The sequence below is a fragment of the Lygodium microphyllum genome, chromosome 4 (genome assembly GCF_053477565.2).
Source record: "Lygodium microphyllum isolate KBCC chromosome 4, Lygodium_microphyllum_v1.1.10, whole genome shotgun sequence".
Classification (NCBI taxonomy): domain Eukaryota; kingdom Viridiplantae; phylum Streptophyta; class Polypodiopsida; order Schizaeales; family Lygodiaceae; genus Lygodium; species Lygodium microphyllum.
The window spans coordinates 144,598,046-144,742,224 of NC_141138.1; the positions used below are offsets into that span (position 1 = coordinate 144,598,046).

A 144,179-nucleotide genomic window follows, 5' to 3' on the forward strand; every position below is an offset into this window, starting at 1 on the left:
GTAGCCCCATGTTGTATAAAAGGCTTATCAAATGCTACCTGGCCATGACTTTTTGTCTCTAAATGGTTAAGTGCTGACAAGTTCCCCACTTGTACAAACTTTTCATATCTACGTTTAATATATTTCACAGCTTTAGCAAAAGAAAAAGATAATCAAGCACAGGTGATAAGTATCTAAGTCAACACCATGGAATTCAGATAAGTGATGTTTCCTTGCGTTGCATTGGTTTATTGTAGTTGCGGCATATGCGGTGCATGTACTCTCATGAAGTGACAAGTGGATGCAGGATGACGCAGGTTTTTGTGAGAAAGTGTTCAATACCCAAGACACCGCAAGACCACCAATCCCACGAAGAGCCGCAACAAAGCCACGCGGTCAAAAGTGAAAATCACCCTTGCCAATCACCCACATCGCATGGCCCAAAGCATGATCATAACCACTTTCTCTTTCTGGGTTACACTCTACACCGGGCACTCATGGCAACTCTTACCTCAATTGTACCAACATCGCACGTTCCAAAGAGGGTTGCAAAATCTCAAGTGTATCTCCCCATCTCAACAACTGCTTCTCCAACAACGAGGCTAAGACACACTCATCGCTGTAATATCCATTTCCTGAGCCCTCGAAGCTTGACATTTCCCAACCCATTGAAAGGCTGATAGCCTCAACATATTGCAATGGTTGTACTCAGGCAAGTCTTTTTTTTAAAAAAAGGAGCAAGAAAAAGAAAACAAAAAAGAAAAAAAGAAAAGAAAAGAAAAGAAAAGAACGAAAAGCTAAGAAGCACCCACGATCACAGCACAGCACCTAGGGGTCCTCAAATTAGGTACGTCCAATGACCTTGGTCGGCTGGCTTCGTCCCTAGTCCCCTAGCCCTTTAACATCACCCACAATTGTTCAGGGTACATCAAGGGCACAACATACCTAGGGAGCTTGTCTCGCCTATGGTTAGACCTGTCACCCTGACCCATTCGCACGATTCCCTCTTGCACTCTACCTTAATACCATTGCAATCAATCATGGTAAGCACCGCACGAATGGCCATGAAAAGTACAATGTCCTCATCACGCAAGTCCAATAGCTACCAGCTGCTGTCAAAACTGCGGTGCCCCTATGTTCAATTATGCTACGTCGTACAGTCACAATGCAAAGAATGTCTCATACACCTTCACGTGTTCTTCTTCTCAACATGGACAACTTTGCTTCACCCACATGCTGTTACGAGAAACCAGCCCACGGTCTTCTAACTACGTAATATCTAAGTATGCACGAGCACTCACATAATATCTGCAACCGAAATATATACACAGTTTGGGTCCTCAATGTGAAAAATGCGGGATCTAGAGCATGGCAAAACCGGAAGCTATGGAGGATGAAATGAGAAGTGTGGACTCATGATGGAGAAGACAAAGACACTGTTTGTTACACAAGTGAATTAGGTTCCAAGATTGAGACTTGGACTCATAAACACAATCTTGTGTATGTGGACAATGACATTGACACTTCACTGAAAAGAAAAGAGTACTATCATTTCATTAAGAAAGGAAGCAAGTACAATGCTTTATAGGAAAGTAGGAAACTGTAGTAGGCACCATTGTGCATATGGGATAAGTTAGCATGCATATCCTTGACCCTGAGGCTCCATACAAAGAGACTATTTTGTTGAGTGTGATTGCTGATGCTCAACACCCCTCCTCAATCACAACTAGAAAAGGCACAAAGTGTGTAGAGGCTGTAATGAGAACCACCTGCAAAGTGTGGGCATACCACAGACATGGCAAAACACCAGAGGCTGTCGCAGAAAAAGCTAAGTGTGGGTACCATAAACATGGTGGACATCCAGAGGCTGTAACAGGGGCCTCACAAAGTGTACATGGACTGTAATGCCAAGTTACATAAGGAGTTTACAAAGCTTATGGCAGGAAGCATTAGGGCAAGGAAGTACAAGGCTTTTAAAACAGTCTATTAGAATTATGAGAGTACAAGGATTGATGGGTCTTGTCCTTCCGATCCTGGTGGTCTTCATCTTCATCTTCTTCTTCCTTTGCTCCATTTTCTTCTTCTTCTTTGACTGCGACTAGATAGGCCTTTTGGGATCTCTTTCTTGCATGGCAGAACTTCTCGATGTGTCCGGTCCTTTTGCAGAAGTCACAGAAGAGCTGATCCTTCTTGCCTTTGTACCTGTTGCCAACATATAATGCATGCTCATCTCTAGAGGTACTTGGTTCTTCCTTAGTTTTTAGCTTATTTTCCTCTTCTAACAGTGATGCATGGATATCAAAAAGTTCAGGATTTGGCATGTTGATTAAAGTTGTTGATACATTATTATATTCAGGAGGCAAACTCTTAAGTAGAACACCGATGCAAACATCTTCATCCATTTTAATGTTGATTCCTGCAAGTTGGGTTAGGAGTCCTTCCATGTAATTGAGATGTGTGGCAAGTGATGTGCTGGACATCATTTCAAGCTTGAAGAACTCAATCAGGAGACCATACTTTGATGATTTAGATTGTGCACCGAACAGGGTGTCAAGTCTTTTCCATGTATCCTGTGAGGTCTCACAATTATCCACATGGTGGATATAACTGTCGTTTAGCTCCAGTTTGATAATGGCCTGGGCTCTGTCATCATTCTTTTGCCAAGTAGTTGCAAGGTCCGCGTCCCGAGGTTTCTTCTCTTTGCCATTTGTGATGGCCCAGAGACCCTTTTTCATCAAGATGAGCTTGATGTGGGTTTGCCAGGTGTGGAACCCGACTCCTTTGAATCGAGCATTTGGAGAGTCTTTGCCCATGTTAGACTTACGAGAACAGTAGCAAATCAACTTCAAACTTATTAGATTTGAGCAGCAGAAGAGTTGGTTGAGAGACACAAGTGCTAAAAAACACTATCTGAGTGTCAATGAATATCAAATCTGCAAAGTCCTTTACTCTTTTTAAATCCAAGTGTAATCTTCCCCTTCTTGATTTGATGCTGATACCTTCAAATCTGAGTGACAGTACTATAATGAACTTGAGAGAGTATTGCTCAGTGATTAAAATCACTGTTGATGACTTCAATGAGAGAAACAGTGAAAAATGTCAGAATTTTGAAGCTTTGGCTATGGCTTCTGCATTAGGGTTTCTGGGGGCAGCCTGGTTTTTTGCTGATTGCAGGAGCTACAGTGGATCATTTTCAAAACTTTTTTTATCAAAATGAAGCTTGAGTGATGGGCTATCAATGCCCTATCATGGTCGTCAACATCGCGACTTGTAGCGATGGCGGCAGCAGCTCGAACGTAAGCAGGTGCAATTCTGATAGATTTCCGCGATTTCCGCAATGTTGGAGTCAAGGCACAGTAATGTCGTCGATTCTCGTGCTAGGATGAAGCGACTTGAGTAAAGGAACAACTCCCTAGAAGAAATCGTGGGCTGAAATGGCCTGGTTGAGGAGTTATTGAAGCTCCAAGTAAGGTAGGTCCTGTCTGGCTATGGCAGACACAAAGTAGAGATTGAGGATTTTCACAATGCTGAGCTCCAGATGGTCCAATGTCCTGGATTGATGTGATACAGGGAAGCTTTGTGAGTTGAGGAATATTTTCCAGAAGGAAGCTCCAAGAGATTTGACCTGTGGAGTGAGATATAAGCAACTCAATCTGACAGGGTGCTACTGGCTATGGCTGCCATGGAAGCTTCAGTGAGAGTAGAGTTGGGAGATGAAGTCATGAGCTGACATTGAGCTAGATTGAGGTTGAGAGGAATCAAGAAAGGCTAGAGAAGAAATGTCATGCCCAACTGGGCTCTGATACCATGTGAAAAATGCGGGATCTAGAGCATGGCAAAACCGGAAGCTATGGAGGATGAAATGAGAAGTGTGGACTCCTGATGGAGAAGACAAAGACACTGTTTGTTACACAAGTGAATTAGGTTCCAAGATTGAGACTTGGACTCATAAACACAATCTTGTGTATGTGGACAATGACATTGACACTTCACTGAAAAGAAAAGAGTACTATCATTTCATTAAGAAAGGAAGCAAGTACAATGCTTTATAGGAAAGTAGGAAACTGCAGTAGGCACCATTGTGCATATGGGATAAGTTAGCCTGCATATCCTTGACCCTGAGGCTCCATACAAAGAGGCTGTTTTGTTGAGTGTGATTGCTGATTCTCAACACTCAAGTGCAGGGCAATACTCTCAGCTTACTTAGAGTTCAACCTCTCTCCCAAACTAATTGAACTACATCTTGTGCACGATAAAGAAGACTAGCACTACCCCTAGGGAGAGACCACATATGAGAGGTTTTCAATTGCAGGTATTGAAGACTCCAACGAAAGTGTCATTCACTCTTCATCGACACTCACCTCTGAATTCTTATCATTTATCATCCTGCAAGCTTGCCAAGAATCGTCATGTGTAGAATCCCCAACAACCAACACTTCTGCTGGCCATCAGTGAAATCCCCAACAAAGAACAGTCCTACCACCAATTCCAATAACCCTACCACCAGCCACCTAGGCCACCAACGTGCCCCCAACGACCTTCCTCCACACCACCACCAACACTCCTCCACAGCAACCACCGATGTCCCTTCCACCCACATCTTCAGTGCAGGCCAAAGCCTGCTACCTACGACGGTGAGTGCCATGGGACTAGCACTTCTCTAGGAGGGGGGTAATGTTAACCATCAAACGAACAAGGTGGAAAATCTGAAAAATCGAAAGCAGAAGACAAATGCCAAGGCAAAAGTAAACGGAAGACGAAGGCGTGACATGAAAAATATGGAAACATAAGAAGTGCATAAAAGTCCTAAATAAAGGAAAAATGTGCACAAGAAAAAGCGCAAGTCAATATTTTTGTAAAAGAGCACAAGCGCATCATGATTTAATTTAAAGAGCGCTGAGCTCTCACCTATACAATTTGTAAAGGTAAATGGGCGGTAGGAAGGAAGCTAGGAAAATAGGAGGAAAATGGGAAAAAGAGCCTAGACAACAGTCAGCCATGTAAAAAAGGGGATAAGGGGGATGACCGCCCAAAAGAGATTTAGGGTTTTGTATATAAAGTTGAAAAGTGAATGAGAAGCTCATTCTTGTGTGTGGCCAAAAGTGGTTCTCCTCTTCTTCTTCTTCTTCTTCTTCTTCTTCTTCTTCTTCTTCTTCTTCTTCTTCTTCTTCTTCTTCTTGCTTGAGCTTGTGCTTGAGAGAGGGAGTGTGAGAGTGTGAGGGAGTGAGTGTGTGAGGGTGAGGGACCGAGGAGGAGAAGTTCTCCATCTTCCCCTCTCTTCTTTTCTTCTCTTCTCTTCTATTGTCTTGCTCGCGGCTATGGAGCTTGGAGCATGGAGCTTGAGGATGGAGCTTGCTTGAAGCTTACACTTGGATCGTGGAGCTACCGGAGTGCGCAGAAGAGGAGGTAACTCATTTCGGCATCAAGGTAAGCTCACTACACTCGTAGGATCGACGGCGCATCGACTAGGTGAGAGATAGCCATTAGAGATCGCTTGAAACGCTTGAAACAATAAGCGGTCCGTGGGTCTTGGCGGTTGAGCATGAGCTCCCTCTACACGAGTATTGCTTGACTCCCCGACATTAGTGCTTCACTCCCGGTGATCGATTCGAGTGCTTCCCCCTTCAACCCTTTGCTATATACACAATCCTAGGACTGTCAAAACATGGCATCACTTAAGATTTACTGTTTAATGCTTCTTGACATTGCCCGTTTGATGCCTATTGATGCCCGGTGATGCCTGGATGTTATGGGATGCTATGTCCATGCTTTGGGACTGATTTGGAGCAGATTTGAGTATTGTTTGAGTTTCATTTTTTGCTTTCTATAATACAGTGGGTTGAAGCTCAGTCACTTGGTGTATGCATTGGTTCATGTATACAGGGTGCTCACCGGAGGTTTGAATGATCATACCGATGTATTTGAAGGTCTTCAAATGCTTCTTCTTGGTTCCTGAATACTTCTGAGCTTGTATTAGGCTCCTACTTGGTTGTTTTTCACTAGCATTTGGCTTCAATTGGCATGCTTTGGACCGGTCTATGCCTATTGTCACTACTTGACATTTAGGCTTCTTGCATTTATGCTTTGGTCAGATATGGATGCCACTTGGTTTGCCCATGCTTGACAGTTACTTGGAGCTTCATCTTCAGATGTATTTGAGCATTTTGGATCTATTGTACATTACATTTGGTTGTCAGTTACTACTCTTTGAATGCTTTCAGGCTTATGCTTTACGGGTCTGAGATAGCTTGGGATTTATGCTCCGGATGTACCCTAATGGGATTTGGCATGTCTGATGCTATGTATTTGATGTATTAGAGCATTGCTTGCTCTCTTTGCATCTGACTTCACTTCCAGTGGGAGTCTCTTGGTATATTCGGATGTACACAAAGTCTTATTTACATATGAGCTTGAGCTTGTGGGACAGTTACATGCATTTGCTCTCTTGAGAGCTTTATGTCTACAATTTGTCTGTAGTAATGGGCTGATTTGATACGCCTATTGGGGCAGGCACATATCTCTATCACAGGTTTGTCAAATTTTTATGCATCTTAGATGATTATGTATTGAGCTTCTTGCTCTATCAATTGTGCTTGTCCTTGGCCTCTTCTCTTATCTCGAGACCCATTACATGCATGACTTCTAGACCTATGAGATGTCTCTTGCCTGACAGGTTATTGGTTTGACAGTTCTTGGTACCTTCTTGCCCCCTGGAAACTCACTGTTGGATGTATCTTGCTACCTGGAAATTGCAGTGACATATGTATCAGTAATTGCTTCATTTTGGGACAGTTTTACCTACTACTATCATTTATTACAGTAAGCTGAAATCTGTACATTTTTAGCACTTCTATGAGGGTAATGCTTACTATTTGATGTTATATTGGTTATATTTGGTGGACAGGTGCTTCTCTTTGTGAAATCCACCCTTTCAGCCGGTTTTAGTAGTGGTTTTAGTGCATTTTCTACTAATTACAACAACCTGCAATTTTACTTTTTTCCTTTGATTTGGGACAGTATGGCTAGTCATTTGAAAGATATAGCTCTCTTTAACATTGCCAAGTTGGATGGTACCAGCTATGGGTATTGGAAGTCCCAAATATGGTAGATTTTAGTATAGAAGTTGCAGATTAAACCCTTGTGTTTCAAGGGTGTTAAACCTAAGGATATGGATGATGATGTTTGGATGGAAGTTGATGAGCTATACAAGTCTACCATTATTTTGTCACTCTCAGAAGAGGTCCATCATAATGTTGTTGAAGATGAGAATCGGAGTGTATGGGATTTATGGGAGAAGATTCAGGAGCTTTATGTGCAATAGAGTCCTGCGTCACAGATGTATTAGATGAAGCAGTTAATGGACCTACGTATGAAGGAGGGGACCTCCCTTTCATCTCATTTCAGTTAGTTTCATGCTATCATGAAGAGTCTGTTGTCACAGGGTATTGAGTTCAAAGACAACTTGCACCCGTTGTTTCTACTTGGTACCTTGCCTGAATCATGGAATGTATTCTGTACTGCCATATGCACGAACAAGCTTGATGGGCTGAAAATCACCATATGCACGAACAAGCTTGATGGGCTGAAAATCAAAGATGTTCAGAGTGCTTTATTGACTGAGAAAATCAACAGGAGAGAAACAATGATGCTTCCCGCTCTTCACATGCATTGACCATTAGTGGTGGCAGAAATGGCAAGCATGATAATGATCATAAGGGCAGGGACTCTCAGAAGTCCAAGTCTAAATCACATGGTTGCAGTAAGTCCCGTGGACGGAAGTCTGATCTTACCTATCATTATTGTGGGAAAGCAAGACATATTAGGTTGCAATGCCATAAAATGCGAGATGATAAGCGCAAGGAAAAGGGAAAAGAAAAAGTGCAGGAAAAGTCTTCTAAGTGCAATATTGTACCTGCAAAGTCCAGTGTGAAGATAGAAGAGGTTAATGTCATGCAGGCCACTGATTTAGATGATGATTACATACTTGCAGCTTCTTCATGAGATGCCTTACAAACTTCTGAGATACATTCTATGTATGCGCAGTGCTGGCTCTTGGATTCGGGTGTGTCCTTTCATGTGACACCCTGTAGAGATTAGTTTCATACCTATTATACAATGTCTGGTTCTGTGTGTCTTGGTGATGATAGGTCTCTTGACATTGTGAGCATTGGAGATGTTAGGCTGCAGTTTCCTTCTGGCAGTTCTTTTATTTTGCATGATGTATGCCATGTACTTGCGTTGACTCACAGCCTTATTGTAAGGTGCCGCCCATCTTCTGTCTAGGCACGCTTTTAGCGATCTATCGAGAAACGAATCTAAGTGTCGCTGCTCGGCACTCCCATGGAATATTTCGGGTTTTCTCGTCTAGGGTTTCCTCGAATCCACCTCGCAACGGAACGTTTATGGCCGAACTCACTAGGATCGACCTGAAATTTGGACTTCTAGTGACCAAGGTCTCCTAACAGCATTCTAGCAATGGATCTTGGACATCCCACTTTCCACAAAGATACCCAAGGTGAAGCAGACCCATGACGGACTTGGTTCAAAGAGAATGGAAAACAAAAGGGATGCACCGCTCAACCTCTTTGCCTATAGGGCATAGTCCCATTCCGGTCCCCTAAAACGGTATGTATCGAGGTTCTATCCTAACAATTTCTAAGGTCTAAGATGGTAAACCTTGTGAGAAGCCTCCTAGTTCTTTGGAACCACCCTCTCGTAGGACGGACCCGTCGGGGGTTCCATCCACCTGCTTCCCTCAATAGCTTTAGTTTTCTAATTAGGTCCTACCACATTTATGTGTGATACTAAAAGTCAACTTCATTAATTAAGCCTTTTAGGGAACATAATTAGTTCGCATAACTTATAGCATGGACACAAAAACAGTGCAAGCAATCTATTGGCAAACAAGTTCAAACAATTTCCTTAACTTATCTTCAAGTTAACCTTTGTCTCCCGCCCATACATGAGAAATTATGTATCCCTTCTGTCCAACAAAAGTATATCTTCTGCCCTACAGAAGTAACTGGTCCAAATCTCATGGCACCAAAAACTCAATCCTTTATCTAGAATAGGATCTCCCAACATGCCCAGACGTTGGGGGCCACGGAGGTCTTCAACTCCATTCTAGACCTAGCCAGGGGTGTCCAGAGCTCCAACTGACCTGCAAGCTGTCTAGGAGCGAAACATCATTCCCGTGGTTGGTGTTTTCACCACTCAAACTTCGGCCCATGAATCGAGCAGTGCCCTCTTTGGGTTAATCCGCGGTGCAATCATGGAGGTGATTCACCCGTGCAAAATATCCTTCCTTAATTGAATCCTTTAAGAATCAAGCACAAACAAGGCATTCAGCCCTAATATCATTTTCCAAGAAAAATTTCATTTATTCCCATGGCGACTTGTCATCATAGACCCTTTCCATGCATTTAGCATAAATCACAAGCACTTGGAATAATCATCCAAACAACAACTAACACCCAGTTAAATGTAAAAGCATTTAGGATGTTATTCAATCAACCAACAAAACCAATTGTATTTTTTCCAAACAATACAAGAATAGCCACGATAACATTTCCATCGCATATATGCTCTCCCCCTTGGGATCAACGAGAAATTCTATATAAAATTTACTTAACGCTTGTATGCACAATTTTTAATGTCATGATTATGCCATTCATAACCCTTGACCAATTCTTTCTTGTAATTTCTCTATCAACGAATAAGCCACATGCAACTAGGTGCAATTAACTTTCCTTGATATATGCACTTTGCAAGCTCCATCTTACAAATATGTGAGACGAAATGATCTATACTCATGCATCATAGTATGGGGCCTAACATATCTCATACGAGAATCAAAATAAGCATCTATCAATTTGGAAATACATTACTTACGACCAGTACCGCAATTGGATTGACAGTGATGCCTTCGCCCGAAGCTTCGTTGTTGGTTATGGGATTGCTAGGGCCATCGTCCGCAAGTAGACTCAAGAGATTAAGAAGGTGGAATAGATTCAAGATGGGAGAGCATAAGAGAAGATGGTTAAGTCGAGGATTGAGATAGAGGGAATTGTGCAGCCTCTCGGGGTCTCTCTCTCTCTCTCTCTCTCTCTCTCTCTCTCTCTCTCTCTCTCTCTCTCTCTCTCTCTCTCTCTCTCTCTCTCTCTCTCTCTCTCTCTCTCTCTTACAATCTCTTGGAGGGTATCCTTCTCTCTACCTCTCTCTCGCAGCCTCTTGGGGTCTCCTTATGCTTTTTTTTGCCTCCCCATGCCTCATATTTATAGTGAATTAGAGAAGAGGGCTTGTGGCTGAGAAGTGGAGCTCTTTGTGGAGGGGAATCTTGGAAAGATCAGTGATCTGATGCTTAGATCATAAATCTGATGGTTCCATTGGCTCCAAAAGGGGGGTAAAACTCCAAGACACTTGCTTAGAAAGCTCTTATTTCACTCCTTCTTCTTTTCTCTGTTCGAAGTGCTGTCTATTGTCTGTAGACTACTGCGATCGCGGCACGCACGATTTTGCAAATCCTCTCTTTGTTTTTTTTGTTTTTATAAAATCTCCAAAACTAACTAAAACATCACTTGTCTTTTCTTTTAAATAACATCCAGTTCTAGAAATCTCCATATCTTTTTTTGGATAATATCTAAAATAAACTAGTTTTGCCCAAAATCTAATATTTTTGGACCATCCAAACTATACACATTAATACTAGTGATTAATATAGCTCATAAGTCTCGTTCACGTTGTAACATACGTGAAGGGTGGCTACGGTCCTTGTCAATTCGAGAAAAATATCAGATTTACAACTCTTGATTTTTCTAAATAAAATATTTTTAATTATATAAAAATTATTAGTTATTAATGTTAGCTAGTTTTTACCTTAGTTAGTCTTTAGTTAGTAATCTTACTAACTTATTATTTGACTAACTAACTTTCGAACTAACCAACTAACTTTTATTGTGCAGAGATATTACACTTATGTCAGCTGGACAGCTTGATGATGTAGGGTATTTTGTGTCTTTTGGAGACTCTGCATGGAAGATTACTTGTGGCAGGCTTGTACTTGCAAGAGGTGCCAAGTCTAGCAGTCTCTATCCCTTACTTATATCTGGAGTTACATTGGATCATGTTTTGTCTGTGGGTTCTATTCCCCATGTATCCCTTTGGCATGCTTGTTTGGGGCATATGTCTCTAAAAGGAATGAAAATGCTCCGTGCTTTGCAGTATCTTCTGCGTTTTGACTCTTCGCATTTTGATTCTTGTGATCATTGTTTGTATGGCAGGCAAACTAGAAATACACATAAAAAGTCTGTTAAGAAACGCATGGGTGGGCCCTTGGCTCTTGTGCACTCAAATGTATGTGGGCCCATGCCCTATCAGTCACTTGGTGGGACAAAGTACTTTGTTACTTTCATAGATGATTACTCATGTAAGGTTTGGGCTTATCCCATAAAGACAAAATCTAATGTCTTAGACACATTTCAACGTTGGCTTGCATTGGCAGAGAACCACTCTAGGAAAATGCTCAAATGCCTAAGGTCAGCTAATGAGGGTGAGTATGTATCACGTGCTTTTGAGCAGCTTTGTGATGAGCAGGGTATTAAGCGTCAGTTGACCGCCCCTTACATCCCACCCCAGAATGGTATGGCTGAAGGCATGAATAGGACCATTCAGGAAAGGATCCGTAGCATGCTTAGCCAGTCTGGCTTACCGCAGCACTTTTGGGCTGAGGCAGTTACTACTACAGTGCATCTCATTAACATGTTGCCTAGCAGTGGCATTGACTTTCAAGTTGCAGAGGAGGTATGGACAAGCAAGCCCCCCTCTTATGATCATTTGCGTGTCTTTGGATGTGAGGCATTCTACCATGTGCCCAAGGACAAATGCAATAAGCTGGATCCTAAAAGTGTAAAATGCATTTTCATTGGCTATGGAGATGCAAGAGAGATGGGTTACCATCTATGGGATCCATAGGCGTGGAAAGTGATCTGCAACCATGATGTCATCTTTCATGAGGACAAAATGCATATGCAGCCTGAGAAAGTGGTTGAGGTACGCAAATCATCCTGCTCCACGGCCAACTAGACAACGTGCAACATCACCTGATGCTAGACATGCTAATGTTAGACAAGATGTCGGTCAGGTAGCAGAGCCTGGATTGAGGCGTTCTACTAGAGATAGACAACCTCCTAACCGTTTTGCACCCTCTATGGATTATGTACTGGTTATGGATGCAAGAGAGCCTCTCACTTATAATGAGGCTATGCACAGGGGTGATTGTCACTCTTGGGAGAGGGCTATGCAACTTGAGCTTGACTCATTACATAAGAATAAGACTTGGGATTTGGTTTCCTTACCTCAGGGTAAGAAGGCTTTGCCCTGCAAGTGGGTATACGAGCTAAAAAATACCCCTAGACACCCCAAGCTGGCATACAAGGCTCGATTGGTTGCTAAAGGTTTTAAGTAGGAGCATGGTGTTGACATTGATGAAGTCTTTTCTCCTATGGTCAAGATGACCACCCTACACTTAGTCTTGGCCTTGGTTGCACAACTTGACCTGGACTTGTACCAGATGGATGTCAAGACTGCTTTTTTACATGGAGACTTGCATGATGAGATTTACATGGAGCAGCCTAAGGGCTTTGCAGACCCTGGCAAGGAACACCTAGTGTGCAAACTAAAGAAGAGTCTATATGGCTTGAAGCACGCACCTAGGGAATGGTACCATAAGTTTGATGCATTCATGTAGTCACAGGGCTACAATCGCAGTGCTATGGATCCGTGCTTGTACACAAAGGAAGCCCGTGACAATTCTTTACTGATTTTGGTACTCTATGTGGATGACATGCTTTTAGCAAGGACAGCTCATGAGGAGCTAGATACTCTTAAGGCTCAGCTCTAAAAGAGCGTTGAGATGAAAGATCTGGGACAGGCCTCTCATATACTTGGTATGCGCATTACACGCGATAGATCTCAGGGACTACTCTATCTATCACAGAGGGAATACATTCATAAAGTCCTTGAGTGCTTCCGCAAGCAGGATGTTAAGCCTATTAGCTGTCCATTACCTTCTCATGTGAAGGTTTCACAGCCGATTGTCCGTAGACAAATGAGCAGAGGGCCGAGATGGCCAAGATTCCCTATGCATCATCCGTGGGCAGTCTTATGTATGCCATGATAGCCACCCGTCCAGATATTGCTTTTGCAGTTGGGGTTGTGGCACAATATATGGCTACATCTAACAAAAAACATTGGGATGCCATGAAGGGCATCATGAGGTACCTGAAGGGCACAATAGATATGTGTCTTTATTATAGCAGCCAGGATACAGGAGTCGTGGGGTACACTGACTCTGATTATGCAAGACATGCAAATAGTAGGAAGTCCACTTCTGGCTATGTCTTCATTTATACTGGAGGGGCTATCTCTCGGATGTCCAGGGCGTAGAAGTATAAGGCTCTTTAAACTACAGAGGCCGAGTATATTGCAGCCACAGAGGCTTGCAAGGAGGCTATCTGGTTAGGCCGTTTGATTGCAGACCTTGATATGACAGATGCTATGCCTACACTGCATACAAATTCTATGAGTGCCATTTAGTTGGCCAAGAATCCTGTCTTCCATGCGAAGACGAAACATATCGAGGTGAGGTATCACTTCATTCGCGAGGTCGTTGAGGACAGGTCTGTTGACCTTGTCAAGATTCTGATTGAGCAAAATCCTGCAGACTTGCTCACGAAGAGCCTCACTACTAAGTGCTTTGCCTTCCTCAAGAGATCGATGGGCATTGGATGAGATGACATCTTTTTCCTCATCATGTTGTACATGTGTACCTATTGTACTACCTTTCTTTTTTCTCTTTCACTAGGGCAGATTTGCCTTTAAGTGGGAGGTTGTTGGGGGTAAAGGTGCCTCCGCCTAACCACTCGTGTATTACTACACTGACAGTACCCACCACTGCACACTGCAGGTGGCGAGAGCCCGTCACAGTCACTTATTCTTTATTCTTTTAGTGACAATTTGAATAAAGGAAGGCCCGGCCACACATTGTGGTTGTTGGAGTTCCCACTTTTGAGTCTCTCTCTCTCTCTCTCTCTCTCTCTCTTGGCTCTTGATCTCCATTCGCCATAGCTCTCATCGCCAAGTTTCTTCCTCCTGGGTTCCACTTTCCTTTCATAAACATTGGTTCCTTCAAATAATTTATGGTCACAAATACAAAGACAATGCCAAACAATTCTTTGAAAGCACTTGCAAAACAATATATTTTTATCATGCACCCTCTCCAAGGTGCAATGCCAACTTGGCATTTCGTCCCTTAATCGATGACTTGTGTCCAAATCTTAGGCACATGATCCACTAATCTTCTCTTATCTAGCATCAAGGCCTTCCACGAAGTCCACCTTGGGCTTGTAGGGGTTAGACTAGTCCTAGGATTTATGCCCAGGGCCCCCTTGTCACCCTTATCACCTCTTAGCCTAATGCCCTCCCTATTATGTGACCTCTTGTATTTGGGGTCGGTCCTAACCTCCAATGCAATCAAACATCACCTTGGTGAATGGCTCCTGCCACTAATCTTGGGGGAGGTTTAGTGTGTAATTATAAATCTACTCATGAGGGCACAATAACTTTTATGAAAACACACAATCAAGCAATTAGCCTATCATCATAAGCTTGGAAAACATTTATTTCCATATCATCAATCCAATCAATCCCTTTGAATATTCATAAAAATTAGAAACTTATCTTAACTGAGAATATCATTTCTTTTTTGAAATAGGAAACTAATTCTTAAAGGAAAATTCAACAAAAAAACAATGTCCTTTGAATACTGCACAAAAGAAAATACAATCCCAATTATCCTTCCTTAGAATGCAATCACATAAGGACTCCTCTTCGAGTAAATCATGCTATTCAAGTAGTTCATGCTGCTAGTCTAATCTTTCATTTTTACCAATTCCTAGCTTATCTTCAACTACTAGCTCACTTGTCCTCTAAGGAATTCCAAGTTTATAAAAGGCACCTGGAAGGCTTCTGATATAGGTGGCATGCATATCACAGTTATATTTAAGTGTTTTGTATTTTAGGTGTTCCTCTTGGGAGCCATCATGCATTCCAAGCCCCATGTGCTCTTTCTCAAACCTTAATGAATGCTTGTGCTTATCTTCAGCTTCAAGGTTTGGGACCTTGCTTCCTCCCGTATGCTTCAAGTCTCAATGACCCACTTTGGTTGCTTGATGGGGTTTGGAATCAAGGGTTCCGTGTCTATTTGCTTGGCAAGTAGTATTGCACTTCCTCAATCTTTTTCTTTTCCTTTATCTCTTTCAATCCCTCTTTCTCACTCTATCTCTTTCAATCACTCCCTCTACCTCCTTCCTAACCTTCTTCCTTCCCTAACTTTTCTCTCCTTCTCTCTTTTTATATCTACCTATCTTTCTATCAAACTAGACTGTCCTTCTCCCTTCTTTTCTTCTCTTTCCTATCTTCTTCTTTCTCACTTTTCTTCTCTTCTCCTCCCCTATCTTCCTCTTATACTTTCTTCTTTCTCTCTCTTACTCTCTTTTCCTCCCTTATCTTCTCTTTTCTTTCTTCCTCTTCTTCTACTTCTCTCTATCATCTCTTTCTTCACTATCTTCTTCTCCCTTTGAGTTCTCCCTTCTTTTCCTCCCTCTTCTCCCCTTCTCCTACTTCTCCTCTCCTCTCTCTCTCTCTCTCTCTCTCTCTCTCTCTCTCTCTCTCTCTCTCTCTCTCTCTCTCAAAGTATCAACAAACTCGCATGCAGAAAAACTAGGCCTATTAAGCCTTAGCTAAGGCTTTTATTTGCCTTAGCCAAAGGCTATTCCCTTCCATTGCACAAGATATTGGCCATTGGTCATCTCAAAGTCATTTCCTTCTCATCAATCACGAGGTTGGTCATGTAGTGCATGGCGACATTCGATGCTACCGTGAAGTGGGGTTAATGAGCATTGATGATGAACATGCACTTGGATGATATAATCAAGGTAGCATGGCATTGATTACAATTGCAACGAGCTTGAAGAGATCGAAGATGGTGGTTTGCTTTTATTATTTCATGCTTTTTCTCTTATAGAAATACTAAGATGTTAAAATCTTTAAAATCGCCCCCCTCCTAATACTTTTTCTCTTATAGAAATAGTAAGGCTTTAAAACATTTAAACTCCCCCCCCCCCCCCCCCTAACACTGGTTCATGCGGAGGGGGGAGGAACATTACAAACTCAAAATGGATTCTAGCCTATGGTGGTCTTGTAAGCTATTTGATAAGCCCACAGAGCAACCATGAGTTGTTATCCTAATCACTTCTAGGAGAAATAGACTTATTATCCTAGTCACTCATAGCGGCCATGAGCTTGTTATCCTAGTCACTCCTAGAGGGAGAGATTGTGTTTGTGAATGTTGATCCATGTTTTGTTTGTAGATTCTTCTTGGCTATTTTCTTAAGCATAACATGGATTTGGATTTCTATGGATGGCTAGGAATGCAAAGAGTCAGTGTCCAATAACTTTATTTACAAAATGTGTTCCTTTATCACTCATTGTCTCAATGGGAGAGCCAAATCTAAAGATGACTTACTTCCATAAGAACTTAGCATGGTTATAGTATCATCCCTTTAAGTGGCCCTAGCCTCTACCCATTTGATCACGTAGTCTATAGCAATGATGATGTATCATTCTTGCATGGTACTAGGCTAATGGGTCCCATTAAGTCCTTAATTTTTGAAGGGTTGATGGGAAATGTGTAAAGTGTGTTTCGTTTTTTCCTTGAATGGCACCTTAATACATTAGCACTCATCACAAAGCTTCACAAAGTGTGCCACATATTGAAAGAAGGTAGGCCACCATAGTTGTGATTGAGTCACTTTTCTAGCCATAACATTGATATCAAATTAGCCTCCTACGATCCCTCCTCCATGTACTTCTTGAAGCACATCCTCCATTTCATACTCACATATGCATCTTCTCAAAATATCATTCTAACCTAAACTATACAATCGTTCAAATTCATATTTCAACATTAGGGTTCTCAATCAATCTCTCTCCCAAAGAATGAAAAGCACAAGTGTATACATTTTGAGCATGCATCATTGCTTGGAGGGAGATTTCATCATTCAAATTTGGCATGATAGCCATTCTATTTTGAAGCTCATGCTTAGTATCATACACATACAACTATGTGAACCTTGGTCTTGCACGGTAACGTGTATCAGGCACCAAGAGATGCAATATAATGATTAAACAAAACCATGAACTCAGAAGGTATATCATTTTCTACCTACAAGTAAGGACTCATATATTTCAACACCCAGTGACACAAAAGCCATGGTAGCATTGTAAGCACGTATATTTCTCCTAAACTCTTTGCTATGCATATGCTCACCAATCAACATACCTCGTAGAAGCTCAAGGGGCTCTCCAAGGGGTGGTAAAGAGACCTTACCATTGCGAGACAACAATATTTTCCCACTGTGCAACCACGAAAAATCTTTGACTCACATCTCCAAAACTTGTGCTTGACAATGAGAATATATTTTCTTCATATCTGAAAGGCTATGATGGCCAGGATTGTGGAAATGTAGTGCACACATGGCTGGGTGAACTTCCATCTCAAGCATTTCATGCAAAAGGGAGAGATCCCCTCCATTGGCTGATCAAACCTCGATTCTTCAGGCATTGTATGGTCATGCACTACATGCTCTAAAATGAGTGGATTTTTGCCTTCCACATGCAAAAATGGATTGACATGCCACACAAGCATAAACACATTCAATGTAGCAATATCTAGGGGCACATGAGAGCTTCCATTGCCAACATTCGAGGATCATCTATTTCCCTCAATTCTTATAGTGAAAAAGTGGTGTGAAGAATGCACACAATCAAAGCTAACATTTTCATTTTCATGACAATATGAAGCAAGACCTAGATGAGTTGTCCACATTTGCATGTGTACTCTCACATTGTGTCTTTGGCTAACTCTAGTAGAGTTCAACCATAGTCTTTGCAATTGTAGCATAGGCTCCCTTGAAAGTATACGTACATTTAAAGCCATATTGGGGCCACAATATGGAGGCATAAATGGAGAAAAAAACAACAATAAATAAATGAAAATAACATGAGAGAGAGAGAGAGAGAGAGAGAGAGAGAGAGAGAGAGAGAGAGAGAGAGAGAATATAGTTCATGAGTGACTATAGAGAGTTATAAGGAGATGTTGATAGAAAGAATTAAGACAACCATTTTACTAATCCATGCAAAAAAAGAACCACATTGTTTGAAAAATGCAACATGAGGCATAAAAGACATAACACAAATATCACGAAAACAACGTTGATTGTAGCGTAGCTACAACTAGAACAAATCCTATTTAAGTGCATCCTTCCACGCCTAGTGCCTAACCTTGAAAGGACTAAGAACCAAATTCCCACCGCCCAAAGGGCTATGCACCACTTGGCATCACATGGGAATTAGAGCCAGTTACTCTACCAACTACATCATTTGTAAGCCTGTCAGTAATGAAATTAAGTCAACCAAGCTTCAACTGAAAGTTAGTTGCCTATGCTCCAAGTCTATCTATTTGAGACCTCAAGTTTTGAACCATAGATCCATCTTCCTCGCCCCATAGTATCCTCCACATCTCCCCATACAACTTATTGGGTGTCCCTTTGTATGTTGGAAGTAACATCCAGTAATCCCTACAAAGCAGCATCGACATAGCCTTCCAAGTAACATCATCATGTGTCCTAGAGACAAGCTACTATCTCAAGGTACTAAGATCTTGTGCAACTCCATTCTTCCAAGTGATGTCACTTGCAAGGGGGCCAACTGGTGTACAATTGGAGGACCACCTATTCAAGGCTATCTTCAATGCTCTTTTGAGTGCTTTATCCCTAGCAATTTGTTTTGCCCTCCTCACATTCATGCATCTTTGTATGCTGGATGTAAAAACCTCAAGAATGTCATTGTTGGAGGTGTCAATCGTGGCACGAGGAATGCACACCTTCATATCTATAGAGCATCGAAACCAAGAAAGTGCTCATATGCAAGAAGAACTAAATGATTCGTATACTTAGGAGTTTCTTAGACCTTTAAAAATCTTAATTGTCCTGAAAATCATTTAGTTCTTCTTGCATATGAGCACACGTGCACACACACACGTGCACACCCACACGTGCACACACACACACGCATGCACACACACGTACACATGCACGCACGCGCGCGCGTGCACACACACACACACACACACACACACACACACACACACACACACACACACACACACACACACACACACACACACACACACACACACACACACACACACACACACACACACACACACACACACACACACAGAGCTAGCTAAACAATCCTTTCCAAAAAAGCTTATTGAGTTACCCTTGACCTTAAAACGTATAATGGCCTTGAAAATTCAATGTGTAGTAGACCCATTAATTTTCATTTACCTTACAAGTCTATATTTAGTGTAAGTCTTAAGGTCTCAATATAGATTGTCTATGGTGAATACATTTAGGTCATTTCTATATCCCAAATGGTCATTCTCATATAGAAATATACAATGGTAGGTGATATATCATCAGATGATGTACATACACCATAGCTATGGTTAGGTTTGAGGTTAAAGAGGTGAGTTATGAGATTAAGTGATGTACGTAGACCATGGTTGTGGCTAATTGGAGGTTAGAGGAGGTAGGAATGGTTAAAAGGTTACAATTCCATGTTGAGAACTATCTAGGATCATAAAATGAGAGATCCATGATGGACTATAGAGAGAGTTCTAATCTAATGCATAATTGAATCTTGATTAATTATGCACCTTCAAATAGGCAAAATATATCGCTAAACCTCAATCCACCATTTCATTCTAGTGACCCAATATGCATCATGTGTATTGTGAATGGGAAAATAAATTTAGGGGGATCATTTAATTAAAAATATGCAAAGTGTTGAGTGTAGTACTTGCACATCGTTTCTTTCAAGTTCGCTTTTATTAGAGTTCATGTAAAGCTCACTATATGACTATAAATGTTCAATTTTTAGTCTAAAATAGTATCTATGTCAATGGCAATCACATTTTGGCTTTGAAAAAAATGTCGGCATGTCAAAAGGACCCCTCAAAGGGCGGGTGTGCATAGGTAGAGTACTTTTACATCCCACATCACACTTGGAAGCGTATGTGTGCTCGAGTATAGGTGTATATATATAGACTTTTGCACTACATATATGGACCTATTAGGTTGTGTTCTAGAAGTTGGATTGAGTGTTATTTTAGATAGAGTGAAAGGTCCTTGTGCATACGATAAATAAAAGCCACGATATGTAATTTATCATAGCTTTATGATAAATTGGGAGATCCATGAATTTGCTAGCTTTTGCTTATCTCAGGAAATTGGTGATTGGATCATGGTACTTAAGTGGTAATCATACATGGATCATAGGATATCGCTATCTTTGTTTAGGTAGTAGAATGTGAACATCCTCAAAAATTTTAATGGGTGCTCTACCTACACACACCACCATCTAGCCACCCATTTCTATGCTTATGATTATCCCCCATTATAATTAAAGAATGTTTTAGCCAATTATATTATACCTTTTGCACTTGAATATTAGCACATGCGAAAGATGAGAGGAGCGTCGAGGCTCACACACTTGGGTCATACTCAAAAATAAAGACTCACCATATCACATACTTTTCATAAGTATAATAATTTGACATGTGTGTATATTAGGTTGGTTACACACCAAATGACATATGCCCACTTTTAAGCTTTAACCAATCAAAACACTTATTTAAGGGTTGGGCATCTACAGTCCTTTACACACTGGAGAGGACATGATCTATTGTTTATTTTCCAGAGAGGTGAACTTTGCACCCACTTTTGGATGGGGAGCCTCCCTCGCCCACTTTGTAAAGTGACAGACAAGGGTGCACTTTTTGCATTTGCAACCAATCAAAAAATTAATAAGTTTATTATTTTTTATTTTTTTATAGTCTGTGTCCATTTGGTGTGTAAAGGTATGACGCCCATGTCCACGCCTAGTTTCAAAAAGTGCATGCCCACACTTTGGGTGGGGGTTGGTCGTCTATCACTTGGTGTGTAACTAGCCTTAGCATGGAAATAATCATGGTTATTCTCTTCTTTCTTTCTATATAAAAAATGAAAAGGGAGACTACTAGTCCCCCCCTTTTTTAAAATGCTGAATATAAATTTGTATTACTCAAGAAGGTGGAATTACAGCTTCTCATAAGGGAAACAACAAGAAGCTAACATCAATCTAAACCACAAAACCCTCTGAACAGCTACCTAACTGGCCATTTACAAGGACCTTTGCAACATGCTAGCAACAACACAATGAGTGTGGCCCTTAAGGCGCATCATTAGAGTAGCATGAATGCTTTATTATTTGATAATCGGAACTCCCCCTATGGTGTCTCGGCTAAGAATCTTCATAAGCCCTTGGAGGATAGTTCCCTTTCTTGCACGAGTGAGAGAGAGAGAGAACTTGAGAATCTGTATTTTAAATGGTTTGGGGTTTGGGTATGGATGGTTGTTTGCCATGAAGGACAGGAGACGGGTTTGGGACCTGGGTGTTCTTTGAATTCTGATATAGTATGGGTTGATTGCATTTTCCATATTTGGTGAGACATAAATTTCCATATTTGCTTGTGGGTGAAAAGCTGGTTCAGCGGCGACAGTGTGAACAGAAGACAGAGCGCTGGGACGAAACTATAAGATGCTGTTTCTTGCCAGTGTTTGGGTTTCTCCTTCTTCCTCCTCTCTGGGCTCGTGGGGTTGTACTTCCTCCTCCTCGGAGGATAGAAAAACAGAGAGACCCCACACAGAGAGACACAGAGAGAGAGACCCTACACATACGACAACACAGCAGTACTGTCTATCTCTCTTTCGACAAACAGCTCTGCCACCATGGCCACCTTTGGCTGCTTTGCAGGCCTAGCTTCAGGAGCACTCGGCGTCCTCTCGAGCTCCGAGCTCCATCTGCTCCGCCTCTGCGACTACTCGGTGCCATCTGAGCAGGTGACTGTAAATTTATTCAAACAGTAAACTAAGTCACCTCTTTTCTTTCTGTTCTTTTCGCAAGGAATCTATGAAGGTTTCTGTGTTTCATTGCTGTTGTCGCTGCTAAAGAGGAATGTCAGTTTTCTTTTTTTTTTTTTCCCTTTTTTCGGTGAGTGCCTTTCCTTGAAATCCATGTGTTTATGTGATCACAACAGCTCTTCATCTTTTGGATCTGGAGAGTTCTACAGATCTGGCCTGTTTTGCATCTGGAGATTTCTTGAGGTCTGACAGGCCACTTTCTACTGGTTGTTTTGCATACCCATTCGCAAGAAACTTTAGACCAATTCCCACTGTAATTTACAATATGTGAATTACGACATCTTGAGCTTCTGCGAGGGGGGCATCCATATTTTGCTAGGACAGCACCTTGCCCCCAACCACACCTAGCCATGAATGCAGTGCCTCCTAAGCAGAAGTTCATGATGTTGAACACTATAGAGAAAAGCAAGGGAAAAGAGGGAGCTCATGATGTTGAGCACTGTAGAGAAAAGCAAGGGAAAAGAGGGGCCTGGCGGCCACCCACCCTGCACGGCACCTAGCTGGGAATGCGGTGCCTGTTGAAGACTCTAGCATGAACCAAGCGTAAAGAGCCCCTTTTCCAACATGGGAAAATGTCAAGAACTTCTTGTGATTGCAGATTAGGTTTCTTGAATGTAGTCTTTGAGGATATCGATTTCATACCAATTCTCCATGATAGAGGGGAATAACATTGACGTGTTACTCAGGGATATGATATGATTCTTGTAACTATTTGCTGGGCTGCTGCCATGAAACTGGTAGATATGCTAGTTCTAAAGCATCTCAGTTTGGGGGAGCACAGGTTCTCTTTTCCTATAGCACATTTGTACTGTTAGTTTTCGCTTGCCCATGCAGGTCCGATAGGAACTAATTCACACTTACTCATGTGCTCACTTAGTTGAGAATCCTGGTTGCATTTTGCTTTGTTCAGCTCCACAAATAGCCTAACAGTCCCCCATGTTGCTTTTGAATATGGAAAACAAATGTTATGTGATGATATTTAAGATTTGCATTATATCTGATACTTTGAAGAACTTTTTTCTGAATGTTACTTCTTGTGCAGGCCCACCCTAACAGTCAACAAAGGGACAGTAACGACAGGTCATCACAAGGTGCTCTGAAAATTTCAAAGCCTTCTTTTAGTCTACCAAAGTTAGCACCGGAGTTTGATGGCATTGACTGCTTTGGTACTCTGATTGGATGGTGAAGAGATTTAGCCTCATCAATTTTGTTCCCTCTTTTACTACTTGGTCCAGGGTGGAGCTTTACTGGGCTGCCAGAGAGGCCATGAACATCTACTCTGAAATATCTATGTGGTACAATTACTACTTTCTTAAGGGCTATGGTGGCTATAGCCAGATGTCTTTGCAGAGACTTTTGAGTTCAGTAGCCACAATGCAGTTTGAACTTGCTTGATTCTCTTTGAGACCATGATTTCTCTCTAGTACAAATTACACTTGCTGGAATCAGAAAACTGTTAAAAGATGAGGTCAAAGTGGATTTGATGTTGATTTCTGAATTCTGTTAATGAGAAAAGGAAGATGTGGCCTTACTCTCTTTTCTGTGTGGGATACTTGTGAAGTCTGTCTAGGGCAGATCTGAAGCCAGGACCATTTAGTATATGCCAGGGGTCAGAACCTGAAAACAAATTCTGGTCTGGTGTGCATGCGTTTTCTTCAATGGCAACAGATTTTTAGAATCAACTTGGGATACATTTCAATGTATGCCTTTTCTAGTCTGCTGTGCACAAGGACCCTTCGCAAGGCTATGTAGTGTACAAGCCCTTGCAATCATGTCTTCTGTTTTTGTGAAGAGACCATCATAGCACTGCTTAAATCTTGGCTTGGTGGTGGTACAGTGTGTACTTGTGGCACAATTGGTTTCTTCCCCAGCTAGACTTTTTTATGGTTCTCTGCATATGCAAACTCGATTTAAATTGCTTATGCGGTGCTACTAATGTGTTGAACATGTCTTTGTGTACTATATATGTTTCGGGTTTGGCTTCAGAAGCCACATATTAGCGCTATCCATGTTGCTGAAATCTGCTTGGACAACCTGTTAGCCACATGCAAACTCAATTTAAATTGCTTGTGTTGCTATGAATGTGTTGAACATGTCTTTGTGTACTTTATATGTTTCAGATTTGGCTTCAGAAGCCACATATTAGCACTATCCATGTTGGTGAAATCTGCTTGGACTTAAGAACCAAGTGTCAGTCACATACTAATCCTCCCTATTCCAGAAGTGCACATGAGGCTGCATGTCAGAACCAACTGTAGCTGTATTTCCTTTTTGTGCAAGTTTTTAGAGTAGGGACTACCAATGAAACATTTGCAAATGAGAGACTGTCTATGTAGCTTGTCAGAGCCTTAGTCGAAGGGACTACCCATGAATCACTTGCAAATGTAGAACTGTGTTTATGTAGCTAGTAGCTAGCAAAGGTTAACTGGATACGAGGCTTGCCACTCGACCTATCATGGGATATACTGAATCACTTCGTTTATAAGAGCACATAGAAAGTTATTTATCCAGGGGCTTACTTAGCATAATGTTTGTCTGTCCAGTTAATACAAAGTAGCACTATTGACCTCAGCATGTGATTATGGACTTGATGAATGTAGGTTTTTGGCAGGGTTTCTTTTTAGTTTATTGAGAAGGCTTAAACGCAACATAACATGGACATGCTATTAATATTTGACCCACATGCTCAAACCACGGGCTACAACCCTTATTTTAATAATGCCAGTCATAGTGACTTTACTTGATGGTGCTTTTCTGCATGAATGGAATGTTTAACTAAGATGCGTTGCAATGCCATTAATTGGTAGGGGACTCTTGCAAACAAGCTTATACTTGGTGAAGACTTGGTGAATGTGAGTAAGATCTTCCCCCCACTGCGGGAAGTATGGCGAAGGGGATGGACAGGCAACTGGAGGCAGCACCACAGTATGTTGTGTGCATGTAAAATCATGGCAGAAGCTGAATGAAGATCTTTCTCAAGCAGCTCTTTTGATACAAATCCCTTCTTAACCAACACCTGGAAGAGTGTAGGACAGGTCCCCTAACTGTAGGACTGGTGCCTCAGTGCCTCTTTCATTTCATGAGTAGTCATAAAATTCTATATCGTAAACGGCATCAGCTGAAATCTCTGGGGATTACGGTCTAGAATGAGATTCCGGGAAGACTAGTGATGAGATTAAGACACTTGAATAAATGTAGCCGAAATGCTACACTAACAAGTTAGTCTTGTCATGAATATCATCCTATCTTGCCTTTGTATCAATCAAGTTATATGAGTTTTAATTGAGTATATGCATTAGACTGTACACGTTATAACATCATTGCATAATTCATTTTTAAAACTATGAACTTTGGATAATTGTAAGCGTTCATAATGGTTAAATATGCAAAGAAAATTAAGAAGTTGTATATTCGACATAATGCTAAATTACAAGAAACTAAAACTAGCCTGTGTTAATTCTACTTGTGTAGCATTATTGAGAAATATGAAAATTTTAAATATTGGCTAACAATTATTCAGGTTATATTAAAATATACAATGTCAAAAAGATCCATTCTAAAATAAAATTAGTAGAATACATAGTCAACATTCCAAAATCAAATGAGAAAGTGGAGGTTAGCTTAACTTTTATTCACAAATATTGATAGATACACTAAACTAGGGCCCTTCTCTAGAGATCGAGACCAAGTAACTTGGAGTGCTCTACTTTGATCTACCTCAATGCCAATTGTATCACTAGTACAGGTGCAAGGTATCTTGAAGTGTTGAGTAAACATGGGTCTTGTTTGTATGGGGGCTTGCAATGTTAATAGAAGCCACGTGATCATTCTCTTGTTCCTCCAACTTGAAAATTGTTAATGTGTGGCATTACATGCGGCAAGTTGGTGATGGTTGTGTCATTATCGATTGTAAGAATATCAAACTTTGGCCTTGGGAGTTACAAAACCAATGGCCATTGGTGATAAAATGGCAACTCAAGACTCCCAATAGTATCAAGCTAACATTGATCTCATAGGCATCTTGAGCTATGTCAATCGTATGACAGTTTGCTATGTCCTTTGAGGTTGGTCTAGTTGAGGGCATGCAAAATACTTAGGTTAAAGATCCCCTTTGTTGGAGTACATGATCTTTGATCATGCAAAACTATCTCTAGTGATTCAAGGATAATTGGAAGGTTGTCAATCGGCGAAGTTGAAAAGTTTTTGCCCTCTCAAAATGAAATGCTCCCTTATAACTTACCCGTACATCCCATATGTATTGTGTTGATACCCTCTCTTAGTTCATGCACGAGAAGTACAAAATGCTACTTAGATAAGATCATTGATATCCAAGCAATACGTGGCCAAGTTTTGAGATGTAAGGCAAATTTGGAACAGTATACCATAGATAGTATTGACACCCTCTCTTAGTTCATGCATGATAAGTACAAAATGCCACTTAGATAAGATTATGGATATCCAAGTAATACGTGACCAAGTCTTCGAGATGCAAGGCAAATTTGGAACAATATACCATTTGCACTTTTGCATAAACCATGCTTTCATGAACCATAGAGACTTTTGCATAAAGCATGCTTTCATGAACCATAGACACTTTTGCATAAACCATGCTTTCATAAATGCACTTAAAGTTAGATAGTCAAGGCCTTGGAGCTTGCCATCAATATTACAAGATGGAAGAGCCATTGACAAATGACATGTAGAGATGATAAGGAAAGAGTGTTAGAGAGAATTCTTGGGGTACTTATGATTAATAAGCCCAATAGCACGAGTTCAACAGTTCAAGTGAGAGAGATGTGCTTAAATTCAAGGATGAGAGCCAAATAGGATGTGGAGCGTAGTGAACAGAAGCACGATAACTAACATGTGTGAACCTTCCCTTTGGTGTGCCTTGAAGCTTATAATCAATATTACAAGATGAAGGAGCCATTGACAGATGTTATGTAGAGATAATAAATAAGAGTGTTAGAGAGAATATGTGGGTTATTTATGGTTAGTAAGCCAAATAACATGCGTTCAAGAGTTCAAGCAAGAGTCAAGAGTTCAAAGTAATAGATAAGAGATGAATAGAATATGAAGCGAGTGTAGTGAATGGATGTTGAGAAATGATAAATGATGTATGCTCCAGGAAGAGATGTCCTGAATCCCACATGCATAGTGAGGAGAGTGGAGAAAGGTTAGAGACTATATAATGATGTACCTGGTTCACTTTTCAATGCAATGTAATAGTACTTTTGTCTTTTAATCAAGTGTCTGTGTCATTATCTTACACACGAGATTGTGTTTATGAGTCGAAGTTTCAATCTTGGAACCTAATACACTTGTGTGACTGTTGATCTTATCTGTGTCTATGTCTACATGAGTCCTGTCTACATCTTCCATCCTCCATAGCTCATGCCATGCTCTAGATCCACGCCTTTTGACATGGTATTAGAGCTCAGCTGAGCATGACCTAGCTTAATCTAGCTATTCTCTTTGCTCTCTCAAGCTTTCTTAACTTCAGTCCAACTCAATGCTAGCTTATGACCTCATTTTTACCTCTACCTTCATTCCAGCTTTCATGGCTACCATAGCCAAAACAATACCTACCCTACTTTGAGCAACTAGATCTCTCTCTACAGGCCATAACTTCCAGTGCGTCCTTCTGGGAAAGTGTTTTTTGACTCCCAAAGCTTCTATGTGGCACATCAAACACCAACATTGTCCTAGCTAGAGTTTAGCATTATGTTTTTTTACATTCGTTCAGAATTGCGCCGATTCTAATCTGTACATCGATTTCTCTCCTGCGCTGTGCGATTTTCTCTGCAACTATAGGGCTTTTAAAGAGCCATACCTAAGCTCTCTCCCACTCACCAAATGATCATCTCTATTAGCTGCAATTAGAAAAAAATCATACCCTTGTTTGCAAACCCTAAAGGGCAGCCATTGCCATTTCAACACCAAGCTCAAGTCTTCAATTTTTCACTTCATTTCAACTCACTGAAGTCTATGCCACTCTGATTTGAACCTGAACTCAGTTCCCAACAAGAGCAACACTTCAAATCAACAAACAGATTAAGCACTGACATCGAACACTAACCTCAAAGAATAGTATCCACTGATACTCAACTAGTGTCAGTTTGACACTGATCTTCTTGTGTCTCTTGACACATTGAACTACAACTCTTTTATTGGTTATTTGAAGATGATCAACATGACAGAGCTTGAGAAAATAGCCAAGTTCAATGGAGAAGGCTTTCATGCCTGGAAGGAGAAGATCGTGTACCACTTTATGCGGAAGGACTTGTGGGACCTGTTGTAGGAAGAGGAGGAAGTAGAAGAAAGTAAAGATGGAAAAATCCTTGGAAGGGTCCAACCAAAGCCTGAAGAACCAAAGTCCAAAGAGTGGAAAAAGATGAATAATAAAGCTCTAGATATTATTGCTTGGGGATTGTCTGATGATGTATTGCACCATATCTTTGGCATCAGAGATGCTAAAAAGGCTTGGGATGAGCTTGACAGGATCTTTGGAAGTCAAGCAAAAAACTCTAAGGTCAAGTTGTTAATACAGTTCTATAAGCTTGACATAAAAGACAACACTTCAATGACTATACATATTAACAAATTCAAAAGTCTAAAAACTCAACTTGCCACTTTGAAGAAAACAATAGATGAAGATGAAGCCATTGTTGTACTCCTTGCTAGTGTAAACGAGGATCCTTATGAAAATCGTGTCTCTACTCTCAGTGCTGTACCTAATTTGTCATAGAAAGATATTGAGCACTCTCTTCTTGATGAAGAGAATAAACAGAAGAACAAGAATGCAAAAGATGGTGTCCCATCATCCAGGGAAAACCTCTTATACACCAAAGGAGTTGCTAGACCTAAAGAAAGAGGTCGAGGATTCATCATCAACAACAACAACAAGAATTGGATTATACGTCATTATTGTGGTAAGACTGGCCATGTAGCCAGTGAATGTTTTCACAAGAAAAGAGCCCAACATGTGCAAGATGATCACCATCAGAATCAGTTTATGAATGAAAGGGAAGAAGAAGAAGATGCTTCCGCCATCAACAACTCTGACAAATTGTTTTGAAGAAATTATCTTTCCCATAGTGGATTTTCTTTGTAAAACAAAAGCCTTGCCAAAGATGTAAAGTTTCAAGCTTTAACTTGACTAGGCTGCCTATGAGCTAGTCTCTCGAGCCATGTCATCATATTAGGGGGGGAGGGGGGGGGCGGGGGGAAGCTAGTAAGTGTAGGAACTCATCGTTTGAGGGGGGGTATTGAGAAATGACAAATGATGTATGCTCAAGGAAGAGATATCCTGAATCCCACATGCATAGTGAGGAGAGTGGAGAAATGTTAGAGACTATATAATGATGCACTTGGTTCACTTTTCAATGCAATGTCATAGTACTTTTGTCCTTCAATCAAGTGTCTGTGTCATTGTCTTATACACAAGATTGTGTTTATGAGTCCAAGTCTCAATCTTGGAACCTAATTCACTTGTGTGACAGTTGATCTTGTCTGTGTTTATGTCTACATGAGTCCTGTCTGCATCTTCCATCCTCCATAGCTCATGTCATGCTCTAGATCCATACCTTTTGACAATAGAGGCATAATAGTTGACATGTGTGAATCTTCCCTTCATGCTAAAATGAAATGTAGGAAGGATGGAACATAGACAGGCACATATTGACACTTGTGAAAAAAGAGCGAGAATAAGTGCAAAACATGGAAAATCAATTAAGTGAATGAAAATGATGGTTGGGTTGATTAACATAGGGTGTAGTTGTCAAAATGTAGATTAGATAGGCTACCCAGCAGTTGAAAATTTCCGCCTAGCTATTAGATGATGTGCCTAGGCTAGTCAAATGACAATAGTAGCAAAACACAAGGTTGTAGTAGTCAAGGAGGTTGGATTAGACTTGAAAGTTACAATTAAAAAAAGAAGACATCACAAGAATCAAGACACATGGGCTTTGATATCATGTCAAATGATTGTGGAGCAATAGATGCAAAATAATGAACTTGGGATTTCATTTTAAAAATAGAAGAGAACACGATAATCGAGACACTTAAGATCTAATACCATGTTAGAGAAATATGGGGCAATGGAAGAAAAGTAGTGAACTTGGGAAATAGAATACATATACCAAACCAAAATAGTATGTACAATCACACATCACAGTACTCCTAGAGTCCGTCACTCTAGTAGGATGAAATGTGCATATATGAATTGATAATGGCATGGAGGAGGGGTGGCCTATAAATAGGCAAAAGAGGAGTAAAATAATGATTAGGTTAGCCAACCATCGATGCCTCCATAAATGTTGGTCCCCCACATTGAAAATATACCACCTCAAAATGAAAGGCACCCATATAACTTGCTTGTACAATTCATGATACGTGTATGCTAACAATCATTGATCATGTCATTCTTGGTACTATGTTCTAATGTGCTTAGTGCAAATAGAAAGCTTATTGTTGTGGAGATGTTGTGTTTTTGCCAATTGAGCAGCTTGCAACATCTTTGACCAATATCTTTGTCATACTGATACATATGACATGTCATGTACTATTTGTGAAAATATTAATCAAATCTTTGATTCTTGTGGGGCATATATCCAAATTCCCCAACATGATTGAGCATGCATTTGTTAATGGTTTGCACCACAATGCAGATCCATCCAACAAGGGTCTAAATAACCCATCCGATTGCTTATCTTCATATTTCTTTAATACACATATCCACCTTAATCACAAAATGAGCTTGTATTTCTATCAAGTATGATAATTAACATAATTACCAAGCCACGTTTTGTTGTTAGCATCGATATGGTTGTTTAAAATATAATTTGATCACTTCTCTTGTGTACAAGCAACACAAGTGTTTGTTTAATATATCTTTGATACACTCCTTCCTTAGTTTGGTGTAGTGGATATCTTAATGGACATCATTTGTAGCCTTGAAACAAAGGTTCTTTTCCATTTGTATAGAATTATATGTAACCACAAATATATAGAATTATATGGGTAACCAAAAATGTTACCCATTATTATGTTGATCATGTGAATGGATTTGGATGAGGCACAATTGAAAAGAGAGTAGCCATCAAAACTATTGACCAAATGGGCTTAACAACCATTAAGAATGTAAGTTAGTTAGTCCTTTGCTAGCAAGACATGTATCGAAATTGTTGGGGGTAAAGGTGCCTCCGCCTAGCCGCCCATGTATTACTACACTGACAATCACTGCCACTGCACACTGCAAGTGGCGGGCGCCCGTCACTGTCGCTTTATTCTTTATTCTTTTACTGACAGTTTGAATAAAGGAAGGCCCGGTCACACATTGTGACTGTTGGAGTTCCCATTTCTTGTCTCTCTCTTTCTTGCTCTTGCTCTCTCGCCATAGCTCTCGAGTGCAAGCTTCGATCCTTCTCACCTTTCAACTAGTATTAGAGCACGGCTTCTAACTCTTGAGCTTGGCTCATGGTATTCTCAGCTTCCCATCGACTCCCCACTCGCATTGGGTCTCCTTCCTGGCAGCCATAGCTCATTCTCTTGAGCTCCCGTCACTCCCCGACTTTCTAAGCTTCTTCTCGGCCTATTGAGGCACCATCAGGGCATTGACATTGAGGTATTGCTTCATTATTTCAGAGATTTATCTCAGTCCACAGGTCTAGGTAAACTGTGTCTTCACAGGTTGTGGGCAGCCATAGCTCACACCTCTTGGAGCTTCCTTCACCTGGATCTTGCTTCCAGCCTATCAAGGCTTGCTGAGGCTTGGTGTAGGCCTTCTTTGGCCCCCATTTGTGCCCCCTTTGGGCCCCATTGTTGACACGTGGGACATCACACCCCCCCAGCCAGTTCATGTCTTTTTTGCGCATGTTTCAAAATCTAGCCCAAAAATCACTTTTTTTGTCATATCTCAGGCATTCAGAACCCAATTCAGGCAAGGTAAGAGTCTAAGTTGGGGTTTTGGCACGCTCCAGACGCGATGATGATGTCAGATTTGCCAAATTTTGATGATAGAATATTCTACAACAGATTTTAAGTATGATTCCATGTATTTGTATGCCTATGGCTTATGTGATGCTTCTATTGATGTCTATTGATACCGGATCACTTGTGGATGTTATGCCTCTTATGTGAGACGTATTTGGAGCTGATTTAGCTCAGCCATTGATTGTTTTGAACAATCCTAGATCTATCCAAAACAGGGCAGCCACCTGTTACTTCAATTTTATGCTTACAAGTCTTGCCATTTGATGCTCGATTATGCCCCGTTGGTGCCTATACATACGGGAATGTATGCCTATGGTTTGCCTATGGATTTGAGATTGGATTGAGCACTGATATGCTTAGTTTATAGAGGTTATATGCTGCTGGAAACTTTAGGGCTGAAGCTATTTATGCTACAGTTGGGTTATGCCTATTGGTCAACGGGGTGCTCTCGGCTACTCGGTATGATATCATGATGTATTTCAACTATGCTACATGTCTTGTTTATGCTCCAGAATGCTTTTGAGCTGATATTAGAGCTTGATTTGGGTTTGACTGTCACTTCTTTGCAACTAGCATTTCATCTATGACATGGTTTATGCTTAGGCTACCTAGTACGGGTTATGATGACTTGGTGAATGCTTTATGCTTTGGCTGTGGATGGCAGTTGTTTGAGCTCGTCTCGACATTCATTTGAGTATTCGCTTGAGCAGTTGAGCTCATTTATCCGCCTTTTGAGCCAGTGGGAGCATCTTGTATGCTTGACCAACATTGAGTAGGAGGTTTATGCTATTTGAGCATTTTGTAGATACTTGAGACTTTGGGATCTCTTACACTTACATGTTGCATGGTTCATGCAGCACTGATATCTTGGAATTGCTTTTGACCTGAGCTTGGGCTTTGCACTCTTTTGAGCATACACCTATTCGTGTTAGGTCTTGCCAGTGTTATGTATACTTTGCCCTATTGTCCAAGGGGTATGCCTACTCACTGACGGATGCTTTGGTGCATTGTTTGGGTGTTTGCTTAGGGCCTTAATGACTATTTGGTGCTGATTTATGCCCGTTTATGGTTGGTCATGTCTTGGCTGTCATTTATTGACTTGGTGCAGTGATTTGGTCAGAAATTGACTCTCACAGTACCCTGCTGTCATTTCTTACAGCAAGCATATAACTCCAGACTGATATGGATTTTTCATGCTAAAGTATTCTGAAATGATGTATTTTCACTAGTACTTGGTGGACAGCAGCTTTGGTTACACTTTTCTCGCCATTTTTCTCTCGATTTTGGTCATTTTTTACAGTAAACAACAAGTAGTTTTAAACTGTCTGCAGTCTTCCAACTTGCATTATGGTGAGTTCGTCCACTGATCATGCTATTTTCAACATCACTAAGATTGATGGTATGAATTACTCTTATTGGAAGAGCCAGATTTAGCAGGTGTTGGTGCAAAAATTGTAGATCAAACCATTGAGGTTGAGCAGGCATCCGCCTACAACTATACCAGATGAGGAATGGCTTGAGCTTGATGAGTTATGCAAGTCCACTATTATATTATCTCTCACAGAACAGGTTCATTACAATGTATTTGAGGAAGAACAGAGTGCATGGCAGTTGTGGAATAAAATCAATAATCTCTATGACAAGAAAAGTCCAGCGAGTCAGATGTATTGACTGAAGCAACTTATGGATCTGGCACGAAGGAGAATGTGATCCATGTCTGCTCACTTGAGCCAGTTCCATGCTATACTCAAGAACTTGACTTCGCAGGACATCACTTTTGCAAAGGATGTCACTCCTCTTTTCTTGCTTGGTACTCTTAATGAGTCATGGGATGTATTCCGCACTGCATTATGTGCCTCTACTGCTACCTTGAAGTTATCTAATGTTGAGAGTGCTCTTCTGCAGGAAGAGGTTAATCGTAAGAATTTGGATGCCTCTCGTGTGTCGCATGCTATGACAATTAGAGACAGGAATGATGGATATGGAAAGCATAGCAATGGCAGTGGCCATGGACGGGATTCTCAGAAATCTTGGTCCAAGTCTCGTGGGAAGTCACGTAGCAAATCCTGTGGCAGGAATGTAGATGTTACTTGTCACCATTGTGGGAAAAAGGGCCATATTAGGCCATAATGCCATGAACTGCGCAATGAAAGACACAAAGATAAGGGGAAAGACAAAGTGCAGGATAAGTCTTCTGATCATAGCATAGTGCCTGCAAAGTCCAATGTTAAAACTGAAGAGATCAATATTATGCAGCCTGAGGATGTTGATGATGATTATATCCTAGCAACTTCTTCTAGTGCTTCGCAGATGACATAGATACACTCTATGTATGCACAGTGTTGGCTCTTGGACTCATGTGTGTCCTTTCATGTGACACCTTGCTGAGAGTGGTTTCATTCATACCGTACTGTTTCGGGTTCTGTGCACTTGGGTAATGACAGCTCTCTTGATATTGTGGGCATTGGTGATGTTAGGCTAATTTCCTTCTGGTAGCAGTTTGTTATGCAGGATGTACGTCATGTACCTACTTTGACACGCAGTCTCATGTTAGTTGGATAGCTTGATGATGCCCGTTATCATGTATCTTTTGGAGACTTTGCATGGAAGATCACTTGTGGCAGACTTGTGATTGCGAGAGGTGCCAAGGCTAGCAGCCTCTATCCCTTGATTGTATCCGCTTCTTCCCTTGATCTTGTTTTGTCTGTGGGTTTTATCCCACATGTATCTCTTTGGCATGCCCGTTTGGGCCATCTGTCTTTGAAGGGAATGAAAATGCTTTCTGGTTTGCAGTACTTACCGCCCCTTGATTATGCATGTTTTGATTCATGTGAGCATTGTCTTTATGGCTGGCAGACTAGGTCTACGCATAAGAAGTCTGGTAGGCCACGGATGAGTGAGCCCTTGGCATTGGTACATTCGGATGTCTATGGGCCCATGCCTTGTCAATCTATGGATGGTGCAAAGTATTTTGTTACATTTATAGATGATTTTTCACGAAAATTTTGGGCTTATCCCATTAAGCTGAAATCCGATGTCTTGGTTGTGTTTCAGAGATGGCTTGCATTGGTTGAGAACCAGTCTGGGTATAGGCTAAAATGCCTAAGAACAAGTAATGGGGGTGAGTATGTCTCACGTGCTTTTGAGAAATTATGTGATGAGAGGGGTATTAAGCGTCAGTTGACCGCCCCCTACACCCCCCCCAGAATGGTTTGGCTGAGGGGATGAATAGAACCATCCAGGAGCATGTACGCAGTATGCTTAGCCATGCACGCCTACCATAGAGCTTTTGGGCTGAGTGCATCTGTGCATATCATAAACAGATGTAACGGGCCATAGAAACCCTCCCCTAAAATTTTAAAAGAAAAAGAAAAAAATTTAAATCATTAGTTCAAAATTTTTTACTCCCCCCTCTCTCCCCACCGACAGCGCGTCAATGAGAGAGAGAGAGAGAGGGAGTGATGGTGCTGGGGGGCATGCAGCTCCCCAGGTGGGAGGGGTGGCCATGCCACCTACCTCCTCCATAGGGGAGGCTTCTCCCATCCCCCGGGAAAGAGACAGAGGCTACGCCCCCTTACGTCACCCCTTCCATACGTCGTCCCCCCAGCGTTGCATAGGGCCACCCGGGCCTCCATCCCAAGCCACCTTACCCCTTGGCAGTCAATCGGCCCTATCTCCCCCCCTCCTCACTAGCAGCACTGTATACTCCTTCCCTGGGCCTTCTGATTGGGGCTCCTTTGCCCCCCCGTCGTCCTGCTGAAACGGGCCCTAGGCCTTCGACTGTAGTCAACCCCCCCTCCCCCCGGTTTACTAACGCTGCGGGACCCTCCCGGGGGCCCTCCAAACAAGTCACCTCCCTCCTTGGTTGCCATCCAGTCAAACCATGAGGAGAGAAGGAGAAGGAGAGGATAAGAAGGAGAGGGAGAGAGAAGGGAAGTAGTGGGAGAGAAGGAGTGAGGAGAGAGAAGAAGAAGGAGTGGGGGAAGAGAAGGGAAGAAGAGGGAGAGAAGGAGAAGGAGAGAAGAGAAAGAAGGAGGGAGAGAGAGAAGAGGAGGAAGAGGGAGAGAGAAGGAGGAGGAGAGAAGAAGGAGTGGGAGAGAAAAGGGAAGTAGTGGGAGAGGAGTGAGGAGAGAGAAGGAGTGGGAGAGAGAAGAGGGAGAGAAGGAGAAGGTGAGAAGAGAAAGGAGGGAGAGAGAGAAGAGGAGGGGCGAGCGGAGCGACCAACGCCACACATACGAATCAAGCCTAGGTTCTAAGCTTTAAAATTAATTAGGAATTATTTCTCGTGGAAGGGATGAAAGGATTGATGACGTGCATGGAACAAGAACGAGTCTCAGGGTTCTGTTTACTCTAAGAACTAAGTTGCATGTGCAAAACGGAAGAGTCTAGAATTCACATAAAATGATAATATTATCACCTTACCTCACATGAAATGATAGCTTTTTAGCCAACTCAGTGCATGAATAGTCATTTAGAATTCATGTTTCTCAATCATGGTTAAAAGAAACACATGAGATGTTAATTTCTGTTCATGAGATACACTTGCATTGTTAGACAAAACCCTAGACTTTCATATACGCAAGTCACATGTGATCCAATGCATTAGAAATAAGTACTCGTTGCGAGGATGAAAGAGAGATAAAAGTCTTTAGGAGGTACAACTATACTAAATGCACAATGTGCATGATGGTTGAGGCTGATTGGGAAATCCTACATAGAACCGCACTAAGAGAATTGGAAGGATCGCATGCATCTAGACTGCATCTTGAAAAGTCTAAACGAAGAATCATGTGTTTCCATATGTGTTAACTGAGCTTGGTTGTAATTAGAGATTAAAAGACCCTTGGTTGGGTTGCCAATAAGGCATGTTCGTTGTCTTGACTGACCAACTAATGCTTGAGTTAGGGACTAAGATACCCTAAGGTAAAACCCAAGGGAAAAGGGCAAGTATAAGTCAACTTACTAGGACCATTTGCTTGCGTATCTTGTTTGAAATTATTGGGATCTCGCCAAGTCGCGAAAGACCCAAGATCAAATGCTGGGAGCATCATGGAAAAAAGGAGTCACACCTTAGCAGTCGGTCGTACAAACGACCTCCGAAATGTTCGTGCTTGTACTCAGGTACATTATTTGATCTCTCTACTCAAGGAACTAATTCAAGGAAAATACTTAATGCTTCAGGTTGAAAGCCTGGAGGGAGAGGCAGGAACAATTACCTCTGACTGTCTGCCTGGCCCTATCCAAGGGGTTGTTAACCGTGCCGGGTATATGGACCTAACGCACCACGAGAGGTCTCTCCGTAGGTGCTACTTGGAGCGGGAGGACACTTGGGTGCCAGGGGAGGCTCTGGCTGTAAATCCCTTGCCTCCGGATCCCGCACAAGAGGCCGACGTGACTCGAGATGGGATCTCGAGGCCCGTGTACTAGTCAATGGGCGAAACTTGGAGTAGCAATCCTGTAGATTGCTGGGATAGCCTTCGGGTGTGATATTGGATGTACTCCAGGATTTTTATAAATAAAGAGCACTTATTGGAGAAAAAGAACTTGCTTGGCATTGTTTTTGTGTCAGTGTCTAAGTTACGTGAAGGAACCCGTGATTAATTTGTTTAATTAAGGAAGCTAATTTTGCATGTCAATACGTAATGTGTTAGGTAATTAGATAACTAAGCAAACTAAGGAAAGTGCAGTGGACATGACTTAGGTCCGTCCTACGGAAGGGTGGTCTCGATTAGCTGGGAACTTTTCTCAAATGTTGAGATAATAAGACAATGAAGACCTATTGTCAGTAGATGTAGGGGAAAGGAATGGGACTATGCCGTATGGCAGAAAGGTTGAGCTTCGCATCCCTCTCGTTTCCCATTCTCCATGAACCAAGTGCAGCTTGAAACCGCTTCATCTCTGTTGTTCCTACGAAAGGTGGTACAATTGGAGCTCGACGCTAGCTTCTTCCTAGAGACTTTGTGGATAGGAAAGGAACCCTCACCTCAGGTCGATCCCAAGTGGGAACGGCTAGACACTTCTGCTCGGGGCAGACTTGGGAAGACCTAGATTGCAAACCCTGTGTCATTCCCTGCGAGTGCCAGGCGGAGCCTTCTAGACCCTCCTCTCAATGGGCTGCTAAGACATGTCCGGCAAGCGGATAAGTGGGTACGTTACAGTTGGTATCAGAGCGAACCAACGGGATCTAAGATTTACAAAGGAACTTAATGGAGGAAAGTAAAGGGAATAAGGGGACACCCAGGGGAAGGTGAGTGGAATAGAGTAGTGTTTTTTGTCGAAAACATTTCCTTACTCACTTATGGATGCTGGGTTGCAGAGTCACGAAGCATGGAACAAATTCTTGGTGTTCCAGGTTATGTTTATGACTGCAATGCGTGCTTTAGATTATCGAGGGAGGTTAGGCATGATGAATATTCTAGACCGCATCTACAATCCTTCACCCTTGTATGCGGAACGGAGGTGGACGAGAGAATTAGGAATATACTACATAGCAGCCCACCGACTTGCGTACCTTCAAACCAACTTGAAGAGAATCAAGTGGATGGAGGATTTAAAGATTGTGAAGCTGTTCATCTTTGTCGAAGCTCACGCAAACGCAACCCTACATGTTGGCGGTCGGCAAGTCAAGCAGAACAAGTATGTGTATGAAGAAGTGACTCGGGTGATCCCTGCCGACAGAATCAAAGTGCTAGGGCGCTATGAGAAGAACGGGTATCAAAGGAAGGGATACCCCAAGCTTCCTATGAATTATCGATTCTTGAAAATCCATGACCCCACTCCATATTATTACTCAGTCCCTATAGTCGATTGTAACACAATCCTATTTTGCCTAAACTGATATACAAATCAACTTGTTCTACTTTCCCAAAATAAATGTACTCAAAGGGCTATGCCCTGATGAATGAATAAGACTTCTTACTATTGTCTATCCTGATTGTAAATGTTGGCAAAGGAGTTAAGTGATTAGGTCACTTGGCTAAAAGCTGTGCTAGTCATATTAACGTAATATGGGAAACGTTTGATAAGTTTTTAACATAAAGAATCTTATTGCCCAGGCACAACCACAAGTGCAGGTTCCAAATCTGACCCCTGCACTAAGTACAACTGTGATTCAAGAGAAGAAGTTCCTTCTCAAACACATTAAGACACGTGAGTTCGATGGCAAGGGAAGAACTGTTCAAGTTGATGTTGAGATCTAGATCGAGTCCATGGAGGTCTACTTTAAGGCAGTAAGAACTGCACCTGGTAACCAAGCTAGGCTCGCCAAACTTAAGCCTACAGGTGAAGCAAGACTTTGGTGGAAACAATGGTGCAGAGACCAAGCAATCTCGGAAGGAATAGTTATTTGGGAGAAGCTTAAGGAAGCTGTGCGAGGGAGGTATCTGCCACCTGCCTACCACTCACAGAAGATGAACGAATTCTATGAATTGAAGTAGCTTGGACTCCCCCTTGATGCATATTATTCAAAGTTCATTTCTCTTCTAAAGTACGCGCCTCCAATGGATATGACACAACATGTGTCAAAGTTTTGTGCTGGGTTAAATCCACCCATAAACACCCGCTTGAAATCAATGCGCCCAATGGACCTAGAAGACGCACTCATTTGAGCTGCACCAATAATACAGGAGATGTAGACCAAGCCAAGGAACAACAGGACTTAGCCTTACAGGGATTAGAACAAGGGAATGTATAGGGCTCAGACTAAGAGAGCGCAGGGTCAGAATCAGGGACAAAGGAAGAAAGCTAGGACCAATGCTGACAACAACTTTGTTCCTACACAAGGTAATGACCGCAATCTACATTGCTTCCATTGCAATGAGCCTAGACACTTCAAGAGGCAGTGTCCCAAGCTTAGCAGAGGACAACACCAAGGGCAATTCCAAGGAGCCGCCCATGGCCAAGGAGCCACAGTCATGGCTAGAGGGAGAACCTCCAATGTTTCCAACAAGGAGCTGGGCGACGAAGAAGATCCATCCATGGATGCTCACATTGAGAGCGCAGCGGTTCACACCGCTCTTCATAAGAAGGTCTGAATTGTCAATTCTCAGTGATCCAAACTCCATCGGATTATGAAGGTAAAAGCTTTAAAACCCTAATTGATTGTGGCAGTACACATTCCTTCATTTCATCGATCTGTGCAAAAAGGCTAGGGATAGCCACAATAAACGCACCTACTTTACTTGTGGAATTGGCAAATGGTCGTGAGGTCTCTTGTACTAGGCAAACTACTAAGGTGAAATTCCTACTGGGTGGGAATCCGACTTCGGTGAGATTCAGGGTAATGAACCTAGGTGTCCACAAATGTTTACTTGGAATGGATTGGCTAATACCCAATTATGCCCACATCCATTGTGGAAAGGGCCAAGTCTCCTTCCGAAATTTTGAAGGGGAACTAGTTACAACTCAAGAAGAGGCTGGTAAGCTAAAAATACAGCTGGCAAAAGCAACACAGATAATAAAAGGAGTTAGAAAGGGCCTACCTGTCTATCTGATTAAACTGAATAAGCTAGATCAGAATCATGAATTTGGGGAAGAACTTTGATGGTTAAAGGAATATGTAGATGTATTTCCTAAAGAGCTGACAGAACTTCCTCCTCAAAGGAAAGTCTACCACAAAATCGAGCTGGTGCCAGGAGCTGCACCAGTTGCAAAGAGACCGTATAGGATGTCCATCCCGAAAGCTATTGAACTAAAAGAGCAACTCAAGCAACTGTTAGACCAAGGCTACATCCGTCCTGGCAGTTCACCATGGGAAGCTCCAGTATTGTTCCAAAGGAGAAAAGATGGAACGCTTTGGCTATGCATTGACTACAGAGGGTTAAATGAATCAACCATTAAAAACAAATACCCCTTTCCAAGAATAGATGAACTACTTGACCGTCTTCAAGGTGCGAAGATCTTCTCTAAGATAGATCTCAGATCTGGATATTATCAGATAAGAATCAAGGAAGAAGATATCCCGAAGACTGCATTCAGCACAATGTATGGACACTCTAAATTCCTAGTAATGTCATTCGGGCTGACAAATGCTCCTGCTACCTTCAACAAGTTAATGCATGATATCTTTAGGCCCTATCTTGATGACTTCGTACTCGTCTTCTTTGATGATACCCTAGTCTACTCTAAACAGGAAAAAGATCATGAACCCCAGCTTTGCATTGTTCTTGAAACAATGAGAACACACAAGCTTTATGCCAAGAAGAAGAAGTGTGCATTTTTCAAGCGACACATTGAATATCTGGGATTCATTGTATCAGCAGAAGGAATTTCAGTAGATCCAGCCAAGGTCAGAGACATTCTGGAATGGCCAACACCAACTTCTGTCAAAGAAATACGTAGCTTTCTTGGATTGATAGGATGGTATAGGATCTTCATCAAAGATTATGCTTTGATTGCAGCGCCTCTGACTGATCTACTAAAGAAGCAAGTAGCAATTGTATGGTCACCTGCCGAATAGACCAGCTTTGACAAGCTAAAGCAAAGCTTAGTATCAGCATCCATCCTGAAACTTCCTGATCTTAGTAAGGAGTTTGAAGTGGTAACTGATGCTAGCGCACTTTCCTTAGGATGCGTGCTTATGCAAGAAGGTCATCCCGTAGCATATTCTTCAAGGAAATTGAAGAGCCAAGAAAGGAATTATGCTACCCACGATCTGGAGCTGTTGGCTGTCATCCATGCTCTCAAACTTTGGAGACATTACCTACTAGGTAATAAATTTTCCTTAGTGATGGACCACAAGAGTCTTAAATGGATCTTCACCCAGAATGAGCTCAACATGAGGCAACGTCGATGGATCGAAGTGCTGGAAGAATATGACTTTGAAATCAAATACAGGCCTAGAAAAGAGAATGTAGTTGTCGATGCACTCAGTCGCAAGGCATTTCTAAACTCTTTTATTTTGCAAGATCCATCAACAACAAGGTCACTAGCCACAAAAGTATCAATGCCAAACAACCCAATTCTTGAGCTAGCTAGAGAAGAGGCATGTCATGACCCAGTCTATCAGAAATTGCTAAGGGAGATCCCCGTCAAGGATCAAGACCCGAAGCTAAAAACGAAGTATCAAGAATTCTCTGTCAGTAGTGCACTTGTCCACTTTAGGACAAGATTATGTATCCCCGCAAGCCAATCTCTCAAGCAGAAGATACTTTGGGAAGCCCATGACTCCCCTTTCTCGGGACATTCTGGCTATGCCAAGACCCTTAATGTGGTTAGGAAGAGCTATTATTGGGATAGGCTCAAGGGTGACGTTCTCAAATATGTCACGAAATGTTTATCTTGTCAACGCATTAAGGCAGAACATGTCAAAATGCCAGGGAAATTGCAACCACTTGACATTTCCCAAATGAAATGGGAATTCATTAGTATGGACTTTGTGGTTGGCCTACTACCCTAAGTTCAGGGAGGATACAACTCTATTATGGTTGTAGTAGATATGCTCACCAAGGTTGCACATCTCATCCCTATCAAGACAAACTATAAAGCCTCAGACATCGCAAGCTTATTCATCAAGGAAATATTCAAACTGCATGGGTTACCCACAAGAATCATTAGTGATCGTGACTCTCTCTTCACATCACACTTCTGGAGGGCTATCTTCGAGGCCATTGGGACTCAACTCTATTTCAGTACAGCTTACCATCCCCAAACTGATGGTGAAACGGAACGAGTCAACCTAGTCATTGAAGATATGCTTAGGGCATACTGCTGTCGCAAACCCAAAAAGTGGATTCAATATTTGCCACTAATTGAGTTTGCCTACAATGCTTTTTACCAACAAAGTATTCAGATGACCCCTTTTCAAGCATTGTATGGGCACGAGGGCACGATTGTTGTACTCCTTTGAGCTTCTCGGATCCAACCTTGAGGATAGAAACTTCGAGGCAGATGTTGGAAGACATGGATAACCAAATCAAATCAATAAGACAAGACATCCAAGCCGCCAAGGATAGACAGAAGACTTACGCAGACTTGAAATGGCAAGACATATCCTTCATTGAAGGTGATATGGTCTTCATCCACGTACGCCCTAAAAAGAGTTCATTGTCCTTGGGAGAGTACAAGAAGCTAAGTCCAAGGTATTGTGGACCTTATAAGATCACTAAATGCCTAGGACCTAATGCTTACAGACTACAGCTGCCCACAACCCCAAAGGTTCATAATGTATTCCACGTTAGCCTATTGAAAAAGTATCTACCTAATCCGAATCATGTACTTGATGATCAACAAATTGTAATGCCTAGCCAAGGAGTTCTTGAGCTACGGCTTGATAGAGTCCTAGATGTCAAGGAGAGGAATTTGAGGTCAAGGACCTTGAGAGAATACCTCGTCCAGTGGAAAGATTATCTCGAAGAGGATGCCACCTAGATGGACGAAGATACTCTCAACCAACAATACCCCCAGGTCCTCTCGAGATGAGGACATCTCGATTCCTCTAAGGGGGAGAGAATGTAACAGGCCATAGGAACCCTCCCTTGAAATTTTAAAAGAAAAAGAATTTTTCTAAAATCATTAGTTCAAATTTTTTTACTCCCCCTCTCTCTTTGCCGACAGCACGTCGAGGAGAGAGAGAGAGGGAGTGATAGTGCTGGGGGGCATGCAGCCCCCCAGGTGGGAGGGGTGGCCATGCCACCTACCTCCTCCCCTCCCCTATATAGGGGAGGCTTCTCCCCTCCCCCGGGAAAGAGACAGAGGCTACGCCCCCTTACATCACCCCTTCCATACATCGTCCCCCCAGCGCTGCGTAGGGCCACCGGGGCCTCCGTCCCGAGCTACCTTACCCCCTGGCCGTCAGTCAGCCCTATTTCCTGCCCCTCCTCACTGGCGGCGCTACATACTCCTTTCTTGGGCCTTCCGATTGGGGCTCCTCCCCCTCCCCCCCCTCGTCATCTTGCCGAAATGGGCCCTAGGCCTTCAACTGTAGTCAAATCCCCCTCCCATTTACTGACACTGCGGGACCCTCCAAACAAGTCGCCTCCCTCCCTAGTTGCCATCCAGTCAGGCCGTGAGGAGAGAAGGAGAAGGAGAGGATAAGAAGGAGAGGGAGAGAGAAGGGAAGTAGTGTGAGAGGAGTGAGGAGAGAGAAGAAGAAGGAGTGGGGGAAGAAAAGGGAAGAAGAGGGAGAGAAGGAGAAGGAGAGAAGAAGAAGGAGTGGGAGAGAAAAGGGAAGTAGTGGGAGAGGAGTGAGGAGAGAGAAGAAGGAGTGGGAGAGAGAAGAGGGAGAGAAGGAGGTGAGAAGAGAAAGGAGGGAGAGAGAGAAGAGGAGGAAGAGGGAGAGAGAAGGAGAGAGGTAGAGGAAGAGGTTTCTAGGAAAGAGGAGGGAAGTAGAAGAGTAGAAGGAGAAAAGAAGAGAAGAGGAAGAGAAAGAGAGGGAAGGAGCAGAAGGAGAAAAGAAGTGGGAGAAGGAGAAGAAGAGAGGGAGAGAGAGAGAGAGAGAGAGTAGGAGAATAAGTGGAGAAGAAGAGAGGGAGAGAGAGAGAGAGAGTAGGAGAATAAGTGAAAAGAAGAAGAAAAGAGAGAGGGAGAAAGAAAGAAGGAGAGGGAGTGAGAGTTGGTAACCGCAACAAGCCACACCCAAACCACTCCCTCAGCAAAGGACCCCATCCAGCGGTCTTTCCCACCCGAATGTGTCAACCTGAAACCTGTTAAGGTCTAGACTGCCCAATCTCTGCGAGGCAAATGGCTCCCAAGAAGAAAGTCGCGGGAAGCGTAGGCGCCCAAAGTGCATATATAAATTGAAGAGGAAAGTAGATGATAAAATTAATTATAAGAAGGCTTGGCTTATTGCAAAAGGTTATGCTCAATAGAAGGGGATTGCTTATGTTGAGGCATTTTCAAGTACTTGATATATGATCAACATTTAATGTCTTATTGCATTTGTTGCACATTATGGCTCGAATATACATCAATTGGACATCAATAACACTTTTCTTAATAAGGACTTGCACAAGGAAGCATAGCTTGATGATGCTAGAAATTTAGCCATCAAATTTGATTTTCGTTTCATTCTTGAAATGTCAAACTTGGGATTGTTGCATTACTAGTCAAGCATTTAGTTTATGTAGCAAAATGATGTCATTCTTTTGTAACAAATGAAGGATATCCAAAATTGTTGAAAATATTTGGTATTATTGCATGTAGCCTCATAGATACTTTTATAGATCTTGGTTTACATCTTAATCTTTAAGACCCAGGTGGATCTAGTTAATACATCTTAATCTTTAAGACCCATGTGGATCTAGTTAATACATCCCTATGTGAGCATGTTCTTTAGATGTCTTTTGTCATGTCTGTCACACTAGGCTGAATATGCAATTTGCATTGTCACATGTGAGAAGATTTGTGCATATCATAGCTACAAAGCATTGAATACATTGTGAATGAAGTGGATCTTTCACTACTTGAAGGTCACCCATGATTATGATTTTATTCTATCCACTTGGCATTGATTCTCCATGACTATATGTGTTTTAAAAATATTGAATGGACGTGTTGTTATGATGCCAAAAGTTTGACACGGGGCTTTTCTTTCACATTCTTACTTCATGCATATCTTTGCTTACCATAATAGCCTATTACAATCACTTCCACTTGTGGGACTAACTACATGGGAGTCTTCATAGCTATAGCTCTCTGTGTGTGTGGCTCATGTTGTCGATTACTCGGGTATTGTTAGTCAAAGTCCCTTGAAAGTTGTGGAGAATCTCACCTTTTGTGATCACACAAAGCGCATTGAGATACATTATGATATTATATGGGAGTGACACTAAGTATGTGAGCTCAACTTGGTCTATGTACATACACAAAAGCATGTGGTAGATCTAAGAAATCTTTCTGGTAATTTTATTTTAGATTCAATTGTCATTATCATACAATCCCTGATATATCATTACTGTAAAGTGGCCAAGATCCTATGTCATTAACATAAAGGATATCATAATCACAATTAGGAGATGATAAAAATAGATATTCATAATAAAAAGTCATAGAAATATCATATCCATATCTATTTATAAAAATATTTTTTTTACTTTTTTCAAAAACAAAACTTCCATTATGGAGGCTTTGCTGCCATTAGTCTAGAGCATTCTTTGTCTACATCCTAAAATGCATCTTCAAGAACTGAAAACTTCCCTAATGTATGTCGAATAAACACATGACAATTATTATGTTATTTACCCATTCCATGATACAACTTGTCTAAGAGCACACTGAGCATCTCCTAGACAAGCTATCAAACATTTCTATATGATATCATGGTGCTTCAAATGAATAGAGAACATAAAGAGATAAGTTACTTGCAATATTCCAACACAAAACACTTTCTCGAATAGGTGAAACATTGTACAAGTATGCAAGTAGCCAATATCTAGAATGATACATGCAAGAAGACATACAAATTACTTGCAAAATTTTTAATCTCCCATGAACCCTCTTGCCACATGAACTGTGCTTTCAAACCCTAGTGTGAAGTATTGAGAGAGAACATCGATGTGAAGCACCAAGAGAATCTAGGTGCAAAGTACCTAGTCATTAGTAAGCTTATGAGCCTCATGATGATGCATACCCTTGAAAGGGAGAGTTACTATGGAAAGCTAATCATGGTAATTGCTCTAGAAACTAAATAAGATCACAATCTAGCATTTGAATTGAAAGGACTTACATGAACATATCCTCGACTTAGAGAGTTACATTTGGAAATTGGAGCTTCTTTATTTTCCATTGCATAGATCAAACTGTAAGTATTCATTCTCTTTTTCTTTTATTAAACTTAGTATTAGGTTTTATTATTAAAAATTTTAATTTTATTTGTAGAGGCCTATCCTTTTAATCTTGAGGAATGGTAGCCCATTGAGTCTATTATTGATGTTATGCATGGTTTAATTGGAGAAGAAATGTATAAAGGTAGGAGAAAAACATAGCTCATGAAGAATGGATATTTTAAAAATGACATTTCTTATATTATCCCTATGCATCGTGGCCAATGGGGAGTAATATCCTTGCTTCCTTTGCTTAAATTTACAAGCCTTGATAGGGTGGTCTTTTTGCCAAGTCCAACCACTAGTAAGAGCTACAAATGTAAAATATTTTCTGAGATATAGAGAGTATTAAAACCTAATATCTCAAGCAAGATTAATTTGTTTATATCTATTAATGTATTTATTGATTTCTTTTCTAATGTTGAGATAAGAATATTAAAGGTCATGTTCTGGGTCAAGAGGTTGGCATATGATCATGTCTTATAATTTGTCAATGAGGGGTGGGATATCAAGATAGAAGGCAAGATAACTTGTAAGATAGATCAAGTCTTAGTTGCTTGTAAATAAATGATTGCTACTCAAAATTTCATACTTAGTTTTTATTATAGTAGATGGCATTATATTGGTGGTAGTCTAGTTTCTTTTGATCAGAATCTTGAGGATTTTAGCAAAGATTCTATACTGAATATTGATGTTTGGCTCAATGAGGACATTATTATGACACTAAAGGTTAGATCATCATGTATATTACATTAAGTGAGAATGGATTTACAGAATGAAGATATCGAATTGCCATGTTCATTTGCATCCCAACTTAACAACAAACGGGTAAGTTTGTACATCAAGTTATATATAGCAGATGTATATTTAATTAGACTTCTTGAATGGTAAATATATATGCTAATTTTTTATAGATATCAAAGACGAGAGAAAAATATACAGTGCAAGGATATTGACGAAAAGATCTCTTTACTTTCAATATAAATATAAATTTAGATATTGTAGTAAATTTATATATAAATATAAATACAAGTTTAGATATTGTAGTAAAATTGTATTTTCTTTCTTCATGATTTATATACATGAGTTCTTACAAGACAATATACAAAAGCTATTTCTTTTTGTGAGGAACATCCTTTTTCGGAGTTCATTTGTATTTCTTTGATGCTTTGGTTGCTTTTGGTGTTGAGGGCATTTCTCCTTCCTTCTCTATTTCCAATCTCTCTATCCCCTCCTTACCTATATCCTTGTTATCTCCTTGTTTGTAATTGACAAGTATGTACTTGAAAAGCTTTGCTCATATATACCAAGCATGCTCGCTATTGTAACAACCATTGAAAAACTATCACACATTTGAAAGAAAAAAATGTTAGTTCTATGTTATTTTGCAATGCACTATCTTTTGAGTGAAACATTATCTTAAAGTTAAACATCTTTCACATTATCTTTATAAATTTTTCATAATTAAGATAAATAAACTTGACCAATCTCTTGGCATTTGCAATTACCCTCTAACCACAATAATAACTATCATCTTGATGAGGGCTTTACAACCAAAAACATAAAGCAAAATTATGCAACTTATTTATGGTAGTTTATGGAATCAAATATTTTACTATATTTTGATAAAAAAACTTACCACAAGTTGTCTATACTCCATTTTGCAAGTAAATCACAAGTAAAAGCAAGAGAGATGCGAGCTATGGAGGATGGAGTAAGAAAGAGAGAGAGAGAGTCATAAGATGTGGGAACTCCAACTATCATTACGTGTGATTGGTCTTTCTTTATTCAACAATCTCACTGAAAGAATAAGGAACATGTTATGTACATGTGCGCAATCACACTATGTGAAGTAATAATAGAGTGGCATAGGCATAGGTGCTATTACCCTCCAACAACCTCTCACTTAAAGGCCAATGTGCCTCTAGTGAGGAGAGAATAAGAAAAAAGTGACAAAGTACAAATGTACATAAAGTACAACAGGATGAGGAAAGATGTCATCTTATCTTATGCCCATCATCTTCCTAAGGAAGGCAAAACATTCACTCAGAGACTTTTACAAATGAGATTTACAAGATTCTCATCGTCAATCAAGATCTTGACAAGCTCGATAAATTTGTTCTCTACCTCCTCTCCTTGATGAAGTGATATCACACCTTAATATGCTTTGTCTTTGCATGAAAGGAGTAACAAGAATACCAAGGTCTGCCACCAAATGGCTTAACCATAAGGTCTCCTTACAAGTCTTAGTGAAAGCATTGAACTTATGGTACCATTTCTAAGGTGCCTTCTTAAGGCCATAAAGGTTTTTTCTTCTCAACTTGCATACTAGGTGTTCCTTGTCTTTTTTATAAAGCCCTTAGGTTACTACATATATATATCCTCATGCAAGTCCCCATGTAGAAAATCTATTTTCACATCCATCTGATGAAGGTCTAAATCTAACAACTCAATCAAGACCAAAACTAATTGTAGGGTAGTCATCTTGATTGTAGAAAAAAAGCTATCATCAAAGTCAACACTATACTCTTGCTTAAAATACTTAGCAACCAAACTGGCCTTATATGCTAGCGTGGGGCATCCAGGGGTACTCTTCAACTTGTACATCCACTTGGATGGCAATATATGTTCTTTGTTGGGCAAAGAAAGCAAATCCCATATATGGTTTTTCTACAATAAATCAAACTCAAAATGTATGGCCCTCTCCCTAGAATGACTAACACCTCTACACATGGCTTCTTCATATGTAAGGGAATCATTGAAATGTGTCACTATAACATAGTCCATGGAGAGCCCAAACCAATCAGGCTAATGTCTCAAAACAGGTTGTGTCGCATGTACATCTTATCCAGCATCATGATTATGGGATACTAAAACATCAACTATTGCAAGCTATCTAGGTGGTTGTGCCATAATAGGAGGCTCCTCCTGAAAGATCACCTCGTGTACCTTAACTATATGCTCAACTTGATTTTTCATCTTCTCCTCATGGAAGACAACATTATGGCTATAGATAATCTTCCAAGCTTGGAGATCCCATAGGTGATAACCCATCTCACATGCATCCCCATAACCAAGAAAGATGCATTTCATTGACTTAAGATCTAGCTTATTGCATTTTTCATTGGGTACAAGGTAGAAAGCCTCACATCCAAAGACTTTAAGATGTGCATATGAGGGAGGTTTTCCAAACCATATCTCCTCTACAACTTGACAATCAATAGCAATGCATGGGGATCTATTTATCAAATATATGATAGTAATAACTGCCTTAGCCTAAAAATGTTGCAGTAAGCTTACTTGATTAAGCGCACTTTGGACTCTCTCCTGAATGGTCCTATTCATGTGCTCGACAGCACCATTCTCGGGTGGGGTGTATGGGGCGCGGGTTACTTGACACTTAATATCTCTCTCATTACAAAACTACTCAAATGCTTTAGAAACATACAATAAGACTTTCAATTTTTTCTTAATAGGACATGCCTAGACCCTTATGTGAATAATCATCAATGAACATAACAAAGTATTTCATGCCACTCAATAACTAATAGGGTACGAGACTATATGCATCAGAATGCACAAGAGCAGGGGCTCACCCATGCACATAATGCTAGACTTCTTATGAGAACTACGTGTCTATTAGCCACCATAAAGACAATAGTCATAAGAATTAAGACATTTGTAATCAAGGGGTGGAAGATACTACAAACGAGCAAACATTTTTATTCCCTTTAAGGAAATATACCCAAGGCAATGATGCCATAAAGATACATGTGGTATGTTAGCAATAGCTACAATATGGTCAAGGGATCCATATATAAATAAAGGATAGAGTTTGTCAACTTGGCACCTTGAGAAAAAAACAAGATTTCCATAGGTAATCTTCCCTATGGAATGACCAAAAGATACATAATAGGTTGCATAATCCAATTGTGCAACAAATAGAAGGCTTTTGGTCAAAGCTAGTACATGACATACATTGTGTAGAGTAAAAGAATTGCGTGAAGAAAACTGCAGTCATACATCCCCCATGCCAAGCCATTTCCTAGTCTAATAGAACGTTGCATGCTAAGATAGGATTGAAACTAATCCCTATATAGTGTAACAAGAAAAGAAGCCCTTGAATTAAGTAACCAATATTGAGAATATGTAGATGAAGCATCTATCAATTGAGAAGCATGAAGAGAGGAAGCTACTAAGATGTACTCATCATTTGACTCAAGCTACTACACTACATTTATCTCTTCAATCTATACGTTGGATGGGACAATGCTACGATCATCAAACTTTTCTTGCACTTTTCCATTTATTTTTTCTTTGCGCTTATCATTGTACATCTTATTGCATTGCGATCGAATATAACCTTGCTTCCCACAATAGTGACATGTAAGAGAGGCCTTACAACCACAAGACTTACTGCAAGACTGAGACCTTTGTGAGTCTCTATCCAAAAGTCATTATTGCTATCATCATGATGTCTATCCCTAACAATTAATGCATGATAAGCATGGGATACATCTACATTCTTTTTATTTATCTCCTATGTGTACAAGGCACCCTCAACATCCTGGAATTTCAAGCCATTCTTAGGTATGTTAGCACACATGGCAGAATGGAAACTATCCCATGACTCGAGAAATGTCACAAACAAGAACAAGGGAGGGAGATTATCCTTGAACTCAATGCCTTGCAAAGTCAATTGATTGAAAATCAAATGAAATTCATTCAAATGTGTGGATACACTAGTCCCTTCCTTCATGCAAAGGTCCATAAGTTATTTCAACCAATACAATCTATAATACAAGACTTTGGTTGTCATAAAGATTGCATATCTTTTCCTATAACTGCAAGGCATTATCCTCAGGTGCCACAACATTGAAATATAATTGTTTTGACAATGATAGTATAAGAGTGGATTTACATAGCTCATCCACCTCATCCCACTCATTCTAATTTATGTGTTTAGGCTTTACACTCTTCATTTTCAACGACCTAACATGCTTCTTTTGGAATAGTACCTACCATACCCGTGTCTTTCAACAGGTGAAATTAATGCCATCAAGCTTTTCAATATTGAAAATAACACTTTCATTCGAAGAGCCAACCATAATGATAGTATACCAAAGCAAAATTCAAGATAATGGGCTACTATAAATGTTTGCAAATCAGCCCCAAAACTTTTTTCAAAACAAGAGCAAAACAAGAGGGAATGCAAAAATATAGAGTTGTCCACCAACTGCAAGCAATAAACTACGAAAGTACAATAGCTGCTCTCCAAGACAATGCTAAAAACTATAATTACAACATTGTTGTAATAAGTGTAGCAATATGACTAAGATCAATGTGGGCAAATAATCATAGAATACCAAGCTCCCATTGTCATGAATATTCAGGCACAAATGGGATACATAAGAGCAACTACTAGTGAATAGGCATGCAATTGGTACTCAAATTCTATCATAAACTCAAGGGAGTTAGTAACCAATACATCCAATAGGCATAGAAATCGTGTATATATGAGATCTCAAGGTCAAGTGGAGAGAAACCAAGAAGCATGTATACATCTTTGAGTTCTACTGATAGAGGTAAGTGCTAGTATCCAAAGCATATAAATCAAATCAGCCCACTAGTAGGGGTAACTACATCCAAGAGTATCCAAGAGAGTATATACATAAGATAAGAGTCCCATTATCTTTGTAAACCAAGCTCAGATGTGTAGAAGATCCAAAGATCTAATACAAAATATCCAAGTAAATGCAAATTTCTTAGAAGTGCATCCACCACTGAAGCATATTTAGAGTGTGAAAGAGCAATGCAAGGCTTAGTACAAGTACATATCATCTAGGTGCATATAGACATCAACTAATGCATCCAGAAGCATAAAACCCAATGAATCTTCAAACCAATAAAATGACAATCAACTGAAGAAACTAAAACATGTAGCCAAATCTCCAAGACATCAATTGTAGCTCAAAACCAAGTCCCAAAGCATTCCATAATCATGTCCAGGTCCAACTATCAATGCTAGAAATCAAAACATTCAAATGGCATACCCAAATAGCATCAAACCTCAATAGGCATAATCTTCCTAGTTTAAAAGCTTCCAATCCAAACTATTATAACAACAATAAATCTATGCAAAAATGATTTAATCAAGATCTAAGAAATCCAAGTAACATCCCAAAGCATAGCCATACCATCCAGGCACCAAAATAACATACATGAAGCATCAAACAAACATAATGGAGCTCACGGTTTATTGTCCACAAGGTAAACAGTAGGTGGATACCAAAAAGTGAAGCAATGATTGATCCAAAAATTTCCAACCAATGGTCAACTGGAGCAAGCCACACAATGTTCAAATGTTTGCCAAGTGCAGGGAGCTACAAGAGTTGTAGGAGAGGTGCAGTGAGTCAGGGAAACAAGGTAGCACAACAGGTGCAAATCATGGTGTATGTGCTAATCCCTTTGCTAGTTGTGTTGTTTGCTTTTGAGCCTTGGGCAATGATCAATGAGATCTATAGTGTCCTTTGGAAGAAGTCTCAACAGTTGGTGTGAAAAAGATAGAACTCATTGCATACCTCAAGGTGAAGTTTATCACTTATGGGATACTAAGTCTAAGAAGGTAGTAGTGTTCTAGGATGATGGATAGCCATCACATAAGCACTATATACATCTTATTCCACATAATTTGGGGCTTGGACAAGTAGCAAATGTGTAAGTAGTATGAGAGCCACTGGCAAGTATACAATCTCATGTTATTGAGGAAAGATATGTGGGACAAAAGGCTCTTGTTGAGCTATTTTTACACTAGTCTATGAGGATTTCTAGACCTCCAAATCATTGTGTTTTATCTCATAGCTACGTCATGGTAACTTATTGTGATAACATTCATGCTATATGGATACTATGGCTAGGGAGGGTAGTCATAAGACAATCAAAGATGGATTCTTTGGTGAAAAAAACTACTTGGGAGCTAGTTCCTTTGCGTAAGTGCAAACATGTAGTGCCATCAAAGTGGGTCTAAAAGTTGAAGGTATCTCCATCTAATTCATTCCCTAAGGACAAGGCAAGATTAGTACCCAAGGGATTCCAACATGAGAAAGGGATTGACTCTAATGAGATCTTCTTACCAGTATATTCATCTTGCTTGCCAAAAAGGATATAGATTTGGTTCAAATTGATGTTAAGATGGTTTTCTTCCATGGAGATTTGCATGAGGATACTTATATGCATCAACTTGAGAGGTCTGTTATGGAGGGAAAGGAATGGCTAGTATATAAGCTTCATAAAAACCTCTATGGTTTGAAGAAGCAAGCTCCCAAGAAATGGTACCATAAATTCGATGCCTTATCTACTCTCAAGGCTATACTCAAAGTGAAACTAACTATTTCTTATACACATGGAAGGGATGGTAGCCTCATGCTTCTCATACTTTATTTGGATAATATGCTCATTGCTAAAAAGTCATGGATGTGTATACATTGAAGGTGAGATTACATGAGACCTTTGACATGAAGGACCTAGGAAATGCAGGATACTCTTGGCATGAGGATCATGAGAGACAAAGATAAGAGACTTCTCTATCTATCTCAAAAGGAGTACATTGGGGATCATTTCAAATGAGAAAAAAGTTAAAATGAGAAAAAAATACTATTGAGGATATCCCTAAGTCAAATGAGAAGAAAGTTAAAATGACTAAGATTCCTTATCAATCCACAATTAGTAGCTTGATGTAGGCCATGGTTGCTCCAAACATTGCCTACGCAGTGGGAGTATGTGTATGGAAAGTCCTAGCAAGAAGCATGAGGCAATGAAGACCATCATGCAATATTTGAATGGCATTAGAGGTATGTGTATATGCTTTGGAAGGAAGGATGCACCAATTCTATATACTAAATGATATAGGATATTATGTCTCTTTTGGTGATTCTACATGGAGGATTACACGTGGTTGCCTTGTTTTTGCTCAAGGTTCCAAGATTGCCATCCTCTATCCTTTGCTTGTATCTGGGGCTATTGACCATGTATTGGTTGTGATTGATTTACCACATGTATGTTTATGGTATCAACATCTTGGATACATGAATTTGAAAGAAATGAAAGCACTTTCTTGTTTGTAGTATCTTTTTCCTCTTGATTACTTGCATTTTGATTCATGCGTTCATTGTCTTTATAGCAAACAAACACATAATACTCATAAAAATTCTTTCTCTACATGTATGGGTGAGCCTTTGGCTCTTGTGCGTTTTGATCTATGTGGTCCTATCCCCTATCAGTCATTGGGTGGCATGAAGTACTTTATTTGTGACATTTATTGATGATTATTTGCATAAGTTCTTGGCTTATCCTATTACAAAAAACTCGGATATTCTAGCTACATTTCAATGCATTCTTGCTTTTGTTGAGAAACAATCTACATATATGTTGAAATGCCTAAGGTCTAACAATGGGGATAAATATGTCTCGAAGAGGCATTTAAGTAGAATTGCGATAAATAGTGTATTAAGTGTCCCATTTGACCCCCCCCCCCCCCCCCCCCATACATCCCACCCCAAAATGGTATTGCAAAACGTATGAACATGACTATTCAAGAAAGAGCCTATAGTATGCTTAATCAACAGGCTTACCACAGTACTTTTGGGTCAAGGACGAAATTACTATTATTGTGCATCTTATTAATGGATCCCTATTCACTGTTCTGGGTTGTCAAGTTATAGAGGAGGTATGGTCTAGGACACCTCTGTCATATGCTTATTTTAGGGTCTTTGGATGTGAGGCTTTCTAGCATATTCCCAAAGGCAAGCACAATAACTTAGATCCTTAAGTTTGTCAAATGCATCTTTCTTGGATATGGGAATGTAGGTGAGATAGGCTATTATGTTTGGGATCCACAAGCTTGAGAGGCTATCCACAGCCATGATGTTATCTTACATGAGGATAAGATGCATATGAGACTAGAGCATGATTGAGATATGCAAGGTGGTCTTTAAGAGGAGCCTCCTATCACTATATAGCCAATCCTAGTGAGACAACCTGCTGCAATTATTGATGTAGTGACCCATGATCCACTTGTTGGGTAGGGTTATGATGTTAGATAGAGAGAACATGCTATGCAGGCCCCACAACCAACTTTGAGACACTCTACTAGAGCTTCATGTCCTCTTGATCGCTATGAGCCCTCTATGGATTATGTCATGGTGAGAGACTTTGTTGAGCCACTTACCTATGAGGAGGCTATATGTGAAAAAGTGATTCTCATTCTTGGGGGATATGTAGTCTGACTTTGATTCTCTGTAGAAGAACCATACATGGGACTTAGTTTCCTTCCCTAATGGGAAACATGCATTACCATGCAACCGGGTATACGAGCTAAAGAGTACCCTTGGTCACCCTAAGCCAACATATAAGGCTAGATTGGTTGCAAAGGGTTTTAAATAGGACTATGGTTGACTTTGGTGAAGTCTTTCTCTTGTAGTCAAGATGACTATCTTGTACTTAGTATTTGCCTTGGCTTCTCAGTTGGATTTGGACCTTTATCAAATGGATATGAAGATGCCTTTCTTACATGGGGACTTGCATGATGAGATTTATATACAATAGTCCAAGGGCTTTTCAGAGAAAGGCAAGGAACACATAATGTATAAATTGAAGAAAAGTTTTTATGGGCTTAAGCAAGCACCGAGGGAGTGATATCATGAGGTTGATGATTTTATGCATTCATAGAGGTATCACCATAATGATATGGATTCGCGTTTATACACGAAGAAGACCCATGATGGTAGCCTTATTATCTTGGTGCTTTATATTGATGATTTATGCATCCACAAATATTTTGATGTATGCTATGAGAGCCACTCATCCTGACATAGCATTTGCAATGGAAGTTGTGGCATATTATACAATTACACTTGGCACACGACATTGGGACACTGTGAAGGGTAACATGAGATGCCTTAAATGCATAACAAATATGTACATTTTATGAGTCATGGGCTACACTAACTCAAATTATGCAAGACATGTAGATAGTAGGAAGTCCACACCTCTTGGTATGTCTTTACCTACGCTAGAGGTGCTATCTCTTAGATGTCTAGGGTGCAAATGCACTACCTTGCCTACTACTAAGGCTAAGTACATTGTAGCCATCACTAAGCCTTGCAAGGAGGCTCTATGGTTAGGCCATCTACTTACAGATCTTGGTATGATGATGATTCATATACTATATTTGGATTTGATGAGTGCCATTCAATTGCCTCATAATCCACTGGTCTTTCATGTGAATACAACGCACATTGAGATGTGCTATCTCTTCATTAGGAAGGTGGTAGAAGACAAGTCCATTTAGCTTGTCAAGATTCCTACATATATGAATCCTGCAAATCTGCTCACTAAAAGTCTCCCAATGGAATGATATGCCTTCCTTAAAAGGTTGATGGGCATAGGATGAGATGACACCTTTCCTCATCCTATTTTACTCTATGTACATGTTGTACTTTTCTCTTTTTTTTCCTCTTACTCCTCATTGATAAGACGCATCTGTCTTTAAGTGGGAGGTTGTTGGGGGTAAAGGGCATGTGTCTATCCACCCATATTTACTCACTATACATTATATCCATAGACCTGTACACTACAGGTGGCAACAAGTGCCCATCATTCGCCGATCACATATTGTGATTGTTGGGGCTCCCACATAGTTTCTCTCTCTCACCCTCTCTTGCCCCATCTACCATAGCTCTTGCTTTGGTCTTACTTCTGCTTGTGTGCTTCCACTCGAGCTCTACCTTTCACTAAGTCAACACAATGCAAAGGGGCCCTAAGATTATCAAGAACCCCCTTGCCCTTGCATTGTATTGGCCCTAGGATAACACATTGTGAAGAGTGCGGTAGGTCAACACAACATGAGGGGGGCCCTTGAGACCACATCCGGCCTCCTCCCTCCCCCCTAATGTTGTGTGGGCCTAGGGCCAACACAATGTGCGAGGATGTTGTATTATCTTGGTGATTAATATATGATTCTCCATGTCTATTTGTAGATGGATCTTAGTGAGATAGAGGAAATTATCTCAATAATCTAGGAAGTGAAGTAAGAACACATGAAATGTTATCCCATTTCTTCTATTAAGTGGTATAGAACAATGGCCAACCATAGGTGCCTTGGTATAGAATGGTACCTATTGATAGACTCAATTGTCAAGGATGTCTATTTCCATCCATAGTTGCCTTGGTATAGAAAGGTATCTATTGGTAGACTCAATTGTCAAGAATATCAATTTTCATTCTAATGCAAGGGCCTTAACATAGAAATATCATAATCTATCCTAATATGAGATCAACCTTTCCACTGAGATAGACTTTGAAACAATCTAGTGTAAATTGAATATTTATCACATGGAGAGACCACAAGAGTGTTTGAATCATTTATCCATAACGGTTGAGGAACAAACTATTCCAACATGAAGTGATGATTTGCTTATACTTGAGAATAATCAAAATGTTTTAGTATAATTAATTGTATTGTGATTTTGATATCCATGTTAAAATTATAAATGTTTTGGTGTCCACGAAGCTTATAAGAACTTTAGAAGATTTTTATTACAATAAATTGTATTGTGATCTTGCATCTTATGGTATATAATGATACCTTTATTGGGCATGGAATTGATAAACAAAAAGGGAGGCTTAAGTATAGATATTGCACTCTCATAATACATTAAGGATGTTTAATCACTACATTAGATTTGTGATGTTCCCTCATTATTTATCTCTTTGAATACTTCATTACTTTATTTTGGGTTGGCTTTGTGAACAACTTTCTATATGTTCACTAAAACAATTTCTCTAGGATGTCAACCTTCTCCATTCCATTGCATGTCATATGGCCGAATAATATGAATGAGCTTGATACCATGGTTTCTACATCCATGGGTTGACTAAATTGATATATTGTTATATTCTTTTGGAAACCAAGGCATGTGATTGTATCTACTATGCTCTCAAAAAATTCAATAATTTTTAAAGTAGTAAAGCACTTTTAAACCAAGGGTTAAGTATATGGCACTCTTTATTTGATACAACTAAGCCTTTTGTGCAAGCAAAACCCCAATAAATAAAGTTCTTGCCTCAAAGGAGTTGTTATTTTTGATAGATTCAATAACATTCTAATATGTGCACCTAGATGTTTTATGTTTGAATAGATGGATTTGATTTTCAAAATCCATGGTCAATTTCAATAAAGCAAAAAAAAAAAAAAAAAACTATTTGAGGTATAGAATTTATGAGCACCAAGGGATGTCTAGAAAATATCTTACTTCGTTACATATATCCTCTTCCTTATACTACCCTATTGCAACTTCATACATTGCATATCTCAAAGCCTTTTGGTACATTACAAAACCCTAATATTTGTTTAGAATCCAAAGACAAAAGACAAGGTTTATGTTTCTTATTTAAGGATTCGTACAAATGATCAAGCTCATTGAGAGGATAATGTACATCTCACCTATGCCTCTTTGATATTGATCCCATCATCTCCTCAAACATCTGTGTATATCAGGTTCAAAAGGTTTAGCTCTCTTGTTATGTGATGAATGGCCTTATGAATATTTTGGAGAAGTCGATGCTAAGTAAGTAAGGGTGGTTGGGTATTGCATTATTTAGGCCTTATCCCTTGGTTTTGACTCCTTCAAACCTCTCGACCATTTAGGAAAAATCTCTACTTTCCCCAAACACTAAACCAATTCAAAAGGTCCAACTCTCAAGTAATCCAAGGAATGACCTTAGTGTCATTTTGGAGAAGATAATACAATTAAGGGTTGCATGATGCATTGTTCCAAGTTTATTGCTCAAGTTTGACTCCTTTAAACCTTCAAGAGTATAGGCTATACATGAACTTATCCTAGACTCTAAATTGGCTCAAAAGGTTTACCTCTTTCATTATGTGATGAATGGCCTCATTGCCATTTTGGAGAAGTTAATATTAACAAATTAAGAGTTATTGCATTGTTCAAGATTTGTCACTTGGCTTTGACTACTCTAAATATTTCCTTTAATATCCTCCGAATATCCCCTTTTTCTCTTGGCAATCTTGAGGGGAGCATGAAGGCACAATGTCTAGCAATAGTGAACATCTTTACCATCCTATTGACTCTTAAAAAAAGAATAAACTAATAATGAGGAAACTTAATTTTTGCATAGAGAAAACCTTGAGTACAATAGTCAAGCATAGGGAAGCTACTCATTCCATGCAAAGATATATTGTCTCCTCCAATATATTTATGGTTTCATTTACTTTTTATACATTCTTGTAGACAGCTCTAAGGGTCAGTCGACTAAAATACCTAGCACTCATGTGCACTATAGAAGATGAGAGAATCAAGGATGAGGTTATCTTTGGTTTGAAAGATAAAAGGAAAGAGGTTTTAAGTTATCCTATGCTACCTAGCTTCAAGTTATCATACCCTAACTAGCTTCATAATATTGAACTAGTGTGCTTATGTACATTAATAGACACGATGTATCATTTTAATGTGCATGGGGATAATGATTGGGTCATATTGGCAAACTTTAGCGAAGCTCACAAGCATTTGATGGACCCAAAGTTTGATCACCTATCTCCTAGTTAATTCTACATCCCATGATAACAAACTTGCCTCATGAAGACATGCTCTAGGAGCACCTAGTGGAATAGGTGCTATCAAATATTGGCTTGCATATGCCAAATCAAGCAATCACAAGGTGGTAGCAATACACCAACAAAGCCATCCAAAGGTGAAGGATAGAAAATTTCTATCATGCTACCAAAATGGTAAAATCAATGGTAACATTAATTGGCACACATAGTGGTGACTTAGGCACACCTTATTGTGCACTCTACATGTGATTCCCTATGCTCAATGGTAAACCCATATGCATCATCATGAGGGTATAGTCATGAGACATGTCTATGTTGTACTTTATAATACACGAGCATAGGTTGTTCTCACATTTTGTGTGTTCTTTTCTATGCCATGTTGAGTGGATGAGGGAGAGTGAGAGTTGAGGGCATGATGGAGAGATATGCACAATGGCATAGAGGACAACACAAGTGGAGGAGTAATTAGAAGGCAAATGTGTGGATCTGACTTGACAAAAAAAATTCATTGATGGAGAAAAGTCCTAGACTAACATTGATCTATGAGTGTATTGTAGAATGGTACAGACTTGGAGCAAGGTATTTATTGCAACATGGGAAGATCTATACGTGAGCCATTACATGGTAGATACTTTTAGGACTTATTGTTTTGTATTTTGAGTAATCCTTATGGAATATAATGATCTACACAAATCAAACCAAGACTATGAAAGAAACTTAACACTTCACTTCCAAAGAAGGATTCAGATGGATCGTAAAATAAACATCATATCTACCTTTCAATTATGCAAATATCTTATGTACCTGATAAGTGGATATGAGGCTACATTTTTTTCAATGGTTGATAATTAGACATTATGTCCACATGAAGATGGTAAGTATCACTTATTTGCCTTTTGCTACTAGCTATGACATGACTTTCTTCAATTGTGGATGTAGGATGGATGTAGGATTGGCATTGGCAACTATCAAGTTGGGAACAACATTCTCATTGAAAATGTCTGCGGTCTCGACTGGCACAACTTTGCTAATGCGTTCCCTAAACCAACAATTGGAAAAGATAAGTAGCATCAAGTAACTTTGCTTAAGTACTAAGAATGTTTCATCTTGTGCCATTGCCAAATTCATAGGAAACATGATTAAAGTGTTTAGACTTAAGTACGTTAAATCCAAAAAATATTGTTTTGGTATTATAAAATGATTGCTTATGTTTGTCTAGGAATAAAATTTTTGAAATATGGATTCAAGACTTTTTTCTTATACTATTTTGATTTTTTTTTAATAAAAAAATGCAAAGTCCAATCATTTTAGGACCTTTGCAAGTTTCTCCCTAAGTAGACCTAACACTTCTTAGAGGGCCCTAAAATGAGTCCACATTTTTATTATTGTGAAGCTAATCTTGTTAGCGCTATGCGCATGAGATAGATGTTTTTTCTAGAGTAATCTGTGAAAATTTTGAGAGCATTTTTAGGTAAATAGCTTGACCAAAAGATAGTATGGTATAGGGATGGCTTGGGCAAGTCTCATACATATATATATATATATATATATATATATATATATATATATAGAGAGAGAGAGAGAGAGTACATTGGTCACACACATCAGAGACTATATGAAATGCAAAATGCAAAAGACGATGAAAGAATAGTTGGTGAGGTGCCTCGAGGAGGCAAAGGAGTGTGGTTTCAAATGTTAGAGCCAAATGCAAAGATGGTGCCACTATTATGATAAAGAAAGAGAGCACATTATGGAATCATGAAGGTAATAGTACAAACACAATAGAGACATCAAAAGTACTTTAACACTTGACAATTCCTCCTTTACATATGGTTAGGAATGGTTACATGAAAATTTGACTTTGATAGAAGCAAATTACATGGAGATAGATAGAGGTAAACAAGAGTTTTGTGAGGGTTTGATTCGGATTGTCACAAGGTTTCAACTTTATGGTGACATGGTCAAGACTTTTGCATTGCCAAATTGATGAGAACATATCGAGATTTTATTGTTGGGGGATTACTAGCTTTGAGTAATAAAGGAATGCTCAAGAAGCTTCAATGTTTATTCTTAGTGAGGTTTGCTTATAGTATCATTTGATGTAAACATCAAGGCATTCACCATCTACCTATTAGAAGTTAAATGATTTAGAGTGGTGGGTCAATGACACAATGCAAGTGTGAAGAGAGATAGGAATGCACTTCTTCCTACAACAATTTTGTATTCTTTTGTTTTCTCCTTTCCTCATGAAGCTCTAGAGTTTTGGCAAGTATGGCTCCTTCTACCTCTCTCATTTTGCACTTCTTTTGGTTGGATATGCTCATCATCTCGCTTCTCTTGGTGCATACAAGGTATTCCCTTGCTTCATGATCTATGGACTGTACATTATCAATGAATCATGTTTTCATATTTTCTTTGTTTGAAGGTGTACATTGAGCATTAGATGTGTGTTTCCTTTTAGCTAACCATCACCAGACATAATTAAGCATCAAGGTAACATTTCTCTTATTCGTTAATGGCTATGCACTTCTGGTTTTTGGTAACATGCTTGTGAGTTTTCTTTGTGACCTAGCTTTTGAGCAGTATATACTAGTGCAAAGTGTCTCCATAAAACTATCGCTTGAATTATTCGAGAGATTCTCATGAAGGGGTTTTCTAGAAATCATTTTCAATGGTTTCCACATAAAACTCCCCTTTAAGTCACGTGGAGTGGTATTTGATTTTTGGTGACAACCACTTCCACCCTTCTAAACACAGCTTGGCCAATTTTCCTATTGGAAACCACTCCTTATTTTGAGAAATGTCTCAAATTAAGACATTAGTGTTCCGTTTCTTTAGTTTTACATCCCACATGCACCAAGAAAGAGGCATGAATTTGATACTTTTTTGACCTTTTTAAATTCAAAGATAGAAGGGCTGAGGCACAGGCAACATAGTCAAGAGAGAAGGGGGGGCATGGATGGAACTTGCGATGAGACATCTTCGCCTGAGCATGATAGGCGGGTGGCCGCCTCGTCCTCCATCCCACGTAGTAGGCATCTGCACCAGCTTCACCTCACCTCTGTCGAGGCCAGCCGACTCATCAGCAGCAGGCCATTTTGAGACCAGCTGAAGAGACACGTCGTTATAGCATTCTCCTCTTACGAACACTGCATTTGATACAAAATGGATCTAGATCTACATCCAGTGGCATTTTGGGTGTTCAGGTTCCTTGCATTAAGGACAAGCACAAGAAATTTGACTAATTCTCACTATAGTTCCCACATCGTGCCCCTTACAACCATTACAGCCAACTATTTGTGCCGTCTGAGCAACCCTATCCAGTCCATGCATATATGCAAAAAATACTTATATGAATCATACGTACCCGATGCATTGAATGCTTATAAATAGCTGTGGTAATTTTCTCATCCATTTGGTACAGGACTTATTGGTTAGCTATGGGCCCTCCAAATATTAGCCATGATACACTTAGGCATCCCTTATAGACACCAAGAATAATCCACAAGCCAGGCAAACGATGGAGCACAAACATCTAAACATACAGAGAACCCTACCTATGCTCCACAGTTACTCCAATCTGATAAATCGAAAGCCCCATGGAAATATAAATCTTAGTTCCAACACGACTCCCAGAAGTTCGAAAAGGAGAGGCATAGTAGAAAGTGAAATATTGGTCATGCATTCTTCTCGATTCTCTTTCCTCATATGTGTCTCAAAACAGCACAAAAACAAGGCCTCAATGATATGCTTGCAGATTACAACTTCAAATGTAATCACATCACAATTTGCACGTACCACTTGAAACAGCATCTCCTGCGCTCGTTATCATTTTTGCAACAAAATTTTTTAGCACCTCAGAAGTGCATGCACATAGCCCACAAGCAAACAGCCAGCTTTGATGATGTTAGCTTTGATGATACTAGCAAGAGTAACCACATTTAAAAGAAACATATTGTCGGCCAGCGAGGACAGAACGGAGATTGCAGCACATGCTCAATAGGATCAACCACCTTATATCTCCAAATAATCATCTACCTTCAGTTCCAACCGTAAAAACACGTCTCCTGAATGTGCATGGACTTGGCTTAGGGTTTGAGAATGTTGAAATTCAAGTGGTTTGCATATTTTACTCCTGTATATGCTTTATAACATTTGCGTAACTATCAGCACAAAGCATGTAACTAACAAACAGTAATTTCAAGCCCATGCCAATTCAACGATTTGAAATATTAGCAGACATATGGAAGGTGACCATGCACCTTCACCTTTTCTCCATGAAATGTATTCCCAGAGGTATGAATTACAATTTCATTGCCTGTCTTGACGGATGGTGAACTCCTATAGGTGTTTCTGCCAAAATAATGTGTGCATATACTGGATATGCTGGCAGAGATTTTAATTCAGGAAGGCCTTCAATCATTGGAATTGTAGGCCCTTTATCCCACATACATCCAATACTTTTAAGAACTCACAACAGTTTAAGCTACTGATCAATCTACTAAAAATTTGACATCATTGTCCAGATTTGAAATAAAGATCAGCTCTGCTCTTTGCCAATTTGCACTTCTTCAGCTAGAGACTGCTTTACCTCAACACCTTGTTCTGTTCCCTCAGAGGAAGATGCCTTGAATGGCCGTAATTTGCATCGCACATTATCAGCCTGTGATCTTTTCCCCAGAATACTGCCTCTCATTTCAGGAGACTTCTTTTTAAGATAATCTCTATCCAGAGGCCTAGGTATAACAAAAGAGAATTGACTCAACGTGACACCTGCTTCAACATACTCTGGATGCTGTGCTAAGAAACTGCCAAGACAAAATTTTGAGTTACCCGCTACCAATGTCATTATCAAAACAACAAATACACGATTTAAAAATAAAGTAATTGAACCAATTTGAAAAACTATGTAAACCTTACCGCTCAACCTCAGGCATAGAGCGCAATTTTCTTCCTGATGGGGCTAGATAGTATCTGCAGGCATATTTACCAAAGTAGATTCCAATAAATATGTGTGCACATCATTAAAGTAGAAGCATATTACCATCGCTTATGCACCTTTGTCCATTACCAATAGAGATCATTTAGCAATCACCTTGACTTTTCTTCTCAATTGGTTGCTGTATACAACTGAATTCACAAAACAAATAATGATGCTACAAAAAGTCCTGTGTCTGAATTAAATCCTGGTCTGACACACATTTCTTGCCCCTTATTTGCACCAAAAACCTGCCCTCCACCCCCTGCCCATTTTCTTTTCGAGTTCCAATGACACTCAAACAACAAAGAATAAAGAAATTTTACATAACACCACCTTCTAAACTTGAGAAAATCATTCCCATATGAAACTACTAGAAGGTAAGCACATTATGCATGCCTGTCTGTCATTGACAACATAGTTTTAAGTCCCTGAATTTTGCTAATTTCTATCCTTCATTGAAGCCTGGGCCTTGAACAATGATATGCTAGTTTTTCAATATGGATCTACGGACTACAATTTGCTCTAATTTTTCACTTTTAAATCTGCTATTTAAATTTTTGTCCTGTATATTTCTTTGTCCTAGAATTCTAAGCTAATGATCAGAAAAGAGACAAATTTATGATGACAAGTTCCAATATAATGATGGCTCAAGATTTTTCATCACAAACTTGCCATTCTATTACCTCTGCAACCTTTCTTGGTTTCTTTTCAATGCCATTTGCAAGCTTTGAGAAGCCCTTGTTCAAAGGGCCAATGCAATCCTACTTAGCCAAGTGTACAACCCTTAAGCATGCCCCTACAGAGACAAAGGCTTGTTAGGGTGCTCCTAGAGAGACAAAGGCTTGTTAGTGTTTCTCTTGCACCTTGCATTAAGCCTTTTGCCTCTGATCCAGGTACACTGCAGTTGGTTGTGCATTGTGTCATGACTCATTTGTGCATTCATTTTGTTACCATTCACTCTATGCAGTCATTAGTTAGTCCTGTTATTCAAACACTCTTGTGTATTCTCTGTTAGCCTTCATGCTTTTCACACCGACAACCTAAAAACATCAATCATTCAATCAATACAATGGGATAACTATGAAGATATGCTAGGGCTGGTGCTGCTGAGAAGAGACAGATATATGAATGCAACTAAAACACGCTAGCTCAAACAATAATGCAAAAATGCAAAAAGGAAAGGAGGGTAGAATCTAATGAATAAATGAATGTTAAATATGAATAAGTGAACAAGATGAGATAGAGGTAATGCTCAAGGAGCACAAATGTTTGACAACCACTAACTCTTGTGGAAGCCGGCTAAGGGAGAGTGCTTGAGAGTGTCGTCCTTCATGTACAAATTCCAAGTCCAGCAATACCACCCCTAATGTAGATGCAGCCAACTAGAACCGAGGGTGATGTCACACAACAACCAAGGGCCAACTACAAATGAGAATTATTGAATTTTTGAAGGAGTCTTGAGTTAAAAATTCATTATATGCTAACTAGCCATTTAAAATGGCCCCAAAATATGCTTAATTAATCAAATTACCAAACTTTCATTGAAAAGAAATGCAATCCTAAAGAGTGTCTATGTCCCATAAGCACAAACCCTAATTTGGGAGGATCCAAACTTTCTATAAATAGACAAGCTGCCCTCCATTGACTCCAATCTCTTTTTGCAATTTGTAGGTGCCATCTCTCTGCTGTCCATACCCCGTTCGCAGAGGATATCTCAATTCGAGCTGCTGCCCACTGCTATCCATCATTAGGTGCCTACTATCCAACCCTTACTACTATTCACAACTGTTTTCCAACCTATTCATGCTGCTATCCAGCTGACAACTGCTGTCTACATCTGTCCCAGCTTGTCACCTACTGCCGCATGTTGTTGCCTCTGTTTGGAGCTGTACAATCAGCTGGAGTCTACATTTTTGCTGCCAGCATCACCAACCACCTGCCATGTCACCTGTTCTACTACATTTTGTTGATCACATCATCGCCCAGCTGCCACATCATCAGCCACTACTGCATTTTCTGTTTTTTGCATTGCCCGGCCTCGTCAAACACTAATTCAGCCTTCCTAAGCTGCATTTGCTGCTGCCCAACATGTCGAAGGCTGCCTGCTACTTTCTACCTCAGTCCCTAAGACACAAGAGTCCGAGTTTTAGTATTCAACTTGCATAGTGTGTTTGTTACATTGAACATCATATTTATTCATTAATCAGATTCTTTCATCTTGTGTGTTCATTGTCTCTATATTACCTTAACCTTATTTGTGTTTCTTTATTAGTCTATGTGTTTGTCATACAATTGTGTTTGCATTCTATAGTTGAGCATTTCTTTACATAGTATCAAAGCTAGATAGTCCTTGAAGAAAACTAGGTCCTTAAAAGAAAAGCCGGTCTTCAAAAATGGAAACCACAAAGAGAAAATAACATTGAACACTTCCACACCAATTAAGTCTCCAAAGCAACCTATGCCGAGAATAGAGCAAGAGTGGGTTGTAGAGCCTGCCCCACAAGGTTCCAACAAGTGTGGATACTTCTAACTACCCTCAAGAAACTAGACAATATCTGATTACCAACAAGGAGCTTAAGCTAATCATTGCTCACAAAGAATAGAAGATCAAGAAGCTTGACAAGAGAATTGCACTTCGAGAATAGATACTCGATGAAGCTATTTAGAATTCTCTCTACAAATGTTGCGCATAAATCTAATGATGTTGCAAGGCCGTCAAGACCTCCATCAAGCTTGTCCCCTTGTTGAAGAAAGAGATACGGAGTATATTCCTTTTCCTTTCTTTCAAACTTATCATTCCACTCCACTGCAAGGTACATAAGTTTCAACTTAGGTTCCTTTTTCTTCTTCTACTTCTACTCCTTTACAATACTTTGATAGATCATAGAGATCATGACAAAAAAAAGAGTTTGGTTTGTTGATCATGGAAAAGGTTCTCTAGAAGATCAATTCTTGCATATTAACACACACAGAGAATAATTAAAAATTTTCATGTAACTCTTCTTCCATTTTTTCTTCTTTGAATTTTGCTACTCATAGTTAGAATGATTTTAGAGATTCATCTTCTTTGCATTTCGTATCTTCATCTTCATTTCCATTTCCATCATTAGATGAATAAAATCAATTCATGCTACATCATTCACAGCCCACTTTTGAAACCAACCCATCCCACCCACTTCTTCCACTGAATCTCCCTTATCATTCACACCATTTACTTTTCCTTTCAAACACTACATGTCACATCCCACACTACTCCCTGCAGTTCTCCAAACATAAGCACTACCTTTAGAACAACTACACCCACACACCCGAGTGGTGCACCTACAGTTATGGGAGAGGTTCGTCCTTCACCTTACCCACCTTTGGGATATTCACAACATGGAATATCTACCCAACCTTTCCAAGATGTAGACCAATTGATTCCATAATTTGCTAGCATGGCTATTCCTATTGGACTAACAAGTTATTCCACTATGCCTCAACCAATAGTAGGGCAAGGCTTTAGAGTTTCTGAGTGTTACGAGGACGTGAAATTTTGAGATACTTTAATCTTGTTGATAACATTTGATTGAGTTACTAATCAAATGTGCAAGGTTATTTAACACATGTGATGCATTAGATGGGCACATTTAATTTTTGGGCAAGGTCAAAAGGGCTGAAATTAATTTTCAGAATTATTTAATTTTGAAAATTAATTTGATGGCTAGATAATGCTGAAAATTAGGTTTAGAAGGCTGCCACTTGGCAAAAATAACCATGCAAACTGAAAAAACGTTTTTGGGACTTGGTCTTAGCCATTCAAGTCAATTTTCAACTAAAGCAAGAGAGAGAGAAGGCTATCGGTCCATTTTCTGAGCAAAAAACAATAGATTACAATAGGTAACAACCATCTAGAGCCATCAATAGACAGGTCACAGTAGAAGAAGGCCCGTCAGAGGCTGGCAACATCATCAGCTAGCTAGTGGCAACATTCTAATGCTCTCAAGCTGCAGGCAACCGCTTTCCTTACTAGTTGAAACAAGCTGCATGCTAAATTCAGCCATTTCCCATGAGAAATCTCTGAACACACACACACACACACACACACACACACACACACACACACTCTCTCTCTCTCTCTCTCTCTCTCTCTCTCTCTCTCTCTCTCTCCGGCATACTCTCACCTATTCCAGCCCATTCTCAAAAGATCTCAACCATTCGGATTAGATCTCATTTGAATTTGGTAGACAGCAAAGAGAATTCCACTTTAAACCTTCTGCAAAAATTAGGGTTTAGCAGCCACCTCAGTACTCGTGCTATCAGTAGAAGGCATTGCACATTGAATTCAACACTTGAAATTTGTGAAATTATCAAGGAATTTAGATGCCAGCCCATCCATTGTGAATTTAGGGCAACATTTGGTCCTCTGGGGTCCAATTAGAGCAAGTTTTAAGTGAAATTCAAGGGGAAATTTGCCCAATTTGTGTGCTGATTGCATCTACCAAAAGGGGCTTTTGAATTAACCAAGGAGATTGTGGAATCTGGTTGCTGGAAACCACTCAATCCCTTGATTTGGTAGGCTCAAGGCACCTAATTGCAAGCCAAAGCTTTGTGTTGGTACTGATTTTTGTACTCAACTGAGAAATTACAACAAGATGTCTTCATATAGTGAGATGGAATCAAGCAATGATGACGCCTCTTAGTATGGACACTCACATGGAGAAGAAGAAAATGCAATGCCTGATTTTGGCCAAGGCTTAGACCATGGAAAGCAAGCTGAAAATGTTGTTGTTGGGCAAGATCCAAGGCCTTCAAGTCATGAGACTAATGACCAGTAAAGTGAAGAGGAATTTGATGACCAATTCAAGAATCGGATGAGGATAGCAAGAAATCTCTTTGCTGAATTGGCAAAGGATCCTCAATTCACCTAATTTTTGAATGCTCTAAAGGACAGCAAGGGCAAGAAAAAGTCGACGTCTATACCTTCGCGATAACAAGGTGCACCGAAGGTAATACCAAAGCCTTCACTTCAAGCTCCTAAAGAGGCCAATGAAGCAAAACTGTTGGTACCTACAAGGTAGGAAATGCAAATACAAGGCTGACATGGAAGCATAGTTGTCCGAAACAAAAACATTTCAGCCCCAAAATGTTTCGGTCCCGAAACGCGTTTCGAGACAACCATTTCAAAACATGAAAGGTAACTCACCCAATTTCGTGATAGATTGTTCATTTTGCCTTGCTAGGTGCAGATTTCACCCTATTTGTTTACTCTCCACTCTCTTTCTTAGTTGATCACTCTCCCTACCTGTTGTTTACCCCTCTTTCACGTCTACCACTGTCTACAGCCTCGAAACCCTACATTCCTCATCCCTCACCTGCCCAATCCTTTTCCTAAACATGCAAGGTAACTCACCCAATTTCGTGATAGATTGTTCATTTTGCCTTGCTAGGTGCAGATTTCACCCTTTTCGTTTACTCTCCACTCTCTTTCTTAGTTGATCACTCTCCTCGCCTGTTGTTTACTCCTCTTTCACGTCTACCACTGTCTACAGCCTCGAAACCCTACATTCCTCATCCCTCACCTGCCCAATCCTTTTCCTTTCCTGTCCACACTATTTGCAGTACTTTTCCCTCCGATTTGGAGCTGCTTTTTAGTGTTTCCAGCAAGCAATCCCTCTCCCCTCTTCTTCCTTTGCTGTCCACACTAGTTCGAGCTGGTTATCCCCAACTTTGATACTGGTTTCTTCTATTTCCAGCAACAAACAACCATGGTGAAGGATAAATTTTGGAGCCACATGCGCATCATTAGCAACTATGAAGGTAGTGGTGGCTCAAAGCGGTGGGAATGCAACTACTCCCATGTCATATGCACAAGGAGTGTTACACGAGTAAAGGATCATCTTGCTTGTTTTAGTGGTAAGGATATTGATAATTGCCCTTATGTGCCTGATGATGTGTTTGCGAGTTTAGAGCATTGGAGGCAGCAACACCTTGTGGTCAGTGAGGCAAATGAGGATGATACTCCACGACAAAGTGCATGTCCTACAACAACATAGTTATATTTATTTTTCACACACTATTTACCGAGTACTCTATTTTTTGAATATATGACATAGTATGAGTCTATGGTTGTTCACTGTTGAGTCTTAAATCTTGATATATGTCATCATCGTTTATAGCCCGTCGCATACAACAATCTTTTATTTAAGGTTTTAACTTCTAAATCTTAATCTTGAAAGTTTTTTAAACTCATGGATTATGATTTTACAGACTTGACACCCAATGGGACAACAAAAGACTATGATGAGGATGGAAAAGTAGTGAAATTTGAGTCCTTCAATGGTACACAAGATAGGCTGAAAGTTTTGACTTTCATTCAACAATTTAATGCAACCACAAATATACCAACATATTGTGTCCCTATTCAAGGGGGAACTTCACCGAATCCTCAAAGATTTAAAACGGAGCCACTTTCTTAAAGGGGAATGCATTGCAATGGTGATCCACACTTTTGATGCAAGGTAGAGCACCATCAACATGGGTACAATTCAAGCAAATGCATTGAATTAGTTGACAAGTACCTTTGAGGTGGACATCATGACAACTTGGAACAAGCTAGATGCTAAGGAATGCAAGAAGTAGGACCAATACAATAACCAGTTTTGGGATGCATTGCTGCCCATCACTTCTTATTACCCCATACCCCTTCATGAGCAAGTGGAAAAATATATTTGTAAGCTACCTAAAGGAATCAAGGATTTTTGCATTAAATTCACTATCTCTAGTCTATCTCAGCTCATAGAGACGACTGCTAGAGCAAATGCTTTGCTGTGTGGGAACGATTCGAGCTTCCTAAAGAGTAGGGAGAAGCTGAATAAAGGTTGTTTAAGGCTCAGAAAAGAAGCAGATCTGAAAATCAGCTTGAAAAGAGGCCAAAACAGCAAAGAAAGAGCTTGAAAACATTAGCACAAGGTAGGGAATTGATGGTTGCAAATAAATGCTTTATTTATGAACATGAGGGTCACATTGCAAGTATAGTTACCCGAAATGGCGTTTTCAGCTACCCAAAATGGAAATGTTTTGGACCCAAAACATTTCAATCCCGAAACGCATTTCAAGACAAGTGTTTTGACAAACAGGGATTTTCGGCTACTTTCGGATCGAGCACATCATTTAGCCTTTGTGCACCTTACTACGTGAGCATTCCGCCTTCTTTCCCCTGTTATCCACCCTCTTTCTCAACCGATCACTCTCCCTGCTTATTGTTTCCCCCTTTCACATCTACTATTATCTATAACCTCGAAACTCCACATTCTAGCTCTGAAACTCCACATTCCTCATCCCTTAACTACCCAATCCCTTTCCTTTCATGTCCATACTATTTCTAGCTATTTTCCCTCAAATTTAGCACTGAGTTTCACTGTTTTCAGCAAGCAATCCCTCTCCTCTCTTCATCCTTTGCTATGCTCTCTTATTTAAGCAAGTCTTTTCCACTTTCCAAGAAGGTACAACCATGGTAAAGGACACCTTTTGGAGCCACACATACATCGTTAGTAACTATGAAGGTAGCGGTGGCTCGAAGCAGTGGAAGTGCGACTATCGGTGTGTCATACACATGGGGAGCATTACACGAGTGAAGGATCATCTTGCTCATGTTAGTGGTAAGGATATTGATAATTGCTCCGAGATGCTTGATGATGTGTATGCTAGTCTACAGCATTGGAGGTAGCAATGTCCTACAGTTCCACCTCCTCCCGTAGATGGTAGTACCCAAAGAGAGGTAGAGTATCCTTGGATTTTGGTGGAATTGCTTCTACTACTGCCAATATCTCTATGGATACAGATGCAAAGGCCACTCCGACAAGTGCAAGTACTACTATTGAGAGTCTTGTTGCTTCACGACTCCCTTTGCCACATCTTGGGGGTGCGCAAGGTGGTAGTAGATCGTCAACAGGTACACGTACCACTCGGGCAGCAAGACCTACAAGAGGATCATTGGAAAGGGCAAGTATTACGACGGCCCTTCAAAAGCAAGCAAAGGCAAAGGCTATTCATGAGATCATGAGATTGTTTATATAGTGCACCATCCCTTTCAATGTTACACATATAAATAGGTGAAAAATGACCATTAGAGCCATCAATTAGATTGGATGTGAGTGGGAGGGCCCCTCCTATGAGGCTTTGCACACATGTGAGCTTGTTAGAGAGAAACAAGTTGTAGAGCTAGAGATACAACATTTTAAGACTACTTGGCAGTAGTATGATTGCACTATTTTTGTGTGAAGGATGGAAAAATGTGAGGAGGAGGAATGTCTATAATATCTTGGTGTCCTCTAGTAAAGAGAGCATGTTCTTATGTGCCATAGATGCATCGGCAGAGCAGAGACAATAATTACAGATGACTATATCTATAGGCATATCAAGGCTGCCATGGAGATTGTTGTAGAGAATGTAGTGTAGGTCATCACTGACAATGGCAATAATTGTGTGCCTATGGGTGCTTTGTTAGAGAGTGAGTTTTTTAAGATCATGTGGACTCCATGTGCATCACATTGTTTAGATATACTCGTGGAGGATTTGGAAAAGATTGGATGGATAAATGATCTCTTCAAGAGAGATAGAGGCATGGAAAATTTTGTGACAGAGGCCTAGAGTGCATGCCATTTTTAGGGAAAACAATGATTTAGATCTTTTGAAGCCATCAACCACCTGCTTCGCTTACATATTTATTGTTGTGGAGAGAATTGTTGAAGTCCACCAAGGCCTCTTGAGGACAATTGTCTCTAGAAAGTGGGTTGTATGGGATAAGAGGGAACAGCCTAAGGCTTTGACATTTATCAACAATGTCATGGATGAGAGCTACTAGACAGATGCAAGCTATATTGGTAAAATCTTTGACTCCCATTGACACACTTTTAAGGATCACTTATATGGAGGATAGTACTCTAGGCCTTTTGTACGAGTACATGGATAAGATTGGAGAGATGCTTGACAGAAACATCTTGTCTTGAGATAACTGAATCAATGACCATTCATTATAATTTCACCTTTTAATCATTTGTATGAGTCTATGATTTATCATGATTCATAATGTATATTGCTATATGGGCAACAAATTAACTTTTATAAATGCTATAGCGTGCAAGACATTCACCCAATGTGAAACAAGAGATGGGATTAGTTTCACAAATCAATCCATGTTGCTGCAAATTGCTTGCATCCTCTTTGGCACAACAAGAATCAATGGGCAAGTGAGGAGCTTGAAGAGTGCAAGGCATTCGCACAATGTGGAACAGAAGATGGCATGATTACCTGGTCTTTTACACTTTGTATCAATCTGCCTTGCACTCATGCGATTACTCTTGGCACGGGAAGATTTCATGAAGATCTTGAAAAAACTCTATTTTCCTCCAAGATATTATGTAGAGATACGATGCACTTTGCATGGTGTCTATTGTTTTATTGACACCGAGAGGCTAGCATACCTCAAAAATAACCTAAAAATGATTTAATGGATGGAAGAGCTAAAGCTCTCAAGATATTTCTGTTTGAGGAACCTAGAGTCAAAACCATTATAAATGTAAATGATAGAAATATACACCAAGATTGGTACATTTATGATCCAACGATGATCACTACAAGGGTACAGGGGGTATAGCAACGGGCCTTTGCGATGCAAATTAGCAACGTCACTATTTGCGTTACAAATACGACATAACTCTGCCAAAAAAAAAAAGGCGAAACCCGAGCGCGCATCCTCTTTGACACAGGAAGGATCAATATGCAAGAGAGGAGCTTGAAGAGGGACTGCAAGATAATTTTAGTAAATGGACTGATGGAGATGTTTCCATCATTACGTGACTTGAGAATGATCTTCTCAAGTTTCAAATCCACAACACATACTGTAAGTTATGCCACACACATACTTGGTGGTATCTGGTCCTAGTTGTTGGCCTAGGTCATTCATTTGGCCATAAGTGTCAGTTTTGGTGACACTAGAGAGATAGCGTTTAACGATATCTAACACCAATCTAATGGTCAAAGATGGTGCAGAGATACTCAGGAATTGAAGTTGCCTAGCCAATTTAATTATTGGCCAATTAGATTATTTTTTAGGCCATTGAAATAATTATTAGATTAATTTTTAGTATTTAAAGATTGAAAATTAATATTTAATTATGGATAATGCTGAAAAAACCATCTGGAAAGGCTGCCACTTGTCAAAGATGCCCATGCAACCTGAAAAACGTCTTTAGAGGCTAGAGAGAGACATTTGAGTGGATTCAACCTGCAAGAGAAAAGAAGGAGATGTTACTGGTCTAATTTGCAGCCATTGGAGGACCTTCTAAGGTAGCCAGGGGCAAGAGAAGACCAATCAACAATAGATGACAATATCTATATGCTGTTGAGACAGGGTAGCAACAGTAAATGATTGATTTTCTTCAGTTCTTTGCATCTACAAGTTGTTGAGACAGTGCAGCAGCAACAAATTTCAGATTTTCTTCAGTTCTTTGCGAAGAAAGTTTGAATTTTCTCTCTTCTCAGCATTCTCTCTCATCTCCCAGCCTTTCTACAACCTTGCTCCAAAGATTACGGCATTGAGATCACCAAAGGCTCAAAAATTTTAGATTTCTCTACTATAAATCCTATAGGCAGTGTGGCCTCTCTACTATAGTGATTGGGAACTTGATGAGTTCACTTGCTCCCAAACACAGATACAATTTATAGTAGAGCAAACGTAACTTGATGAGTTCACTTGCCCCCAAACACAAATGCAATTTATAGTAGAGCAAATGTAACTTGAGGAGCACACTATAAATCAGATTGAGGTTTGCGTTTAGGGTTTGAGTTTTGCCCTCTCTGTCTATGTCTGTCTCTTTGTGTTTCTATCGTAGTCGTACACTTTGTGTGTCCTCAGTGCAAAGCCTAGCAGTTTTCTTCACACACCTTCTACATCAAGCTGTGTTTGGAGATCCCACACACCTGATGTCAGCATCCACACCTTGGAGACAGCTCTCATCACCTCGCAAGCTCATCTACCCTCGTGGCATCAATCTCTGCAGCCCCAAGCATCTGTGTTTGGGGGCAAGTGAACTCATCAAGTTACGTTTGCTCCTCTGGCGACTACTCCTTCACCTAGCAACATCCTACTGTCTACATTTGCAACCTATCATCTATCCTACCATCTAGTAATAGAGTTCTACCTCCAAGTATCAACATTTGGGCTATTCTCACCTACATTTGGCAGCTCACACTCTCCAATCATCTATGTTTTGCAGCTTAGACCCCTCTCCATTACCTAGCATCACTCCACAGCAGCAGCTAGCGTCACTTATCAGCTTGTGTTTGCCGATTCAAAGGCTCCTCCTTCAGTGATGGCAATCTCCCTACTCCAATCATCAACTAGCTAGCTACGTTTGGCAGTCTAGCACTCTTCTTGACTTCAACATCAGTCTCCGATAGCTCATGATCTTACTTCAACAACCTACTACCCAGAGAAATGAGTTTCACTCCCTTCACAATGCAGATTCCCTTCAAATACAACCACCTAATTCGAAAAGGACATTGTAATCATCTTCTCAGCTTCAGCTCTATTGCATCAGCTTGGTTTACTTAGCATGATTCGATGCTTCGTCTTCTTCTTTTGTGGTTTGAGTTTCTCTTCTCTTTCAGTATTCGTCGTGCACATTCTGTGTTTCCCCTACAAACCCTAGTATCTCATGGCTACCGTACTGAGATGGAAGCCTCCCTTGTAACTTCAATGACACCTCATGCTCGAGCATAGTTGTCTCAAGTTTCCAAAACGCGAAACAAAAACGAGAAAACGAATTTTATGTCTATTTCTAGAAATATTTTACTATTATGCATATAAATGGATAATACCATTTACATGTTGAACATCTACACCAAACCACTTAAATTCCTCAACAATATAGAGTGTTCATGTAACTTGAGGAGAGATTTGACAAGTATGCATGATCCCACCAAAGATTTAAGACAATAAGACTATAAATTCATAATCCATGAGTTTAAAAAACTTTCAAGATCAAGATTTAGAAGTTAGAATCTGATATAAAAGATTGCAGTATGCCATGGGCTATAAATGATGATGACATATGTCAAGATTTAAGACTCAACGATGAACATCCATAGGCTCATATTATGTCATATAGACTCAAAAAATAGAGTACTCGGTAAATAGTACGTGAAAAATAAAAACAACTATCTTATTATAGGACGTGCTATTTGTCGTGGAGTATCATTCTCATTTGCCACATTGATCACAAGGTATTGCTGCTTCCAATGCTTTAAACTAGCAAACACATCATTAGGCACATCGGAGCAATTATCAATATCTTTACCACTAATACAAGCAAGATAATCCATCACTCGTGTAACGCTCCCCGTGAGTATGACATGGGAATAGTTGCATTTCCACTGCTTCTAGCAACCACTAGCTCCATAGTTGCTAACGACGCGTATGTGGCTACAAAATGTAACCTTCACCATGGTTGTTCCTTGCTAGAAATAGAAGAAACCAGCAACAAAGTTGGGAAAAATCAACTCAACCAATGTGGATAGCAAAGGACAAAGAGAGGAGATGGATTGCTTTCTGGAAACACTAGAAAGCAGGTCCAAATCTGAGGGAAAAGTATTGCAAATAATGTGGACAGGAAAGGAAAAGGATTAGGCAACTAAAGGATAAGGAATGTATGATTTCACGGCTATCGACACTAGTAGATGTGAAAGGGAGAAGCGAACAACAAGTAGGGAGAGTGATCAACTGAGAAAGAGGGTGGAGAGCAAACAAAACATGGCAAAATTTGCACCCAGCAAGGCAAACAAGCAATCTATCACGAAACTGGGTAAGTTACCCTACCTATTCTGAAAGGGTTATCTTGAAATGCATTTTGTGACCAAAACATTAGGGCTGAAAATTTTCCACTTCGAGCAACCCAAAACGTTGTTTCGGGCAACTATGTGCAACTCAAGCAACATCAAGGACATATGTGTGAGATTGACTAGCGTCAATGATGTTTGAGCCCACAAAGCATTGGTTACTCCATCAAACTCCAAAGGGAGCTTATAGGGCATGGTCCCCATAAGATAAGCCTCTGAAAGGGCAAACTACATGTATCGATTCTAAACGTATGCCCATGTAACATGAAATAAGACTGGATAGTATCCTTTGGCTCAAACTTCATCTGCTCAAGTTAACCATAGAGGGTAATGGCAGACATGGTCTGGGAAGCCTCATACAACATTTGAAGCTTCTCTCATACCGTTGAAGCTGTCCTATAAGAGGTGACTACCAATAAAATCTCTTCAGAGATCCACTAGATGAGCAAAATACGCACAGGTATTATCGTAATCCCATGTAAGAATAGCTTCCTCATGGTTAACAAGGTCCCAATCATCTTGAAGAGGAATAGGAGGTTGGAGACGCTCAATGGCTCCTAAAGCCATGCATCATAATCACTTCTACACAAACCATGCTTTCATGACAATACTCCATGTGAGATAGTCAAGGCCATGAAATTCATAATCAATAGAGCACCATGGAGGTGCCATTTGGAAAGGATAGGATAAGAAGATAAAGGAAAGAAGAGAGATAGAGAGAGAGTACAGCCAAACATAGCACAAATTGCCCTGATCACAAGTTCACACGCAATGTATAGACAATTAATCACAAAATGACTCGTACAAGAAGGCAAAATCTCATCAAACACAATCAAAAGATATAAGGATTACAGCCAAGAAGACCTGAAAATTATGTCATCCAGCTGGTGCAAGGTCAAAAACAGAAAAACACACAGTTGAATAAAACATTCAGGCAGTCCAAGCATTAAAATGCAGCCACAGCAATAAAATAGAGCAGAAACTCAAACCGCAACCAGCTGTAGACAAAACACAAGCATCAAATGACTGAAAACAAACCGATTTTGATCAGGGACAGATCGCTTGAGCAGCAGCAAACAGCACAAGTCTGATCAACAGCAGGAAGGTGTGAGGGCAGACTGTCCACAGCAGAAAACAGCACCCACAGCCGAAACACGGACGTCTAATACCGTGTGAGAAATGGATGCAACAATGGAAGTGTAGACTACACAACAAGAGAAAAGAGAAAATAGAAGAACACTGCAAAGGGAGAACTTAGAGATATGCTCAGAAAATGGAATCCATATACCAAACATGAGACAATCGCATACAACGCTGAGTCACTCGCTGTGTGGGCACTGGCACTGACCTCATCTCTCCAATAGAACCTGCAGTAGAAGTTTGCAAGTGAATGATAGCTGAGGACGAGGGACCCCAAATAAATAGGTAAAAAATAAGGCCAAAAATGCATCAGGTAGGCCAGCAATGTACTAATCATAAAATGCCAGTTGGCCATGAAATAATGCTAGAAACCACAAAAGTAAGCACCAAAAGAATGCCTAAAATAATCGCTTGTGCCCAGTCCACAAATACACATGCACAGATTCACTCATAAGCTGACTAATTTGCTAACACTATCAAGATCTCATAGGTGATGGGTATCTTCCTTTCAGTTGTCCAAGTGAATGAGACGTGCGCTTCTTTTTTTCGGTTGACATTTTTCCATTCCAAAAATATTTCTTGCCCTCCTTTCTCATACCATAAGTCACACAATGAGTGATTCCCCAAGCAAGTGCGCTTAGCTCCTTAGTTCACACAAAAGTAAGACAACAATATACAAACATGCTCAAGGGTGTTAGTGTAGAGATATAGAGCTTAGAAGAAGTAAATGGGTAGATGTAGTGTGGGTGGTAGCTGTTCATGATCCTAGATGTGTGAAGTGCTTATGTTTGCTCCACTCTATGAAGTAAACGGGAATCATGCAGCACAATGTATAGGCTTTCCTTGGGAATAGATGCTTACTTTCATAACTTTTTCATGGACATTGCCCTCATGGGGATTCATTCACTTGCCAAAACACACTTTTATAAGAATGAATAACCAAATGAAATGCAATAATGAATGCAAAAGGGAGTTAAAACAAGGAAGAGATGCCGATACCAAAGACAAGAAGCCAATATTGAAGCTTGTATGTACCAAGTGGGCAAACCATGGAAGTCAATGGAGCAAGTCCCAAGAGAAGGAGCTAAAGTTGACTATGTGGTGCCAAGAACCTAATGAAGAGATCGATGTGGAAGCAACTAAATTGGAGAGTTGTGTTGAAGAAGCAGCCATCATGGTATCATCAAAAAGATTTGCTTGAACCTCGGCCTTGGGAGGGGAAGCCTCCATGCCGATTGAAGAAACAAGGACTCGACCAAGAGAGATCATGGAGCCACCATGGAACAACCAACTAACCATTCTCCAACTTAGTTATGACTAGTGAATACTTGCAATGTTCAACCTCAACCCAAATACAAAACCTAGCACGTAAGCACCAAAGAAAAATAGAACCTGCATATCAATTCACACACAATGTAAAGAACAGCTGATCATAAAAGCGACTGTTACGAAGAGAGAATATAGGTGAAACAGGTGAGAACAGCTACAGGAGGATTAAACAGAGTACAAATACTGTCACCTAGCTTGCAGAGTGTTCAGGACTGTAAACGCAGACTGCTATATCAAAAACACAAGTGTGCAGGGGCAAAACCAGGTCATACAGCAGTGAGGGAAGTCACCCACACTGGCTACAGATGCTGGACAGGTAAACGCAGGTACAGCTGGTCAAAATCCAGGCTTACAGGGAAGGAAGCAGACAGGTTTGGCTGCTGGTAGGGTTGCCCAGGCTGTTGAATCAGTCACCGCAGACAGGGAAGAGCAAATTAGCAGCAGCAGATGTGAAACACAGACCCGCAGCAACAGATGTGAAACACAGACCCTAGAGACGCTAGAGAGAAGAGAAACACTGAGACTAAAGAACTCGCCGATAGATGCTCAGAAAATGGAGTCAATATACCAAGACGAGATAGGACAGAACAACAGGACCTGTGGTAAAGGTGTCTGCTGAAGTGATTGTCAAATGAGTAACTATTTAAAATAGATTAATTAATGCTGAAAATTGCATTTAGAAGGCTGCCACTTGGCAAGCTTTCCCAGGCAAGCTGGGGGGAAGGCTAATTGGGGCTGGTAGAGGTTGGTCCTAGCCATTCATAGGCTAAGGGAGGAAGGAGGAGCTGCAAGCAATAGTTGATCGCATAGCACAACATGATGGGGGCAGTGAGTTTCCTTTTCCACCTCAATGAGAGGTGGCGGTAGAAGAGGAGGGCTTGCTAATCACACTGGGTGGTTACCACCCTTTCCAAGCTATAGGCACCACTAGAATTGCCATCAAAGCTATCATTCATAAGATACTCTATTTGGGTGATTTCCTACTCTCATTCTTCAACTCAGCAATTCAAGCATATTCCAGCCATTGGTGAAGAGCAATAGTGTTTTTTCGTACTGAAACCCTAATTCACAATAGCAATTAGGGTTTCCCACCTCGAGATCTATACCCATTAATTGAAGACCCCACACTCAATGTAGTAGCCGTAGAATGAGAATTTACAGCTGATCCAAGAGGTGAGCCTATTCTCCATTTATTGTGGCCCACATGCAAGAGTTTGAAGACCCAATTGTTTAGAGTGAAGCAATGCGGAAGTGAATGACCAAGACAAAGAGCCAATAGAGAGAGAAAGAGAGTGAAATGCAGAAAATCTGCAATGAAGAATGCTGTATAAGGATGCAGAAATATACACGAGTGCAGATAGAATGTTTGTGTATGTCTCCACCTCGAAGATCTCAATCTCCGTCAGCCCCGAGGGCAATCTCCACGGTCTGAAGCCTCAAAACTAGGAGCACAACTGATCAAGTCTGCAAAAACCAAGGCCAATAAATAGGCCAGCCAAAAATACCCAGAAATAGCAGGTCAACTGCATTTATCGGCCAGTCCAACCTGCAACCTGCCCTCACCTGACATGTGGCAGCTGCCACGTGGCACTCTTGCACCAATCACTGCCTAGTGTACCTGTTGTACCTACTGCTTGTCCAAGGAATGTCCAGCTCTAACACCCCCTCTCATCCTAGACACAGCAAAAGGTAAGGGATCTAGAGTGCTGTCAAAGTAAAGCTTGAGGAAGCACCTAGGTAAACAAGTCTACAAGATTATCCTCTGTCTTGCAATAGACCAAGGAAATAGTCTCATCCAAAATCTTCTCCCGAATCAAATGGTACTGGATCTCAATATGCTTCGTCCAAGCATGAAAAACAAGGTTCCTAGCCAAGGCAATACAACTCTCATTGTCGCATTGAAGAACAATAGGACCACTTTGCAGGCAACCAAGCTCCTCCAAATGCTTGCAAAGCCACATTGTCTCACATGTAGCAGAAGACGCCACCCGATACTCCGCCTCAGTCAAAGATAGGGTAACTATGGGTTGCTTCTTGCTACTCCATGAAATAGCACCAGCACCCAAGGTAAAGCAATAACTTGTCATGGACCTTCAATGATCCACATCGCCAGCCCAATCTAAATCACTCCATCCTGTAAGTACCAAGTCTGGAGCACCTATACCAACCGGATGATAGATCCCAAGATCAAGAGTCCCTCGTAGAAACTACAAAATCCTCTCAGCAGCCTGCCAATGCACCATCTTGGGTTCACTCATGAACACAACCAGCACACCTACAACATAACATAAGTCAACACAAGTATTAAGAAGCCAGATCAAGGAGCCAACCAACTGCCTATAACGGGTAGCATCCACCAAAGGAGAATTGGAATGAGCTGTAAGCCTTCCAATTCGGGTCCATAAGAGTCGTAAGAGACTTACATCCCCCCATCTCACACATAGTCAAGAGCTCCTGTACATACCGTTGGTGGGAAATAAAGATCCCCCTCAGAGTTTGATAGATCTCATGACCTAGAAAGAAGTGAAGAAGTCCCATATCCGTCATCTCAAACTTCTCATGAAGTGCTGCCTTCCTTCGTCTACTCGACAATTTGAGTATAGTCACCTCTCACAATCAAGTCATCTACATAAAGGACAAACACAAGACCTCCACCTGAGGTGTGAACATAAAACTGGGGGTCGGCTTTGGAACGCCGATACCCCAATTTCTCCTTGGAGTCAATCTTCTCATTCCAAGCACATGGAGCCTGCTTAAGGCCATAGAGAGCCTTCTACAACGTGTACACCTTACCATCAAAAGAACCGAAGCTTGGAGGCTGCTCAACATAGATCTCCTCCTTCAACTCCCCATTTAAGATGACAGACTTCACATTCAACTAAATAGACTGGCCATCTCCTATGGCTAGCCAAGGCAAGAACTGTGCAAATAGTAGCCATCCGTGTTGTAGGGGCAAAAGTATCATGGAAATCAATGTCTTGGTACTATGCAAAACCTTTAGCAACAAGGCGGGCCTTGTGCTTGTCTAATGTGCCATCACTGTGATACTTGGTCTTGAAGACCCATTTGACTCCAATGATCTTCTTATGAGTAGGCTTCAGCACAAGATACCAAGCGCCATTCCTCTCAATTGACTCCAACTCCTACTCCATCGCTTTCCACCAATGATCATGATGTAAAGCCTCCTTCACAGAGGTGGACTCTTGAGCCTACCTGACACGAGTCATCAAACAATAATTAGTGGAAACAAGCTCAATGTGATGAGCTTGGTTCCTCTAAGAACACCGTGGGCCATCCTATGGCTGCCATTCCTCAGGTACCCCCTCAATCCCTACATCACGAAGAGTGTCACGAGTCCAACGAGAAGGAGGTCGAATCTCACCCCGTCGCTCTCCATCGGCTGAAGTTTCTAGAAGGACCACCGATGGTGAGGAGAGCAACCAGTAAATTTGGTGGCTAAGAACTGAGCTCCTCGTCCGAAAAAGAGTCCTCAAGAGGCACATGCTCTAGAGGAACAGTCATTGGCGCCTCCAAGAACAGGGTGTTCCTCACCCCCCCCTCTAAGGTTGGAACTTCCACGAAACTAACATCACGACTCATATAAACATCCCGCTTAACAGGATCATATAATCAAAAGCCTTGAGACTACGAGCTATAGCCCACAAACACCTGTCTTTTGGAAGCCGCTCCAAATTTGTCACGATGTGTCTTCGAGATGTGAACATAAGCATCACACCCAAAAACCCTGAAATAAGAGACATCTGGCTTAGCCCCAAAGTACGTCTCATACGGAGTGTCACAACTCTATAGAAACAAAATTTGTATCCTCTTTCATTAATTTGTCTATATAATGATTTATTAAATTTATTTCCTTTGCACTAATTAGATATAAAGAAAAGTGCATTGGAGCTGGCCACTGATGAGTGGTCACAGGTTATGGTGGACCCACGCGGTGGGTTAGAGAAAAGATAGTTCACACTTCCACCTATATGGCCCGATTGGGCGCCTGTGACTAGAACTCACGCATATCAGGGTTAGACTCGCACACAGAAAGGATTGATGCCTTGAAGTGTGGGCTAGGTCCACCAGAACAAACAGTTACAATCAACAAGATGGCATGATCATGAAATGCTTGTATAATGTGCATGTGTGGGCTGAAAGCTTGAAATGCACATTTCTTTGCATAGGAAAGTCACATGAAGATTCTGATACTGTTTTTGTGATGTACACGGAAAAAGCTTTCATATGGGGGGGTCCCTAAATTTTAGGAGATCCCTAAATTTTAGGAGCCTCGAATTAGCCTAAAAATGCTAGTCCTAAAAAATAGGGATGTCATTCTAAAAATAGCAAGTTCTGTACTCTGACTGTGCTTACTAAATTTGGTTGTTTCTATTTTTGACAGTATTCAGCCTAAAAAGGAAAGCCATAGAGAAGAGACAAGTGTCAAGACACTTGTCACACAAGTCTTCAAGTGTCCCACCACTTGTCACATCTCATGACATGTGGCTAGACACTTGTCTTGTGCTACTCCACTTTCCCCTTTTGTACTAGCTCTTCCCTCTCCTATAAATAAAAGCTCGTTTTTCTTCATTCAGCATCATTTTTCTTTGTTGTAAACTGATGTACAGCACCCACAGATAGCCAGAAACTAGCCCCATCCATCCCCATCATCATCCCCCACTTCTCTATTATCAAATTCCTCCATATTCCCTCTTCTATCACTGCTGTTTTACAGGACAGCAAGCCTGTAAATTCATTACAGCACCTCCTTCTCAAGCTCTTTCTTCCATTTTAGCAACAAGAAGCAAGCCCTATCCATGTACTATTGTTCAACGATGGAGAAAGGCTGATTTCCCCTCTTTCTTCTCTCATACTGCAAAGAAATCAGTTTTTATCATTGCATAATAGATAATGCATGTGTGTTTGTACATCTTTGCATGATCTTGTGAGAGTGAGAATTACTTCTCCTCACTCTCAGGTTGATTGTAACTGAGCTCTTCCCTAAGGGACTTGGGTTGAGCAGAAATACATTCCTTCGGGGGGGGGGGGGGGGGATTGCCCATCTTCGACCCTCAATCTTGTCTCCATTACTTTTACATTTTCATGGCTGTAATTTTGTGAGTAATTTTCATTTTCAGCTTTAAGTGTTCATTCTCTTTTATATTAAATCTCGAAAACAAGCGAATATCATAATTGTTAAGCATACTACGTTGTTCGGGGCGTTTACAATGGTATCAGAGCTTTGGCTCGGTCCTCACCCCAACACTGGTAGTGCTTACAATTATAAGTTTGTTTGTTTTCAGCCCTTGCATTGAGTGCTTGAGCATATTTTTTCTTAAGAGTCTCAATGGATTAGTCGAGTGCTATCCTTCAAGCCATTCAAAGTTTTAGAGAGGAGAATCAGCAAATTCGTGACCAACTTCTCAAACTAAAAAAAGTTGAGAATCCCAAAGAATTCAAGGAAAGAAGCCCATCTGCTTCAAGGAGACAAAGCCATACCAATGAAAGGAGCTGATCAAGAAGTCCAACTACTTCTAAGAGGCAGTCCCATTCTACTTCAAGACAAAGAAAGAGATCGCGTCGAAGCTCATCCTCTTCTTCAAAGTCATCTGGCGCCTACTCTGATGGACGCTCTTCTAGTGACGAAGAGTCACACCCTTCTCGTGAAAGACCTCATCATCGTCAAAGGCGTCAACATTCTTCACTCTCGTCTCCATCTTCATCCCCATCAAGTACTTCATCATCTTCAACCTCAAGATCCGGGCATGGACGAAAGCATAAGAAGAAGAAGAAGACTAAGTCACTATCTCAACTTGAAAAGAAGATCAAGTTCAGTATATATGATAGTTCCCGAAATCCTGATCTTCTTCTGAAGTTTATTCCTCAATTTCAAATTTTGTATGGTCGTAACAAGTATAAAGAAAAAGAAAATATTAAGTTTGCAGCTTTACATTTAACCGACTTAGCCCATACTTGGTGGACGGGTTTGGAATATGATCATGCTGCCCCAAAATCATGGCGGTCCTTTGTTCGCATGATACAAAGCCAGTTTCTTCCTGTTCATTTCAAAAGAGATGTAAAAATGGAATGGGATCGGCTTTGGCAAAGGAAAAATGAGTCACTTGGTGACTATACCAAGAGATTTTGGGAGCTACTTTTGAAGGTCCAACATTTCAAGAAGATCAGCAGTTCGGAAAAGCTTAGAAAGTTTCAAGGAGATTTGCATTTTAAACTTCGTACTGCTCTTAATCATTATCATTGTTCTAGTCTCGGGGAACTCATTGACCATGCTGAGACATGGGAAAGGGAGCACAATGGCAACAAATCATTCCAAAAGAATGATAATAAGAGAGTAGCTGATGATGAGGAGTATTCAGCCACAAATGAAGGACAAAAACAGCGGCAAACGCAGCCATCAAATCAAAAGAAGATGAAGCCCTATGCACCTCCTAATGCTCCTCAATTTCGCTCCAATCTATATCCACAAGCAAAGCAACTTTCCGAAGAAAAAAAGCAACGCTTCATGAAAGAAGGGAAGTGCTTTAATTGTGGACAAACAGGCCACATAGCGAAGCAATGTCCAAACAAGGAACAAAGCAAGGTTTCTGACAACAAGCCTAAGTCGCCAGTGAAAATCAATGCTATCAGTGATGTAGTTGCAAACACAACTCACACTCGAGAGACGCGCAAATTATTAAAAGCTTGGGGACAGTTGCAAGGTAAGCAAGCACTATTCTTGATAGATCTTGGTGCGAATGAAAATATCATTTCCTTGCAATTAGCTAAAGAGCTTGGATTAAAGAATGAAGAGATGGACACTCCGGCAGAAGTTCGCCAAGCATTAAATGTTGATGAAGGTGACACAGTGAAGACTGTGACACCCTACATTGGCAAGCTCAAGTTTCAAATTCAAGGCTACAGTGACGAAGATACCTTCTGTATCGGAGACCTTGATGGTTGCGATGTAATTCTTGGCATGCCTTGGAATCATAGAGTAGATTCAACCATCTTCTCTCAGAAAAAGAAGGTAGAACTCACCAACAAAGGCAAGAAGTACGAGATCCAAGCTGGAGTTTCTGGAGACACCATACCTATGGTAAGCCATATACAAGTCTCTAGAGCAATTAAGGATTGTGTTCAATGTTGTTTGCTTTATGTCACTGATGTAAAAGATAATATGAATGCTGAAAACCAAGAGCGACTTCAACTCTTGGAAAAGTATAAAGATTGTTTTTCGGAAGATCTTCCTTATCAGCTTCCCCCAGAAAGGCCAGAAGACCATCATATTGATATTATCCCGGCCAGTTCTCCTCCTAATATAGCACCATACCGTGTGAACCATCCTCAACAAGAAGAAATCAGAAAGCAAGTCAAAGACCTACTCAACCGTGGGCTAATTAGGCCAAGTAGCTCACCATTTTGTTCACCGGTTCTTCTTGTTCAAAAGAAAGATGGCACATTCAGGATGTGCGTTGATTATCGAGCCCTCAACAAAATCACTGTGAAGAATCGGTTTCCTATTCCCAAAATTGACGACATTTTGGATCGTCTAGGAAGCTCAAAGGTTTTCAGCCGCATTGATCTAAAGAGTGGTTATCATCAAATTAGGGTAATACCACAAGATGTACACAAAACTGCTTTCCGCACTTTATACGGTCTTTTATGAATTCTTGGTGGTTTCTTTCGGATTAACCAATGCACCAGCCACCTTTAATCGAATGATGGAGCGCATCTTTAGAGAGCATCGACAATATGTCGGTACTTTCTTTGATGATATTCTTGTCTTTAGCAAGAATGAAGAGGAGCATCATCAACACTTGGAAATTGTTCTACAATTACTTCAACAAAATCAACTCTTGGTAAATGGTAAAAAGAGTGAATTTTTCATGCATAAAATAAATTACCTTGGGCATGTCATCTCTTCTGAAGGGATTCAGATGGATCCTGAAAAGATCAGGATAATCCAAGAATGGCCTCATCTTCATGATGTACATGAGGTGCGATCGTTTCTTGGCTTATGCTCTTATTACCGCCGCTTCATCAAGCATTTTGCACATATGGCTTTTCCACTTCATGACCTTACAAAGAAGAAGATCTCTTTCCAATGGAAGGAAAAAGAGAAGGCAGCCTTCACAAGGCTGAAAACAACTCTTACTTCTGGACATGTTCTTATCATTCCAGATCTGGTAAAACCATTTGTGATGGAAGCAGATGCTTGCGGTGATTGTATTGGTGCAGTGCTAAATCAAGAAGGCCATGCCGTAGCCTTTGAAAGCCGCCGTCTAAATGATGTGGAGAAAAGGTATGACATTTACGAAAAGGAGCTCTTAGCAGTGGTTCATGCTTTAAAGATATGCAAACATTATATTTTAGGCAATGAATTCCTTATTAAAACTGATCATCAAAGCTTAAAGTATTTCAAGACTCAAAAGCATTTGCAGGAGAAACATGCAAGATGGGAAAATTTCTTGTCTATGTTTCATTTTCAAATTATGTATACTCCAGGGAAACAAAATGTAGTTGTTGATGCACTTTCTAGAGTGCCTCGCATTGCAACTATTACAGTGGCTCATCATGAAGATTTTCAAACGATGAAGAATACTTATAATGAAGATACTGATTTTGCAGCAATTTGGTCAAATTTACAGCAAGGAGGTTCTCATCCAGATTATGCCATCAAAGACGGTTACCTTCTCATGAACAATCACCTTTGTATCACTCTACTTGTTCGACAAAAGGTGCTTAAAGAAAGTCATGAACCCCCTTATGCAGGGCATAGAGGGAGGGCAGCCACTCTAAGTGCAATTGAGCACTACTTTTATTCGCCAACATTACGAAGAGATACACATAACTTCATTGAGGCTTGTCTGGTATGCCAAAAATCCAAGTATGATAGGCAGAAGATTCCAGGATTGTTGCAACCTCTTCCAGTGCCCAAAGATCCATGGGAATCTATCACAATGGATTTCATCTCAGGTATTCCAAGAACACCTCAAGGTCATGATATGATTTGGGTCATAATTGATAGATTCAGCAAACAATCACATTTTATTCCATGTCATAAAGCATTGAAATCCACACAAGCTGCAAGACTTTTCATTCAACATATCTTCAGATTACATGGTATGCCTTCTGAGATCATTTCAGATAGAGACTCCAAATTCACAAGTAACTTTTGGCGTGCTTTATTTGAGAATTTGGTAACCACTTTAAAGTTCTCCTCAGCTTTTCATCCTCAAACTGACGGCCAAACAGAGGTGATGAATCTCACTCTTTTGGATATGTTGAAAGCTTATGTTAGTGAACATAAGTCACAATGGGAGAAATATCTTCCATTATTGGAGTTTGCTTACAACAATACAGTGTACTCATCCACAAGAAAAGCTCCAAATGAAATAGTACAGGGTAAAGTGATTCCTCCTCCAATTATTCGCACTAAAGATAAGATTTTTGCTGCTGATGAGTTTGCTTCAGATTTAAAAACCACAATGAATCAAGTTCAAGCCACTATCAAAGTTGCCCAAGAGCGACAAAAGAAGCAAGCAGATAAACGAAGAAGACCTTTGGCTTTTGAAAAAGGTCAATATGTCTTGCTAAAGTTTGATAAAAGCAGGCTCAAACAAGGTTCCGGTCAAAATTCATATTTTCCAAAGCTCTCCAATAGATACTTTGGACCCTTCAAAGTGATTGAGAAAATAAATGAAGTTTCTTATCGACTTGAGCTTCTTGCTCATTGGAAAATACACAATGCTTTTCATATAAGTTTGCTAAAACCTTACGTAGAATCAAAACCAAAGGAACCCATTACTGAAGATCCCCCAGAAGTTGAAGAAACAGAGCAACTCTTGGAACCTGAACAGTTTTTGTTTCACAAGGATCGAACCACGAGAAGTGGCCTTGTGACACGAAAATTCTTACTAAAATTCAAGAATCTACCCACAACAGATGCACAGTGGATAGATGAAAAACTCATGAAGGATTACCCAAACATTCTTAAGCCATATCAAGAAGCTTTTCAACTGAGGACAGCTGAATAAAAGCCAGAGGGCTGTCACAACTCTATAGAAACAGAATTTGTATCATTTTTCATTAATTTGTCTATATAATGATTTATTAAATTTATTTCCTTTGCACTAATTAGATATAAAGAAAAGTGCATTGGAGCTGGCCACTGATGAGTGGTCACAGGTTATGGTGGACCCACGCAGTGGGTTAGAGAAAAGATAGTTCACACTTCCACCTATATGGCCCGATTGGGCGCCTATGACTAGAACTCACGCATATCAGGGTTAGACTCGCACACAAAAAGGATTGATGCCTTGAAGTGTGGGCTAGATCCACCAGAACAGACAGTTACAATCAACAAGATGGCGTGATCATGAAATGCTTGTATAATGTGCATGCGTGGGCTGAAAGCTTGAAATGCACATTTCTTTGCATAGAAAAGTCACATGAAGATTCTGATACCGTTTTTGCGATGTACACGGAAAAAGCTTTCATATGACACCCATATTGGGGGGGTCCCTAAATTTTAGGAGATCCCTAAATTTTAGGAGCCTCGAATTAGCCTAAAAATGCTAGTCCTAAAAAATAGGGATGTCATTCTAAAAATAGTAAGTTCTATGCTCTGACTGTGCTTACTAAATTTGGTTGTTTCTATTCTTGACAGTATTCAGCCCAAAAAGGAAGGCCATAGAGAAGAGACGAGTGTCAAGACACTTGTCACACAAGTTTTCAAGTGTCCCACCACTTGTCACATCTCATGACATGTGGCTGGACACTTGTCTTGTGCTACTCCACTTTCCCCTTTTGTACTAGCTCTTCCCTCTCCTATAAATAAGAGCTCGTTTTTCTTCATTCAGCATCATTTTTCTTTGTTGTAAACTGATGTACAGCACCCACAGATAGCCAGAAACTGGCTCCATCCATCCCCATCATCATCCCCCACTTCTCTATTATCAAATTCCTCCATATTCCCTCTTTTATCACTGCTGTTTTACAAGACAGCAAGCCTGTAAATTCATTACAGCACCTCCTTCTCAAGCTCTTTCTTCCATTTTAGCAACAAGAAGCAAGCCCTATCCATGTACTATTGTTCAACGATGGACAAAGGCTGATTTCCCCTCTTTCTTCTCTCATACTGCAAAGAAATCAGTTCTTATCATTGCATAATAGATAATGCATGTGTGTTTGTACATCTTTGCATGATCTTGTGAGAGTGAGAATTACTTCTCCTCACTCTCAGGTTGATTGTAAGTGAGCTCTTCCCTAAGGGCCTTAGGTTGAGCAAAAACACATTCCTTCAAGGGGGGGTTGCCCATCTTCAACCCTCAATCTTGTCTCCATTACTTTTACATTTTCATGGCTGTAATTTTATGAGTAATTTTCATTTTCAGCTTTAAGTGTTCATTCTCTTTTATATTAAATCTCGAAAACAAGCGAATATCATAATTGTTAAGCATACTACGTTGTTTGGAGCGTCTACACGGAGTCATACCAACAACAACAAAAGTAGAACAACAATTACAAATGTGAATTGCGGTAGCCACAGCTTCAACCCATACACACTAAGGTGTCTTACAATTCTCCATCATGGTACCGGCCATCTCGATCACACTGTGATGTTTGTATTGGCAAGCTCCTGGTGATACCAAGATCTACACAAAAACGAGTAAGCTTTTTAGAAACAAATTCTTTGCCCTTATCCGATCGTAAGGTCTTTAGCATGAAATACAAGCTCCCTCTAAGGGACTCCGTCCTCATTGGTCCACAAAGATCGGTAGAAACAAGCTCCAAGGGTACTAAAGATCGCATTGAAGCCTTGTTGAGAACAGCATCACGAGCCTACTTCCCACAGATGCAAGATACACAAGGCTACTAGCTCACCACAATAACCAGCAAACCTCGAACAAGCTGTCCCTTAGATGCCTTCCGAAGATAATCATAGTTGAGGTGGCCAAACCGAGCATGCCAAAGCTCGGACTAAGTTTGTGAGGTAAGAAGAAGAAAAGGCAAGGCAAAAGAAGACCACAACTTATAGACTCCATTCTCCTCATAGCCTGAAGAAAGAACCTATCTCGATCCACGATCAAGAATCCGAAAAGAATCCACATTAAATTCGACCAAGAGGCCAAGGGCACAAATCTTGTGTAGTACCAAAAAAAGATGGTATCCCAAGGTCGGCGCATAAAGCACCTCGAATGTATGGGTACCACCTCGCCCATCAGAGATAAGATGCATGTCTCCCTGTCCTTGTATAGGAATAGATGAACTATCACCAATGAGAATCTGGCCATGCGAAGGCTACTGAAGAAGTCATGTGCCATGAGGCACCATTGTCAATAATCCACTCCGGAGTGTATGGGGCCGTCGACGTAGCATCAGAAACCATCAGGGTCAAATCCTCAACTACCTCCAAGTGAAGGAAAGCAACTAATGAGGGAGTAACCACCGCTCCGGAATCCTTTGAAGATTTCTCCTTCTCATTGTCGAGACAATCCTTCTTCCAGTGAACTGTCTTACCACAGACATAACAAGTGGACTCCTTTTCATTGTCCTTGGATTTGTCCTCCTCCTTCTTTTGGTCCTTCCTCTTCTTCTGAGAGGACTGACCAACCAAAGCCTCAGATTTAGAACCATTGGTCCCTTTCAATTGCTCCTCTTGGTCCAAGACCATAGGAACCAACTCTTCCCACCAAAGAGTCTCACATCGCCCTAAAGCAATCAAGGCAAAATAAAAACCACTAAAATAGGGCAGTAACTATGAAAAAAGAGTTATCGCCATGCCTTCAAAAGTAATCACCTACCCTGCATTTTACTTGTATCTAAAGCTGCCTTAGCTTATTAATATACTCTCGCATAGAAGATGACTAGTTGATATGCATGGTCCTCATCTGCACTTCCAAAGAAACTCGTTTCATGATGGTCATATGATAGTACATCTGATCAAGCTCCAACCATATCTCCCGGGCCACCATCAAATGCTTAATATGAGAGAGAACAATTGTAGTACGTGAGAGAAATAAAAACGAGCAAATGCAGGCATTGAGTTTATCCCAATGTGCTTGAGTCTTCACCAACTCCACCTTATCACTAGAAAGAGAGTCTTTACTTGTCTCGTGAAGAAGGACGATGAATAGCCTCCGTAACAAGCTCCACCAAATCATAGGACTCCAAAATGGCGAGCATCATGACCCACCAAATGCAGTAATTCTCGCCATCGAGCTTTTGATCCAGTGGAAGAGCCAGTAAGACAGGCACCTTCCGGTCCATGATCGCCTGAAACTCTGTCTTGACCTCAAAAGACATCTTCACCTACAATGCTTAACAAAACACAAAAAAATAACCCCCTCTTACTGTGAGAATACAGCCTGCTAGGGCTCTTTATCGCTCGTCCCACTCCTTCACTTGCCAGAGGCGATGGAAAGGTAAAATCTGCACTTGAAGGCCCAAAACACAGCCTTCTTCCTTCTCTAACAGCAAAAACCAACAGCACCTTAAGTAAATCTATGCCCACGCTTGTCTCAGCCTTATTCTAATGCATAGCCCTCCTACTCGCCCTATGACACGCTGAAATCTCCTCTTCAGATAGGTCCACCCTAGGTCAGTCCTCTAATGCTCTGATACCATGTCAGAGTGAAGCAATGCAGAAGCGAATGACCAAGACAAAGTGTGAACAAAGAGAGAGGAGAGAGAGAGAGAGAGAGAGAGAGACAGTGAAACGCAGAAACTCTGCAGTGAAGAATGCTGTATAAGGATGCAGAAATATACACGGGTGCAGAGAGAATGTCTACATATGTCTCCAACTCAAAGATCTCAATCTCCATCAGCCCCGAGGGCAGTCTCCTTGGTTTGCAGCCTGAAAACTGGAAGCACAACTAATCAAGACTGCAAAAACCGAGGCCAATAAATAGGCCAGCCAAAAATACCCAAAAATAGCGGGTCAGCTGCATTAAATGCAGCTAACTGGTCAGCAAAACTGGCCAACCAGCAGTCCCCGACCTGCAATCTGCCCTCGCCTAACACGTGGCAACTGCCACGTGGCACTCTTGCACCAATCACTACCTACTCTACCTGCTGTACTTGCTGCCTGTCCAGGGAATGTCCAGCTCTAACAAATTGTGCCTGGATTGAAGGTCAATCAAGGTTGATGTGTACTCTGAGATATGGGCTGATCTCCTACAGTCTTCAATATAAATGTTGTCATAAACCAGCAACTCTTTAGATCAATTTGCCTCTCAAGCAATAGAAGTTAAAGTAATACTGCAAGGGGTGCTACTTGTTGGGGCCAATCGGGTGTCAGTGTTGGGAATAAAGGCCCTCATGCCTTTTAATGTGCTCGGGTGTGAACACACCCTTAGCACTTGTACTTTCATATTTTACACACACACACACACACACACACACACACATATATATATATATAAAAACCTAAAGTTGTACACTCGTCATTGTACCCACAAATCGTGCACACTCTCAACTCTACTCTCTCTCACTCTGTCTTGTTGCACGTAACGAACACTGACTACCTTGATCTTCGAGCCTCCCAGTCACTACAAACTAGTATCAAAGCCATCAGGTTCTGCACGCTCCCCGAGATCTGACGAGACCAGTTGACAGTGCTGACAACTAGCACACAGCTGGAGTTCTTGGAGTCCTGTGTGTGTGTCGGGCTGAGATAGAAGACCACATGCGCAAAGGGTGACCAATGTGGTGACGAGACAACTCACAAGCGAGCAGTTGTCACAGGCGAGCATGTCGTGAGGTCATGGGCTGTTGGAGAGTGTGCGACAGGGCAACTGACTAGGCAGCATGAGTCAGGCTGCAAGCATCGTGGATAGTCGACAAGCACCACGCAAGGCTCCAGCGAGGAGACGGGACCAGCAGGGCATCGGTCATGTAACGGGCTGGTGGTGAATAGGCGAAGGCGACGACAAAGACGGGCGCTTCGCGACTGCATGGCGGGGTCAACGGAACCCTCGTCACATCTTTCAAAATCTTTTTTTTCCTTTTTTTTTAAATAAAAATCTATTTATCCCCTTTTCCCTCAGATAGGGTTTCACACGTGGAGGCACAGGTTCCAAATTTGTGCAATCTTGGCCTGAAAAATTGGGGCTTTTCTCGAATCTAGGAACCTTAATGCAGAATTGGACAATCTAACTTAGAAATTGCCACATTTTAGTAAAATTTTTTCAATTTCATTGAAATTTGTGCACACCAAACCTGAGAAATTTGGGGATTTGTCCAAATTTCGTGCAAGCAAGACACAAAGTGATATTTGTCTCAGAAATTGCACGAATTTGTGACATTTTGTCCCTGACATTTGGGGCTTTTCATGTACATGCAAAATTGGGCTGAAATTTACCCAATTTTTTGACATTGATGCACATTGGACCTCGTGCAATTTGGGGCTTTTGCTGAAATTGCTCTATTTTGGCAAAATTTGGAATGTTCTATGGATGAAGAGAAAATGCAGATGTGTGGTTGATGCTTTGAGCACAAAACTTTGGGGCTTTTGACCGTGCATGTCAAATTTTATGCCCGTGGATACATGTATAACAGAAATTGCAGCTAAAATTTGGGATTTCTCATGTAATATGATGTAGATGCCCTTGGAACAGCTGTAATCAGTTGTGGAATGTTGTAACACATGGTTTGATGCTTCTGAAAATTTAATTACAGATCTGAAATCTCTACTTCTACATGGTCATTTATTGCCAATTGGTACTTTTTGTACCTTGGTCACTTGTGTGACAGTTTGGACCTGCATTTGCTGAATTTTTTGGTCACATTTGGGTTGAAAATCATGGCTGGCAGCAATGACAGCAGTAATCTCATGCACATAAAGAAGCTTGAAGGAGCACATAACTTTGCAGTTTGGCAAAAACAGTGCTACAATATCCTATTGCAAAAGAAGCAGGCAAAGCCGATCAAAACCAAAGGGGCAAAGCCCGCAGACATGGAATAGGACGATTGGGATGAGTTAAATGAGCTTGCACGCTCAACCATCAAGCTATCGATCTCTGATGCCTTGTTGTTTAACATTGAAGGTTTGGATTCTACATATGCTATATGGACTCAACTGGAAGAACCATATGCACAGAAAAGTGCCGGAAGCAAAGTGTATTGGCTGAAAAAGCTTATGGATTTGCGTATGAAAGAGGGTACAACAATATCTACTCACTTGAGTGAGTTTAACTCCATTTTCAGCCAAGTGGTAGCCTTGAAGTTCTTGATTGATGAAGAATTTAAGGCTGCATTCTTGCTTTGCACTCTTCCAAAGAGTTGGGATACATTCAGGATTGCTATGAGTAATTCTAATGCGATTCTTTTGTATGCTGATTGTAGAGAGTGCTCTACTCATGGAAGAAATGAATCAGCAAAACAATGCATCCAATAAGTTTTCCAGTGCTTTGCATACTAGGGGCAGATCATAGCAGAAAGGCAAATTTGATAGCAAGGGACGCAATAGATCGTGTGGTAAGGATGTTGAATGGCATCATTGTGGCAAGGAGGGTCACTTTAAACGTGATTGCTACAAATGGAAGAAAGAGAAAGGAAAGGGCAAGAAGACAGATGATGATGATTTTCATACCACCTTTGGTGATGGAAAATGGAAGATCTGTAAGGAATCTAGAGTGATTGCTAGAGGTTGTAAAAGTGATACTTTGTATCCTCTCCATGTTTCTAGTGTGAGTGATCATGTTGTTGTTGTGACCGAGCAGCCAAGTGTTTCTTTGTGGCATGGCCGGTTGAAACACATAAGTCAAACAAGAATGAAAGTGCTTTCGCGTTTGGGTTACTTGCCTTGTTTCGTTATGCTGATTTTGAGCATTGTGATCATTGTATTTATGGCAAACATGCACAAACGTCTCATAAAAAGTCTATTTCGCTGAAATCTTCTCCTCTAGAGTTAGTATATTCAATTGTATGTCACATGCCAGGATTATCTTTAGGGAGAAATAAATATTTTGTCACCTTTGTCGATGATGCTATACGAAAGGTATGGGTTTATCCTATTCGTAGCAAGGATGAAGTGCGTGACAAGTTTAAAAAAAATTTAGCATTGGTTGAAAATCAAACTGATAAGACACTCAAGTGTCTTCACTCTAATAATGGTGGGGAATATGTGTCCAAGGCCTTTCAGGCATTTTGTGATAGCAAAGGGATAAAGAGGGAGCTCATTGTCCCTCATAATCCACCCCAAAATGGAGTTGCAGAGCATATGAATCGGACCATACAAAATAAGGTTCGTACGATGCTGTCTCATGCTGCATTACCCCATGGGTTGTGGGCAAAGGCTGTTATAACAGCCATACACTTGATTAATCGGTCACCAAACAAATCTTTTTGGGGGGGGGGGGGGGAGTTCCCCAAGAAGCGTGGTCGGGCAAGCCACCTTCATATGCTCGCCTGAAAGTGTCTAGCTACGAGGCTTTTGTACACATTCGTAAAGAAAAATGCAGCAAACTTGAGCCAAAGTCCTGTAAATGCATTTTCCTAGGATATGGTAACGAGGGTGAAAGAAAAGGAAAGTAGTATGCAGCAATGATGTTATCTTCTAGGAAGATCACATGCACAAACAGCCTGAAAGAACGGAGGAAGTCCGTAGGGTGTATTCCGGGAAGAAATACCTTTTGGAAAGCAAAATGTACCCACTATACAGTAGCAAATACCTGCTGTAAATGAACCTGTAAATGTAAAAAATAATGCTAGAAATGATCAGCCAGCTATTGCCCATGATAATGAGCCACTACATGTGCAAGAACAGCCAGGACAGCAAGCTGTTAATGCTGATTTGCAGGCTGAAATGCTAGGACAGCAAGCTGAAAATGCTCAACAGCCAGCAAACAATGATCATTTGGTCAAGAGATCGTCTAGGGCTACTAGACAACCTAACAGATTCATTCCTGGTGCAAACAATGTGGCTGATTGTGTCATATTGACAGACTGTGGTAACCCGTCTTGCTTCAAGGAAGCAATGGACAGACAGGACAGCAAGAAATGGTATAAAGCCATGTTGTCAGAGATGGAATCTCTTGAGAAAAATGGCACTTGGGACTTGGTGTAGTTGTCTAAAGGGCAGAAAATACTTCCATGCAAATGGGTTTACAAGATGAAGATCACTTCTGGTTCCCCACCAAAGTACAAAGCAAGATTGGTTGCGAAGGGATACAAGCAGGAACATGGAATGGACTTTGATGAGATCTTCTCTCCTATAGTCAAAATGACTACATTAAGAACCATTTTGGGCTTGGTTGCAGCTGAAGATATGGAGCTCATATGGATGGATGTAAAGACTACATTCTTACATGGTGATCTACATGAGGACATATATATACAGTAACCTGAAGGGTTTGTTGAAAAAGGGAAAGAAAAGATGGTATGTAAACTCAAAAGGAGTTTGTATGGGCTGAAACAACCACCAAGAGCATGGTATCATAAATTTGATACATTTATGCAATCTCAAGGTTTCCATAGAAGTCAAGTGGATCACTGCTTGCACACTAAGAAGGCAGCAGATGGCAGCCTGATTATCTTGGTTCTATATGTCGATGACATGCTGATTTTTGCTGGCAGGGATACTCATGCCTTGGACTCACTGAAGCAAAGTCTTCATGGCAGCTTTGACATGAAGGATCTTGGTGATGCAAATCACATTCTTGGCATGCGAATACTCAGAGATAGGTCAAAAGGATTGCTCTATCTATCTCAACAGGAGTATATCTCTAAAGTTTTGCAGCGTTTCAATATGGAGGGGGGGGGGGGGGGGGGGGGGGGGGAACAATTGGGGTTCCATTGCCTCCATATATGAAACTCGGTGCAGAAGACAACCCTACATCTGTTGATGAGAAGGCTGAAATGGCCAAGATACCATATGCTTCAGCTGTTGGCAGTTTGATGTATGCTATGGTTGCTACACGTCCTAACATTGCCTTCGCAGTGGGAGTGGTTAGCAAATACATGGCAAACCCTCGCAAAAAGCATTGGGAAGCAGTGAAAGGTATTATGAGATATCTAAAAGGCACAAAGGAGTTGTGCATCTGCTTTGGAAAGCAGAAGGCATCTGTCGCTGGCTATACAGATGTAAACTATGTTGGTCATGCGGATTGCAGAAAGTCCACTTCTGGGTATGTATTTACTTTCACAGGAGAAGCAATCTCTTGGATCTCCAAGCTACAAAAGTGTGTTGCATTGTCTACTACTAAGGCAGAGTATGTGGCTGCCACTGAGGCATCCAAGGAGGCTTTATGGCTTTCACGTCTGGTGGGAGAGATTGGCATTACAGAGTTACATGTTCTCCATTGTGATAGTCAGAGTGCTATCATGCTAGCACGGAATCTCGTCTTTCATGCAAAGACGAAGCACATACAGGTGAAGTACCACTTCATTAGAGATGTACTTGACAGCAAGAGCATTGAGCTTGTCAAAGTGCATACAGATGATAATCCTACAGACCTTCTCACGAAGGGTCTTCCAGTAGAGCGGTTTGCTCATTGCCGACAGATGATGGGAGTTGGATAGATATATATATTTCAGCTTTGTACATACCTAGACTTAGCTGATTCTTTTCTTCTCCTAAGGCACATTGCCTTTAGGTGGGAGGTTGTTGGGAATAAAGGCCCTCATGCCTTTTAATGTGCTAGGGTGTGAACACACCCTTAGCACTTGTACTTTCATATATATATCTATCTAAAAACCTAAAGTGGTACACTCATCATTATACCCACAAATCGTGCACACTCTCAACTCTGCTCTCTCTCACTCTCTATCTCGTTGCGCATAACAAACACTAACTACCTCAATCTTCGTGCCTCCCGGTCACTACAGTCAGCTATCCAAGATTGATCAATAACATATATGTTTTTAGATTTGTGAATTTATCGCTTCCTATAATTTGAGTCGAATCACATCATTTACCACCCTCGCCAAGAAGGAAGGTTGGTTACACCTACAACTTACAATCGAGAGTGATATGTCAAGTTCGATTTCTCACCACATAACGATCAATAAGATGACTCCAACAATCAAATGCTAGAGGATAGAAGCTGTAAGTGGAACTTGGAAAGTAGCCCTTGCATCAAATTGGCCTCCGTTGTGGCATTGCAAGCCTTCCATTGAGGGATATGATTAGGGTGGGCAAGTTGAGAATACAACATGGCCTCTAGACTTCTCTCTCTCTCTCTCTCTCTCTCTCTCTCTCTCTCTCTCTCTCTCTCTCTCTCTCTCTCTCCCCTTCTTCTCTTATTCTTCTCCTTTCTTCTTCCTTTCTCTTCCTCTCTATATCTCTCCCTCTTCTTCTTCTTCTTCTTCTTCTTTTCCTCTCTCTCTCTCTCCTTTCTCTTCCTCTTCTTCTTCTACTTTTCTTCTTCTTCTCCTCTCTCTCTCCCTCTCTCTTTTCTCTCTCTCTCTCTCTCTCTCTCTCTCTCTCTCTCTCTCTCTCTCTCTCTCTCTCTCTCTCTCTATATATATATATATATATATATATATATATATATATATATATATATACACACACTAAAAAGTCCCAAAGTAGATATATCAGTTCATGGTTGAGTCTGTGCATGTCAATGGGCTAGGACACCATGTCATTTCCTATATTTTATTTAGGCATTTTATCTAGCATTTTATGATGGCTATTTTAGCATTTTTATGTTGGACAACCTAACTTCCATTTTGGCTTATTTTCCCCTATTTATTTCAAGCACTCCTCCACCACAGATGGTATCATGCATCATCTATCATATATCATGTGACAAGTTCTAGTGGAGAGAGAGGAGTAGGTGCCAATGCCTTTATAGCTAGTGACTCACATTGGTTTTGTATTGTGTCTCATATCTTGGTATATGGATCCCACTTCCCAAGTATCTCTTTGCTTCTATGTTCTTTTCTTTTGCAATGTTTCTCTTTTCTTTGCCTCTTGTGTTCAGCAGTCTATTTCAGCAATTTTCCACACTTCCATCACTGCATCCACTTCTCACATAGTAACAAATTGCAAGCTCATTGTTCCTACTATTGTTTTATATTGTTTCAGGTCTAAGTTTTGACTTTTCATCTGCTGATTGAAATGCTATCTCTTGCGGCTTCAAATGTTCCAATTTCAAAGAGGGGTGCCATACAAAGGAAGAAGAGGAAGTCATAATGCTATTATTGTGGCAAGAAGGGACACCTCCAAAAGGATTGCAAGACATTAGCAACTTTACGGCAGGAGCAGGAGCAGATGGTTACAAAGGATGACAACTCTCTCGACGAGCCTTCCTCGTCTTCAAGTCCAAGTTTAGGCTCCAACTATATGGCCCCAATGATGGCTACAAGGGTCTCTCTTCCACATTGCTAGTACAGATGATGCGGTCATCCCTCACAACTCTCCAATGCCAAAGAGGGAGTGTGAGGGGGTGGTGCGATGGGGTTGGAGAGCCTCATCTATACAGGTATACAGGTACATAGGTTCTCGAGAGGGTTTTCCCTAACACATCAACTGAAGTCTAGCAAGTTCAAATCCTGAAGCTAGGATTGACATCCAGATTCATGATGAGTTGGTTCTTTGACAAATAGTGGGATTGGCTCCTAGTCTGAGCTCACATGAGGGGACGCTTTGGCAGTCTGGCCAACAATGGGGAATCCATAGTTATATATATTCAGAGGCATTTTTGACAAGATTGTCTTGTATGCTACTATGAGACATTGTTGACAAATGTTGAGAGCTACTATGATTTTTCTCTGTTTTTAGGAGTTGATACGATTGACATCGACATCTAGTTCTCTCTGAGGCAACTTGGTGGTGGCTTGTGAACTCACTACTTGGGTATCCACGGTTCTACTCTGGTGGTCCTTGTTGTATGTACTATGATGAGAAATTATTATTATCATTGTATATTGTTTTGCATCAAATCACCCATGATCTATGAGAGGGTGTTAGTAAATATGTCAGTTCATGGTTGAGTCTGTGCATGTTAGGGGGCTAGGGCACCATGACATTTTCTAGATTATTTAGGCATTTTATCTAATACTTTATGATGGCTATTTTAGCATTTTATACTGGCCGAACTAACATCATTTACGACATTATTTTTCCCTATTTATTTTAGGCACTCCTCCACCACAAATGGTATCATGTATCATCTATCATTCATCATCTAGCAGGTTCAGGTGGAGAAAGAGGAGCAAGTGCCAGTGCTTCACAACCAATGACTCACATTTGTTTTATATTGTCTCATATCTTGGTATATGGATTCCATTTCCCGAGTATCTCTTTGCTTCTGAGTTCTTTGTACATTGCAGTGTTTCTTTTTTCTTTGTCTCTTGTGTTCAACAATCTATTACAGCAATTTTCCAGTCTATTACAGCAATTTTCCACGCTTCCTTCATTGCATCCACTTCTGACAAAAGACCCTAAGACTCAAGCACTTGTTGCTTGAGATTCAACCAACTCATGAAGTTCGACTCATTCAAACGCGTCTTGTCAATAAAAGCATTCTTGGCTAGAGCAATTGGAGTGTGAGTAATGAGTGGTAAATAGGGTGGAAAGGGTGAAGGACTAGAGTACACTTGGGGATTTACCCCAAAGTGCCCACCATGCATTGGTGAGGTATACATAGTGGATTCAAATGTGTGATTGAGCTATTTGGGCATGGGTATGGTCAATGTATGAGTAGCCCAAGGAGGATTAGGCCTAATGGCAACTTAAAGATTTACTCATAGTGCTCATTTCCAAAGATCCAACAATTATGGAAGAAAAAAAACATCAAGAAGTGGCCTTGTGAGTCAGCACTTTGCTAATATTCAAAGATTTACTCTCAAAATGAATTGAAGATAAATTCATGGACCATAATGTAACACAAAACACATTCAGCCATATGAAGAAGCTTTTCAACTAACAACAATGCAAATTAAAGCCAAAGAAAAGTCACAAGTCGACAAAAAAGGAAACCTTTTATATAATTTAGTAACATAGTTTTCACCATAGTCGCATGCTTGCCCATGCAAATATTTTTCAACCATTTGAAGAAAATCAAGTATCTTTGGCCCACACATATTTCACATTTTCGGGGCTCTAGACAATGTTATCCTTTCTATGAGAGAGTAGAATTTATAGCCAAATTTATTGAATGATATCTATCAAATTTAGAACTCTATATATTTCAACAGACATCCAAACATAATCATATATATAAGCATTTACTTTGAGCATGTTTACAAAATACATTTCATAAGAGTTGCATGTCTATTTGACAAATTCTAAGTTGTCTGCTTTTAAAATTAGACAATATTCAAATAGAAAAGTGTGTATAAAGTGTTGGTCACTAATGAGTGGTTACAAGTCATGTTGGACCCATGTAGCACATTAAAACAAACTCAATACGCAGTTGCACTAATAAGACCTAGTGGAGTAAATAAGGTGTATGATTGCAAAGCTTGTTTGATGTAAAATTTAAAGGCTAATAGTTTAGAAAGCATAAGTCTTCTCATAGAAGCCTCACAATAAACTTCTACAATCATCTCGTGACATACTAAAAAGGAGTTATCATTTGATATCTAGGAGAGTCCTAGTTTAGGAGGAGCATTGAATTGCACTACAATCTTTAACTCTAAAGATAGGGATGTACTAACTATAGTAAGTTTATGTCTTGATTACGCTAGTGTAGTGAAGTCAGTTCAAGTTAGTTTCTATTGAACAACAACAAGCACTACATAGTCCATGCTAGAATTTGCAAGTATATCCACCTAGTAGAATGCTAGGCAATAAACATAATGACCCTTAACTAGTGCAATAGTAAGGGAGAACAAAATGATGGTGAAAAGTCTTGGTCCATTCATCTCATGTAAGACTTTCAAAGGACTCCTAGGAAGCGGCTCGCAACTCCGAATACATTCAATTTACAGCTTATGAAGTTTTAAATGGTTTGGAAACCATTTAGAGTATTTGCCTGTAAGAAATGCATTTACATCCCAAAGCAAACAATTAAAGAATTCGATCGTAAGAAATGCATTTATATGCCAAAGCAAACCATTAAAAGAATTTGATCCAAAATCCAAAGACCTAATTTTTGCCAAGAATAGCACTACAAGTAAAGCATCTCATTTGTGGGATGACTTGAACAAGAACATTATAATCAATAGAGAGATGATCTTTGATGAAAATGTCCCCTATGGTATCAGCTAGAAGCAATGGTGTGGAGATTGCATACAGAACTCCTGTTTTATAACTCAAAATTCAGGCAGCACATTTCTGGAAAATGACCCACATGTGCACCAATAAAGCTGACTGGCAAAACTCACACTTGCCCACTACCCAAGCCAAAGAGGGGAGAGCAGAAGAGGAGGGGAGGGAGAATAGAAATATGCAAGTATAATGGTGGAATGCCCCTTGCAAAATAAATATGAATAATTGATCTGCTAAAACAGACAGATTATACTGCACCTAATGTGAACTGCAGTGGGCAGAGTGCTTGAGAATTACCAATGTTGACTGTGATTACTGTCTACATAATCAGGGTTTTCATGTATGTCTAAATTGTGTGCCTGAACATGTACAGATGAACAAAACTTCTGACATTAAAAAACATGGATGATCCACAGCAACACCACAAACAATGTCAAATCACCTGCCCACACAACTCTGGAGGAATAATTCTAGTTAGCTGAAAAAATGTCTGAAAACATACAATGAGAACTTACACATCAGCAAACTTTGAGGCACCAGCTCCCCTTATAACAAGCAGCCGTTCCCAACCTTTAGGAGCCAAAGGAATGTTAGGTTTGTCAATGGCCCAGACGTGGTTCATGTCCTGAGACAAATCTGGAGGGTCATCACAAGAAGCACCTGGGCGCCAACCGGATGCATTACTACAGTAAAAGGGCTTTTCTAAAATGGATTGCCGGATCTGTTCATACTGCTCCTTGGTAGGAATCAATCTCCATTTCATACAATTGGAGCATTGTGCAGTAAATGCTCCAACGGACGGAAGAATTCGAGATGATGTATCAACAGAATCGTCATTCAGCAAGACATCAATAACATCAGACTTTGCCTGATCCTGGTAAGGAACAACCTCCTGAGAGCAATTTTTCTGAAGGAAAGGTTGCTTGCTTGATACAGGGCAGCTTTGCGGAGCATCCTCCCTGATCGCATTCAAACCATCCCTTGAATGTTTCTCCATCTATCTTGGAATCGATTTGTTTTTATAAATGAGGCTTTACTGCATCGCTATGTAAGGTGATCGATATGTAAGCAAGCCAGACTCCCTGTGATGACGAAGCTCGCGAAACATCAGAGCCACTTATTTGTATTCTGGAGCACACAAAATTGCACAGCACTGTCCAAAGTAGGCATTCACAAAGAAGGAATTGAACATCTTTAAAGATAAACAAGGCTTTCGCCTCAGAATGATGAGGCTACCACGCTTAAAGATGAGCAAGAGCGTTGAAATCCGGAAAAACGCCAATCTTACGAGAAAGACAACGTTTCCACCAGGCCATAATCGAACACTATAGCACGTACCTTGCTAGCACTGCTTGATGAAGGCGCTCTATCCAGGCATTGTGGCGATTACACTTGAAACTGTCTCATTGAAGCATTCGGCAATGGCGACCGGATCAAACTTCAGAAGCGCAGCTGGGAAGAGGTCTGAAACCCTAGCTGGCAAAGCAAAGGCCAGCTGCAGGCATTCCTTCCTTGTGTGTGTGTTGTGCGTGGTGGCAGGCGGACGGGACAGGCGAATTCGAATGGTCTTGTGCGTGAGCGTGCGTTTGTGCGAGCGTGTGAGACGCACATGCGACGGAAGAAGACGCAAGCGAGACACTGGCGGTCGTATGCGGGCTCCTTCACACCGGTTTAGAGCATGTTTCCACGCTCTCGTCGCGTACCTATGTGTCGGAGGCGGGAGAGAGGGATAGATCATAGCACTTTACAAGAGTGCATTATGATGTGGGTGATCAGAGGGCCCCTCCACACTGCCCCCAACCACATCTAGCTATGTATATTGTGTCTCCCTCCCACAAACTCATGATACTATCATAATTCACAATGTGAGGTAGTGGGTGGGGATTTGTCTAAAACTTATTGTGCTCGCCCTCCTAAGAGAGAGTTCAAGCACATCCCTAGAAAGGAAATGAGAAGGCATATGCTTTAGCCCCATACTACCATTAGTGCCACTCTGGTGATGATACACCACCTTGATGATGTCTACGAGTCTTTTTGGTTCAAGAGCTTCTACACATGGGATTACCATAACATTAAAACTAGGTTGACGCATGCAATCACGTTTAGGTGTTGTTTTTGTTTTTATTTTTTGTCCAAGTCCTAGTTTTTTAATATTTTAGAAGATTGTGGTTTACTTTTTGTTGCTTAAACCAAACAAAGATTAGATATCATATTTGTGAATGTTGAAAACCTAGCAATTTTGTTGAAGGTTTATGAATCTATCACCGGAGTTTAAGAAATAACGAATCAACTTAAAATTCAAATTTTTTTAAGCTATAGATCATCCATAAAGCAAATGAGTTCTACTTGTTTATTTAAAGTCAAGGAGCATAAAATACAATGTATTCTTATGTTGCTAAATTAAGTTTATTCTTTTCAAACAGTAGTTTTTTTACATCTTGCTAGGTGTCCTTACAGGTTGCTGTAACCTATAGTAGTTGCATTCTTTTTCAGGATCATGTCGTGCTCCAAGTTCCTAGCCTTGTGTATGTTATCAGTTACTATTGTATCTATGTTAACCTCAAAATTATCTTTTAATAAATTGTAGGTTTGGATGTCTTTATTCTTTTTTAACAGGTTTTCTTTTGTGTTACTATTCTCTTTTTTCGACATTCGTTATGTGGCCTACATATACATGGTCATTTTCTTTGCATCTTATACTATAGATGAAGTGCTTGGTTTTGTTTCTTAGCATTGTCACTTTTGTATTGGCGTGGGTGTTGCTTGGAGCTGGAATTGGATGATGTGGTTGCACTTGAGCTTATAGTAGCATTTGTAGTGGCTTAGGTTGATACTCTAGTGCCAATAGAAGTTTGGTTTCTTGTTAATTTGCTTGTCAGTTCCTTTTGCAATGAATGTTGCTATTGATAGAGACATGATTTTTATCTGCATTAAATGTATTGGAGGTTTTAAAAAAGACATATTTAAGCACTTGCCTATTAGTGTATTGAAGGTTTTAAAAAAGACATGTTTAAGCACTTGCCTATTAAACGTGTTGGGGGTTTTAAAAAATATATGTTTAAACACTTGCCTACTAAACTTATTGGAGGTTTTTAAAAAACATACTTAAGCACTTGCTTATCGTGGTTTGCTTCCATATGCTTTCTTAGTGTATCATCAACTTCTCCTTTTGTCACGTCTACTAAGGCCTTGAGTGAGATGTTGAATATGTAATGTAGGATCTCAATTATGTATGCGGAGATGTCATTTGTTTGAGTGTCGAGTAGGACTTGGGCCACTTCCTCATAGTGTGTTCTCGAGTGTATCTTTGTACTTGAGTTCGAATCTATCGAGTATCTCTTTTAGGAGTTGTAATGTAGAGATAATTAGCCTTGGTCTTCAACCTTATAACAAAGTAAGAAGCATAAAATAGGAGGGAGTATAAAAAGTTGATATGTAACATGGCTAATATCTTTTTGACAATTAATTAAATCTTCTTTTGAGGCTTCCTTGTTGTGGGCCTCCCACCATAGCTAAGGGGTGAGGACCTTGCTCCACCATTGTAAGAGGTGGATATATTGCTGCCAATCCATTTTTCCTTTGATGTAATGTTACAACATAATAATTAGATCATTGGCTATGGTTACCATATTTTCTTGTTCATTTTATGAATTTCTTGGCTATGAGTAATTGGCTCTCTTACAAGAGTCCTACATATGAAATGGGTTTGTGTTAGTTGGGTTAGAGTATAAGCAAATATAGGTTTTGAAGATTGTAAGAAGGTTTGTATCGTTTATGATTCTATTATGTTATCTAGGTGGATTGTTGTTGAGTATACGCTTGGATATATCCATCAAATTTTGAAGGTTGTTGTACTTTATAAAGTCTCGATGTAATTCAATGGTCTTTACCCAATGATGCTTACCATTCTCATCTAGTTTGTTGTTAGGTACTTGGGACATGGTGGGTCGAGAGGATGATGCTCAATCTAGCACTAGGAGTGTTCATGCGGTTTTGAATATCTTGACCATTAGCATGCATAGTTCAATGTGGTTAGATGAATTTATGTTATTGCATATTTATAGATGAAAGCTAATATGTATATTATGCATACCTCATGGGGAGTCATCTTTGCCTTTGACAATGTTGTTTATTTGTAAAAAAGAGAATAAGAAACATTGTAAATATGTTAATAAGGATTTTCATACAAGTGATAATCTTTGGTAGAGGAAGAAGAAAGTTGTCTCCCCCTCCTTTGGCTTTAAAAAAGTGCAAGAAATCTTTTTGTCACGCATTATTCTATGCTCAATTATGATATAAAATTTTGTTTGTGTGAGTGAGTCATGGTATTGGGTATGGCATTGGCACAAAGGCAGATGGATTTGAAAGCCCAACTATACACAAGGTTCTTTTCTTTCAATTACATGAAAGAGCATCACATATGCTAGTCCACGGGTAAATGTGCTCATTATGTGCGAATGTGATTTTTAGGCAAAATTGTATCTCCTTGTGATTTGTGACCAATGATGATTTGTATGCGAGTGTTTGTGAGAATGTGGATTTGTGTACCACTTTTTGTTCAATGCCTTGTGTCAATGCATGCTATATCATAGTGCGAGCTATTGACTGGTCAATTGGATTGTGACTTGGATTCTGAATTTCATTTTGTCGTCTCTTTTGAAACGATCACTTTTACATGTTGCACTATTTGTGGTGTCTAAGGTGAGATTGATGCCCTTTGTTATCATTGTGGTCGCTCTAATTACTACATGTATTATCTTGTGAAAGTTCCTATCTTGTAGCCAAATTTTCAATGTTGGCTCCTCCACTGCATTTGTTAGAACTTCAATTGTGTAGATGTCTTTAGATGTGTAGTATTTGCGTAAGAAGCTACTATTGTTGTACTTGTGGACAACTTCCTTGTGTGTGTACACGATTGAGCAAAATCAAATGTGTGTTTTAAAGTATACATTAGATCAACATCACTCACAAGCTTTTGAAGCTAATCAAATATGGCTAGAAACTTATCAAACAATCTAAGATATCACATCAATAAAGAGTACATTGCAAAATATAAAGCCAAAAATCACAAAAATTAGAAGCTCTCTTGGTCAAAGTCTAAGATGTTGTGGCTTTCACATTTCACTTAACATTTTTGGTTAAAAATCAACTTGTTACTTCATAGAACGATAGCAATAACACAAAGATCCATATAAACATGCTATAGAAAAATATGTCGAATAGTTGGCATGAATTTCTTCCTTGTTTCATAATTATGGGAGCAAGTACCATTCCCTCGTCTTTTGAGAATATATGTACTTTTCTTTGCTTTTATTTACTCTCCTTGATCGTTGATTATGAGAAAAAAGAAAAAACATAAGTTCTAACCTTGTGAATGATTATACATATGAAGATTGCTATTGCCTTTGGTCAAGTAAACCTTGCAATCCTACTTGTACAATAATTATTTGTTTTACGTTCAAAAATAACAATCAATAATTAACTATTTTTAATGATATATTACCAAGTAATTAAATAAATATTTTCTCTCTCTTTACGTGTCTCTTGTTTAGAGCATTATATTGTAAGAAGTTTGGAAGTAGATATGTTTAGTGCTGAATTATTAATAATACCTTGTTACACTAAAATGGGTATAAAAGGGAGAGACATGTAAATTTTCACATCTTTTGAACATTAATACATTTACTATCCCTTGCCTCACCTTCTTGTTCAGAGCTTCTATGGCTTCTCTCTCTTCTTTCCTATCTTTCTAGTCTTTCTCTCTCCTATCTACACTTTCTCTCTCTTTGCTCTTCTTTCTCTCACCTCTTAGTTCTCTCCTTGACAAGTGGTATTAGAGCATAGGTTTTGGTTCATTTGATTTTCTCATTTAGATATATTTTCTCCAATTTTCCACCATTAATTCTTGGACAATAGGTAGCCATATGGCAAGTACTTGTAAGAGTTCTACTTGAAGCAGAGACTAATCTTGGAGTTCTAATAAAGATCTTGGAGACATTTGGCCAAACCGTGGCTAAAATGGTAGTTCATGCATCCATTACAGGTCATTTTGGAGGTAACTTTGAGAAAGAAGAGGTAATTGGACTTGGTGAAGACTAAAATCTCAGTTACTTTTTGGAGAAGAGCTTTCTTCTTCATCTTTTCAACTTGCTCAAACCTTCCACAGAGGATTTTTTCCATCTTTCTCTTCTCTAGGGTTCCTAAAGCCTCAACCACCACCATATCTTACTTTCGCTTGAATATTTGAGCCTAACCATAACCATTTGGGAAGGGAGGAAGCAGCCATGAAGACCAAACATTGACCTAAAATTTGCGATGAATTTTGTGGCTCTTGGGATAGCTCATGCCTGCTTCTTTCTTGGCTGGGGATCATTCTTGGTGATCATCATCGTTGGTCATTATAGCTTGCAATCTTCAAATTGAAGCATTCATTTCCACTACTACAACTGATCATGTAATGAAGTGTATATACAAGAATGCAAAAGCCAAGGTCCATAGTATGTTAGTCTTTGAAGACTCAGAGAATGATAAAGACGAGGCCAATGTATTTGTGATTACCACTGAAAATGAGGATGTTGAGGAAGAAGTTGGGTAATAATACTTTTATGATCATGTTGATACCTTTCCTTTCGATCCGGGTGGTAGTATTCCTTTTGATCCACAAGGAATTCATGATGAGCCACATGCTACCACTAATTGTTCCATTTCCATGGATGCTTGGACATGTTCTAAGAGTCTTAATACACATTATATGAAAGGTAATATTCATGGAAAGGCTGTGTTTATCCTGATAGACAGTGGCAATACACACGATTTTGTGAATAAGTCAGCTGTAGACAAATTAAATTGTCTTCCCATTGATTTATAGCAACCCATAAGAGTTCAAATAGCGAATGGTGAAGAAGAAATCAACACTCAAATATGTCCATAGGTTTCTTTACAATTTGCTAAAATTTATGAAGCAAAAGTAAACCTGATTACTTTGAAAATGAGACCCATAGATATGGTACTCGGATGTGATTGGCTAATGACCTTAGGAAGAATGGTATGGATTTCTCACAGCTGTATATGGAGTTTATATTTGATGGCTAGCCTATCCATTTATAGGGAATCTTTGGTAAATTTGATTTTTAGCTTATCACCATTTAACAACTCAAGAAGGAGTACAAGAGGTGCTCATATATTTATATATTTTTGTATTGTACCTAAATAAAGAGGTTGAAGATCTATCCAAAAATTCAACAGATCATCCAATGTTAAAAGCTCTTCTTGAGAAGTACAAGGATTTGTTTGAAGTACCTACTTCATTACCTTCTAAGAGAGTAGCAGATCACCCTATCAATTTGGAGAAAACTCAAAGTGAATCAATAAGCCACCCTACAGATTATCTAAGTGTTAGTGTGAAGAAGCAGGCAAGCAAATCAAGGAGCTTCTAGAGATGGGCTCATTGAACCTAGTTCTTCACCTTATGCATCTCCGATCTTGTTAGTGAATAAGAAAGATGGATCCTTCAAGATGTGTATTGATTATAGGGATCTAAACAATATCACAGTGAAAAACATGTAACCAATACCTAGAGTTGTTGATTTGCTTGATGAGCTCAAGGGGGCTAGATTATTTACCAAGATTGATTTGAGTTAAGATTGCCTTTAGGACTGATCGTGGGCTATACTATTTTCTAGTGATACCGTTTGGGCTTATCAATACTCTAGCTACCTTCTAGAGTTTGATGAATAAGATTTTACATTTGTCCTACTCTTCTGTGATGACATATTGATTTACATCAACACTTTGCAAGACCATTTATCACATATGAGGAAGGTTTTTTATATATTAAGGCATCACAAACTCTTTGCTGAGAAGAAGAAGTGCTATTTTATATAGAGACCGAGGTGGAGGACTTGGGCCATATTGTTAGTGAAAAGGGATATAGGTTGACCGTAAGAAGCTGCAGTGTATTAAAGATTGGCCAACACCTACTACCACTATTTCACTTAGAGGGTTTCTTGGTCTATTATCATTTTATCGTCGATTCATTAGGCATTATAAAGCTATTGCAACTCCTTTGACTGACAAGTCGAAGAAGAAAGTTTTCTTTTGGGATGCACTTACAGATAGTAGTTTCAACCAATTAAAAGAACTTCTTACTTTAACTCCTATTCTAACATGCTTGGATTTTTTGAAAGAGTTTAGCATACAATGTGATGCCAGTGCTGTGGCATAGGGGTTGTTTTGTTACAAGAGCATAGAGTTATTGCCTTTGAAAGTCACAAGCTTATGGATAAGGAAATGGCTATGAATGTCTATGACCAAGAGATGTTGGCTATCTTACATGCGATAAAGAAGTGGCACCATTATTTGTATGGTAGCCAATTTAGAGTTCAAAGTAATCATAGGGTAGTATTATCTCCCTTAGTCCAATCTCACTCCTAAGCAACATAGGTGGGTAGTTACTTTGTAAAATTATGATTTTGACATCACTCATACGAGGGTCAAAGACAATGTGGTAGCTAATTCTCTTTCTCACATACAGACATGTAATGTTGTAGCTATGATTGAGCTACATAGTGACTGGATTAAAGAATTACATGAAGCCTATCTTTTGGATGATGAGTTCAGCCATGTTTTTCAAAAATTATAGCAAGATCTCACAAAGAAAATTTGACATTATCATCTCAAAAATGGCCTAATCTAGTTAAATGGCAAGATTGTTATTCCCTCTACTTCTTCTTTTACACGAAAAATTATGGAAGAGTTGCATTTTTTACCTTTAGTTGGACATTTTGGAGTTTTAAAAACCTATGATAAGATCAACAAAATCTTTTATTAGAAAGGAATGTGGAAATATGTTAAGGATTTTGTTATGAAGTGTATGCCTTGTCAGCAGAATAAGGACATCCCCCATAAGCCACGTGGTTTGTTGCAGTAGCCACTACCTATTTTTAAGGGCAAGTAGATGCATATTACCATGGAATTCAATACTACTTTATCTACTACCAAAAGGGGATGTAATAGTATCTATGTGGTCGTGGATAGACTCACCAAGGCAGCCCATTTTATTCCTACCAAGATATAGTTCATTGCTTTATAGGAGGCTAATTAGTTTATGGAGTAAATCTTTAGATTATATGGATTACCATAGGTATCAGTAACTTTTGGTAGGTAGTATTCAACTCCATGGATACTAATTTGGCTTCTTCTACAACCTATCATCTGCAAACTGATGGCCAGACAAAACGGGTAAACAAGTGCTTGGAGACTTACCTTTGCCATTTCTATCATGATATGTAATATACTAGGATTCTTGGTTGCATTTGGCTGAGTTTGCCTACAATAACTCCACTCGTGCTAGTATTGGACTTTCATCCTTTGAGGCTATGTATGGTTATAAGATACCCTTACCCACAGTCATTTTCAATGAGAAAATTAATCCTCATGGGAAAGAATGCAAACCCTTCTTTAGTAGTGTAAGATGAATCCTACGAAGGCCCAAGATCAAATGAAGATGCATGCAGATGAGAAGATGCAACCTTTATAGTTCCAAGAAGGAGAATTAGTTTTGTTGAAAGTGCCCAAGTCTCGTTAATCTATCTTGAAGGATGGATCCAGTAATAAGCTTGTTCATAGGTTTTATGGACCCTACAGGATCTTGAAGTGCGTTGGAGACTTGGTCTATAGATTGGAACTACCCTCTTTCACTAAGATTCATAAAGCATTCCATGTTAGTCACCTCAAGCCTTTCTATGGTGCTCCTATGGATACAAGTGATGAGGTGCCACCCATAGATGAAGAATGTCTTATTAAGTACATCCTTGAGGCTATCATAGGTTAGTGTGAGAAGAAGCTTCACTCTCATTCTATCATTAAATATTTGATTAGATGGAGAGGTTTACCACCTGAAGAAGCTTCTTGGAGGCCTGAATCTATATTAGACGAGTTTCGTTATCTATGGGATGTATTGGTGGGCTGAAGCATGATTATTGTGGAGTTAATTACGGTGTAGACAGGGTCTTGATAGTAGCTTGTTTTAGAACAATTTTTATTCTATCAAATTTTTAGAAAAATGCCACCTATATAGGGTCAAAGTACTCTTCAAGAGCTATGTTTTGGCATGCTTTTACCTGAAGTTATGGCAAATTTGATTCAGTAGGGTTTGTTTTTGCAGCAAGCTATCTTCTTCATTTCTATTTTTTGAAGACTTAAAGGCTCCAAACTCTTTTGAAGATATCAGGATCATGTATACAGTTGAGGCTTACCTTCATGTCTTCATTTTAGTCCATATGTCTTTAAATTTTCATTCATTGCATAGCTAAAAATAGAGTAGTACTCTGTTTGATCCATTCTTTCCAACTCTTGTTAAGTTTGTTTTAGTGGGCAAAAACCTTTGGAATGGGATGGATTGTAAGAAGCCGGGAAGAAGATATGTTTAGTGTGGAATTATTAATAATACATTGTCACACTGACACGGGTATAAAAGGGAGAGATGTGTAAATTTCCACATCTTTTGAACTTTAATGCATTTACTATCTCTTAACTTACATTATTGTTCATAGCTTTTATGGCTTCTCTCTTTTCTTTTCTAACATTCTAATCTTTCTCTCTCCTCCACTACAAGGATATCAGGCCATAGCGACACCGATTAGCGACGATAAATAGCGGCGCTATTTGCGTCGCAAATGTGACGCAAATAGCGATACTCCACAAAGAAAAAAAACAGGGCCGAAACTCGAGCGCGTTTCATTTCGCGCATTCGTGAAAGTTAGAGAGAGAGAGAGAGAGAGAGAGAGAGAGAGAGAGAGAGAGAGAGAGAGAGAGAGAGAGAGAGAGAGAGAGAGAGAGAGAGAGAGAGAGAGAGAGAGAGCGACTGTTTTGCTTAGAGGGAGAGAAAGAGAGAAAGAAGGCTTCTCACCGCCACCGCCACCGTCGTTCGGGAAGGAGAGGAGCCGCCAAACCCTCATTCGAATCTTTACGACGAGTCTATTCTCTCTCTCTTTTACTTGTTTAGGGTTTAATTTGTGTATATTGAGAGAGGGAGAGGAAATGAGAGAGAAAGAGAGGGAGAGGGAGATGGAGGGGGAGAAAATGAGAGAGGGAGAGGGAGGGAGAGGGAGAGGGAGGAAATGGGAGAGGGAGGGGGAGGGGGAGGAAATGAGAGAGGGAGAGGGAGGGAGAGTGCATTCTCTCTCTCTTTTACTTTTTTTTATATAATTTGTGTATATTGAGAGAGGGAGAGGAAATGAGAGAGAAAGACAGGGGGAGGGTGAGGGAGAGAGAGGAAATGAGAGAGGGAGAGGGAGATATTAAACATAATAGGGAAATGAGAGAGGGAGAGGGAGAGGGAGGGAGAGAGAAAGAGAGGGGGAGGGAGAGGGAGGGAGAGGAAATGAGAGAGGGAGAGGGAGAGAGAGAGAGGGAGGGAGACATTAAACATAATAGGAAAATGAGAGAGGGAGAGGGAGGGAGAAGAAATGAGAGAAGGAGAGGAAGAGAACAAAAGGAAACGAGAGAGGGAGAGGAGAGAAAAAAAATGAGAGAATGAGAGGAGAGAGAATAGGAGAGAAAATATGTTAAACATAATAGAAAAAGAGAGAAAGAGAGAGTGTGGGTGAGGAAGGGAGAGGAAGAGAGAAAAGGAAATGAGAGAGGGAGAGGAGAGAGAAAAAGAAATGAGAGAGAGAGGAGAGAGAAAAATCATTAAACCTAATAGGGAAAGAAAGAAAGAGAGGGTCAGGGTGAGGGAGGGAGAGGAAATGAGAGAGGGAGAGGAGAGAGAAAAAGAGAGAAAAATCATTAAACCTAATAGGGAAAGAGAGAAAGAGAGGGTGAGGGTGAGGGAGGGAGAGAAAGAGAGAAAAGTAAATAGGACCTTACACTAAGCTCATCCTAGGCTCATAGGGGTTAGGCCGATCCTCAACAAACCTAAGGGATATATGGCAAGAGAGCCCTAGCATATTTATGCCTCCTAGCATAATGTTCTTCCTGCAAAGAGACCTCTCATACATGGGGCTTGTCCTAGCCTCCACCACGCAAGTATACAACGAAGGCAATTAGCCTATCGGTATGAAAAACATTCATTTTTCATAACGTAAATCCAAAAATAACTTTGGATATTCCATAAAAATCAATCTCTTCTTAAAAAGACAAATACAAAAAACTAAAACAACATCATTCATATGCTTTGCAAAACTAAAACAGCATCACCACAAGATCTCTTAGGAAACTCATCTTCAACTATCAATTTTAATTAATAATATAAAATCACTTGCAAGGAAGGACACTCTTTTATCATTAACCCTCTTTCTTCCTTAGAATAGTCTTAGGAACAAATTTTTGCTCTAACAAGCATATATTTGAGCATAATAACTATTTTAAGGTTTATTCCATGAGTAGTAGTAGTATATATGCAACTATGAAGCTAGAGATCATGCTTTGGTATCTGTGGAGATCCCAATCTCATGCCCTCATAGAGATTGTAGTGTACAATAGTGTGGAGAGAAGGTGGGTGAGTTGTAAATGGTAAAGGGGAATTCTATTGATGATGAAGAGAAGATGAGGTGAATCGCCAATCCTATTCTTAGTGAGTGCAACCTACCCATAGTATGGCATCCATGACCGATTGAAATCAATAAGACTTTGAAATCCTACCTCGAGTATTATAACTATTGTTTTGTGGTGGATTTTCTTGCCATAATTCAATGTCAATTTGTGCTTGTGTTTTCCATGCTGTGTTGACTATGGGTGTCAAATGCTCTAGTCGGATCTCTCTCTCTTTCTCCTCTCTCTTCTCTCAACTCTTATCTCTCTCTTCATCTCTATATAAGTAGTTGTAGTTGTAGTCGTAGTCATGGTGGTGGTGGTGGTGGTCATAGTCATAGTCGTCGTCATGGTCGTGGTCGTGGTCATGGTCGTGGTCGTGGTTGTGGTCGTGGTCGTGGTCGTAGTCGTAGTTGTGGTTGTGATCGTAGTCGTAGTCATGGTCGTGGTCGTAGTCGTAGTTGTGGTTGTGATCGTAGTCGTAGTCGTGGTCGTGGTCGTAGTCGTAACGTAGAAAAAGAGAGAGAGAGAGATGGAAGGAGAGGATAACAATTTAAGAAAGAAAAAAAAAAGAGAGATGGAAGGAGAGGATAACAATTTAAGAAAAAAAAAAGAATGATAACAAAAACAAATTGTTTGTCGTAACGTAGACAAAATGGAAAACGATGAAAGTCCTGTTGTTCAAGATTGCGAGGCGTATCTTAATCAATGTATCCCATGTCCTTGCTCTCAATGCAAGCTGGCAATTAGACGAAAACGTTGATTGTCTATAGAACACATACGACGATTTGGCGAGTTTCAATTTGAGATCATTGATCAGGTGATTGCGTATTTTCAGCAAACGATAAGAAAAGTTAATATCAATCATGCATTGTACTCGCAAGCTAATTGAATACCATATACAATAAGATTGGGTCTGACTGGCAAATTTTATATCCAGGGAGATGATGTCTCGTTCCAAGGAGGAGTGCACCCTTTACGGCCAATTAGAAGAGTTTGTGGGTGTGCGATGGATGGAGTGCATGAGCCAATCCACCACTTGCAAGGCCAATCTATACCGTCAATGCCAGAGGAGACATGCAGCCTTTCAGACCTACCTACAATCTTGGAGCCTGAGATGGAGACAATGATCGATGCATTGATTCCCATGGATGTCGAGACTTCTGATCCGCTTAGAGAGGAAGCATCCATACCATTATATGATGGGCCCCGAGTATCTCGCCTGAAGACACTGCTTGCACTCTTAAGTGTGCAAGCAAAATACGGGTGGAGCGATGCGAGTGTGACCGAGTTGTTCAGGTACCTTGTACATATGCTTCGTTGATTTTTTTTCGGCACTATTACTAAAAACATTTGTGCTTTTTCAAGGTGTTTTATGATTTTTTCAGGTTATTGAAATATCATATATTACCACCTGCAAATACCATGCTCGAGTCTCATGATGATACACGACATATTTTACGAAAGCTTGGCATGGACTACAACAACATCCATGCATGTATCAACGATTGTATACTGTTTCAAGGAGAATACGAGACTATGGAGACATGTCTAAAGTGTGGTGCTCACAGGTATCAACAGGACTTGCAAGGGAAAACCATCCCTCAAAAAGTTCTTAGACACTTTTCGCTTATCCCCCGCATAAACCACATGTTTTGTACGTCCGGCATGGTGAGCTTGACAACGTGGCATGCGTAGAATAGGTCCATGGATGGAGTTCAACGAATATCAGCGGATTCACGTGCATGGAGCCACATTGACTCTACCTTCCCAGGCTTTGCCCGAGAGCCAAGGAATCTTCGACTCGGTCTTGCAATGGATGGCATGAACCCATTCGGTCTGCGCTCAACTTCTTACAGTGTGTGGCCTATAGTCCTTGTCAACTATAATATCCCTCCATAGATTTTTACGAAGAAAGGATATCTCATCCTTAGCTTACTCGTCCCCGACCGCTACAAAGTCAAAAATATAGACATGTATCTTCGTCCATTAGTCTACGAGCTCAAGATTTTGTGGGAGGAGGAGGTCACTGTGCAAGATATGAGCAAGCGTGATGGTTAGCGGTTTGCCAATATTTGAGCCATTCTCATGTGGATGATGCATGACTTTTCGGGATTCGGAGAGTGCTCAGGTAAATAGGCCTTCGTTCTCCTTGGTTATTGTTAACCCCAACACGAAGAAAGCAAAAGAAAGTGGGAAAGATGCAAGGCAAGGGCGGAAAAAAGGGCAAGGGCAACCTTAAAAGTCCAAGGCAAATGCAAAAGGGGAAAATGCATATTTTAAAATAAAAAGGCGCACCCTGAAATCTTGTAAAAGAGCGCCGGGCTCTCACCCATGCAATTTGTAAGTGTAGACAGGCGATGGAAAGGAAGCTAGGAAGATAGAAGGACAATGAGAAAAGTGGCCTAAGCTAATGGCCGGCCATGTAAAAAAGGGGGATGACCGCCCATGGAAATTAGGGCATGTATATAAAGTTGAAAAGTGAATGAGGAGCTCATTCTTTGGTGTGTGGCAAAAAGAGTCTTCTTCTTCTTCTCTTCTTCTCTCCTTCTTGCTTGTGTGTGCCCTTGAGAGAGGGAGTGTGAGAGTGTGAGGGAGTGAGTATGTGTGGGAGTGAGGGATCGAGAGGGTGAAGCTCTTCACCATCTCCTCTCCTCTTCTTCTCTTCTCTTCTCTCTTCTTCTCTTGCGCACGCGGCTATGGAGGATGGAGCTTGGAGATGGAGGAGGCTTGAGAATGCTTGAGCTAGCATCAAGAGTCATGGAGCTACCGGAGTGCACGAGAGAGGAGGGTACTCGATCGGGCATCAAGGTAAACTCGCAACACTCGTAGGATCGACGGCGTGCTAGCTAAGTGAGAGATAGCCATTAGAGCTTGCTTGGAACGCTTGAAACAATAGGCGGTCCGTGGGTCTTAGCAGTTGAGCGAAAGCTCCCACATTTTGGTTCCGTTGCCAGGACCACGGATTCAAACTTGAGCACTTGCGCGCCTCATATCGAGCATCGAAATAGGGTATTCATCCCCGAAACGGAGCTTGAGATAGGTAAGAAGTTGGGTGTTTTCGATCTTCAGAACATGTAAGTATTTTGGGATATTCTGGTTGTTTGATGATTGGAAAACATGGAGAAATTAGTTCAGTGTTTTGCTTTCGATTTATGTTGTGTTTAGGGTAGGTTAACAGTAGGAAATCACACCCGAGAGGCAGAGGGTTGCTGCTGTGAAACAGTGAGAAAATCGGGGGAAACAGGGGAAAAATGGAGGAAATGCGCATGTAAATGTGTAGGAAACGCTAGGAGAGTGATCTGTAGTATTCAGGGAAGGACCAACAGGGTATAAGTTCTGGAAGGGCAAGAGAATCCTCATTTGCAACCAGTTGAGAGAGAGAGAGAGAGAGAGAGAGAGAGAGCAAGCTTGGCGACCGTCCGATCGACTAGGGCACGGAGGGACATTGCATTCGGCAATCCCCAGGTACACCGATCTCTCCCTCACCACTCCAACTCCATCGCTGGTGAATTTTGTGGTCAATAGTAATAGATATCTAGAGATATTTGGGCGAATCCGCACTCGCAAGTTCGTCGGGCCGGCAGAATCGGACGTCTAACCCAGTGTCCGATCCCCAGAATCTGACACTCGGACAACCGTTCGATCGGACCACTCCGTCTGATTCAGACACTAGGACAACCGTCCGATCAGACCACTTCGTCCGATTCGGACACTCGGATAACCGTCCGATCGGACCACCTTGTTCGATTCCCAGAGTCGGACCCGCCCATAATCGGACCAGCCAGAATCGGACACTCGGACCAGCCCGTCTGATTTTAGAAATCGGACCATTCGGATGAATCGGACCACCCAAAATCGGACCAGCCAGAATTGGACCACCCTTGTCTGATTCATTGAACGCACCAAGGGGGCCTTATCCGTCCACCTGAGACGCAGACGGTCACACCAGGATAGGGCAAAGCACCCCAAAGATACACGATCAAAAGAGCAGAGGAAGCCGCAGGACCTCCCTAAGCGATTCACTAAATTCAAAAAAGGAGATAGAGTAGTGGTTCTGCTAGGTGCCAAGCATCAAGGGCAGACAAGCGAACCGATCGAAGGACCAGCCAAGGTCAAGGAGGTTAATCTAGCCCTGGAAGGGGAGACGCCTCGACCAGTGTTCATTGCCGATGACTTAACTGGTAAGGAAGAGTTGAGTCTTGTCGCTCTCTTGCGGGAGTACATGGACGTATTTGCCTGGTCCTTAGAAGAGCTACGGGGGGTAGATCCGAGTGTTGTGATTCACAATATACCCATGACATCGGACGCAATGTTGGTTAAGCAGCGACCGTATCCCATGAATCCAAAACATGCCCATGCTGTCAAGGAGGAAATTGGCAAACTAATGAGAGCTGGATTCATTTACGAAATTGAGCACACAGACTGGGTATCACCCATAGTCATTGTGATGAAGAAGAACGGCAAGATCCTAGTGTGTGTCAATTACAAAAGGTGAACGCTGCTACAAAGAGAGACAATTATCCCTTGCCGTACACCGAGCACATGCTTGAGAGAGTGGCAGGCAAGGAAGCCTACAGTTTTCTGGATGGCTTCTCAGGGTACAACCAGGTGCAAGTGCATCCTGCAGACAGGCACAAGACCGCCTTTGCCACTAAGTGGGGCGTCTTTGCGTACGTAGTCATGCCCTTCGGGTTGACCAATGCCCCCGCCACCTTTCAACGCCTCATGTGCACCATATTCAAGGACATGCTTCGCAAGGAGTTAGAGGTCTTTATCGATGACCTATGTGTCCATTCGACCTGGATTGAACACCTAGACAAACTCCGCGCTGTCTTTGAACGGTGTCGCTTATATCGTCTCTCCCTGAACCCCTTGAAATGTCAATTTTGGGTGAAGCACGGATGCATCTTAGGACACGTGGTGTCAAAGAACGGCATCGCCACGGACTTCTCGAAAATCAGGGTTATCGTTGACCTTCCACCCTCAAGTAATTACAAGGGAGTTCAATGCTTCTTAGGTCACACAGGATACTATCGGCAGTTTGTACTGAACTACGCGATAATTGCTAGGCCATTGTACAAGCTGCTAATTGTCTTCGAGTGGACCGAAGCATGCCAACGGGCGTACGAAGAATTGAAAAAGACTCTAACAACGACACCGATTCTACGAGCCCCGGACTGGACCATTACCTTCCACGTACACATTGATGCCTCTAAGTTTGCAGTGGGGGCAGTGTTGTGGCAACCTGGTGAGCATAACCTAGATTACCCAGTGAGTTTTGCTAGCAAGCAACTCACTGAGACGAAGATGAATTATTCGACAATGGAAAGGGAGGGATTAGCCATAGTATTTGCCATGAAGAAGTTCCGGCATTACCTGTTGGCCACCCCCTTCACCTTCTTCGTGGACCATGAAGCCCTACTCTATTTAGTGAACAAACCTTATGCTACAGGACGTATAGCTCGATGGCTCCTCCTGCTCCTAGAGTTCGATTTCTCCGTGGTGGTACGGAAGGGAAAACAACATTACATGGCTGATCACATGTCCCATATACCCACAGGAGAAGCCGCTGGACAAGGCATCATGGACGAGTTACCTGACAGCCACTTATTTCACCTATCCAGCGAAGGAGACCTATTCAGGGCCGATTTGACACCATATTGGGCAGACGACATAGTCCAAGTGCTCGAGCATGGACTACCCGAATGACCAATAGAACGGGCATGGCTTAGGTGCTTGATCCTGAAAATCCAGCCCTACCAGCTGATTGCAGGCCAACTCTATAGGCTGGGGCAAGACGGATTGCTGCGTAGGTTCGTGTGTGAGCATGAGATGCACGATGTACTCTCAGAGGCACACAGCGGCATTGCAGGAGGACACTTTAGCAGAGACATGACAGCACGGAAGGTACTGTAGTCCCAGCTATGGTGGCCCACACTTTTCCGTGATGCTAAGCAATTCGTCAAGCATTGTGACGAGTGCCAACGGACAAAAGTCTCGATTCGTAAGGATCAGATGGAGTTAACCCCTGTCATTGCTCGCCAACCCTTCGAAAAATGGGGAATTGACTTCATAGGACCCATCAGCCCCGCGGCGCAATACTCACAAGCCAAGTAAATCGTGGTGGCCATGGATTACCTCACGAAATGGACAGAGGCGAGAGCCACACGAAAAAACGATGCTAGGACGACTGCCAAGTTCTTATGGGAGCAAGTAATCTCGTGCTTTGGTTATCCCATCGAACTAGTTAGCGACCAAGGAACACACCTCATCAATGAAGTGATAGCCCATCTCCTATCCACCTTTCTTATCATCCATCGCAAATCCTCACTATACTACCCTCAGGCTAATGGCCAGGCAGAATCAACCAACAAAATTCTCATCAACGTCCTGACTAAAGTAGTCTCAGCCTCACGAAGCGACTGGGATAACAAGTTGATGGCAGCCTTGTGGGCTTACCGAACAGCTTATAAAATGGCCGTCGGTCAAACACCTTTTAGGCTGACCTATGGGACTGAAGCCATTCTCCCATTAGAATTCTTCGTCCCTAGCTTGAGAATAGCGCTCCAAGAACGATGGGAAGGGAAGGAAGCATGGATGCAATGCTTGGTCGAGCTGGAACGCCTATCAGAGACTCGTCTTCTAGCCACCCACGCACTTATCTGCGAGAAAGCCCGATGCAAGAGTTGGTTTGACAAACATGTCAAGCAACGAGAGTTTGAGCAGGGTGACCTAGTGCTCCTCTACTCAATTAAAACACATAAGCAAAAGATGAAATTCAGAGGTCTCGGACCCTTCAAGGTTCGGGCGATCAGTCGAACTGGTAATGTTGAGCTTGAGACACTGGATGGTGAAGGAATAGGCTTCTTCAATGGCAGCCGTGTCAAGAAGTACTACCCTCCCACTCATCCTTTGCATGAGCCACCAATGGTAGAACCGCTTGTCAAAATACGAGTAGCCACAATTACTGAAATCTATGAGAATGAGGAGGAGCCTGTAGAACCCGCCTACCTCCATGTCACGGTCACTGCCAAGCAAACGTGCTCCTTCAACGTCTTGATTGATGAGGGGGCAGATTTCAATGTCTTAACGCACAAGCATTGGATCCAACTCGACAAACCACTACTTCATCCCACAACAGCCAAATTAAGCCCATACGGGGCTCAATCCTATGCGCTTCTCGGCACATGCAGAGTCGTCGTTTCTATCGAGTCTGAAACTGTCCCCATGCTATTTTCCGTATTGCCAAGTACCACGGATGCAGGCACAGAGTCATTGCTCGGGCAAACCTTTAAAAAGCAGACTCACTGCAATGTTGATTATGAGTCGCAGCGCATCCACTTAGCGATTGGCAACGTGCGCATTGTCACAGCTTTCAGCAAGGGCCTCGTAACACCATCACCGTTCATAGGGCCACCGATAGAAATAGCTATAGGTAAGACTAAGAAGGCGGGTACTGCATATTTGCCGCTCCCAGATCCCCATAAACCGCAGGCCGCAGCAACCAAAACAAAACTCCAATAGCCTCACTTGCAATGGGTACCTAAACAGCCTCGAGAACTGCCTAGGGCTAGACGTGCATGTCTGCATAAGACCTACAACTCTAAATCTAGGAAACCAAGATGCCATCACCAGAAGCGTCGCGCGATTAAACAAATATGGGTCCCTAAAATCCTCTTGCATGTGCAAGGATACTATGAGGGAAATGCCTCGCTGTGGATCCCTAAGGTCCCTACTGCCAAAAGCACTAGTCCTACGCCGACCTCAAGTTTGATCAGCCCATGTCCCCTGACGCCTCAACACCATGGGCCTCAGTGCTCTCCAGAACCCCAACCATCCAACCCCTCTACGTGTCAGCCCAAGAGAGTTGCACATGCCTATCAGCCCAAACAACGGCCACCACCACAAGTGGCATCATCCGACCAAGTCAACCAGCCGCTCCACAGCCTAGCTGATTGTAGTAGCCTAGCTGCTGTGACCAAACCCGACCCATCCATCTTGCCAACAGCCAGGTTGCCGACTCAAACGGACTCCCAGCCGCAACTCTGTACAGTTAGAACCTCCAGTTCTAGCAGACCTCAACCATCCGTCGGCCTTAAGCCCTCCTATGAGCAAAAGTCATTCCTAACGCTGGCCGCAGACCTTGTAGAGGACACTGGAGATGATGTGGTGGACTGCATCAAATAGCTCGATGCCACCTTTGTTGCACTGGCCCTCAGCTATGACCGCCTAGACTTGGGTCTATTAGCAGAACCCTTTGCAACAGACGTGCGCAATATGCCTTGCTCTTGGGAGACTTTTGAATTTGCCTTTGCACAGGCTTCTCGCTCTGCCGCCTCTGAGTTGCTCGCTAGAACGCCGAACAACGCCGAGTCATCAAAACGGCCGAATATGATCCCACCTACGTTGCGCCTACCTCATATAGAGTGTTAACCACTCTTCGGGGTTGACCCATGGATGAACATATCACAGGGCACCCCCATCTCGATCGCCTCTTAACAGAGGAAGAGCTCCACATTGCAAGTCGGGTCGCCTCCAGTGATTTCCTCACAGATGTCCTCACATACATCACACATGTAGGAATTCGACCCTTTGATCTGGACTGTGCTGCTCAACTGGAATATAATCCCAACTTCTACGCTTGGCTCCTACACAAATAACGATGAACGCCTTGGCCCCACAACCTCCAATCCTAGAACGGATTCTTCTTTTCCAAAGGGGGGAAGGGGTAGTAAGGGATAAACGAAATAAAATCTAAAAAGTAAACCAAGTGTGAAACGCTTAAAATTGAAATGCAAATATAAAAGGTGGTGAGAGAAGTCTGAAAGGCAAAGTTAAGGCTATGTTCAATAAAATCTGCTATGCTTTTGTTTTTCCAGCAAATTAATTGCCAAAAAATACTAAAAATGGAAATGGCTAAATGTGTAGGTGGCGACCATGGCAAGCCAGGACAAAGCAGGCAAGCTTCCCTTCTCGGAGGAGAAACAAGTAAAGTACGGCCTCACGATGGAAACAAGAGCTTTCAACCAATTAAAGTTCCGCCATGTCTTCAACCTGGAAGACGTAGTCATCGAAGAACCGGCGGTATGTCAAATCATAGAGCAGTGCCATCTACAGAAGTACCTGGATGCAGTGGGCCGGAGGATAGACTACACCCTGTGCGCTAATTTCTTGCGTACCTTCAATAGAAACAGGGGCACCGTCACGGTGCGTGACAAGGAAGCTACCAGACAGGTGCAGATCGAGCTAATCCCCGAGTTGGTGGAAAGGGCACTAGGGCTGCCAAATAAGGTGGAAAGGAAGCCAAAAAGAGATATCTATGCCGTGTTGGGGATGGATAAAGTGAAGGTTCACACCAATGACGGAATTAGCTTGGCAGACATCCCCAACCAAGAAATTCAGCTGCAGGCAAAGATGGTGTACGCCCTGTTCTCAAGCCAGGGGTACAACAGCATTATGACCCAAATCAATGTACCTCTGCTCGACAGCATTGCAGCGCAATCGCTGGATGAGGTGAACCTTAATGGGTTCGTGAAAAAGACAATTGAGGCTTCGGCAAAGGCCCTGACGACAGGAGGAAGAGCCGTGGCAGGAGAGTCTCCGTCGTCCCGATCGACCCGCAAGGCATCATCCTCCAAGGCCTCCACCATAGGGTTTGGAGGTGTCCTTACGGCAATCATCCAAGAAGCGATAGGGCAGGGACAAGCAGGAGAAGACAAAGAGGGAGGTGACGAGAAAAGTGGCGAATCACCGTCACAGTCCCCACCTCACATGGAAGAGTAGTAGAGGTCGTCTGATGAGATGGAAATGGACGCCGATGAGGAGGGAGAATCCCATGCTACATCACAAAGGCATGCGGAACAACGAACCAAGGCCCTATATGGAAAAAGAGAGGAGGAGCGAAAGAAGAAAGAGAAGGAAGATCTGGAAAGGACCCGAAGGGAGTCGGTAAGGGATGAGGAGGAAAGAAAAAAGAAGGCCGAGGAGGAGCTGAGAAGGAGGGAAGAGGAAGAATTGGAGCTGGCAACCCGTCGCTCCATTGAGGAACAGCACAGAAGAGACGAGGAAGGAGCAGAGGGTCCGCACCACTTTGAGGCACCCGATCCCAGTACCGGTGTGCCAGAAATCGTGCCCCTGCCCCCCGCAGAAGGAAAAGGAAAGGACCTGATGAGGCTAGCTTCCCCCCTCCTCACACCGTCCATGCAAGCCACTCCTATCATGATGACGCCCCTTGCCACCGCCACCCAAGGGCCCACCCCAAAAGTCGACGAGAGCAATGTGGTCACCTGGCTACAGTTTTTAGTGGAAAGGGAGCTGGCAAGGGAAGCGACCGTGGCCACCCCAGCTTCAGAAGCCAAAAGGGTAGCCACGACTGAACTGGAGCCAAGGCTGGAACTGAAAAGGCAAAAAATGGAAGTTGTCGCCATCACCACGACCATGCCCCACCCCCCACCTCCAGCAGACCAATATGATGAGTATGTGAAGGAACTGCTCTCGCAGTTGCAAAGGGCCAGGGAAGAAAGGAGGATAGCCGTGGAGGAGCTGGCAGCGGAACGAGAATCACAAGCCGCCCTCCAGCTGGAAAGAACAAAGCAGATAACAGAATATCAAAGGGAAATCGCTGTGCTCAGGGAGGAAGCCAGCACTAAGGAGGCGGAAGAATTAAAAGCCCTGAAGGAATGTGACGCCGCCTGGGAGGGAAGAAGATAAATCTTGATGGAGCGTCTCAACGGGGAGAGGGAAACTAATGCCCACCTTCGGCGCAAAAATGATCAGTTATCCGCAGTCAACCTGGAAACGCAAAGCCAGCTGGACAAAATCAGACAGGAGGCTGCAGAGCTGGACCAATTAAGAGCAGAACATGTGCGAAGGATGTAAGTGAAGCTGGACCAGCTCAATGCGTAGATCGCAGATGAACGCTAGGAGCAGTCCCGCCTGCACCGTGAGCTCGAGGCCCAGCAGCAACAACTCATGGCAATGACCCTCCATCAGGGGGAGAGCCTGGAAGATATGGAAAGAAGGGCAAAAGAATGGGCCGAGCACAATGAGCAGAGAGTACGGGACTTAGCATGCTGGCTAGCCAAGGCCGAAGGAGACAGGGTGCTGACTGAGAATCGGGCAGAGGTGGCCCAACTCTCCATGATAGCCCAGCAGCACACCTTTCTCAATACGCTACTCCACGCCACCAGACTAGAAGGAGATGAAGCCAATGATCAGCTGCAAAGGAAACTAACCATTGCGTGTAGAGCTCTCACAGCAGGCCTGCACGTGCCGCTGTAGCTAAGAGGCCCGCCGCAGAGCCTAGAGGAGCAGAAGAGATATCTTGCACAGGTAGGCCTGACGGCGCAGGAGATAGATAACCTCGGTTTCACAGAGGCAAAAACACAAGAAGATGAGCAAGCAGAAGGGGGTGAACCCGAGCTCGATCTAGGACCTCAAGAGGAGGAATATGTCCCACCACCCCCTCAGCCACAACAAGCCGAAGTGCAACCCCCTGATACATCTGCCGAGAGAAGAGCGGCCCAGATCAACCGCAGGAGAGAGATGGTAGAGAAGGCAAGAAGAAAGCTGAATGCCAGACCCGTTCCAAGACAGCTTGCCCCTCTCCTACTGCGCACCCAAGATTCCCCTGTTGAATTCCGTGCTGAATTGATTATCTGGGAACAGCAGGAGTATAATCGCAACCCCTTCGACTTGCGCTTTGAGTTTCCCACTGCCTTGAATAGGGTACTGCCCATTCAACTGGTAGAGGATGTCATTGCCATGGGGGCAAGGCTCAAAGCCAAGTGGTTAGCGGAGCGTGAGGCTCACCCAACTGCTTGGGGAGTCGAGGACCGCGAGTTTTGGCAAGATAAAGTCCTCCAGGTGCCTAGATCAGTGGAAGGCTATAATTGCCAACCCACCTGGAGGCAACGCATTTTTGACGTCAACCTGGAAGCGTGTATGGCATTTTGCAACACCCTCCCTTCAGAGAGAAATGACCCTACTTTTATGCCGTATCCTCGAAGGGTAGGGGTAGACTTCAATCCGTCCATCCACGACAGGTTCGATTTTCCCATTATCTATAATACCAATAGCACCTCCCATAGGGACGCCCTTCTTTTCACCCTTCCCGACTTGTATAGCTCTATAGATAAATTTCTTAGCGAGTTCACCTCTTGTTCCGACCCCGCATTCATCACCACTTCTAATTATCTTAGGTTAATTAGGATCCTAGTCCACCAAGCACCCCAAGAACGCTACCTCCCACCCCTCTATTTTGACTCCAATGCCATAGACATTAACACCATGACTTGCCTCATGATGCGCGCTTCTCTTTTGCCATCCTTTTGTGGTGCACTACTCGAAGAGACAACAAATTCACCTAGTATAACCAACCTTCCTTTCTACCACCACCCTCAAAACCCGCCTCCACATCAAAGGCTACTTGTTGAGTTGAAAATTCCTTAACAAGGCCCCCTCCCCTTCGCCAACCCCTTCCCACCATTCAGATGACGAGGAGTAAACTCTTGTTATGCCCTTGTACTGCTTGCCTCCATATATACGCCTCCTCATGCTATTAAAAAAAGAAGAAGACGAAAAGACGCACCACAATCACCGCACCTAGGATCCTCCCTAGCCCTCCCCCCACTTCACACTTAGGGCACATCAAGGGCAGGACGTTCAGACTTGTCACCCTAAGACTTGCACTACACCGTCAAAAAGCACGAATTGGGTCCTCAAGTGTGGGACGTTACCCCAAGGTTAGACCCATCTCCCAGTTCCACTGCCACACGCACCACGCACTACACAGCAAGACAGCCACACCTCTTAGGGAGTGCACAATTTTTCTTACAGGTTATGTTTGCACTTCAAGATAGGGCTACCCGCGGAGGAGGATCGCCCACGGCTTTCCTTAATGGTCAACGCTTCTTTTCCTGCACCGGCATCTGGCCACCTGCCTGCTGATGGCTACCCTGAGTGAACCCAGTCAAGGTAGAGCTGCCATTGACATAGATCTTGGAACCGCCTCGTCCAATGATCCATGCCCAATGCCTCAAGATCCACGGATCGCTTATTGATTCCACAAGCCTGAAGACCTTCAACTCAAAACTGAAGACCTTCAACTCAAAGACAAGGATCTTCAATCGAAGCCACGAGTTTGCAAGCCAAACCGCGTTTGAGGGGTTTCTTCAGAATAAATCCCTTCAATACCATCATCCTAAGGGATTGCTTATTGTTTCAAGCGTTTCTCATACTCAAAAGATGACCGGCTACGTAACCAGCGCCACAACCGTGTGATAGATGCCGAGTATCTTCATGGAACCTAAAGCACGCCGGAATCTCTCCTGGTCATCATCCCCAACCTCCATCACCTATCAATCCCCCCAACCCCGACCTACCTGTTCCGCCTTAAGGCCGACGTAACTAACCACAATGGCCCACCGTAGTGCCATGGGACTGGCACTCGTCTAGGAGGGGGGTAATGTTAACCCCAACACGAAGAAAGCAAAAGAAAGTGGGAAAGACGCAGTGCAAGGGCAGAAAAAAGGGCAAGGGCAACCTTAAAAGTCCAAGGCAAATGCAAAAGGGGAAAAGATGCATTTAAAATAAAAAGGCACATCCTGAAATCTTGTAAAAGAGCGCCGGGCTCTCACCCGTGCAATTTGTAAGTGTAGACAGGCGATGGAAAGGAAGCTAGGAAGATAGAAGGACAATGAGAAAAGGGGCCTAAGCTAATGGCCGGCCATGTAAAAAAGGGGGACGACCGCCCATGGAAATTAGGGCATGTATATAAAGTTGAAAAGTGAATGAGGAGCTCATTCTTTGGTGTGTGGCAAAAAGAGTCTTCTTCTTCCTTTCTTCTTCTCTCCTTCTTGCTTGTGTGTACTCTTGAGAGAGGGAGTGTGAGAGTGCGAGGGAGTGAGTGTGTGTGGGAGTGAGGGATCGAGAGGGTGAAGCTCTTCACCATCTCCTCTCCTCTTCTTCTCTTCTCTTCTCTCTTCTTCTCTTGCGTGCGTGGCTATGGAGGATGGAGCTTGGAGATGGAGGAGGCTTGAGGATGCTTGAGTTAGCATCAAGAGTCGTGGAGTTACTGGAGTGCAAGAGAGAGGAGGGTACTCAATCGGGCATCAAGGTAAACTCGCAACACTTGTAGGATCGACGGCGCGTCGGCTAGGTGAGAGGTAGCCATTAGAGCTCGCTTGGAACGCTTGAAACAATAGGCGGTCCGTGGGTCTTGGCGGTTGAGCGAAAGCTCCCACAGTTATATCTATATTTTATCTTGTTCAAGCTTGTATTCACTGGGTCGTGGTGTTGGAATAGGTCTGGTTACCTCATGTTATCATGCATGTCCATTGTGCGGCCACAATTAGACTCCCGAAGGTCACGAACCTTGAAGAAGATGGTATATCAAGGACACGTCGCTTTCTTGCCAGAGGATCATGAACTCAGGGAAGGTTTTCTTGGACGAGGTCCAACACGTATAAACGCCACAAGCTGGTACGAGCTGAAAATAGTCCACGTGGAGTCACAAACAAACGGAATGCGGCGGTTCTCAGTTTTCTACGAGTTGCCATATTGGACCCACTTATAGGTCAACCACTTGTTGGATCCCATGCATATTTTCAAGAATGTGGGCAGCTTGCTATGGGACCACATCACAGGAAAGAGAGACACTATAGGGGCACGAATGGATTTGAATGAGGTAGGTAAGATGGAGGCGCTTTGGCCAGAGTCGAGTACTGATGGTCGCGTGCAGCTACCTCACTCCTTGGGTTTTGTCCTCTAAAGAAGAGCGCATTGTGAAGCAAGTAGTCAAGTCTATTCGCACTCCGACGGGTATGATGCGTTCTCTCAGGTCTGCATTTTCTAAAGATGACCAATTATCAGGGCCAAAATCCCATGACTAGCATAAGATATGTCAGGTTTGTACTACGAATGGATTGTAATTGGTGTGCGCATTTTGCTATATGGAGTGTAGCCATTATTTATAATGCTTTCTCATTTGTGGCAGTTTATACTACCGATCGTGATCGCAGGATGTCTTACTCCAGAAATATACAGGGCTATTTACAGGTTGTCGACTTTGGTGCAATGGATCTCACAGAAGGAGATTAAGATGTCCTCTATTGAATGCGTTGTTACGCGAGCAGTGATCGAAAGCAAGCCTCACTCACAACCCGATAATGAGATGTTAAGGAGTGCTGGTTGGGGTAATTGACTTTGTCGAATGCACAACACAGCTTGAAAAATTGAAATATTTGACAAAACACCACGAATCACACAAGATAACTCACAATGAAAGTATCAAATTTTCGATAACAAACCAAGTGAACTATATTCTCATACCTTAACAGCCTTGAGCTGAGGCTTGACACCACAAAGGCTAACTTCTTTCACTTCGACAATAGCATATCCAAAAGTATCCTCTCGCATGCGACCCTCCTCTCACATCTCTCACAAGATGACAAGAAGATTCAAGGGAAGGGCCCCTAACTCTCTGCTCTTCTTTCCTTTTATAGTTTTTTACATCCTCACTTACATTGGATATGCTTTTGCTTTCCCATAAAAGTCTTAGGCTTTTTATGCCTTTCAAACTTTAAGCAATTTTAATGTCTTTAACATTCATAACTTTGACATTCAGAATTTTAAAAGCTTAGAAAGCTTTATAGTCTTTAAAGCTTTTTACTTCATTTGTTACGTTTACGCTACCCTATGCAAAAACTGTCTGCTTTGTCATCCTCCCTGTTCATCTTCTGCTGCTGTTACTTTTAGTCATCGCCTGTCTTCTCTTCTACTACACTTCTACTACAGCTCTTTACTTCCCGACTCTAGCTCGCTTTCTAATCGCCTGACTTCTTCTTGCGAATCATCAACCCTTCTATTCAAATCATTCATAATCAAAACAGTAGAAGCCACTTCCACAGAGAGAGCCTTTTCTTCTCCATTTCGACATCCAGTCCTCTGCTTCGTCGAACTCCTTCATTGCCATAGCTTCTTCGACTTCATTTCCTCTTCCTTTACTTTTGTTTTCCTCTGCTTGACCATCATTGTCGGCCCTTCCTTCTTTGTTATTTTGTCCATCGTTGCTGTCTTCGACGATCCACTTAATGTCATGTTCCTCTGCGCTGCATCCTCGATAGCTCACAGAATGGTAATCACTACTGGGAGCGTCAGGAGCTCAACCAGGTCTTCTTTCCCAATATCGCTGTCATTTGCATGACTGTAGGCTGATAGGTCTTCTACTTCGTTCACCTTCATCACCTACATCAGCTCCAGACATTCTCCGATGTCGTCTCTTCTTCGTCTCTGCATCTTCGTCTTCCAAGAAAGCTCCTCCTAGTCCGTCGTCTCTTCATATCCTGCGCCTTCTCATCTGCAGAGTTTCATCTTCGTCTGCTTCTTCCTCTTGTTCCTCCCACCCAGGTTGTGGAGTTTTCTCTCGCAAAGCGAGAAAAGTAAAAGCGAGAAGAGGAGGGTAAGATGCGAACCAGGCGCTGTTCTTCGTTATGTTGTCTCATCACACCCACTACGTCCAACTGTCGGCTCTCTTCAGCTCTATTCCTTCTTCATCGTCAGCTTCCATTTCTTGTCACCTTCTCCTTCTTTTCTGCAGCTTTGTCACTAATACCGTCGTGTCTTTTCCAAACATAGTTTGTCCCAGAGGCAACTGATACAGGACATGGTAGAACCATTATATTACTCTTTGTCAAAATCTCATCAGCAACTCGATCAACTGGATGATTTGCAGCTTCTACGATGAACTTGGCATTCACATCTCCAGCATTCTCTTTTGTCAAGACTCCACCAATTGCTGCTGGTATCAATACATCACAATGCTCACTCAGAATGCTGCTTGGCTCCACATCGTCACCACCAGTAAACCCTTTAACAGTACCTGTCATCTTGGCATGTTTTTGTAGCTCGACAATGTTGAGCCCATTTGTGTTTCTTACACCCCCTTTAGCATCACTAACTGCTATTATCTTCCCACCTTTTTCAGACAATAGTTTTGCTGCCAATAAGCCTACCTTACCAAAGCCCTGAATGGCGAATTTCTACTTTGCAATGCTTTTTCCATGTTCTTAAAGCAAGACCTGTGTGGCATACACTATTCCCCTACCTGTGGCAGATTCTCTACCAAGAGAGCCACCAAGGTCCAAGGACTTTCCAGTTACAACTGCTGCTGAGTGATCATGAAATTTCCCCTCGTTTACTTGATCTTCATCCCACATAAAACCTTGAATATTCTACACCCACTCGAAGTAGCTCACAATCACTCCACTGGCTCCGCGATCCTTTGTTGAAGCCTTGAATTGTCCAGACTCTCTTGATCAACTGTTAAATGATTCTTTGGACTATTTTACCAGTATCCACATCGTAGGTCGTTCTCATAGCATCACTGACAAAGCCTGATGTAGAACTACAACCCCCCTTCTGAGCTTTGACTTCAACGTCGTGAGATGTCTGATCTTGCAGAGTTCTCACCAGATATTTCATTACCTCACAACTTTGATCTGGCACATTTTCCACTTTAACAGGCACTGAAACTTGAAATTTCTCCTCAGGTATCTCTATAAATGTAGCAATTTCCACAGCTTGCTGACAAAATGGTTCATAGATAGTACCATATGAATCCCCAGTAGCATTGATGGCATCTTTATATAGACTCTTTCAGGCTCACAGAATGGAAAGTTCTTGTCCAATTGAACCCTCTGGTGTATGCCATCAGGGATAGAAAAACACAATCAATGATGTAGCATTAGAGCAGCTTCCTGTTTTTCTAACATCTGTTCATCCTGTGTAATAACTTGTTGATTAAGAACAACCTGCTCTTGTTTCCAGGAATCCGTCTAAACTCGATACTTGATAGCCAAAACTCTCTCCTTGAATTTTGAAAATTGCTTCTCTTCGACAACCCTTATTGCTAAACATATTCTCTTTGCTTCATTGTCTTCGACTTTGTACGTTGTTGTTGCCGTTAAATCTATATGCTGTTTTATGGCTGCAATGCTTTTGTGCCATGATCCTTGTATAAACTCCAATGCGGTTTTGACATTCTTGGAATTTTCAAAATGAATCTATATTTTCATGCAATATGCCCTAGCAGAAATATGATTTGAAAGAGAACTCCATGCATCATCAAAACATGATTTGAAAAATTGTCGGATCCATGATATGCAATCAATCAATCCATGTTACACACAAAATAATGTATGCATTGAAGAATTGTGCCTAGCCTCTCTGGATGTGATCGTGTGTCATGCAAAATGCAAACAACATTCCTTGATTAATTTAAAATTTCTTATCCTCACCTCTCAACTCTCATAAAAAAAATATGATATGCTCCGCTTCACCCATCCAAAATCTCACAATCACTCTAGAAAATGATGGTCCTCAAGATGTTGACCAAATATGAACAACCCTTCTCACAATTGATGGCGTCCTTCACGACCCTCGAACTCTCCCAACCACCTTACACTCTCAACTAGAAGTTCCTAACTTTGTGATAAACATCCCAAATGGTGTGTGCAAGAAATGTGCGTGCTCAATGACAGGTGCTCTCTCAAGTGTGCGTACATCCTAAAAGTTATTGCATATAGCTGCAGCGGACCTCATGCCGTGCTAGTGCTCAATGATGGTGCAAAATGTGCATAATCCCAACCCATGGCATGGAAGTATTTGATAAGAACAAGAGACGACCCCTGAGTGTAGTGCATCAACAAGTGCAACGTGAAGCGCTCGTGAACCCATTATCCCCGTGATGTGCAAAAGTCTCGACAAGAAAACATACCTAGCTCCTCAATATTCAGTAGCTATTAGCAAACTCCTACTTCAATCTATCCAAAAAAATACAAAGCTCGACTAAGGCTATCAAGTTTCACACTCAACAAATCAAACAAAATGACAGAAGCAAATCCTAGACTAAACAAATACAAGAATTCCAACTACAAAATAACAAAACAAACTGTCACGCAAATAACTAAGCTAGCAAAAATCAAACCTAACTACAATTTGATTAGGGCTCTTTAGTTTTCAGAAAAACACTTGACACCGTGAGGCGGGGAGCAGTGGAGACGGTTTGTCTCTTTGAGAAATACCCACCTCCAATGATCTAAGACATTGTGCCGAAAAACTTGTTGGCACAACTCTCTCATACGAGCCATCACCCTCCTCCCCTCATCATTCATGATGATGGCTCATGTCCTATCATCTACAAGGTATCCATAACCCTCTAGGGTATGCCTAAGATGTGTCCTCTCCCACCTGCAACCATGCTCCCGGGTATATCCAAGATACCCTTGTACATCTAGTGTAGCTACGGGGGTAGTATCTCTTGGAGTAGCACCCATAGGGGTGCCACCTACGGACAACTAAGCAAAAGTTGGAGTGATTGGAGTAGACATACCCACAGGTGTGACAAATCCCATAGGTGATGCAACTCCAGCAGAACGACGAGACGGAGACACTATGTCGGTACCTCCACAACAACCACATGAGCCACACTCTCTCGAACCGCCACGAGAGCGAGAAGTAGCACTTGTATCCCGAGCCAACCGCAGGCTTACTGCATCCATGTCTCCACAGCATCCCCCAGAACCACTCTCTCTGTTTGGCCCAAGTCTGGAGCGTTGACCTCATCGACTGGAAACTGAAGCATCAGCGTGCACCGAAGTAGATCTAATAGAACGGCCTGATGGTGTCTGAGACAGCTCCTGGTCCGCCATATCTCTGAATCGAGCCATCTGATTTGGAGACATACTTGTGAAGATCTCCTATAGCTCCTTGTCGCTCATCCTTGGACTCATCATGTTGATCTAAATATCCACAAAGGTCATCTGCACATACAAAAATTGATGTTAGCATAATCAATATAAATCATACAAAGCACGGTAATATAAATCTTTAAAAAATGATATTACTTAAAATGCATATCTTATGTACGCTTATAAGCGATTCGTCAGTGAATTGAGTAGGTGGATGCTCCAAGTATGAAGTATCCTATGGTCCCATGTCAATCTCCTGACACAACTCCGCATACAGTGGAAGGTCAATAAACATATCACCACAAAAGAATGAGTCCACCTCGTTCTCAAAGAATTATTGAACTCCTATATTTCCATCATTGTTACCCGATTCTGGCTCCTCTACATGCTCCAAGCTTTCAGTGGCCTCCACCCCTTGCAATATTGACCCCTCTATTTGCATACTGTCCTCATCTACACTCAAAACATCGCTTTGATCATATACTCTCACACTTTGGGAAGCTGAAGGTATAACATACCACCATCGAGATTGTCGGGGGTTTGGATAGAAAATTACACGTTCAAAATTACGTACAAGAGAGATTTAACTTTTGTGACATGTACCACGTCATAATAAAATTAAAAAAAACATGGTTCATGCACCTGTTCACAATGGACCGGCAACACAAATGTGTCACACAAATCCGTCCATCTTTTTTTGGAATCTATTTCGAGAAATCCAGATGGATCTTGCGAATTGTTGCTCCAGCTCCTTCAATTACCACTTTGAACCACTGCACATCGAATAAGATCATGGAGAAGCTATAGTAATCCACCATGATAATACTTTGCAAGTTTCCAAAATACTCAATCTCATCTATAACTGTGTTTGGATCTGTTGCTCATTGTCGGCTCTCTAGCTCAAACTTTGCCATGTTACCACAATCTGTTGTGGAGCACATTTTGTCGATACGCTCCATGTGGAAATGCCATTCGTGCGACCACGCCACACTATATATTTTGTACTATACATTGAAACACTCAATTAGTTGTCGCATATAAAATATAGATACGACAAACCTTAAACATGTCGTCACCTTTGGACTACATCCCCTCGAGAATTTCCACTCCTTGGTTGAGATCTCCACTCCTTCGCAAGACGCTGCGATCAAAGCTCCATGCAACCATCGCGTTGACATAAACCGCGGCATCTCCTCCATGCCCTCGGGATATCGAATCAGTCAATGGCGTATACTACATCGAAATTCAAATCGCACTTCTTCCCGATCTTTCCTAGCTTGCTCGTACCTAGCGAGCCATGTCTTCATGGAGACATGGTACAACATAGAAAATCGATTTACTTTCTCCTCCATTGCAGCATCCATTCTTTTTTCTACCCCATTTTCAACCACCACATCTTCGGTCGGTCTATCATCGTCCTTCAGCGAACATAGCATAATGTTGTACGAATCCACCATTGGTAGCCATTGTGAAATATGCACTAATGCCTTAGACACCAACCAACCTTCAGCCATGCTACCTTCTGGTTGAGTTCGTTGTCGCACAAAGCCTTTCAAGGTTTTCATAAAGCACTCCAAGAAGAACATCCATCGCGTATGGATAGGTCCAGTAATCTCCACTTCATCTATAAGATGCACAATAAGGTGGATTTGTATTGTGAGCATACTGGTAGGCAGGTATTTCTCAAAGAGACAGACAGTCTCCAATGCTTCCCGCCTTGGGGATTCAATAGAGGACGTATTAGTCTCCTTCTATGAGATCCATTGCACTAAAGTTGACAACATGTAAATCGCCCCGCGTATTTCTGGAGTAAGAGATCCTACGATTGCGATCGGTAGTACAAACTATCACAGACGAGGAAGCATTATGAACAACGAGTACACTCCAAATAGTAAAATACGTAGACCACTTACAATCCATTTGTAGTACAAACTTGACATATCTTATGCCAATCATGGGATTTTAGCCCTGATAATTGGTCGTCTTTAGAAAACGCAGACCTGCTGAGAGAATGCATCATACCCATCGGAGTGGGGATGGACTTGACTATTTGCTTCACAATACACTCTTCTTTAGTGGACAAAACCCACGAAGCGCGAGGTAGCTGCAAACGACCATTAGCACTCAACTATGGCCACAGTGCCTCCATCTTGCCTACCTCCTTCAAATCCATTCGTGCCCCTACAATGTCTCTCTTTCCTGTGATGTGGTCCCATAGTAAGCTGCCCACGTTCTTGAAAATATGCATGCGATCCAACAAGTGGTTGATTTCTAAGTGGGTCCAATATGGCAACTCGTAGAAAACTGAGAACCGTCGCATTCCGTTTGGATGTGACTCCATGTGGACCATTTTCAGCTCATACCAGCTTTGGGTATTCATACGTGCTCGAGGTTGTCCAAGAAAACCTTCCCTGAGTTCATGACCCTCTGGCAAGAAAGCGACGTGTCCTTGATATACCATCTTCTTCATGGTTTGTGACCTTCGGGAGTCTAAATGTGGCCCACTCAATGGACACACATGATAACCTGAGGTAGCTAGACATGTCCCAACACCTCTATCCAGTGAATATAAACTTGAATGAGCTATGATAGATATTACAAACGAGAATGGAAGCCTACTTACCTGAGCACTCTCCAAATCCTGGAAAGTCATGCATGGTCCACATGAGAATGGCTCAAATATTAGCGGACCATTGACCATCGTGCTTGCTCATATCTTCCACATGAGAATGGCTCAAATATTAGCGGACCATTGACCATCGTGCTTGCTCATATCTTCCACATGAAAAGTCATGCATGGTCCACATGAGAATGGCTCAAATATTAGTGGACCATTGACTATCGTGCTTGCTCATATCTTCCACGGTGACCCCCTCCTCCCACAAAATCTTAAGCTCATCGACTAATGGACGAAGTTACACGTCCATATTTTTGACTTTGTAGCGACCGAGAACGAGCAAGCTAAGGATGAGATGTCCTTTCTTCGTAGAAAGCCATGGAGGGATGTTGTCATTGACAAGGACTATAGGCCACACAGTGTAAGAAATTGAGCACAGACCGAATGGGTTCACGCCATCCATAGCAAGATCGAGCCAAAGATTCCTTGGTTCTCGGGCAAAGCCAGGAAAGGTAGAGTCAATGTGGCTCCATGTGCGTGAATTTACTTGTATTTTTTGAACTCCATCTATGGATCTATTCTATGTATGCCACATTGTCAAGCTTGCCATGTTGGACGTATAAAACATGTGGTTTATGCGGGGGATAAGCGGAAAGTGTCTAAGAACTTTTTGAGGGATGGTTTGCCCTTGTAAGTCCTGTCGATACCTGTGAGCACCACACTTTGGATATGTCTCCATTGTCTCATATTCTCCTTGAAATAGTATGCAATCGTTGATACATGCATGGATGCTGTTGTAGTCCATGCCAAACTTTTGTAAAACATGTCGAGCATCATCACGAGACTCAGGCATGGTATTTACAAGTGATAATATATGATACTTCAGTAACCTGAAAAAAAAAATCATAAAACACCTTGAAAAAGCACAAATGTTTTTTATGATAGTGTCGAAAAGAAATCAATGAAGCATACGTATAAGGTACCTGAACAACTCGGTCACACTCGCATTACTCCACCCATATTTTGCTTGCACACTTAGGAGTGCAAGTAGTGTCTTCAGGTGAGATATTCGGCACCCATCATATAATGGTATGGATGCTTTCTCTCTAAGCGGATCAGATGTCTCGACATCCATGGGCATCAATGCATCGATCATTGCCCCCATCTCAGGATCCAAGATTGTAGAAAAGTCTGGAAGGCTATCTGTTTCCTCTGGTATTGACGGTATAGATTGGGTAGTATCTTCCAAGTGGTGGATCGGTTCATGCACTCCATCTATCCTATGCCAACGAACTCTTCTAACTGGCTTTAAAGGGTGCACTCCTCCTTGAGACGAGACATCACCTCCCTGGATAGAAAATTTGCTAGCCACACCTAATGTTTTTATATATGTTATCCAATTAGTTTGTGAATATAATGCATGATTGATATACACTTTTCTTACCGTTTGCTCAAAATATGAGATCGCCTTATCAACGATCTCTGATTGAAACTCGCCGAAGCATCGTACGTGTTTTATGGACAATCGATATTTTCGTCTAATTGCCAGCTTACATTGAGAGCAAGGACATGGGACATGCTGATTAAGATATGCCTCGTGATCTTGAACATCATGACCTTCATCGTATTCCATTTGGTCTACATTACGATAAACAATTTGTTTTTGTTATCATTCTTTTTTTCTTTCTTAAATTGTTTGAGAAGGGATTTATTCTCTTGTAACTCAACAAAATTAACGTACGTAAAGTCTCCACCCACCCACAAATTAACGTATGTCTCGTCTCGTGGTATTGTACCGAACATCATCGGACCTCGCCACCACCACCACTACCACCACTACTATTACTGTTACTACTAACAAGAAAAGAAGAAGTTAAAGAACAATATCTTACCCTCTCTTTGTTTTTTATCCATTCATTCTCTTCTCTCCCTCCATCTCTCTCTCTTTCTCTCTTTCTTTATTATGTTGTATGTTTATTTCCTCTCTCTCGTTCCTTCTTTTTTTTTATCTTCCTCTCCCTCTCTCATTTCCTTTAACAAAACACGCACACACACACACACACACACATATCTCTACTACTACTACTACTACTTCTACTGCAAAAATAAACAAGAAAAGAAGAAAAAAAACAACAACAACAACAAACAAGAAAAAGATAAAGCAACAACAACAACAACAACAACAACAACTACTACTACGACCATGACTATGATTACCACAACAACAACAAACAAGAAAAGAATAAATTCAACAACAACAACAACAACAACAACAACAACAACAACAACTACCACTACCACTACCACTACCACTACCACTACTATGACCACCACAACAATAACAAACAAGAAAATAAGAAATTAAACAACAACAACAACAACTACCACTACTATTACTACTACTACTACCACTACCACAACAATAACAAACATGAAAAAAAGAAAAAAACAAATAAAACAACAACAACAACAACAACTACTACTACTACCATTACCACCACTACTACTACAAAAAACAAGAAAAGAATAAATTAAAGAACTACTACTACTACCACTACTACCACTACTACTACTATAAACAAGAAAATAAAAAATTAAAGAACTACTATTGCTACCACCACCACCACCACTACTACTACCACTACAAACAAGAAAATAAGAAATTAAAGAACTACTACTACTACTACTACTATTACTACTACAAACAAGAAAAGAAAAAATTAAAGAACATGATCTTACCCTCTCTTTGTTTTTTATTCATTCATTCTCCTCTCTCCCTCCCTCTCTCTCTCTTTCTCTATTATGTTTAATGTTTTTTCCCTCTCTCTCTCATTCCTTCTTTCTTTTTCTCTCTTCCTCTCTCTCTCTCTCTCTCTCTCTCTCTCTCTCTCTCTCTCTCTCTCTCTCTCTCTCTTATTTCCTCTCTTTTTCTCTCAATACACATGATTTTTAACAAAAGCAAGAAAAAGAAAATGAGAAAAAACAAAAACAAAGCAAGAGGGAATAATGCATTCACCACAAAGGCCCGAGGATGGATTTAGTGGCTCCTCTTCGCCCTTCGTACACTTCCTCATCTTCTTCGCAAACGGTAGCGGCGGTGGTGAGAAGATGCAGTTCTCTCTTTCTCTTTCTTTCCCTCTCAAACGCAAGATGCAGTTCTCTCTCCCTTTCGCTCCCTCTTTCGTTTGTTCGTACAAAATGATGTGCTCGGGTTTTGCCCCGCTTTTTTTCGCCTGACTACTGTCGCTATTTGCGTCACATGCTACTAATTTGCATCGAAAATGGCCATCGCTATACTCTTGTATCTTTGTAGTGAGCTCAACCTATCCTTTTGAAGTCGAGGGGTTGTATGCTCTTGAAGGGGCTACTTGTGTGGGGTACCTTAAAGAGGAGAATGGAGCATCAACGGCATGGATATAGTTGCAAAAGATGATGAGGAATTGATATGTGCAAGTTTTGTGATTGATCTTGCAAAGAGTAGCAACAACTGATGAGATAAGCTTCATGCAAGAAATATCTTCTCTTATGAACAAGGTGGTGTAGTTACAAGTCTCTCAAATGAGTGTGATGCAAAATTGTTTTTTTCAATTTGGGTGGTCCCAAGGTTGAAGTTGATGTGCAGCATGAATGCTCTATTGGACTAGGGTGTAGCTAACTCTTTGAGGCTTTTTCCAAAAGCCTCAAATGGGACTATAGATAGGATATTGGCACATGGATTAGCTATAATGAGAGACAATAGAGATAGTTTTGTGGCTTTCACTAGAAGAAATTAGGATGGTTTAGGAAACTAGTGTTTTGGTGCTTTTAAGAGGACAAGGAGAGTGTTCTAGGATTTTCTCCCATGGCTAGTAAGGGTTTTCTTAGAACAACGTGAATCTATCTTGGTTTTTCTCCCATTATGAGCAAGGGTTTTCTTGGAACCATGAGAATATTGAGGTAGGACTATGATTGATGCAGGAGTTGGAGCTTCAACATCTTGAGTTTGGGGACAAGTGTATCATCATGAAGCTTAACTTGATAGCATAAGGGTGCAATTCAAAGGTATATGAGATCTCATGATCCTTTAAGATTCAAGACTCAATATCGTGAGCTCAAGAGGAAGTGCATCATCACCCCAACTTGGATTCCATAGCAAAAAGGGGCAACAACTATGGTTGTGTGGTCAAATTGACTTCACTACATTGCAGATGGGCACATTACCTAGTCGGTCTTTTCTTTTGTCATAGCTAGTTGGCTAGAGGTATGCTAATGAAGTGTATATGGATATGTACTTATG

The 144,179-nt window shown here is 41.2% G+C and overlaps 1 protein-coding gene, 1 long non-coding RNA gene and 1 pseudogene across 5 annotated transcripts; 1 reads left to right on the plus strand and 2 right to left on the minus strand.

The window, feature by feature from the left end:
- Positions 1-21,759: 21,759 nt before the first annotated feature.
- LOC148037724 (uncharacterized) lies at positions 21,760-23,806 on the plus strand. 2 transcript variants are annotated; one of them, XR_015690686.1, is made up of 3 exons: positions 21,760-22,043; positions 23,167-23,215; positions 23,360-23,806. It is a non-coding gene; the product is annotated as an uncharacterized LOC148037724 (long non-coding RNA). The 2 variants fall into 2 exon arrangements; XR_015690685.1 differs by having other exon boundaries at positions 21,767-22,043; positions 23,167-23,806.
- A 40,836-nt stretch (positions 23,807-64,642) lies between these two features.
- Positions 64,643-106,710, minus strand: LOC148037725 (putative methyl-CpG-binding domain protein 12). 3 transcript variants are annotated; one of them, XM_087676680.1, is made up of 4 exons: positions 106,340-106,710; positions 105,517-106,129; positions 65,430-65,483; positions 64,643-65,317 (listed from the first exon to the last, which is right to left on the minus strand). In XM_087676680.1, the coding sequence occupies exons 2-4, from the start codon at positions 105,996-105,998 to the stop codon at positions 65,050-65,052; spliced, it is 804 nt and encodes a 267-aa protein (XP_087532806.1). In that variant the 5' UTR covers positions 105,999-106,129; positions 106,340-106,710; the 3' UTR covers positions 64,643-65,049. The 3 variants fall into 3 exon arrangements, with proteins under 3 accessions (XP_087532806.1, XP_087532805.1, XP_087532807.1); XM_087676679.1 differs by having other exon boundaries at positions 105,517-106,154; XM_087676681.1 differs by having other exon boundaries at positions 64,644-65,317; positions 105,517-106,083.
- Positions 106,711-134,094: 27,384 nt separating this feature from the next.
- Positions 134,095-137,097, minus strand: LOC148037726 (putative glutamate dehydrogenase 3 pseudogene; annotated as a pseudogene).
- Positions 137,098-144,179: the final 7,082 nt, after the last annotated feature.

Coding starts and splice junctions, on each gene's coding strand:
- LOC148037725 (XM_087676680.1), bottom strand. CDS start 105,998: ATGGAGAAACATTCAAGGGATGGTTTGAATGCGATCAGGGAGGATGCT. Junction 65,484..105,516: donor GCCTCAAAGTTTGCTGATGT/GTAAGTTCTCAT, acceptor ATATGCCTGCAG/ATACTATCTAGCCCCATCAG. Junction 65,318..65,429: donor TCTATGCCTGAGGTTGAGCG/GTAAGGTTTACA, acceptor TTGTCTTGGCAG/TTTCTTAGCACAGCATCCAG.